Source organism: Tinamus guttatus, unplaced genomic scaffold, assembly GCF_059628265.1.
Source record: "Tinamus guttatus ecotype Peru unplaced genomic scaffold, ASM5962826v1 Tinamus_guttatus_pri_ptg000288l, whole genome shotgun sequence".
Lineage (NCBI taxonomy): Eukaryota > Metazoa > Chordata > Aves > Tinamiformes > Tinamidae > Tinamus > Tinamus guttatus.
This window is the reverse complement of record NW_028288822.1, coordinates 4110484-4233845: the sequence shown is the minus strand read 5'-3', so window position 1 is coordinate 4233845 and position 123362 is coordinate 4110484. Positions and strand designations below refer to the sequence as shown.

Here is a 123362-nt window from a genome sequence, read left to right as displayed (position 1 = left end):
TTATGGCAGAAGTGAGGAATTAAGATAAACATAGAATACCTACTTAGATATTTATTCAGTTCAAGATCCAAAAGCTTTTGCACAGAAAATGCAGCTTTGATCCTTGTAGGCCCTATTAAAAAAAAAAAAAAAAAAAAAAAAAAACCTACAGAAATAGAGAAATAGTTTCCCTTTCTCCTAAAGGGCTTTTAGCAAAGTTCCTTTTGCCCCATATGAAGACAAGATGCAACCATCCCATCACTTGGGAACTAAAATGAGGTGGAGATACCTAAGAGCCTCCTCACACCCTCAGGGAAAAAAAATTTTTGCTTGCTAATCCAAGTCATGATCAGTGGTGTGATGCATAAAAACATGAATTCTCACCCTTACTTCAAGTTTAACAAAAAGCAAGTTCCAGAAAATTCCATATTCACAACTCTTGTTGGGAGAACAAAATAAAACTCATTCACTACAAAAATCTCTGTGAACTTTTGTAGATAATTTGCACATTGATTCTTCTAAATCATTCTAAAATCCATGTCTTTCCATAAACCTAGATGGTCCCTTTTGCAAGGCATGTTGGCTTCACCAAGACCACTTGCACTTCCCGAGCATCTACCGATACCAGCAGGAAGGAAGGGAACAAGGCTAGCGCCTATTGTGGATTGCTGCTGGAGCATGTCAGGGTCAGAAACCCGGAAATTCAAACGCCTTCCCGAAAGACTTCGAGGGACGAGTTAAAAAAAAACATATATCCATGTCTCTGAAAATATCTCTTGGGTATCTGGAACTGATTCTAGACCAAGTAGAAAAAAGACCAAAGAGACACTGGAGTTCTATTCTCCGAACTCCTGCCTCCTCAATCTATCCATATCTTTTTACTCACTGTACTTAACAGTAACAAGTTTTTAGGCACAGAGGATCTGTGACCTATTCTACTTGGACATACCCCTGCAGAGGATATCTTCACTGATCTGCATACTGGCATGGTGAATTGTGGCAGTACATCGTTTCAGTAGATATCTTCCTATGTGAATCGCTATTTATTGTGTCTTCAACAGTCAGTAATGTTCAATCATACTTAGTTCCTGTGTTTTGGAGGACCAAATGGCTTCTTCTGCTGTTTCCTTTCTTACAAGAATTCTTAAAACCATAATGCTAAAATGACCACAAGGATGTAGGCAACTCACACTAACGAAATTGCTGAGAAATACCCTTCTGGTGATGACATGGCAAACTTTTCATTTCCGACTGACTCATATCTTGCCTTCCTAATGAACCATATAGCTGATGGTAATGTAATCTGTAACTAAAACACACCTGCAGAATAAGAATATCTATATTAACGCAATCAGCTCAGGTCTCTCAGAGGTACTTTAACTTAATGAAAGGAGTAATTGTGACTATTACTAAGTCTATCAAGAAGAACATTGTCCTACATGGACTACCTGCATTTAAAAAGTTTTGCTTGTGACTAGAGTTACTATTACTCATTCAAGAGAGGAAACAGAGAGGTAGGGAATTAAAATAAGCAAAATATTGACCCTTCCTTCACATCTAAAACATTGTTTAATCTCCATAGTAGCCCAGCAAAGTTTAAGTGATTTATTTCTAACAGAGCACAACAGCAAATTACTTCTCCTCCTTAAAGAAAAGCTTGATTGAGAATTAGCCTTCTCATTTACTGCCACTTACTCTTGCAGACTTTCATCTTTTCAGAATTTGACAGATCACCTTGTGTATTTCAGCTTAGAGAAAGAATTGCTTCAGCTTCTAAAATGTCATTACATTTGTTTTAGGTTTTCGAGAAAACCATTTCTCACACCAAAGTCATTCAGAACCTTCCTCCCCTTCTTCCCTATATTTCGTTTAGTGTTACAGAAGTAGAAGAAAAGGATGAAGCAGGAATACTTCTATTTGCATATTTGTAAATTTGTAACTGGTATCCTACCCATCAACCCAATAATGCAGTGAGAAATTGCTTACATCTCTTACCAGTGTGGACAGGAATTCCCAGTCTGGTCTTCAAAGTACTTGGGTCACTCTGAAAAAACTGTAGAATTTTTTATTCTCTCTTCTCCTCATAAAGAACTCAGTATTATAGTTTTACAGTACTTTAATTGCTACATGGCTGTAGCTTCAGTTAGAAATTCCTATCTAGTTTGCAGTACAGTTTCTCATGCAATCAAAACATCTGGATTGTATTAATTTCTGTTGTAGGACAAGAGAAATTGCACAGGAAAGAAGAGCAATCAGCTTTAACAAATGTTAGCTGGAGCTAAACATTTGAATGTTCCATCAACATATTTCACTCTGTCATTTTATACCTTTTCTGAAAGTGAAATCCTTTCCATGTGATTTGTGGGGTTTTTTTGTTTCTTTTTTGCTTCTAAAGTAAGAATAAAAATGAAGGGTAAGAATTAAGCAGAAATATTTTTCTACATAGATAAGGTTTGGGAAAAACAGCATTTAGCTTTCCATTCAAAATTTTCATGCACTTTATAATTGTACTACTAAAGCAAGGAATGTTGCTGGGCAATGATTTAAGACAATAACATAGGCTAGGTAACCTTATATTCTTTGCTTGCAGAATTTACTTTTTACTTATTTGTTCTAATTTGAAGGAATATGTATTTCATGAGAACATTTTCACTTCATTTGGAAGAGACTGTATTTTTTGTCTGCTTAAGAGACATGACCGATTTTATCTTTTGTTTCATTTAACTAGTTACATGTTTGCAAGTTCCTTTTTCCCCCATCACTGTAATTATTAAACAAATAAAATGAAAAAGCACGCATCTTCTCCCTATTAATTCTCCCATTTGTCTAAAACCACATCCCGCAATAAATTATGTGGGTTTTTTTGAACTGTTTATAATGGATATAGTTAGAATCTACTAGAGAGCTGTTAAAAATAGCCATTTTAGGGAAACAGCTTATCTTTATGTGAGAAAGATCAGATACACAAAGAATATGAAATGCATAATAAGGAGGAAATGGTCTAGGTATTTATGGCCAAAAAATGCCACTCAAAGCAGAGATCGTGATAGCCTCTCTCTCTTTCCCTTCCACATCACCAAGAAATGGGTTAAATGTTTTTGCACTTCTAAAGAATCCTCAGGCCTAGGATTCTACTGGAGGAAACCAGAGGTGAAACAGTTGCGTTCTTTTATTGCTGAATGAAATATGGGCTTATGTCTTGCTGCTTCTGGCATTTTTGAAATGTCTTCCAAACTGAACTACAGAACTACTTGATTCAAATTAGAGTTTAGATAAGTCTTCCAATAGAAAACTATTCAGAATCACAAATGAGCGTAATTATGAAAAAGACACTATATAGACAAGTAACTGTAGATGAGGCAAGCAAAATAAACATGAAGCCATCAAGACCACACATCATTCACCCAAGAGCTTTAAAGGAATTCAAGACAGAAACAGCTATCACTAATTTAAAACTGTCTTTTTACCCAAGACTATAGAGTGCCGTTTAAAAAAAAATATATATAAAAAATGCGTTCCAGAAGAGATTCAGAAAGCAACATTCCTGTAAGCCTGATATCTATACCAAACAAACAGGCTTCAAATATAACAAGAAATAGCAGACACCTGGATAAATATGACTTATCTGAGAAGAGTTAAATTGACTTTCATAAAGGGAAGCCCTGCCTCACAAACCTAAAGCAGTTCTTTGAAGGGATCGAAAAAACACGTGGATAAGGGTGATCCGACTGACCTTGGATTTATAAAAGGCTTTCAACAAATTCCCTCACCAAAGGCTTTGGAGAAAACTAAGCAGCCGTACCATAAGACGGCTTATAAAGTGAAGCATATGGGGGGAAAAACACACTTAACTTCACATATAAAACAATGAGCTTTGAACTGGCTATCATCAGGCAAGATCTTGGGATTTTAAAATGTAGTTCCATGAAAACCTCAGTTCAGCAGCAGCTGAAAATGCTAATCAGGTGTTAGCAATGTTGGAGTGAGCAATCAGAGAACAAAAACAGAAAATCATGCTATTGCATAAATCCTAATTTTGTCCTCATTTGGAACAGTGTTGTGTCCTAGGCCACCATTTCAAAATGATGCAGGAGAAATATAGAGAATTTACAGAAGGACAACTAGCAGGAGGTGGTTCCTGCATAAGAAATGAATATTTAGTCTACTCCTCTTCTCCTTGGCAAATAGAATAGCTAGGAGGACATAACAGAGGGCTTAAAATAAGTGTCCTGGAAAAGCGTGGTTGCAGATTGCTTGTTCAATTTCCTCTGAAGCAAGGGAGAAGCGACCTCAGCAAAGAGCACGCGACCCAGCTTCAGACAAGAAGTGGTGGTTCTTCATGTTAAAACATAGCTGGGCTGCATTCTGGCAAAAAACTACAGATATAAAAATTTTGTGAGCTCAAGAGGAGACTGGAGAAGTTCATGGAAGAGAAATTCAGTGTTACTAAATACTCAGGAACCGAGGAAGTCTTTGAGTAGCAACTGCTGGAGGCCACTTGGCAAAAGTATTGTAGGCCTTTCACGTTCTTGTTTTGCTTTTCTGATCACCTATTTTTTCACCCTCCCTATCAGAGGGATAGCCTAGATGGCCTCATGTTGCTCTAAGTATGGCCACTCTTAGGTTATCACAGCATGTTAAACTAGTGTGCTAAATTTGCTCATTGGCACTTCTTAGAAGCAAATTAGCAGTTGCACTTTGACACGGGATTTTTTTCTTCATGCAGATCACATCATAGCAGATCAGATCCAAGCCAAAGTTTTGCCTGTATTCGGGGGGGGGGGGGCAGGGAGGGGGGGAAGACAGATACTGGTACTGGGTGAGGTCTGGTGTATGTCATTTCCCAAGTTTATAAAATTAATTTCTGTGACAAATTTTATCAGTTGTTGCCTAGACTTGAATTGTTTGGCTTCAGGGAAAGTGATGGAGATGGTGAGAATAGTTAAATGGCTCTGGCTGCTGGTATCTTTACGTTTTTCAGTTGCATTCAAAAATTATCTCAATATTCATGCAATATATTCATGCTAAAACAGAGACTAAAATGAGACAAATGGCTCAGCTTTTACTATGTGTCCAGTTTCTGGCCTGCATTTAAAAATCCCAAAGGATGCAGCGAATGTAAAATAAGATAAGACCAGTATTAAAAATCAAGACATGCTGAAGCATAAGCATTTAAGAAAGTCATATATGGTAAATGGAAGTCCTTAATGCCTATCAGACACTGTTTTTTAAGAGATAAGGAAAAGAAAAATGCTCTAAATATCTCCATCTTCCATCTTTGGAATAGCTTAGTACAGACTTAAATGGTTTCCTTACCGAGGAACAAGTTACCAGGTCTCTTTTTAAGAGAAGATGATGATTGCCGTTTTTTTTTTTCCCCCTCTCTTTTTTTTTTTTTTTTTTTTAATAAAAAGCCCTAAAAACACTGACTAGAACAAACTTATTTCTTCCTGACTCCGTTAAAATTATAGAGCACCACGTAGATTTCAAAAATTACAATCCAGTAGAGCAGTAAGCAAATACTGAAGAATACTTTTAAAAAACCTCCCAAAACAAGTACATGCTGATGCTGTAGAAAGCCATTAATTTTTGCTAATAATTTTAATCTAATTTTCTACTTTCTGAATAATTCCAATTTTATCCTGTCTTCTGCTATAACAAAATCAAATTTAAAGTGCTCCTCTTTGCTCTCTTCTCTAGAAGAGCATACAGAGCATTACATGATATACATAGATATTTAAGTAACTGCAACTACTGATACTTCAACAGCTGCATGGGAGCAGTTCACATACAGCATACAATAAAAAAAAAAAAAAAAAAAAAATCAAACGGCTTCTGGCATTCTGGCTGCTTCTACAGCAACAAACCAACCTTGTGCCAGACAGTAAAAAAAACACTTAGCTACCTTCAACCAAGTTATTTCAAACAAGGCTTTTTTCCAATAGCGCTTCTGCAGCAAAGTATCTTCAAAGACCAGTTTATATGCTTTTACAATTAGTATTTTCCTTAGGCATTTATGTATAAGGCAAACATCAGCTGTTCTGCTTCTTGAGAGCCTTTGCCTTCTATCTAGTCCTAAGAAGAAGCAATCTTCTCTGATTCAGCCCCCAGAAGGAGAGGGCCACGTTTCCCTCCGCTTGATTAGGGAGTTCGTCTCCTCACAGTTTGGGGGCTACCTGCATGCCTTTGGAGGCCTGATATAGGGCTCAAACACCCAGAAGTTCATCTCCTTTTTCCAGCCATGATATTTCAGTCTAACTGAAGAGCCTCTGGTATTTTGCCTGATCGCCTTTAAAGTGTATCACAGTAGCAGTGGGAAGCACCCCTCTATGGACATTGAGCTGTCAGAAACAACTTAGCTACAAGTTTTCTTAGTTTAGGTGCTAAGTATTTCCTGTTGTCCTGATACCTCTCAGGATCAAGAACAAATCACCTGCAAACAGTACATACAGGGACCCACATCCTGCTGCATAAATCTGAGATCAGCTCCCAACAGCTTCAGCCACTAAGCAAGTTTACTTCCAAAACTAACACAGCAGTTAGAGATGTCTCTGCCTACCTGCTAAACACGCTCCCTTCCAATCAGCCTCCCTAGAAACATAGCATGACTTGAGCCAAGCTAACTGCTTTTGCACTGAGAGCACCAGTCCTTATGTTGCTTACTACCCATACTCACCTAAGACAATCTTCACCCCTTCTAAAGAACCTTTTAACCCCCAAATGGCTCTGCAGGAGCTCACCTGTCTAGCATCTACAATTCAGTAACAAGGCTAACTGAACCCAGGTTTTATAAGCCAGTAGTTAATTAATTTCCCATCAAACCATTTTTTTCCCCTCATCATTACAATGAGGGACATTACAATGTGCCCTTGGTGGCACAAACTCAAATCATCTGTTGATACCATCAGTACATCAAATTACTGCCTCATTCCATTACTCCCCTTCCCTGGTGGGAAAAGCATCAATAACACCTGCTTTTGTGCATTATCTGAGCCCTGCAATCATTTGGGCCATTGCTAAATAGCAGTGATTCTAAATAATATTACAGCCAGACAAAACCAGCAAAATAAGAAATTCCAAGATCAGGAAATTATAAAATTGCGAAGTGTTTTTTGTTTTGTTTGTTTGTTTGTTTTTTTGGAGGGAGGTACATATCTACATTCTGTAGAAGGTGCACATTGCGGGAGGGGAACAGCCTAAAGCTTTCTGTGTGAGTATATCACTTATTCAGGTTATCTGCAATGATGTTTCACTTGAGATTCCCCTTTCTTCTTTGTATGGGGCATGTGTGCAAGAACCAGAGAAATCAGAGTTTACACTAAAGTAAACTCACATCCTAAACCTTCACTAGGAGTTCTGCGCTAGTTTTTGCTGTTCTGATTTGGCTGCCACAAGAGACCCATGTTCCAAGGCAGCCCCTTCTGCCCCGCGGGCGGCTCTTTGTGCTTCCCCGGCGTTACTCGCTCGAGGGCCGAGGTGGGCTGAGCGTGCAGAGCTGACGACAGAGTGGGCCGAGCCCTTCGTGGGCGAGAGCTCTCCCGCTGCCGTGAATGAGCGCACTAGGCAGCGCAGCGGCAGCAGCGGCGCGGCGCTCTGCTCTCGGCCTGGCACGCAGACCTCAGGCTCGCTGAACAGCTGCGAGGCAACTTTTCCATCTTCTTCTGCATATGAACACTGCCTAACTGCAGCTCGAAAATGGGCACAGGGGATTATATCAACATTGCTATGAGTGGAGGGGCGCCTTGGGGCTTTAGATTGCAAGGTGGCAAGGAGCAAAAGCAGCCTTTGCAAATCGCCAAGGTAGGATCATGAGATAAAGATGTTTTCAGTGTTGTGTGGCAAGGAGGAGAGAGGACAGGGGTCTCTGACAAATCTTACTGTGACGCTTGTTTGAATCTGCTAACGTGTTTTGCAGAACTTCTACAGATGCTGATTATGCTTGCTGTTAATAAAAAGCAGTGATTATTGTTAGATAATTTTCAAGTATTGCAAATATTTCCTTGAATTTAAAAGTTTTTGAAACTGTGAGGTGATACGTGCTGCCTTTCTGCTCCTATTTGATATGCTCTGTTTTTGAAAGCACACAGCATATCACCAAATTTAATCTCATATTAGGAAATGCTGTTTGTCATCTACTTACACTGCTTTTTATACTCTAGGCATAAAATAAATACGGTCCTATCATGAGAAAATGTTCTTACTATTTTGGGAATCCTGGAAGGCATTACACTGAGCTATCTCTGTTTTTGGAAAGTTATCTGGTCTTAGCAGCTTTAATAGATACCAAACTTTCCCTCTTGGTATTTCATGAACAACACTGAAAGTTGCCGAACATTTCATAAATTATCTCTATGTATGAAGAGGGAGATGAGAGAGGAAAAAAAAAACAGAAATAGATGTTTCTAATAAATGCAAAATATACCCCCAAATATAACCCAAATTATAAAACCAAAACCTTTAAAACGTAGTTTTGCTGAAAAAAAGTGCTCGTTCCATCGCAACAATGAAGATTTGTCAGGGTCATTAAGGCTTATGTAACTGTATGGTGCCGCGCTCTGCTCTCCTGGACAAGGGGGACGAATGTGCAGAGCCCTGTGGTCAGCACATTGCCACTGGCTGGAGCAGCACTGGGGCTGATCACCACACAGTTCGTTCTGCCTTGTTAGCTGGAGGGCTAAAGATTAAAATGAATCTTAGGCCAAAAAAAAAGGGGGGGGGGAAGAAAAAAAAAAAAAAAAAAAACAAGATGACTATGGAATTGCAAGTCACTTTTTTGTATTTTGGTAATCCAGTATGTTTATTTTTCTTAAGTTTTTCATAGTTTGATATACTCTTTATGTCAGTAATTTAATTATTCATGTTCTTACTCTTAAAGGAATTTTTAAGTTTATACACTTATTAGTTAGATACAGTAAACTTACTGGATCAGTTACTTTTTCACAAATGTGCAAGTATACCTCATTTGCAAAGAAAGTCTTCTGAGCTCCTGTATCAAGAAAATAACGTCTTTCATTACAATTTTGAGTGATTTTCAGCCCATAATACTAATCATATTCAGTAATAGAGCTGTGATTTATTGAGCATATGTATCATTTTTGCTTCCTAATGATGAATTTTTTGCTTGTTTTGATACTTTGCAAAACTTGAATGTGTTTAAAAGTGTCTCCTACTGACATACAACTGTTGCTTTGCAAGTAAATCCATTGATAATAGATGATAGTGGAATCCCGCCATCTAGTGAAAACTTCCAGCTAGAACTTAAAAAATTCTATATTATGGTGAAAGGCAAGTGGCCTTCATTATGTAAAACCAAAAGTAAAAGCACATTAGTTTGAACACAACTCTCTGAAAAAGCTCTAATATTTCACATACAAGTGAGCTAAACTAGTTTTTTTTTCATATTCATATCCTAGAGAGGGCCAGCTGAGCCTAGGTTCTATTTTAAAAGAATCGGTAAAATTTAAGTTTTGAAAACTGGATAAAGGGTAATAGTTGTAATTTACCTCTAATAGGTAGGTTTTGATCTATCAATAAGATATATCTATTCTTAGAAAACATATCAAACACGTGTGAGTTTGTTTTCTTGCAAATGACATCGAGCAATAGGCTAAGCAGTCTGGTACTACAGAACGTGCCCTGCACGAGTGTCCGCATAGGTAAGTGCTACGAACACCTGCAGGGACTTGTGCCTGATGACTTGGCTTATGAATTTCAGATCATTCATTTTGCCACGCTTGTGATTGCGATTGTCCTGGTCAGTGAGATTTGAAAATTGACACTGGTATCTGGCTGAAAAGTGGAAACTTGGAGTCGACAGCCCCAGCTCGCTCGGGGGCTCACTCTCTGGGCTGCAGCAAGGCAAGGGCTAGAGGCTGCAGCCACAGCGTGTGTGACCCTTCCCGGGGAGAGGCAAAGCCTCCCGCTTTCCTTTCGTTACCGAGGAAAACTGAAACTAACAGCACATGGAATACTAAAGGATTGCCCACCTACTGCATAATAATTTTCCTACAGGTGCCAAGATCCCAGAAGCTAGGGTTGCATTTCCCAAACACAGCTGAATTCTTCCTTCTTTTATGTGCAAGGTTCAGTCTCTCCACTGGTGCCTCTGAATGCAGCTGCATGGAGCCAGTGGGCCACTGCCCATTTCCTCCAGGAATGCAGCATTTGAGGAGCAGTGGCTATTTCTGGCCTTGGTGTCCTAGCCCACGGCAGCTGGGAAAGGTGCAGAGGCTCCTTGCGTGGATGCTGAGCTACCCCTTGATGCAGACTAGCATTTGAAAGAAAGTTCTGTGAGTTTTCTACGAACACTTGACAGTAGCAGTTATATTATATATAGTGAAGCTATATTCTGTGTGTTTAATTGAGCTTCCCTGGAGATGATTTTGATTTGTAATGCATTCACAGTGTAACACCATTAAAATATCTGGTTGCAGCAGAGATACATTCTGTTCAGCATATTCCTTACATACGCCAAACAGCAATTTAATGAACTCATTGTTTGCTTCAGCCACAGTCTTGCTGTTTAAGTTTGGGAACTTAACTGCATAGTTCTACTATTCAAGCACTGTAAGTTCCATTACTCAGATCTCTGAGCCTTTCAAAGGAAATTCAATCGTCTTCTCCATACCAGCATCCTAAAATTAAAAATGAACAAATCCTTAAAAATCCCTATATTTGATGATGCTGTAGTTTTTCATGTTTGAGACTTTGGGGAAATTAATGTTATTTAGAAACTGCCTCACATGTTAATGATTTCAGATCAGTTCTGGAAGTACCTGGTCAATGCCCAGTATATACATTGCTGTATACATTACATATACAGTATATACAGTATATAATGTACCCCAGCAAGAAAGTCCACTTCAAAAGGCATTATATTATCCTGTTTTATATCTATGAAAGCATTGATCCCGATCACTCCCTGATTCATCAATGGCAGAACGATATGTAGCTGCATAGAGAAGCACGCAGTCATTTTTATAAAGTGCTGATAGTCCTTGGGTACTATTTCAACTACACTACATTCTTAGCAAAATAAAATAATTCAATTTCTTTAATTTTCATGCCAGTTTCCAGTGCAAAATTACAATCATAATACTTACTCTCTAACACGTCAATTGAATTTGGAGAAAAAAAAAAAGCATATTATCTTATGTAAATGTAAACTATAGTCCTAGTGAATATTTTTCCTATTTCTGAAAGAGAGCTCTGTGGCTTTGCTGCATAGACAGTAGTTCTACCTCTGGCTTAGCAAAGGCATGTGAGGACTGTCTGCCAAACTCTTTCAGATTAGTGCATTTGTTCAGCAAGATTCTCCAATTTCAATTCAAATCTCAGTTTCATCATTTTGGATTCAATAGAACCTGAAATTGAAAGTGAAACTCAAAGGGCTGAAAACTACCTGAGCCAAGGGTGCAAAATGCTGCTGTTTAGATACAAGTTACTCAGAGCTGGGTGTATTTAGAGGCCCAGTGACACTTCCATCAAGGTGACTTACATGTGTAGTCTAGGAGAGAAAGAAATAAGTGACGAGCCATGTGAATACAGCTATGCTTTTGATGCTGAGGCTAGGCCAGGCAAGCTGCTGTCTGGAGAGGGCTGCTAGCAGCCGGCCCATGCACAAAGAACATCACTGCGGCTAGGATTAAGGAAACTCTTTCAAGTTCACATCGTTCTCGTCTGTTTTCCCCACTGGCACATGCTGACACTGCCAGGCAGAAAAACTGGGTTAGCACTAGGTGGGATCTGCTCGCTGCACGTGGGTTGCGAGGAGCGCGTGTGCCCCGCTGCTGGCATGTGCTAGCGCGAAGGCTCTGCCTCCCCACGAGGCGCTGCTGAGGGACCCTCCGGCCTGGGATCGAGCTGGGCTGCTGGCTGCTTCTATAAATGCACTAGTTAATGCACCGTCTAGTAAGGTCTTGCTGTATCCTTGCATGTTTGAAATGAAGGTGCACAGCGGGCTATGGGAAGGCTCAGTACTAACATAACCCTGTTGATATTTCCCTATCTGCATCAACTGACATTTAAACAAAATTTAAATGCAACTGTATGCTAATGTAGGCAGAGCAAGTTGTGTTTCAAACATGCTAGCTGAGCCCTGGCAACTGAGGAGGGGAGTTTAGAGTTGACCTACATGATTTCGAACACAACTTGCCTTACTTGGACTCTGTCAGTTTAAATTTGCTAGCTAATACATTTCCAAACATAGTTGGTTTTCCCAGCCTGGATAAACTCTTATTCTCAAATTGATTCTTCAGACAATCTGATATAGCTTCTATCTGCTAATTTTCAAGAAACCTTCTAAGGCATATTTACTTTTTTTTTTTTTTTTTTTTTTCCACAGGGAATTATTCGGAAGATTGTGGTTTTTCTTTTTTTTTTTTTTTCTGGAAAAGATTTTGAGTCCTTTACTGGCCTTGACCCAACTTATTAACGAATACAACTTTGCATATGTTCAAATGGCTCATTCAGCTTCTATTTATGTAAACGACAAAACTTCCATTGACAAACTGGGAAGAAACAGAGCTTTACAGAGGTTCAGTTAGTTTATTTTGCTAAATGAAGGGAAAAATTAAGTTTTTCAAAACTAACTAAAAAGGATCACTGCTAAGTAACCCTGTTGATGAAAAGCTGTCATTGCTAATTAGAGACAGCAAAACAATGAAGAAAAAATGTTCACACACCTTTACCAGCAAAGGTTTATTTGTGCTTCTCAGCGTTAGCGTTCTGCGTTTTCTCGTTCCAAACTTCTGCATTCCAGCCGTTGTGCCAATGGAAATGTTTAGGACTGAACTCCTACCTACTCATTTAGGGTGCAGGCTGAGCTAACACATGATTGTCTACCCTGCTTTAGATATACAGAGCTACATACCAAGCTGCTTTTGGCATGCTTTCCACAGTCTTTGGGCAACTACAGCATGCTTTGGACAGATGGGAGTCTTCATTTGTGCCTGTTTCTAACAGATACATTTCCAGCTCTTGTGCTAGAAGAATTTTCAATGGGATAGATTGAACAATGTAATTCACACTGATTCAAACCAAACCAACAAAAAAATACAACCCAAAGACTGTATTCCTACTAAATTAGATTAGCTGCTTTGTATAGAGCTTTGTTTCATTGTTCAGGTTCTTTGCTGGAAACACTTAAAACACACTGCATAATTTTTTTTGTTGTTTTTTATTTATTTTCTGCCACTGTATTCTTATAGGGAAGACTTTTGGCTAAGTTCACAATGAAATATCACAACAGGAAATATTGTTTACAGAACTTTAGGATTGTATCAGTTTGTTTCAGAGGATACAGCTTTTCTAGAACAGAAATTATTGCAAGGTATCATATTTTAAGGGTTAAATCCTTACCACTCTATAAAATGTCACTCACAGATCGTTTCTACTTTAAGAGGAACGATTCTATGCCTGCAGCGGACAAAAATGATAACATTTAGATAGCAACCAGTACTTACAAGCACTATTTGCTGTCTGGAAAAAAAATACCAGGGAAAAAAAAAGACCTGGATATCAGCTTACAAGTTTAAAATTTCAGACCTAATGTGCACAATTTATGGAGTTGATTTCTTTTTCCTTTTCTGTAATTTTTCCCATCTGTCCTATTTCATAACAATCTGCAGTTCTCCACCAAGGTGTCTGTTAGGATGAGACTCAAATGCACAGTTGGATTGAAAGACTTTAGTGAGCACCACAATCTAAGTGCTTTTTGTTGGTTACTTGCCTATGTAGTACTATGTCTATGTAGTATGGTACTGAGCACGGAAGCCAAAAACCTTTGAACCATCTCAACACCTTGCTCTCAACGGGGTGCTAAGATCAGCAGGGAAGTGGTTGCTTTGCTTGTTGCTTCTGTGGAAGGAAAACTGCACTGAAAAATCAGCTCTAAGCTCTCCACAACTGATGGGTTTATATGCTGAGCTCCCCATCAGCTGCTGTAGCCCTATCACAACTTCAATATGAGACACTTCCGGTTTCCTGGGATAGGAAAGATAGAAAAGAATTATATTTTGAAATATCAGTTCTTAATCTCAAATCTATCCTATGACCCAGCACAAGGTCTTCTTTCTTGGCTAGTAGGGATACACTATCTACAAGTCTTCCTTCTACTTTCACAGAATGTTATTTTTAATCCTTTATGTTTCTTCTTTGATAACTCCTTTCTACCCCTGGATTGGGGCATCTAATTCACTGGTAATGCTTTGCTTTAAAAGAGTTATGTCATCCTGGACTCTGTAGCTTTAGAATTACTATTTTATAAACTTGCCTTTTTTCAAGTATGTTTCAGAAATATTAGGAATATTATGAAAGTTGATTTTTTTTTTGTAAGCATGTTTTATATTACAGTTCACTAGCAGGCCAACTGATGGATGGCCAAAACTATGAGGAATACAGATAAGCTATGGTTTTACTGATCATGTGTCTTACTGGTTCCACCTGTTTTCTATATGCACAAACATGGCAAGCATGGCAGAAATTGCCGCATTCAATGATTTCAATACATAAAGTTTCTAAAATAAAGATAAGACAGTCGTATGTCCATTTTGGTACTCCATAGTAATAGGGAGAAAAACAAACTGAATGACAGACAAGCATAATTAAATGCGACTAAATATTCCCTTCCTATTACTCTGCCTAATAGAAGGAGTATGAGGAGCTGATTGCCACCTGCAGGCAAAGGTGGGCAAACTGAACCAAAAAGCTGAAATTTCTATAAAGTTGCATTTTTTCCCATGAACTCAATGGGAGCTTTTCCACTGACTAAAAAGGGAAAAACATTGGGTCTTAGTATGTAAACTATAGTGCAGTTATTTAATTAGAAGCTGATATTATGAATAAAAATCCTCATAGGGATGGGTGTAGCAGTCTTAGCTAGAGAACACTCTTTAGTGAAATATTCTGTTTCTAGCAAAAGTCATTCCTTTCAAAGGAACACAAAAATCCTCATAAAAACAGACCTTGGAGTATTCTGATAACAGTATTAAATAATATATTTCTCAAGTTATTCTGCAATTGTGCATTTGATGTCCATGCTGTCTTAGAAGTCTTTGTAAATACAAAGATACTTCCTTGAGTTGAATACATTTCATTCTGTACATTTATGAGAAAACAAAATTGTTGCTAATCAGAAGCACAAGACTGGCATTACTAGAAACTAGAAGTCTTCCTTTATAAAAAACTGATACTGTATGAGTGCAGGGTAAGGGTAGATTTGGGACATGTCTGTCTCGGCTACAAACTTTTACTGGTTGAAGGGACTATTTGTAACTGCCCTCTTTACTCCTTCAGTTCTGACACTAGACAGGCTTGTTTGATTTGAAATGAGCAGGTATTAATTTAAATACTAGACTTTGCTAACTGAGTTTGCTTTACCTGACAACGTAGGCAATAATGATTTGAACAGATCACCTGTAAGATCTGAAGTGTGGACACCTCTGGGACAGGGAGGAACCAGGAGAGGGGAGTGCTAAGCAGCAAGGGGTGACGACCTTGCCAGCTCGCACCACTGCGGTTGGACAAGCAGATAAAGCCACAGAACTCCCCGCGTTGGCACCCACCTATCTTGTTGTAGATGCATCATCAACAGGTTAACTGAGACCCCTTAGAAGGGCTCTAAGGGTCATGCAAAATTTTCTTCTTCTGGAAAGAAAGCATCTACATGGAGATCTGTGTGACCATAGTTATAGCAGCCATCTATACCTGTACAGTTTCAGCTGCTTCCAAGCTGCACTGCATTCAAGGGAAATCATGTCATGAGTTTTATTAGCTTTACTCAACCACTCACTACTCAGTAATGGCCCAAAGAGTTCATATCTCTATTTCTCTGTACAAAGTCCTTGTCTTCTCCGCCAGGAACTGTTGTCCTGCTTTCACCTCACCCTTCCCTCAGAAGTACATTTATTTAACTCTAGAAGTACAGAAGTGACTTAAGTGCTCCTTTCAAAGCTCCTTTCACTGAATATTCCAGCCAAGCAATGCATCAGACCTCAAACCTTGTTATTTGGTTAGAAGAGTGCCCATCACTTTTCAAGATCTTCCTTTGGACCGAAAGAAATACAGAAGGTTTTGTGCTTTGAATGAACTCTCTCATCACAGAAATCTCTGAGCTAGAAGGGCATAACAGATGTGGCTGGAATAGGCTGATCGTCTTGTTCCATAAGCTACATTTTCCTATTTTGCAGAGATCACTTCAAAGTCCAACTGCCAAACGTCACTGATTTAATTACAACAGATGCATATGGAAATAATCCAAAAGGGATAAACAGTTCCATGTATTATCATGAATTCATAACCATCTCCCCACACACTGGAAATATTATTTACAGAGTGCATCATTTAAGACCTGCTTGTAAGATTCTTCAAATCAGAAAAACTAATAAGAATGTTTTAAGTAAATTCTAATGTCAAATTCCTAAGATCTTTACAGACAGGCATCTGTTTGACATTCTTCACTGTGGAAAAAGACCTAATTTTCAGTGTTGTTAGCTTGTGAAATAGCCTCATGCCTAGGAATCAGCATAGTTTCACCTAGATGCTCAGTCAATTGAATGAATATATTATGCAGGTCCTCAAAAAAAGGCATCATTCACAAACAGACAAAACTGCACCATAATAAAATTACATCATTGATTTATGAAAGCAGCATATTACTTCTGAAATATTACTTCATGGGATCCATAGCATCAGCTAAAGATAGCATTGAGATATAGGGGAATATACATACTAGTCATTAAACTGAATGGAAATCACAGCCGGAATACCATTCCCTTTCATGTCTATTGCTGAGTGAATTATCAATGTCTATTTATGTACAAACTGAATAATTATCTTTTCAGAATAACATTGACCTATTATTGATTATCACTAGATGGTGCTCTTATTCACAAACCCAAAAGTTGCAGGTAACAATGTAAAGACAGTTGCGCCTTGCAGAAATCTTGCCTGATAGCTTTGATGGTTTCTTACTTAAGTATTGTGAAACAACGTTTGTCCAGCTCAGTATCTCTTTGACTGAATAATGCACAAGTGCAAATTGGAGAATTAATGTCCTCCAGATAAAAACATATATAAAAAAATCAACAATTATATCAATATCAAATTAATCAAGCTGTACTCTCTCACTGCTTTTGTCAAGCTTTGTCAATCTTGCTACTATCTCCTCTTCTTTCCCTCCTCTCATCTCTAGTTGTGCTTTCAGCTTGCAACATTAGCTCTTCTAAAAACAGGTCATTTTACAAATCAGTTGAAGAACAGTACTCCCATGCACTGCACCAAAAACAAATCCAAGATGGCATCCTTGAGTAGCAAGGATTTTATAGATCTACTTAAGCTCATTTGTATTTGACTAGCCTAAAATTAACAAATCAAAACAGGCCTGATCCAACACTTTCCCACAGCAGAATCTTTCTAGTGATTTTTCTGAAGTCTGATTCAACCCCTAAATGCCACTACATTTCTAAGAGTCATCTCCCACATTGCCCCAATAACACTAGTAAAAGCTTTCTGAATTCTGAGTCACAATTTGTGAGTCTAAAAGGGATTTGACTTTAAAATCTTGTCATTCTAAAAAGCAAGGATTTTCACATTCCTCACTGTGGAGGAAAACACCCCAAAGCTTTAGAATCATAGCTTGTGCTATAACCCAGTGCCAGAGTTAAGATTTTCTTCCTCTGTTTACAGCAACAGTGGAAGGCAGCCCACTGAACCTAAAGCTAATGAGAGGACTATGCATGCCATTCCTTCTGTACTGGCAGGATCAACACCAGGGGAATGATAATTAAGCCTGAGGAGATGGTTATCTCTGGGGCCTGTCATTTTTTTCCAGTGTTACTCCATGAAAAAATGGAGCACTGAAATGCACTGCCTGAGAACAAGGGAGCTGTGATGCATCCTGCTGCAGTGCATCAGGCAGCTCTTGTTTGCTCCCAGCCCGGGTTTGCATAAGAGATCAGGAAAAGATGTAGAAACTTTGGAAATTTGGATAAATTGATACTGGGTGTTAATTGACTGAAGCAAAAACTAAAGGTTCATTGACCTTTCCAAATCAGGCTTGAATTCAAGCCTTTTAGATTTCTGCTTCACCAGGCTCTGAAAAATTAAGCCCTGGCATGATTCAAAAGCTTCTGTGTCTTGGGATAAAAATGGAAAGGCAGCAACTGAGCCATGTTTTAGCACAACCTTAGTTGAAATTGAAAAGGGTGGGAAAGGACTCATTCATCATAGGACAAATACTTTATATTCAGGTATTCTGGGCAACGGCATGGCTATTGAACTTGGATAAAGCCAAACCAAAGTTTTCCCCCAAATGTTAAATTGTTCTAGACCCAAATGTTTTTTATAAAGGTTGGAAAATATTCATTGTTACTTTGCTAATCCTTGGTTTTTTGCTGCTGTGTTCCCTTAAAGGCAAGGAAAAGAGTGACTGGACAAACCATGAAGGGTGAACACAGTGAAAGTCATATCCTAGGGTTTATTTTTTTTGTGTGATTTGTAGTATCTTTTGTATTTTAGCACTATTGTACAGTGCCTTCCTTACTAAGAGAGGAAACAAGATCCTAAGTTTTCTCTGCTTTTATAGTTTTGTAGTACTGCATAAAGCAGTGTTGTAATCTCATGTTACACTGACATGTCAACTCAAACTTACACATCGCCCCAACCAAGCTTAGTTTCATTGAAAAAGCTTTCTTGAACTGTTTGAATCCTCAGGCTTTACCCTCGGAGGGTGCCATACCCGCTGGCCAGGTTATATTTACATGTGCTCAGGTTTCACAGCACGCACTTTCCCATGGCTCCCTTGTGGCCCAGGAAGCCTCTAGTAGTTTCTCCTGCATTTTAACACAATTAGTCACAATCTGAATCACTACCTAAAATACAGATGGTGCTGTCACTGCATTTGAGTAGTCAGAAATATACTTGCCTGACTGCTTTGCTCGGACTTCGACCACAGCTAAGGAGTATTTAAGGCAACATTCTCTCAGCAGCAGGCCTCGACCCCATCCTTTAGCCGATAGTGGTTATGATGATCTAATGACATATCCATGACATGCTGAGCTTGCCATTACCGAAACGTAAAGAGAAAGAAAAGGTAGGTTGTAGACGTGGTCTTTTTCTTCACCCAAATTACTGTATCCTCAGGCATTAAGGAGCCTTTACTCAGGCTCCGAGAATGAGATCTCTAGCAGGCAGATTTCTGCTTTCTTCCATCCAAACAGAAAAGCAGGAAAGAACAGAAAAGCAATCCCCTCTGACACCGTGACACTGACAGGCTCTTGCTGTGTGTGCATTTTAAAAAAATAATTATTATGCTGAAGTTTATAAGAGAAAGGTAATTTTCAGGGCAAAATAATAAAGGGAAAGGAAACTAGGCACTCACTCTGACACTGAATTTATGAAGGCAGTGACCTGTGAAATCTGTTCAAAGGCTACGCAATCCTTAAAAGCACGCTTCCCAGAGTGTCTGGAGCAGATATGAGCAGTGCCTATAACAGGACTTTTCCCTCAAAACCAAGTTAGTGAGAAAGGTGTCAGCAAAGTCATAACCATTTCTGAGGCAATCTGAGTCAGAAAGCCCTCTTTCCGGTCAAAGAGTATACCACACATTTGCACATAAAGCAGCCACACTCCAGGCGTGCTAATATTTTTAGCCTTGTTTTTGCTCATATTTCTGAAACTAAGGTCTATAGAGGTCCCTTCCAACCCCAAGCATTCTATGATAACTGCCTAAAATGCTACTTCATTTTCAGTTGATTTTTAAATGATTTATCATGGAAAGCACTTCTTTTATCACCAATATTCATACGTGACATTAAAGGTTTCTTAAGGAAATAACTATAAACAGTCCAAGCAATGTCATATGTAGCTACACTAATCAACCATTTCAGAATGCAAACACAGAAAGCAAACCCAAAAACACAGAACTGCTCCACATAAATGTCCTTTCAGTTTCTAGCTGTGCTTTCACGTTTCTCCCAGTCTATGCTCTCTTTATTACTGCTTGGTGTTTGGAAGGAGGCCACAGATGACTTTGCTATCAGCACAGGTTTCCTGCAATGCAGTCTTAACAAGGCTTCATGAATAACATACTGCCATATTGTCCCACGCTCCTTCAAATTGTTTTTCCTTCCACTAATAAACTCTGAAAGTAACACAATATATATGAGAGAAGGAGAAGCCTGAGTGATTCCCATTTCCTGTTCTGGTTTGCTTGTGCCTCATCCCTCTAAGCTAGTATTTGACCTCTGCTGGAGTTGGAACACTTTGCATAGATCTAAAGGGAAATACTGCATGGAGAATTTTGTTTTTGTAGTTGCCAATCTCTTAATCTCCAGGAGTGCAAGTATTTACAAAAAGTATCTCTTTTAACTCTGTACAAAATAGAATTTTCTGTTGTATTCTTATGTACTTGTGCACCCTCAAAAGCAAGTCATGGAGATCTGGCACAGCTAGGGTTTCTGCATACTAAAGTGCTTCTGAGGCTCCATACAGCCATAACTTCAGTAGTGAGATACATCCAATAATAGTTGAAAAATATGTAAAATATCTTGTAATAAAGTCAGAGCAATAGAAGCCACACAAAATGAAAAGGAATACAGATACTTTAATTAATATAACTATAGCTGTCAAAAACTTTCTATAAAGACATTAGGATATTCTGAATAGCAAGTAGGCATTTTATAGCCACATGTTAATCTTCTTGAACTAGAGGAGTTATTAAATTAAATCCTTAAAACGCGTAGCTCTTTTTTGTATGCTTATGTATCGCAGATGTTTGATACAACCAAGATTATCATGTTCGTGTGTATGTGCTTGTTTCTTTTGTTGTTATTTTTAGAAAATTCTTTAGGGCTTGTTATTATTCTAACATCTGTGTAAGATCTGAAAATCTTTTTTATTTTAGTCCAGTAGCATTTTTCAGTTTTCTTAATCTTTATTCTGCTATTTTTAGTTTTGGAATAGGAGACAAAAGAAGTCTATCACGACTTCAAGTTCTAACAAAGATTTCGATAAGCTAGACAGAATAGGCCCAATCTCTGTGACATGACCTGCCAGAAGCTGACAGCTGAGGAACTGTAGAGCATTCTCCCCAAAGTCCAAGGGGAATACAGAAAAGCTATGGGGGAGAATACAGCCTTAGCCTGAAGTAACACAGTACTCTTCAAAACTTTATCTTAAGTCTTATAGCTGATTTCTGATGTGCAAGATTTGAAAACACAAATGCTCTTTAGCACCAAAAGCTGGATTTTAATCTAAGTTAAGGCAGTACGATTTTGTCCTGGGTTGTGTACCCACTGATTTAAACATTCCTGGAAGTTTAGTAAAGCATGAAGTCTTTAAGCAACACTCTAACTCAAAGCCCTTATATATGCAAATCCGTTATAGCAATGTCTAAGGTACAGGAAATTTCACACTTAGTGCTTGTCTTCAGGAAATGGAGATATACCTGTACATCATCGAGGCAGGGTCATCTACCTCACTGGTGGGCCACGTCTGACAGATATGCTGCATCTCTGATTCTCCATTGCTTGCTGGAGTTAGTAACTGCAAGGATTTTTGCCTGTCATAGTAAGTAATCTACCTTTATAAAAACATATCCATGCTAAGACTAAAAACTGCATGAAACTGAAATAATATCACTGCAAATTGCAATCCTCCCCCTTTTAGGACTTTGTTCCTTACCAAAACTGAGTGTTGCAGAAAGTTAATGCAGGCCATTCAACACATGGATGTGCCCCTACTGAGCCAATCCCTGAATAACCCTAGCAAGAAATATGCAGCTGGAGGTCCTGACCATCTGCAGCCATTTCACATTAAAAACAGAAATCTATTTGCAGAAAAGAGCCTAATTTTAGTCTCCTAGCCAAATTTCAACCTGTGCCTACTTCCATTTACATTACTTACCCCATGTTGTTTTACTCTCTTTCTTTTTTTTAAGAAAAGGCATTTCTTTATCTCCTAAAACCCACCCTTATTGGTGCTCTTGCTGTAGCATGGCTGCATTGCACTAGTGTAGGACTGCAGCCTTCTGTGTACATGGCTGGACCTGCAAGCCAATACATCTTAAAGCTGGCTCAGATTTTAGTCAAAGTTCATTAAAGCACTTCAGAATCAAAGTAGGAGGGGAGATGCCATATCATACTTGTATTAGTATATAATAATGTTCCAGAAAAAGATAATTTAAAAAAACATAGAAAACATATGTTAAAGAGCTACTTGGAAGAATACTCCAATTTCTCATTTTAGGAATTGTTAAAAATGGTTCTCTTAAAAAAGAACTGGCTCTTTCCCAGCCTCTGTGCTCTTGGATTTCCTCAAAAAAATCAATCTTGCTTTTGATTAATTTATTTTAACAACGCAGAAGACTCTGCTGGAAATCTTCTGCTAACATAAATCTGAATTACAGAGAATGCTGCTGTCTCCACCTCCCTCATAAACAACAGTGCCAGGCATTTGTAGCTAAATGGAGAGTGAAATGATTTCAACAATTCATCTCTGCTTTTGTGTCTGAATTAAACATCAATATTTTCCCCCCCTCTGTCTTTAACGAGTTTTCAATTCTGTTTTTAAAATTTCTGAGTAACATATCCAAAGAAATATTTTAGTAAAAGCAGCAATGTTCATTCATTCTGACAAAGTTTTACTTATTATTGTATTGGTCAAGTATCTGACCCATTTCTCATCTCTCCCTGTCTTCCCCTTGCTCTACTCTTCTCTCTCCATGCACACTTTTCCCTGAAATATGTTGTTCAGGTCTCTAGAAAATCAGAGGTCAACCAGAAAGTCTTCTCACTGCACATGTGGAAGGGAAGCACAGGAAAACCTGGGAGCTCCAATCTGCTTCTACTCTTCTATCCATATTCCTCCCATTTAAAAACAAAACCAACCAAATAAAATAAAAAAACCATACACACATACAAAAAAAAAAAAAAAAAGAAAAAAGAAAAAGACAGTTGTACCAATTTCAAGCCTTTCTAGGCTATGGATAACCTTAACCAGTCTAGGCTTTCAAAAGGGTTCTCATCTGGACAGCTGGGAGAAACATTTTGCTCTAGCCAAATGTGTTGAAGAATAATATCATTACATATGCATGCACTGAGTTTTGAATGCTTAAAACTTTTCCTTCACGTTTTATTAGGGAAGTTTTTATTTATTAAGCTGACAGGAGACTCTTGGAATGACTGAAGGCAGTTTGCAAGTGAAACATGCACTGAGGACACCTAAATACCTGTTCCAGTTTCTCTGGCCAGAAACTGAGAGCAGTTTTCAGAGGCTGGAGCAGTTGTCAGAGGTGTGTGTGACACACAGTCATTTCCCCATATCCTACAAGTTGGTGAATACCCCAGCAATCCAAACATGATAGTTTTCTGGCAACATACAGTTCTTTAACTGAAACTGCTGTGCTAACCTCCCTACACAGCTGCATACTCTTGAACTGTTCTCATTCCACATAAATATCAAATATTCTTTGTTTAAACTTGTTTGTTTAAAATATTAAGTAAAAAGATATCTAACAACTTCCAGGCTGCCTCTTACAGATTTCTGGTAAACTAAATGCTCCTTTGAAATGACAGATGTGTAATTTCAACCGTACCTATACGTGTCAGCATACAGATGCTTTAAACTAACATTAAACAATGTTCTATAGCTACGAATGCTTGTAATCCAAATAAAGTAGGTAGTGGTTTTAGAACTATCAATTCTAGGTTATGGAGAATGTCTTCAAATAGAAATAGAAAGAGGTTTATCATTACAAACAGGTCTCATTCCCTTAAAAGGAAGTTGTTTCTTTTTTCTTCTGCTTCTTTGGAGAACTGGCTACAAACTGGGAATGGTTATTGTATGACTCATTTGAGGAGAATAGTTACAGTGCAAAAAGTTCAAACAGAATTTTAATAAAACAGAACCCAATTACATTCTGTACTGAACATGATAACGGTAGTTTTAAAGAGGAAGATCTCAATTTTCTTCTAGATTGCTGTAAATTTCCATAGGCAATTTAAAAGGAAGGAATTTAAAAGAGTCAGAAAAGAATGCAACATTTACCCCTATTTTCAGCTCTATCCCTGAGTTAGACATCTCCTTTCATAAGCAGACTTTACATCAACTTTATGCTGTTCTGCCCTGGAAGAGCTCCTACAGCCGCTGGTTCAGATCACTGCTGAAAGCACACAACAAATGCAGGAAGCATTACTTGCTTAGCTATGTACAGATAAAGTGACTTTAGTACTGCAGCCCACGTACTTCAGCTCCTCAAAACCCTAACACAGTAAGTCAAACTGGTCGCAAATAATAAAATTATTTCACATGCAACTATATTAGCCACATAAGCAGCTATACTGCACACATTAGACACTGCAAAAGCTACAAGTAAATATCATTGTTTTAGTCCTTGCACTACTTTCTTTCCTGGTGGCTTGAGGATACAGTGGTAACATTTAACAATTTGGTATATTAAATTGAATGTCCACAAACGATTGTGAACATGTTGCTAAAAATTCTGCTTTATTTTGTGCAGCAGCACTCAAGTACCTCACCTCCATTTACAAAAGGGAGGGAAGCCTGTGTGATGTCTCACCAGGTTGAATTTTAATTCGGGTTTATCATTGAACATGCATAGAAAAAGGGCATGCTGGCTGGTGTGTGTATTTTCAAGATGCGATAGCTGGGTGGGGTTTACAGTATGACAGCTGTGTAGCAAGTATTCCATGCTAGACAGAGAAATGCAGATTTTTAAGCGTGGCCCTAGTTATCTGCCTCTTGCTACTGAAGCAAGAGAAATTTGTACGCAGTACTTCAACAGTTCAAATTCAGAGTCTGCTACATATCCCTCTCCCTAAATAGTTAAGTGTTAAGATGTTTTTATCTAAACTCCAGGCAACAGGGTCAGGATACTGCATTTATTGTGATAGTCAACCTAGTTAAGGATCTGCTGAACAGGCTGTAATAACTCTTGTAGGAGAATGGTTTGTCTTTTTAAAGTGTGTGAGATTAGGAGGGCAACCATGCTAATCACAGAGCAAGGCTGCCAAGATTCTGCAGAAACTAGCCATAAGGAAACACAGTATACTGAAAAACATTATTTTGCCTTAAAGTCATAGGCCATCCTAAAGAAACAGGACTTTACAAGATAAGTCAGTTCATGATAAAATACTTACAGTATTATGCAGTCCGAAGAATACCCAGCAAAAATATTTATGATTGCGCGCTATACAAAGATGATTATTTGTTAGTCCCAACACAAAGGTGTTTAAGATTTTTATTCGCCTTTACTGCACATGTATTGTGAAAGTATTTGCTGCATTCATCACTTACAGTCCAAGGCATATTGGGGTGCTCCCTGAGGCATCATTTACTGAGAAAGTGTGTGCACAGCAGTGGCCATTTGTGTAAATTAATACAGGGCCAGGGAGCTTCTCCTCACCCGAGTGCTTCAACAGCAATGAAAACACTATTGCAGAAGACTGAAACAGGGTCTGTGCTTCTTCAAAGGCCTATTTTAGATCTGGTTGCTTCAGGAGTTAAGGGAGACATATTCTTTCTTGCCTCTTCTACTGAGGACTCCTGCTGGACCTTGTCAGAGGGGTCATTGTCATTTAGAAGAAGGACTTCAGATTTCAAAATAACCTATAACTATTGGCTATTATAACCCTAATCAAGGAGATGCAATCCAACAGTCTGTTAATGCTTTCAGATATACCAGATAATTTTCTTCTAAATTGTTACTCATTGATTTAATGGAGAGATTTTCTTAAACAGAAACATCCTGTGCACTTCCTGCAGATTTCCCGCTTAGACTTTTTGTTTGATAGTAAAGTTAGTAAATAGGTATGTTCAAGTAAAAATTTCAGTGGAAAAAATATGTTGATATATGAAAACAGTTAAGAGAATGTCAAACATTCACTTTTCAGAGACTGCTAGGTCATATGTGCCAAAGAATAAGAGCATCGTAAGGAGACACCATAGGCACTCAGTGTTCTTCCAAAAGCATCTTTGTTTTGGGGCAGTATTTTGATACCATAATATCTGCTTAAAAATCAATAATGAAAATGTGCCTAGTTAATTGAAACAAACCAAAACTTATGAAAAAAAGATTTTTGTGGAAAATAGCATAAATTTTGTAACTGTAAAAAAAAATATTCCAAAGAAAGTACAATGAAAGTCTAGAGAAAAGACAGTTTCCTGAATCTGTCTGGAATTTCTACATGAATTCCCTTTTCCTTCAAGGGTTCAAAATGACAAACGATTGCAGAGCTCTCAAAGTTTGCATGCTAAAGGCCAATAGTTTAATTTATGTTTTTCTAAGAGCACAGCAAATGCCTGACAGAGGTCAAACTTCAAATTGAAAAGGGAAGTCATATTCCCTTCACCCTTGCCTTCTCTTTGTGCTCCCATCAACAGGTTTGAGCGCTCCTATAGATTATTTATGTTGCTAGGAGCCAAGGATGCTGAAATTGCACAAAGCATCAGCAGAGCTCCAACTAGTTTTATTTTGAAGACCTAGACTATGTATTTCAGTATGCATAAAAACACAACACTGGTGTCCTATTTCTGATGGCTCAAATTAGTATACAATCTAGCTGTGCTCTCAGACAATCCATTTCAAAACGTGCACTCCTAAAGAAAGGCAACAGTCTGAACACTGGGGTTTAAACCAATGATTATGGAAGATACCTCACAGCTATTTCTTCTGGAGGAAAACTTCCATGCTTACAGTTTAAAATGTTCTTATCCTTGTTTTTTTTTTTTTTTTTCTCCAATCATCAGGACAAATGGAAAATGTTTGTAAGATTTTTTTGCTTTTGTAATATATAGTGATACCTTTTTTGGTTATGACCAATGGGGGCCAGCAAATACATAATTCTTGCCAGAAGTAGAAGTGCCAAATGGCAATCTAATTCATTTTTTGACAGGACGAATACAAGATACAGACATGCCTGTGAAACATTAAGAATTTAAAGTGCAAGACATAGCATGATTAATTTCAAACCCTGTTGTATAACTGCATTAATTACCTTAGACACAGAACAGTCTGATGAACAGAACATGTGTGACAACAAGGGACAAAAAGTATCTGGCCAACTACATACTCCCCAAGCATTAAATATGGATCCCAAACCAAAAAAAGTTAGAAATTATATTCAAATTTCCTATTTAGAATCATACTGGACTTCCACAACATGAGTCTGATACGTGCAAAACTTTGCACATGGATTTTAAGGGTTTTGGATTCTAGGAACAAGTACTTAGCTTGAGACCAGCAGTGTTCCAGCAAACTCTTTTTAGAAACCTGCTTAATTTTCCTGTGAAGGTGACAAGTAGCTCCAGTGGAAAAGCTGTTTTCAGTGACTATTGTACCACATAGAAATCACAGTTGGGGCGGGAGGATGAGTTAGGAATCCAAAAGAGCCTCCTATTAGCATTTCAAGTCAGGATCTAAACTTCCAATGCATCTTTTTTTTTGTAAAAATTTTTGAGTGTGTGACTCACCATTCATTAACTGTAAACCTGTCTTTCATCACAGCTGAAATAGCAAGTGGATCAGTGAACACATTTTCTGCTCAGAGCCTCATCAAATCCTTCACAGATTTGAACATATGTAGCATGCTGCTCATATTTTCTTCTGCATGCACAGAAACGTGAGCATACAACCTCTATCCTTGAATAATCTATTTCTAAATAATTGTACCTTTATCTTAAAAAAAAAAAATCTTCAAACACCTGGCATTGCTTAGGCCCAACTACCTGCTAAGCTGCATTTCTTTTCTACTTTTTTTCTATTCTCCCCTTGTGCTTTTGATCCTTTTTCCATTCCTTCCACATACATCCTCCTCTTGGCAATTTTTACCATGTTAAACAGCCTACTTGTGCTTCTATACTTTTTCATCCTGACTGGAATATACACCTCTTTATTAGGAATTTAAACATCTTTTAGGGATTTACACATCTTTCTTTTAGGAAAAGAACTATATAGGCATATGTGGAAGAGTGTTTTGCAGTAAGATGAGAACCTATATGATGAAAACTAAAGTACTATTTGAGATGGTCAGTGTTATCGAACACGGAAGAATAGTATTTGAAGTGTATTTGCTTTGTTACAAATAATGTCTGCACAAGAATGATGTAGATGATAATGACAGTAGATTAACTTGGTTCACAAGCCTTCAAAATGCTCAGTATGACATTTTTTCATTTATGCAGCTGAGCAAGTTTACTTCAGCCAGCGGGTGGGGGGTCTAAGAGAACTGTTTGGACTGCCTAACAACACATCTGTACAGTTGGGATAGCTTTGAAGATTGCCTGATTTGTTTTTTATAAACCTAAGGCTTTTCTAAAACAATTCAAACATCATTTTCCTCCCCCCTCCACTTGACCACTACCCAGAACAGAGTCAGAAACAGTCATGCAAGCATTTTTATGGCACGATATACTCCTTAGCCATTCAAGTCACAGAACAGCAGTGTACATATATAAAAGATTTCATGGGATTAACTTAAGTCTTACACATTCAAACAACCACCAACCAGACATCTTTGAAAGAGTTTATATGAAACACAGAAGTGGCCAATTTCCAGTGAAAATTACCTATGGTACATTGCAACTGGAAATACCCAATTACGGTATGCTTCAGTGTTTACCTAGGCTTGGTAAAGAGCAGTACAAACAAAAACATACTCACATCCTGGCAATCTACTGCACATTGCACTCTACAACATTAAGAAATGCAACCATCTTGTCCTATTCAGGAATTTTTTTTTGTTTAGATTGCTTTGTTTGGGCTTGATAATGTAACTGCAAGCTGATCCAAAACAACAATAGACTTCGTTCCAAGTGCAGCATTAGGATGCAGTCGCAGATGCCACTTTACCATTTGCCTGTGAAACTGTGTGAAGAGCCTGTTAGACTCTTAAAGTAGTCTCTTGGCAAATACTTCTGCAGAGAGAATTTGCTAGTATTACTGAATTCAACTTAGACATCCAACTGGAAAGCTGAGGCTTCTAATTCTCGCATTTAAACTCCCAAAGACACTGCACAGAAAGCACATAGAAGCTTCCCTATGAAGAGCTACTAGCTGCACTGCTTCCCTCACTGCTGATCACCAAGGGAAGCTGCTGCTGTCCTTGCAAAACCACCACCCTTTTCCCAGAAGCAGCCAGACACCCCAGAGCTTGCTAGACTGTTACAGAGGGCCCTTTCTTTGTCTATTGCACTTTTACCCTTGAGAGCTCTTCTTGGAAAAGCACAAGTCTGCAGCAGACTTTAGGAGCAGGATAAACACATGGCAGAGAGAAAGTCTTGTCCATTTTCTCAAGTAAAGCTTAGCTACAGAACTGTTGCACACCATTACTGCTCAAGAAATCAGATGTGCTTGAACAAGGTAAATTTCTTTTTTTCTCATATGAGACAATGTTCCTCCTTTAAAGTTCTAAAAATTACTTTAAAACACAAATTGAGATATTCTGTTGATATGTGAGTTTTCTTGCTGGTTTTGTTTGGCTTGGTTTTTATGCCTGGTTTCTAACAAAGCATAACTTTCAGTCCACACACATGTCAGCGATGGTCTTATTTGAAACAGCAATTCTTCTTAAGGTGCCTCGCAGGGTGATGACCCCTAATTCCAGACATCCCAGATTTGATTAAAGCCATATGAAAAAAGTTCATCTTTGTAATCACGCACTTAGTGGTATCCCCTGCTTTCTTCAAACACATAAAAAGCTTTTACTAAGACTAACAACTTTGTTTGTCAAATTTTCTCAAATACTGTCTCTGTATCACAATTCATCTCCAAAACATGTAGAAACATGCAAAACATGAAACAATGTGAAGCATTAGATGCCGGGTTAAAAAGAAGATCAAGAATGAAGTATAAAGTGTCGTACTTTGTACTGTTTTAATAGTATACCATTAAAATATACTACATATTTCATATTATATACTATAAACTATATTATAGTATAGTATATACTATACTATATAAATATACTTATTTAATAGACTAAAAGTCTATTTTGCTCTTTCTTCACTCACTTCACATTTGAGGCCATTATACAGAGGAGACAGTATGAGGCCTGTGCTAAGTTTTGTCCTACGAGTGCCTACAGAGTTAGACAAGAAGTAACCTCTCCATGTTGTCTTGGTAAAAGTAGAAAACATCACATCACCACAACATCAAATATATATGGTGCCAGCAAGAATAATTAGTAGTCACAAACATTCTCCCTCAATGTAGAGCAGCCCTTTTCCTCTGTCAAGCGTGCTCCCATTTACCGACTCTTCAGAAGTATTGTCTCTCTGGGGTTATAAGGAGATGGAAGCATACAATCTAGTCGGCTATTCTTGCCCCTCCTAAAAGCAGCTGGCTAGAAAGGAGGAAAAGAAAAAGAAACTGAGAATGCAAGGCCAAAACCACAAAGATCGCTGGGGAATTTGGAAGCTTCATAACGAAAAGAAAAGAGAAAAAAAGTGCAGATAAAGCAGTACACAACTGCCACCACTAGCCAACAGCGCACTCATTAAACAGGAACTTGGCTGGATTTATTACCCATTTTAAAACAAGATCAAAGAAAAGATATAGGACTGTTCAACAAGAAACAAGTAACAGCCCTAGCCACATTAACCTACTGATACTGTGCACTGAAACCCAAATAAATGACTCCAAAACCAGATCATGTTTTTGAGTTCTCTTTCCCTGCAGGTGATCATTACCTTCACCACTACTGGCTTCTTTCTACTTTAGAGATTAGAGATCAGAAGAAATCTTGCTGCTTTGGCCCCCTTCTTGCTCTAACAAGCTTTCACATACACTTTATTAAGAGTTTTTAAGATGTCTAGTGATTATAGTTTTGTGGTTCCCATTTAAATTCCCAGTTCTCTTTTTCTGCTTTCTACAGTGGCTGCCCTGATCAAATACAGGCCTAGTATTAATTTAAGTTTTTGAAACCTCACTAGAGATGGCTCAGTCTAATGGGCTATTCATGGTAACTGATTAATAATTAATAATTTCAGCTTTAATTTTCATATCCACAACTCTTTCTATCTACCTTCTCTCATTCTGAAAAAAAGAAAAAACAAAACAAAAAAGCTACCTAGCACTTAAGTTTCACCAGATTATCACTGTAATTATCACTGTCAGATACTTAGTACTTTCAATAAGACGATAGACGGAGTATAAAATGTACAAAATAACATGCAAATGACCCTGCAACAGGATCATAATATTTTATGTATTACAGTAGTGTTTGTTTTCTGTCTCTTAGCTAGAAAAGTAATGCTGAATGCCATTTTCTTACTTGCTGGAAAGAAAGTACCAAATAACACAGGTTCTTTTCTGACTTTCAGAATAGATACCAATTGATGATTAGATGCAATAATTATCTACTGCCAAACTACTGTATATTAATTACCATATATAGGATAAAATCTTTAGGTCTAAATATAGTTAAGGTAACTTCTATGGCTGGACCTAAGTCCCCTGCAAGAAAGCTGTCAGGCATGAAATCCTCTTCTTCAACGGAGGAGATGAAGACAAAAAGTTTTTTTTTTATATTGATAAATCAGAATCTCTCTTTCAATGTTTCATCATCTGTGTTGCGTTTTATCAAGATTGAAGTGCTAATTACCCACCATACTCAAAGTAGATTCATTATATAAAACTACTAAGCATAATGCTGTCACTATGATTACGCTGTATAAAGTCAGTAGATCCTCTCATGGTTCAAATTCTAGCTGCAAAAATACTTCTGGTACATTGAGACATAACCCACTACTATTGAGACTCACTACAAGCCCTGGAAAATAATTCAATCTTTCTTTCCTTCAATATAGAGCTAGTAACTGTGCCCAAATGATTGCTGAAGTTCTAGAGAGAAAAAAAATAAAAATAAAAAAGAAAAATTAATGAAAAAACACTTTAAAGATGAGAAAGCTACTTAATGCTGTTTTCCAAATTGTGGTTCCGCTTTCTGTGCGAGAGAAGTGTTCCTGTGAAGCTCACCTAAGGGAGCGCCAAATAGCCACAGCAGACTTTCACACTAAGTAGCATAAGTAGCACAAACATCAACAGAAAAAAAAGTAATGTAAAAGTACCTAAGCCCAGTTTCAAACAACTTGAGATTTTTTTTCTTTTTCTTCCTTTCTTTAGTTTTTGTGTGGAATCAAGGGAAACACAACAACATAACATAAGGGAAGTTTTAATTGAATTTTGCAAGATGTGTTTCTGTTCATTCAAATTCATTCTGAATTTTGTTTATATGGGCATATATATAAAAGGCTCTCCTCCTATCAAAAGCAGGTGACTTTAAAGAGCTCTTCTCGTAGCTATTGCATTCTCCTTCCGCAGAGGAACTTTCTGAAGAACCCAAACTGAGCCACTAAAAAAAATTTTAGGATAGCAGAGCTACATCTATGTTAGGGCATGCTAATGTGTTTACCTCCGCTAAGGAAACTTTTTTTCTTTTTCCAGTCAAAACTTCTGGCCCCAAGTAGCCATGTTTTGTAGTATGGACCTAGCCCAAGCTAGAACAAACCATGTACCTAGAGACTGCTCAGAGACCTGCTAAATAAACCACTCATTTTCTCCTATCTAGGCCATACCAAGACATGCATTTTTTTGTTTGTTTGTTTTTGGGAAACATAGGTTAAAACTGAAAGAAACTGAGATCATATAATATGATCTACTGTTGAATGCTAAAACAAGATACTTTGGACATGAACATACCTCCACAAAAGATAAACATTAAGAAAACAGAAGACAGAATTGAGCGTAGGACTTCCTAGCAGCAAAGTGCCGAGTGAGTAAAAATGGTTATAACAATATTATAGTGGTAATAGGTACCATTTTTGACCACATGCAGGTATCTGTCAATGGCATCAGAGAAAAAAGTAGAAACAGCAAGAACAGAGTCTTTAAAATGATAACAGAGCATAACAAAAAGATTGCCTTAATCTTACACAAATAATAATCCCTATGAAGTCCACTGATTTTACATTCTGATGTAAAACTGAGAACAACACTGCGCCAGCTGTCTGGCAGTCTACAGTCTGGTTGAATCTCAGCTACTGCAGATCTACATGTAAACGCTCCACCACAAATCTGGGCCAGAAGTTATTTCCTAATCATAAGTTTATTGTAAGTAATGACAATGAACTCGAAGGCCTGAATCTTCAGCTAAGTCTCAACAGCTTCTTGCACTCACAGACTTTTGAGAACTGCTGAGCATAAAGTCTGGAAGAATAATTTCAGAGGAACTTATAGCACTGCTGTTTCTAACACTACCAAATACCAAAAGGGCAGTCACTTACATATGAAAATACGGGTAACAAGTAGTGTTAACTACAGCTCTCTCTTTAGAAAATTACTGAAATAGAAGCTTGCACAAAATTTTGAAAAGGTATTTAAGCATTCCTGATGCGAATGTGAGATCACCGTATATGGCAGTCTCATTGTACTCATCACTAGCCTTTCTGCAATTTGCAAGTCTCTCTGCTTACATCTGATTTACATGGAGAAGAAAATCACAAAAACAAACCCTAATACTGGTGAGCTAAGGAGGTCTTTTGTACACAATGCTGTTAAAGTTTCCCAACATACTGTAGCTCTTGACATGATTTATTCACTCATCTTATTCTGTTTAGTTTTAGTGGACCCTTAGGAACAAGGCTTCCAAACAAACTGAATCCTATTTGTTTGCAGCCTACTTAGACAACACTTTCCTGCTGTCCAGCTTTTTCTTGTTGAATTTCCCACTTCACTAAACATTGTCCCAATACTCAGGAGTTGCATTCAGTACCCTTCGCCTAATGAAGTGTTGTTCCTTCCTTTGATAGCACAAGCATTTTTACCTTATTGTGAAGAATATTACATAAAGAGCAAGTCCCATTCTCTCACAGCAGAATATAAATAACTGACAGGAATCAGTATCTATTTCTACAGCCACTTTCAGGAGAGTCCAACTGTAAGCAGGTTAGCTGGAAGCATTTACTTTTTCTGTAAATAACCATAGTCATCAGGAACCATCACACGTATTTACACACACTTGCATTAGACAGAATTTTCCCTATTAGTTTTAAGCAGTCATAAGCAGGCAAAGGGAAGTCAACAAGCATTTTTATCATCAGCCTAAGTGCCCTCTTTGAGGCTCTTGCTGTGTTTCCTAATAACAGAACACAAGACAGGTGCTAAGACCATCCACTCTCACTGTAGAGTAGAATATCTAATTATCTACTTAATTTATGAGCACATCACAAAAGAAGTGAGGGCAAAATCTAGTTTGAAGAAGAAAAAATATAACTTTAACTTTAAATAAAAATTCGACCTGCTTGAAACACCTACCACAGATGCTATAGATTCACCAATTTTGGTGGAGTAGGGAAGAATTGGCAAAATGACCTGCTTCATGTGTTAGATTTAGAAATCCCATGATAGGAAGGGATTCCTATTAATATCCTTTGTATATGTATTCACATACTTTTTTATTTATATATAATTTTATGTATATGTATTATATATATACAAAAGGGCATAAGATACATGGGATTGACGTGACTTTATGTTGATATTTTGAGATAATGCTTTCCAAAGCATTCCTTACTTGGCTTTGATACAGTAAATAGGCAAGACTTTAGGCTGACCTTTAGCTTTTAGCAACACTGAACTCTGTGCTTGCAGAACAAGCCTGCTCATTTCAGCTAAACAGCAGGAAAGAGAGAAGAATGTTTTGTTATAGGGTTGATTCACTACTTTTCAGCAAAAGAAATGTTGCTGATTCAACATGATGTAGCTAGAGATGGTTAAATTTGAAAACAAGGGGAATGTTTGCTCCCGCAAGCAAAATCTGAGTAAAAGAGCATTTTTCCTGTACACAGCTGATTGTGATTGTCATTATAAATGAAAAGATTGCCATGTGCTTTCCTGGGTTTCTATGATGTATATGGCTTCCATGTACAAACAACCATGCTCTTTCTAGCTCTGCATGGCAAACCCAGCTTCTTACCCTTTATATTCTGCCACTGCTAAATAGTATCTGATGAGGGAATAGGTTGTCTCCTTTACTAATTGGACACAATGTGCTGTAAAGCAACATGTACCAGGCAAGGAAACTGTGCTTAGGATAATTATGATTGCTAAGGTCCCTAGTGGATTGCACTGCCAACTCAAAATCTCAGGCCATATAAGAAAGAGAAGAGCATAACTGGCCTTTTGACCTTCTTTGATGATCTCCATATTTGTAGAAGAGATCATGGTATGTGTGCCAATATCCTAATTAGTATTCATCTAATTTAAGCTCCCTCTGAGCAAAAAGTTTTTTTAAAAAAATCTAAAACAAAAAGACTCACCACAAAATTATTTCTCTTCCTAGCCCTTCTGAGTTCTCACAATTCTACTTAAAACTCTACTAAAATTAGAATGATGTCATTTTTAATTCATCACAGTTCCAAGGGCATAGGCTGAGACAATGCCAGCACTTTTCAGACCCTCTTTTCCCAGCAGACTGCTTTAAGGGACTTTCATACTGGGAAATTTAACTGTTGTCTTGGTTGTTCTCATATCTAGCTTGGGATAACAGAGTTCCAAAAGAAATAGGGGACTGATTTGTTTACACTGAGATAAAGCCCTGCTCTAAGATGTCACTTAATTTCTGATTCTTCCATAATTCAGTTTACTAAGAACCACGCACTTCTTACTGGGAATGATTTATTGCAAGAAAACTCCCCAATATCCGTGTTTCTAAGAATTTTCACTTCATCCTATTTGAATGTGGTAGTGGACAAGAATGAAGTTCAAGGAGCAAATTTTGTTCCAGAAGAAAATGGAATGATTTTATTTCTTTTCCAGTTTAAAACCTGAAGAACTCACTCTTAGCTCTTAAAAGTATAGTAACTGTAGAGCAGTCCTGAGCTTTTTATTATTATTTTTATTTCCTTTGGACTTTTAAAATAAATTATAACTGAACACTCCTTGTATTTTGAATGAAAACTTTTTGTATAACAACTTACTTAATCTTGGATGAGGTGATTGCCTTTATGACATTGCTCTCATTTACTTAGACATGTGCAGAGTTTCTGCAAGGGCAGGATACAGGGCCCTTGTATGTAGGGCTTGCACATGGAGGAATAGGCTTAGATTCTGATTCTGATTATCTCCATCTTCTCTATTTTCAACAAATATATACTTTTTCTTCTACCTTTAAAATTCTCCTCTGCAGTGGAAAAAAAATCTCTAGAAAGAGTTCCAGAGAGAACCATGGTAGGAACTGCAGATCTGTGCATAGAACAAACAAGGTTTAACTGGATAACTATACATTTGGAGAGTTAGAAGAAAAAAAAAAGTTAGGAGCAGAGATACAAAAATGGTCCTCCAAGAGCCTCGAGTCTGGTGAGATTTTCAACAGGAACAGTGAGGAATAACTGTTTCCATTGCCTAGAGTGGGTTCTGCTTAGTCAATTATTTCCTTCACTTCTTCAGAATTTGAGCAAAAGAGCTTTTTGAATACTATGTAATCCATGCAGCCTAACATGCTTCCAGGTATTCCTTCTGCTACAATATCCCACAAGGCAAGGAAGAACTCAAGAGTAACCCAAGCAGGACTGAGGGCTCTAATAGTAATAGACAATTAGGACCTTCTGGAGATACTATCATGGAATACTGAAACTACCATTATGCGCTGTAGAAGAGGAAAATTGACTAGAAAGGTAAAAATAAATACTAGGAAAATTGGCCAGGAAATAGAATTTCCATTCTACTACTTGTAGTGGGTTTGTGTTGATGCTCTGTGTGTGTGTGTTCCCTCCCCCAAGCTGCTAATAGCCTCAGTGCTTATACATCACTTTTGAAACTGCTGATCTTTGTAATTAAAACTGACATAGTTAAACCAACTCTGCTAGCCATCTAAATAACATAAGTTCCTGTCAGTGTATTAAAAAGGATTTTGAGAAGACATTTTAATAACACATATCCAGCTGGATTACCAGTAAATGTTAAAGTTATGTGCAAGAATTTGTCTTGTGTGTAACAAATGCTCCCCATCCCTGTTAAATAGGGTGTTTTTTTCCTGAATACATAGGCTTTTATCTGTCTCTATCAGGAAGAAAACAGAGATAAGGAGTAATTAAAACCTAGACGACAGAGCTGGAAGAAACTTTGATCTCTACATTAGCTATTAGTTTCCTCTCAAGGAATGAATATTAGCATCTCAGGGCCCATACACATCTGTGTGAACCTGTGGGGCAGGGACATAACATACCAAAACTTATTGCTGAGAGCTGAAGCTACAGGTTATGCAGATACAAGTCACCTACAAACATCAGTACTCTTTTCCAAAAGAAATCTCATGTTACTCTGCTACCAAACAATCTACATGGGAAGTCAGTGTTCTTGTTGTGGTACAGTCCTTCCCAAAGAAGATGTAGACCCACTAATCAGTGAAGTGAATAGCAGTGCTAAATGAAATAATTATTGACCTTCAGAAACCCACACTTGATTTCTTCTTGCATCTTGATGTATCACTAGTGTAACAAAAAGATACTTGCCGAAGTTTTTTGTACTTTCTCCCCAATATTTCAGTCTTGATATGCTCTTAGTGTGGGACTGTTACAATAATGACATACAATGCCAAAATATTCGCCAGATACAAGATGAAGAAGCATTTGCAGGGGATTAGACTGAGATCAAACTCATTCCAGGTTGTAAGATATGAATTGTGTAGAAATGAAGCACTTGTTCATTAAATCATTCTGCTACTTAATTCATTCTAGCCATATTTGAAAAGGTAATTGCATTCCCAATAGCAAAAGTGATTTGAAACAATTTGCCAGAGTCCGGATGAAAGATTCAGATGCAAACCACAGGGGTTATGCATTTCTAATTACTAACTTTTATTTATTTCAAAGAACTAGACCTCATCACAGTCACTGATAAATTTGCTAACGCAAGTGTAGTTGTCTTTGTAAAATGGTCACAGAATCTCCCCTAGCAGAGAAAACAGCTCCTGCAGTGAAGCAAATAGAACAGTAGTGACCTGTTACAATCATAATTATTTAGAATCCCCAGCTACAGAAAAAAAGTCACTTGTGAACCAATGAAAACCAGCTTCTTGCCCTGAGGATTAAATAAGCTTAGGCCATTGCTACAGACATTTACGGAAAATCTTCCAATATCTTCCAGTGAAGGAGATTACAGAACATTTAACTCTTTCACCATCCTTAAGTATTTCATAAGGAAAGCTATTTTTTTTCCTGCAAAGTTTCTTTTTTTTTTTTTTTCCCCAACCCATACACAGGAAGAAATAACTGCACTGTCTCCACAGTCGTCTTCTGTGAAAAGGTTACGTGCTCTCTCCCATCTGAAGAGAGAGAGAGAGAGAGAGAAAGAAAAAAAGAGAAAAAACACAAACAAACAGAATAACACTGAATTCCTCCAGTGCTTCCTCATAGGTCATGCTTTCTAACTCTTCTAGCATACTTGCTGCTCTCCTTTGGACTCTAGCGAATTTGCCCACAACTTTTTGAACTTGACAAAGTGCTCCCAGTGCCAAAGTTGAATAATTACCTCATGTTCCACAGATTGGGCTGTCCTCTTAACACAGCCCAAGATCGTGTTTCTCTTCCCCCAAGGAAGAAGGGGAAAAAAAAACAAACAAACCCTCCAACCCCAGCCTTCACATATTTAGCCTAGGAACACACTATGTCCTTCGGGGCCTCTGCAGCAGAACTGGTATCAGCAAGATACTCCTCCTCTTGTTTTATTAATTGTTGCTTTCTCCTGTAGAGCAATTTGCATTAGCCAAATAAATTATATCATTTCGGTTTGTCTTTTCTAAACAATTTAACCTTGCAAAGTGCATCCAGACAAACAATGAATTACTTCAAAGACTTGTAATAAAAACCCTTCACTGCTTTCTATGAGCTCAACTTTAGTAGTTTCCTAATTAAAGATGAATTCTTACTGCAATAAAATGAGATATGCTTTGTGCAAGGAAAGAGACTCACAGGAGACATATCCTTAATGATAATAGTCAGCTTTCAATTCCAACATGCTTTTTTTTTTTCTTACTAATGAGATTTAGTGGAAAACTCTTATTCCCCTACATCAAAGAACACATTAGGAGGCAAAGCAGCACTATTGCTGTGTCACCGTGACCTGAGGACTAAAATAGGAAAGTAACCCCATCCCATCCCGCTTGCAGCCCACGGCTACATGCACACACGCACACACACACACACACATACACACAGGATGAATTCGTGTCCTCCTCCATAGGAATATTGACTTCAGCCAGATTTATGTGGTCATGAATACATATTTTTAAAGGAACATAACAATGATATGAAGACATACAAAAAAGGTATTGTCTGAACAAGAAAGAATTGTTTGACTGTGAAATATGAATGTTTTAGAATAAGGATATACCTCCCTCCAAATTTATTTTAGGATGGCTTTTAATACAGCTTCTTAAATATGTCCCAAAAAGATAGTGCTTCTCTGGAAAACTGAGTTTTAAAACTGAATAGCTTGGGGGCAGGAGGAAAAAAATATTTTCATGAATCGTAAAAAAGTTTTTAACTATTTTCCTTAAGTTTTAATTTTGATCTCATCTGTCTTTTTGTCTCTGCCTCATTTCTCTTCTCATTTGCAAAATATCAAGAAAAATACTTAATACTCACAGGATGGTTCCAGTGTGCCTATGCAGGATAGCAAAAACTCAGCCACGTAAGTAATTTAATGGCAGAGCCAATCTAATAGTGGCTGTATTGGGCCTAGTAAGTAAAAACAGAAATGCCAACACAATTTGCATGCTCTATACTCAGAACTGTAATTTCTTTTCTGTGAGCCCTATATGGGATATTCCTAACTGGGAAATGTGGTTGTAAGGAAAGCACTGCCTTCCTATGGTTGGATGTTTTATTTTTCCTTCAAGTTGATTCCCTGCCCTCTGCTGCCTCAGGAGGGAGCGAAGCACACAACGGTGCAGTTAGGGCGCAGCCATCGAGCCGTGACACTGCCCACCCGGCAAGCCCCTCAAGAAAACAGCAATCTCACCTGCTTCTTGGGGAGAGTTAGACTTCGTACTAGCAAAAAGCTTTCTGCTAAAATAACATGGCATTAGAGTGCAGGTATTTGGTATTGTTTCATTAAAGGAAGATGTCCCTTTTCTATACAGCAGTGAAAGATATTTTAGACAGCTTTGTGTGCATGCAAACGTCAGAGTCAAAGTTTAAACTGTCAAGAGCCTGACAGTCAAGGGTCTCTGAACATCCAGGGCTTTACAGGTTTTTAAAACCCCACCTTATATTCAAACATCATAGTAAATGAAGGTCTAGATCATACATTAATATCTAATCTTCTTGGACAATACAGGTATCAAGGCAACTACCTAGATGTTGACATCAGCATAGCGAAAAGCTGAGGTTAGGCACGATGAAGCCTAGGGGTAACGACAAAATCACGTTTGAAGGCAAGACTTAGGGTGTCTTTTGGACCCAGGTTGGACAAAGTCTTTAAAATTCACTGAAGTGCAATGTGTTGACCTTTTGTAGACAAATTAACTTGAGGATGATTGTTAATACAGGTATTAAAAACATGGTGGTGGGGTTCAGCACTAGCTTGCTCAAGACGTATCCAGGCCTTCTGGTGGTGCTCAGCACAATACATAAAGCCAGACTTTAAGTGCTTAAATTACTTTCGAATTATGTTTAGTGTAAAGGGTATGTTTTAGTGACTCCTTTGGTATCTAAATACTTTTGATGTGAAAGAATGAAGGTGAAAGCATCACATGTATACCCCGCCCCATGATAGCACACAGTGGCAATGCCATGCTTATTCCTACAGCACAGCTGCACATCGCTAATATGTAAATCACAACTTAATAGCCTGATGAGCTCTTTTCACCATGTTTAATGGACAAGTAGAGTTACACTGCAGCTGAAAGTGCTCTGGAGACTACGGCCAAGAGGAACCAATGACGAAGAGAGATGCAGCTAACACCAGCCAAATAATAACCCTCAGTAAGTGCTTTGCACTGAAGGCATTTTTTGTGCCTTGTTTAACAGATGACACTTTCAGCAAGTATCATATATTTTAATTGCATGCCTTCTTCACTGCTGCTGTTTGCTAGAAGAGCCACATGCAGATGGTATTTGGAAAGTCCTCCTTCCTTGCACATATCAAATCCTGTTCATTCCCTGCTAGGTAGCTATTAATCATTCACTGCTCCCCAGATGATTTGGTAAAATGCCTGGCTTTTTTCCCCAGGCATTACTTTGTGCCTCAGCTGTGGCGGGGAATGATGGTTTCAGACACTTTCAGCATCATTATCAGTAATTCCAATTACTTTCTGTTTTGATACAGGAACTCACAGAAAACCCAGTTAAGACCAAGCATTGCTCTTCCTTCAGTTACAGCACATACCCTTGTTTTCACTGCACAGCCCCTAACACTGAAATCAATATACACATCAATGACTTAAAGTGTGTACCACTGAACATACACGTGTGTATGTGCATCATACCCTGTGGCCCCATCAAGACCATAGTCACCATTACCACCATGATGTACCATCTCAAAAAATGTTCAGAGGAAACGCCCTACCTCAAGGATTATGCCAAACAGGCTGACACTAGAATGTTTAACACAAGTCTCAGAATAAATAAAACCATCCCCCAAATTGCAGTTTTCCTTGATACTGGCTAACTAATTTAGAAAGACTGCAAGAAGTTTTGAACTTTGCTTTCCTGGGCAACCAGATGTGCACAATTCTGAAGATGATATATTAAACTTCTTTAAAAGTGCTCATCTGACCTCACTACTAGAGACTAGAATAGTGGGAGTAATGGCAAGCATTGCCTGGACAGTCACTTTTTCTAAACCTGGAAGTTCTCCAATACTTAAAATGCCTTAGCATTTTCCTTCAGTTTTATTCCTGTTACCCTGCCTGTTTCACTTGTTTTGGACTCTCAGCATAAGAACTACAGCAAATGTGTTTCTAGAACATACTTAGAAGTACTCCAAGATTAATAATATGCTTACAAATATTTTGTTAATTAGGAGCTTTTCAAACAAAAATTATCCTTAACTAAATTCAGGTTTCCATAAAGAGATGCATCTGGTTTTGGTAACTGTAAGCATATCATGCTGCAGCTTTAGCCATCAGCTATTCAGAGGAGGTCTGATGAAGTCATTGTACAATCATGACTTAGAGACTGATGGTGTTTGTTTACAGCACAATGTTGTTGCTTAATCTTATTTGATCTTAGAGCTGCATTTCAGTAATATACTGTGCCTCCACAGTTTTAAGGAGGAGCAGCTTAGGTTTCCACTTCCCTCGTCACATCCTTTAAATAATTATTTCCTTTTAATTTGCATAGTATGTTATTGTCTACATGACTGGAGAATATTAAGCACTGAGAATAGCATTACACAGAGACACGTGAAAAACAGCCATAAGAGTAAATCAGGAAAATTGCAGTCTCCAACAGTGTTCAGTCATGCTTGCAGTTTAAAAAAAATATTTGCAAATAAAGTTTAAAGATAAGCCCCACTTGAATGATCACATAAGTATTATTTTTGGACTCACCATTTTAGAAGATTGATCTGTGATGACTTAAAAGCTCAGGTCTGAAGTATTAAGTTTCCTGTCCCCTTGATTTCATCTCTACTTCAACTTTCGTTCCATCATACTCGGTTTAGACAGAAAAAGCAGCTTTTGAGTGATGCAAGTTCATACACCTTCTGTAAAACAAACAAGAGAATTTAGTACTCAGTTAAGACTTCACTTTCGTTGGCCCAAACAAATTATATTATAGCCCTTTAGTACTAATTTAGAAGAGGCATCTGTATGATATTACCGCATTTGTATTTATATTTTACAAATAGAAACACTGTGCAAAAAAATTATAGTTAATAAATTCAGCAACGATCAAGTGGAAATTATTTATTTATTTATAAGTCACCAGTTCTAATCTTCTTCTGTACAAGAGAGGCAATGAAGACAAAGTAAGTGCAGAACATGCAAATATACAAGAGCTACACACTAAATATCTGATAGACCAGATATACAATATTTTAACTAATACCTTCTATAACATAAAATGGCTATTTTTTTAGGAATAAAAGGTACAACATTCACTTCCACCTGACCACATTGTTCACAAAAGTCTAAATTATTCCTTACAAGCTTAAGCAACTACTCATTAGGGAGGCTGTAGAGATTTGTTTAGTTCCAGAAGGAAATTGTTCAGGAACTGGAGAGAGGGAGCCTGGGATTCCTGTCTAAGACAGCTGGGAAGTGGATCAAATTAGGAACATGGCTTTGCTACAGAGTAAGCCAGCAGCAGAGATGACATTTAGGAAGGAAGAAGGCATTGCAGTGGAAAGATTCCTTGGGTGCTTTCTCAGTGAGGCATGGAAAGGTATAAAGGCACTTCATAGAAAGAGAGAGAAGAAAGTTTCAGCTCAATATAGAGCTTCTAGATAGGCTGGGAGCGATGAGGAACTGGTTTTGCCAAACTACTCCAGGAATGAACATGCCACTGCGAGAGGACTTCTACAGAACCATACTGCAGTCATGACCAGTTTCCTTAAATTCAACAAGAATAATATTTTCCAGTTATTGTAATTACCTGGGCATTATTATACTATATTTATGACTATAACCTAATACTATACTGTTCTAGTGTAAATGCACTTAAAAAAAAAAAAAAAAAAAAAAAAAAAAAAAAAAGCAATAGCAGCACTAAAACTTGCATGCATGACTTTAAGAAGTGGCCTACAACTCTGCCACTACGGGGCACTGTTGCTTTATTTAATGAAAAGGAAAGACTTGTTAAAATTTACCTTCTCTTTAGCTAACTGATCTCCGATTTATTTTTATTAGATACGGCCCCTATACTTAGACCAAAATTTATATATATACATATATATATGCATACACACACATAAACAGTGTCATCTAATTGTTCTGTTCCTGCCCAATATTCAAAAGTTATATAAAAGTTAGTACATAAAGCTGACCGCAGCAGACAGACTGCAGAGATACGTGTATACACAGTAGTATGGTAAAAACATTAGTTTCCCAATAACATTCAACTGCTTTCAATGCATACTAGTCCTTGGCCACTATTAAAAGTGAGTGTACATTAAGGGCTGTAAAAGCCCTTCACTATCAATAACCATATTTCTTCTGAGCAGCAAATGACGAAGGAGCAGCTTCTCCTGCCCTTCGTGGCTCAGTGCACTGGGTGGGCAAATGAATTCCCCTAGTTCAGACTACTCAGTAATCGTTGTCTGTACTTCCTTGCCACCAGCTAGAGCTGCCTTATCCTGTCCTCTGCATGCCACATGACTGCTCTTTTACCTTGGGTGACTGGGACACAGAGAAATTGGACACCACTTCCAATTGCTGTTTTTTAACCTCTGGCTCAGGTAGTCTTGCTCTTCATAATTTTATATGCCTGAAGCTGAACAAGTTCTGTCATAACTAGCGAGACAATGCAATAACCAAGCTATAAAACCAAGACAAGTTAAGACCAAAATCAGTTCAGTTACCTGGACTGCCTCTCAAAGAGCTCTACCAAATTGAAAACCTCCTTCTTTTTACAGACTTCTTATTCCCTGGAATCCATTTTCCCTGGAAAATGTTTTCTTAAAATAGCAGGAAAACATTGAAAAAGTTAATTGAGTACCCAGTTTTAATCAATTATATTCATATCTTCATATATCATATATTCATATCTTTTTCATATCTATTTATACAAAATTACTGATTAATTTCATGTGTTTGCCAGATGTTTCTATATGAGGGAAGAAAAAGTTCTGCAGTAAACCATGCTAAGAGATAGTATTTCAGACACTGCAGTCTTCTTCTGCCACCAACAGTGATTACAATTCTTAGCCTGACTACTTTATCTTTGATTGCTTTAGATATGAAAGTAATTTGCTTTATTTCCCTCCCCCCTGCAATGTTGTAACCTGTTTGCACAGCAAGTTGCCTTTCGTTAGCAAACTGTACTTGGAACCAACTCTTCAGTCTTGCATCATCAGCTTTGATACAGAACCTTCTCTAATACTTTTAATGACTAAAGCAATTGTTTCAAAAGCTTAAGAGAACTCAGTAGTATTCAAAACCCAATACTAGATCTTTAATTCTGACCTTGGTTCCCTCTTCTCCTAGAAACAAAACAAAACAACAACAAAAAAAACTAGAATGGGATATCCTTGTTTTTCTCAGTTTTATACAGAAAAGAATCAGGCCTTTGTTCTCTGGAGTAACAGGCATTCTCACATATTACTGAAAAAAAAAAAAAAAACAGCCTACAAGTAATGCTCTCTCCAGGACAGCCTTATATAGCTCTGTCTAAAAATAGAAGTCTCTTTGACATTGAAGTGCCAGGCAGCATGGAAACTGTTGCATTTCAAACTGAAGTTTTTTGGAAACTGCACTCTAATTCCAAGTGTCTCACAAATGTGCAAAATGCATGACCTGTCCTGTACTGAACTTTGACTAAATGAGATTCTGTTTGCAGCCAGTGCTATTGCAGCAATAGCTTCTTAGAAACAAGCATTAAAAAAAAAAGTAGCATTTGCAAAAGGTGCTGGATTTACAGCTCTGCAAAAATAACTCCCTTTCTTCTCCCCCACCCTAGTGCACGACTGCCAGCCTTTCCTAGGCCACCCGATTGGGCAAGATACCCTTGACTTAAGCCCAGTATTTGCACCGAAGCCACAAGAGCAGATGATAAAAAAAAAAAAAAAAGTTTGGCATGCCAGCATGGCACTTTCTCCAATTCTCACAAACACATTCCAATTAGGAATACATAGAAATGAAAGGGGACCAAATCCTTCTGGTCCAGGTGTCAAAGGTGCTTACTATCCCATTTTATTGGGGTCAGATACAGAAAAAGTCAACAACTCTGCCAGCATGCCTGAACTGGAGCCTACCAACAGGTCCAATTCCTCAGACAACTAACCCCGTGGACATTAAATAGAGCTCAGCACCTCCACAAGGCTTGCTCAGACATGACTCTGCTAAAACAACAGCCACAGGTGGCCGACAGACGTGGGAATGAGAAGCCTGGCTTGGCTTCCACACCTACAGTTCATATAGAACAGGGCTTTCTCAGTGCTCTCTCACTATAACTAATCACTTGCCATGTTAAAAATGTTATTCTTCCAATATTATAGTATTTTCCGGGTAGCATATTTAACATGAAGTTTAAAGTGTTGTTCTTCCTAAATCTGCAAGCGAGTACTGACCTGAAAATCCTAAGGAAGTGGTGTTGAATGTTAACCTCCACACCAATCCTACGAAACACATAAATTGACAAATGTGTTCACAGATCGCCTGCACAAGAAAGGTTTCCTAGTTGACTGGCTTTCAAAGTAAGCCCCTGCAGTAGGCAGTATGGACATGATTACATCTCTACTATTATTTTGTTTACTTGTGGGGATTTAGATCAGTTCAGTTACGATCTTTTTAAAGCTCCATCAGATTAAATCCAGGCAAATTCTGAACATTATCCAAGTCTTAATTCTTTTCAGGCTTAGACTAAGAAGTTTCCATGTCATGCTATCAGTTTAATTGTTTAATTAAAATCACAGGTCTAAATAACCTGCTCAGTAATGTTATAAGGCAAGTGGTAAAGTATGTAGTGAGAGCAACTGTCTCCTAGTTCCCTGGAAACTTCAGAAAGAGCTTTTCCAGATCTCTATCTGCTTCTTGCTCCTCCATCAGAGCCTCCAGCATCAGCACAGCAACCTTGTCTCCTCCGCTGGGAGAGCAGAGCAAAGGCAGGGCACTGACCTCTCCTCATAGGCATGCTCACAGTGAGCATCTGTCCACCCTCCAAGGCCACTGCTGCTTCCTGGCCAGCTTTATCTGAGCTATGAGGGAGACCTGAGGCCAAGGGACACGCAAATTCCCTGATGAGTCACAAAAAAGGAGCTGTGCAGTACAGCAGGCAGATGATGCCACAGGGCAGCTACTACACCTCTGTATCAGCATCCATGTAATATTCAGCCCAGATTATAAGGCTCTGTTCTAAGACTGTTAAGCCTTTACTTACTTCAGTTTTGAAAGTTTGTTTGAAAATATCACACCCTAATTGAGGGAAATGCTAAGTAAATTAGAAGACTGATACCTAGATCTTCACGTTCATTGTTGTTTTTCTTGAAGCAAGCCCTAGGAAGTTTTGTCTGAGAAACTATGGCATGGCTAGAGCCATTAGGGTATTTAATGGAAAAAGTATAGTTCACAACGATGTGAAGATCAGAAAAGTAGAGAAACATCACAGATTAGTGAAACTTGGGTAAAACAGCAAGGTAGGAAATAATGAAATTTGATAGTAGACCATTTGATAGTAGAGGGAAATGGAAAAGCTGAAGTCTGAATTACTTTAAAAAGTGAGAAAAAATAGCTCATGAGAACACCATTGTGAAGTTTAATGTGAGACCCTTGCAAATAAAGCTACCAGCCTTCACAGATGATGATTTTATGCAGTCTGTACCAGTGGTTATTTAACAGTCCAGCTAAAGATGACCACAAATAACAGCAGCTAGATCTCAGTCTCTGTACTAAGTTCTCAGATGAGGTGGAGCTGATGTCTGATTCACATTTCTCCAGTGACTTGGAGCTCTGTGTTTTCCTTTTAAGAGCATGCATTCACCACTGTATTCGTGTAAAGTATTATAATTGTTTAAAGTATATTATCTAGATGCTGCATTTACCAGCTGGTTATGTTACTGTGTTTCTTTGAACACTCTGAGTCACTTGCCCTAATGAAGTCCCCGAAGCCCCCCTACCCTGGAATTTGATATCTGGCCCTACTGAATTGAGCACTATACAAACAGAAGGCTCTTAAACACCGAGATGCTGCTCTCTTCTTTGGAAGTGAGGCAGAACTTGTTATCTCTTCATAATCCTTCTGGTGTTGACTGAATTGCTGCCTAGCCGGTGAGGCAAGTAGCAAGAAATACAACACTGAGCACACACTTCAGTATAACCTTGACATCACTGACAGTGATAGCTACAGCCTCCAGTGAAACAGAAACCTATAAGAACACATTTGGGCTTTTTATGCTGCCTTCGCTATTCCTTCTGGGCAGATGACCATATGCCATGGTCATATATTTGCAAATGTATGACATAATGTTAGGGGATTGTCATAAGCAATACCATCTCTGGGAGCAAACTTAGGAGACCGAATAAAGATTTAACTATCACTGTACTGGTTCTGAACTACAGATTACATGTGCTGTCTTACCTGGATTTATCATGAGAACCCACTCTCCCCGCCTCCTCTCTTCCGTCCTCCTTACCTCTCCCGGTATCTAAAACGGAGTAAGGTTTCCCAGAACTACCATTGCACATACAAATAATATGTCCAGTTATTGGCCCAGCTGTCTCCTCACTGCACGAGTGCAGGCTGAGACTGAACAGCTCTAAAATGTACATGGAGAAAGCAGAGCAGATTACTCATCTGTTACTACCAACACTACTGTGGAAATAAATAAGGCTGACAAGAGTGTCAGTACCACCTAGGCAAGCATATGAACATGAATAATGACACCAGTTTAGCCTCACTTTGTCCTTATAGATCAGCTGGATGTCAACTTCCCCCTCCCCCAATTCAGTATTTTAATCTACATGTTGCTCCAAAAAAAAGAAAAAAAGGCAAGGAGGGGAGGATGTTGGGCTCTAGGTGTTGCTCAGCCACAGCACAGCACCCTGGGCCAGTATGGATTGGTGTAAAGCACATCAAAGCACTACACCATTCAGACTACGCAACTTCTTTCCTTACCACAGCAAGGAAGATGCAGAAAACAGTCTGGAGCTCCCAAAGATGTTCCTGGCAGAATACATACTCTAATATTCCTCAGGTCTCTGCCGAAGGTCTCCTGCTAGGAAAACATTCTGGCTATGTATTATCCATGAATTAACTACGAATTACCAAAACCAGCCTAATAGCTATGTACAACCAGGCCCAGATGAGATTTGAAAATCTGCCTCAAACCTCATTCATTAGCTTTTTCTCAGTGATCAGTTAACCCTAGATCACGTTGCTTAGTTTATGTATTTGAGGTGGAGGAAATCTAGCTACAGTTGGAGCTCACAAGCCAGCCTCCCTTCTCACGAGACAACCCCAAAACAATTTGGCTTACTCTCTGAAGCTCAGAGTAGTCTAGGTAAAGCAAAGGCTATTAAGACCTTACTACCTGTTTCACAATGAATGAATGCAAGTTTTTGCCTGATAAATTTAAACTAGCTCATTCCTAAACACTTAACAGGATATATTCCCTTTGTTCCAATTTACAGTTCAAGCCATATGAATATATTTTAGCAGCTGGGCTATTTTCCTGACTCCAGCACTGCACTCTCCGTGGCCTCTCCACCCCCCGCCCCCTCTCCCTTTCCATTTGCCTCCAAGGGACTGCAAATCCTCTTCCTAGAGGATGGCAGTTGCTGGCAGCATTCAGGCATGTCTGTTCAGGATCTTCCTCATACAGCTATCCCACTTTTAGTTCTGCAGCTAGTTCATGCATTTTTGTATTGCAGTATTCCATGATGTGATACAGATTTAACAGATGCAACTAAGAAAAACTTCTGCCATGTATTTTTCACTTACACAGACAGGAAGTATATGGCCATCTTTTTCTTCCTTCCATTTCAATAACAGTGAAACAAGAAAAGAATCCAATTTACATACATGAGGCTGTCCTTTAGAACAAAGGACTTCAGGTTCTGAACTTGCTTTATATTTTAGTTGCTTATCACCCATTTTGTCTTCTTCTCCCATCAGCCATGTGTCTAGGCAACAGAAGCTATTCTCCTTGCAACAATGTCTGCATTATAGTATTAATTAATATTCTATTAATACCCTACCACTAGGAGGTATCTATTTTAATGTGGCAGTAGTGCTTTTTAATCTGCCTTCTGATGGCACTTTTGTTAGCAAAACAGCAGTACTTTTTCTATTAGAAGTGGTTTAAACTGCATGGTCTAGTATGGTCTAGACCATATGAACAGCGCAAGCACCCAGCAGTACTGTATGGATACTTTATGTATCCATGATGAGTTCAGACCAAGATTAGGCTAGGATATACTTACCCCAACCTCCATCTATTGTAGAACTTCCACTGCTGCCAACAACTGCTCAGTAGCAGTTAATATAGGCATATCTACATCCAGTCTATATTAGGCCATATTATCTTCCCTTAGCCCTAATTATCATAGAAATTCGTTTCTCTCAGCCATAAGCTAGACTGTAATGAAAAAGCTCTTCACAATACTTGTATACTAAAGCACTCAATAACACTTCTTTATTTGCTGAATCCCAAAGAAACAATAACCATTCAATTACTGCTCTCTGCACAAAAATAAAAGGGGGGGGTGGAGGGGGAGGAGGTGCACACCCCAAAAAATCATGACCTAATAAAAAAGGTAATAGATAATCCATAGGCAGGTTATGCACAGAGTTCTGTGTAAAATGAGTAAGACTGAAGTGCAGTGCCAGAGCTCACTTGGGGAATTTGTTGTGCTGCCAGCAGAACCGATCAGTATTTCTGAGGTCATTATCTCATCCCTTCTTCAGTTGCTAGCTGCTTTGGATTTCTGCCACAGAAAGGCAACCACTAGCAAGATGATACACTAGCACATTAAGCAAAGCTTTGGGGAATTTGAGCAAGCTTTCCTTTTCACTGAGATTAGTGTGCTCCCTGGTCCCACACTGCACATACACTGACATAGCCTGCCAATATCTGAGCGGTAGAACGTGTTCTTTAACCCTTCTATGACATTATATATAAGAAGCTATCCCAGAGAAATTGTTCTTCTGAACTTAAATATACCAGGAAGAGAACTGAACCTTTATGCACGGTCTTCTCGTATTATGAGAAGGAAGAGACAACAGTTACCAAACTGAACCATCGTATATAGTGCAACTAGAGGACTGAGTAGGGACAGAGTTTAATAATAAGTAAATCAATAACCAGATTCTACCAGAATACCTCATGAACCTTTACACAAGTAAATCTTGATTAAAGCTTTGCTTTAGATGTTGGTTAGTAAGTGAACCCAGAACCCTTTTTGGTAGCTAGGTGTTAAGAGTACCTTCAACTTAATGCAGCTCAACCTTCTACATTACATGTTTTTCACCTGACAAGTTATATCACTGCAGAACTGCTCTAGTGATGATCTTGATAAGCAGTGGCAGAGCTCCCGTGAACTCAAATAGCAACCTCCTCACCTCCTAGAAAGACTCTTTAGATTTAATCCAGCGATTGAAGAATTATGTCAGAAATTAAGAACAACAAGAAACAGAAAAATGTGTCTGAACAAATCAATTCCTTTCTTCTTTGAACTCTGTTGTTTTATCTTCTCATTTTAATACACACTATGGGAAGATAATTAACTTCAGACAACCATGAAAGGCATCTCTGCGTAAGTGGGCATGTTTGGAAGTTTTGCCTTACGGCCTGAAACAGAAACAAGTATGCTGAACTCCCAGATTCCCAGGATCAATAACCTTCTATTGGAGAGAGAGAGAAGGGGGGAGAGGGATGGGGGGGAAGTGATGAGAAATATTTATAGGATTTTTTTTGCAAACCCAGGACACTTCGTTACTCAAAGCTTCCTCTGAGTAACAGCATTAAAGAGAGCTCAGAAGTACTTTTGCTCACTCCAGCTAATTAACAAGTATTTTAATAGTCTTACTGTGCAAATTCTACATACACTCCAAGTCACAGGACCATGGCTTAAACAAAAAGGTAAAATATAGGCAACTGGCCAATTTATAACATCTAAAGACAACAATCCAGCTTTAGCATCTAGCATGCTCTTGGGAGGACAAGATCTGTAGCACATGCTAATACATTAGCAACACACAAGTTCATACTAACTTCAACAAGCCCGGATTTATTAACGATTTAAACTGCCAGTCTATTTCTTTCCCCCTTGTTTCTTCAGATCCTTCAATGCTTTAAATACTTCGCCTGACAGTCGCATTCATGGTTCAACTTCCCAATCAAGAACATATGCCAAAAGATCCCTAATGGAGTTATTCTAGCAAAAATACTGATTTCTTTAGTGTATCAGGATATACAGACTGAATGTCTCTGCTTCCAGAGGTCTTGATTTAAAGCTGGATACTGCTAGTTTGCTCAGACATAGATGACCAAACATAGGCATTGAAAACTAAATACTATTTTAAATGTTGACAGCTTTAGAGATGGATGGGGAAAAACCAAAGGGACTGGGAAAATCATAAATGTGCTTGTGTCAGTTGCCTAATATTTTGGTAAATCAGACCCAATTTAACTACATAGTCATCTAATAAGTATAGGTTTTTTTCCATACAATTTCCTTCAATTATCTCCTAAAGTTATGCTCTAATGCATTAACAATTAAGAGATGCAACCAAGAAAGTAATGCAAGCACTCATTCCCACACTATGAAGTCCAAGAAACAAAAGAGAAAAAAAACCCTTCTAGTACACAAGAGAAGAGACAGCAGACGCTACACATTTGTACTTTGTTATTATTCACTAAAGAACTAACAGTTGATTCTTTTTTCAGAATTTTAGTAATTTTCTGAGGAACTTGAAGTCAATACTCCAAATTAGAAACTATCTGCAAATCCTACTGTAAGAGTAATGAGTTGCAACTGAATGGTTGCAAACTCATGATAAGCTTTCATTAGAAAGGGGTAACAATCACATTGAAAAAAAATCTACTGATGGAAGACGAAGTTTGAGGAGGGACAATAAACGTCAACATGGAAATACATTTAAATGTTCATCGTAACTCTAATTAAAAAGGGGGAAAAAAAAGTGCCGAGTTCGTTACAGTGTCATCACTACTGATTAGACTATGTAGACTATGAAATATTTCACACCCTGCCACACCTGCCTGGAGCAGTCCAAAACACTAGGTTGCCATTTGGCACTCAGGATTTTGTTTTTAGCAGGCTGGAGTTTCAGCTACTTAAAGGATCTGCAAAGTTCACTAGAAAACCCAGTCCTGTTATCAGACAGGCTTAACTTACTGTACAGAGGTTTGCATCTAAAAAAGAAAAGCTTGCCAACTAACAGCCGTTTTACTTGTGTAAAGTATGTGCACAAACATTGTAAAACAAGGCTCTACACCTATAATTTACAATAAACTATACCTAATGCCAGTTCATTTGGCATTTCATTTTTAATTCTTTAATTTCATACTAATAAAAGCACTAATATGCTAGCAATTGGCTGCTCGGTACATCTGCTTCCTGCTCATAATAAAGCATTGCATACTATTAATTCTGTTACAGCAGCAGATAACTTTGTAACATTTAAATGCATTTGCTAGCTCGGCCTTTGCTGTAGGATTTATCATAGAAGAAATGAAGTGCCATTTTTTAAATACTCTGTACAGGGAACACTGATCTTTGATCCTGAACTTTATGATGAACATATAGCTAAACAATTAATGAGAACTAGCTTCTGGAAAATGTGAGGTAATGCTATCAAGATATCAATTGTATTAGCTAACTTATAATGCCAGCCTCAGAATATATTTAAATGAAGCACGTTAGCTGGCTTTGTTTGCCTGCAACTCTTTTGTTGTGGCAGCTAGCAGCACTGTTACAGTTAAAGGCTTGTCCATGTTGTACTTCAATATGTGGAGCTCAGTTTTGCCACTTACATGAGTAGCAAAACCACTTGCTGCTTTGCCAGCGAGCAGCATGCAAGTTTTTTCTTTGATTTTGAATCTCTTCAGGACTGAAGTAGATTTCTCACTTCCATACGTTATGTTATGGTCAAGACTAGTTTATACTCAAGTCAATTCATTTACTGCTCTGGAACACTATCTCCTTAATTTTGTTTTTTTAACTTAAGTTTACCCTTGTGTTCAAGTTGGAATGTATCCATTAGGCTGTATGTGGAAAAGGTTTCAGATTCAGAAATATCAGATCTGACCTCAGAATGCAAAAATTTGTTAGTGTTAAGCTGTTTCTTTTAGGGAAAATATCATTTGCTAGTAGTACATCAAAACCTTCAGCTCTAAGAGTGGTAAGAGCAAAGAAGAAAACGTCTTTGTCTGCATTGCTAGCTGCCATCTTCCAGTCTGCTTTCCCACAAACAGAAAGTATGTTCTTATCATATCTTTAGACCTGTTATCTCTGCCTCTTTCCTCTTTTTATCTCCCTTAGCATACAGTAGACCAGTCATTATCTCAAAACCAGACATTCTGTTCTAACTTTAGGCCTATACATTTCCAACAGTAAAAGAATTGGTATTTCTGGAAGAATAAAGCTCTTACGGTAGTCACTTCATTCACAAGACACTCCTATTCTTCAGAAACAGTCCTCAGTACACACACATAAAACTGATACTTGCACTTTCAAGTACGAAACAAAACACATACACGGGCAGGAAGTTTCATCTGTACCTTCTACTTCATTGCATATTCCTCCCTCAAACTAGCATAGGGATCATATGTTATAACCTTAAGGGGAGGGAAGCTTTCTTTAGAAACTTGCTCACTGCCAAAAAAGTCACTAATGGCTTAAAGTCATGAGTCAGACAATACCAGTGCAGTGAAGGAGCACATATAATAGAGTCTGCATAGCCAGGGCCCTCAAGTCACAGAGGGTAGAGCTACCCTAAAGCAAACACCTATAGCACAAAGGTTGGACCCTCAGCACTAGTTTTCTTTACAAAAATCCTCCTTTGCTTGATGCTAATATGGGTGTAGCCACAGCATATTCTCTCAGCTCATCCAGCTTTTGCTAAATGAAAGACTGACCAAAATCACCACTGGCATCCACAGCTACCCCAACAGCACCTGAAAGTTACCACAGGTCCCCAGGAAGTTACTATGCCATGGTTTTCCCCCACATACCCATACCTCCAGGACACAACCTCTCACCACTGCATCACAGGACAGACACTTGTACTACACCTCAGAAAGCCCCACACTCAGCACCACGCTCCCCAAATCATTCTCCACAAAAGGAAAAGCAGAAATTCATTCTCCCTAGCAATCTTACACTACACTAACCTGAAAACCAAGAGCAAACCTTCCTTACATCCCACTCATTTTCCAGCTGGGGTCTGTAAAACCTCTCCCAACGAGCGCCTGTTGGGTTGGACTAGATGACCTCTAGAGGTCCCTTCCAACCTTAAGCATTCTGTGATTCTATGATTTTTCTAACGGAAAGTTCAAGATACAAGAACAATTTCCCTTGGAGTAGTCAGAAAGAGAACGGAAATAAGATACCTCAGGTAGATTGTCTGGGCAATTCAGCGTTGTTCTGGAAACCCTCCCACGAGAGGGTGACCTAAAAAGAGGATACCAAATAGATCAGAATAACACCAAGATTTTTGTCAGTTTTACATACTGCTATTTATATACTTCACTAGTGCTAAACATTCAGAAAACTGAAGTTCCTTATGAACAGTACATGTGCCACATTGACTAAGGTCAGTCCTGTTGCAATGCCCATATACCATGCGCAGTGCTTGCCTTAAACCTTTTGGAATTTAGAGCAAATATTTCAATTGACCTATCATTAAAAATGTTGTAATTAGAAGAAGGATGTGACATACTAAACTGGTGACACCTGACTAAACAGGTGACTTGAGTAAAGAAAAGAGCCCTAACTGAAAGGGTAGCAGGAGAGCAATAGAGGTTGCAGCAGGGAAAATGGATTGAAGTGCTAGAATGTTCCTCGGGAGCAGCTGGCATCCAGACAGGTTCAGTTCAAATGCTACAGGCTCAGCTTAGCTGTGCTGTATCAGAATTGCCCGCAATAAAAAATAAAACAAAAACAAATACAAACAGTACATATTTTCTTAGTAGTAAGATCTCATTCAGAAACTGTAGGAGAAAGAAGATTTTTTTCTCCCACAAAAAATTCAGCCCAAAGAAGACAGGAGACACATGTTATTGAGAAATCCCAGGCTGCAGCATAACACAACACTAACGGCTGCTTTATGTCCATGTGTCTTACTTCAAGTTCCTGAAAGACAGATAAAATTTTTTCACTTGGTCACCATATTATTTTTGTGCTAACACAGGCAGCTTTTGTTTCCCAGTGTAGTGGTCAAAGGCTTTCTGTCAAAACTACCTTTGAAAGAAAACTGCTTCTGAAACAATTATTTTATCACAAAGATCTTGCTTTCAATGATTTTTTTCAGCAATCTGAATATTTTGGCTTACACGATTAAAACTGTTTTTTGCTTTTGTGGGGTTTCTATGAACAGAAATGAACAAAACCAGAACAAAACCAAGCTTGCCTGGAAAGTCAGTCCATATTGCTGAGTGTGACCGGTGATATCCCAAAGACCAGAGCAATACAAATGATAATGGGTTATTTCTAGAAACCTGTGCCTCACCTGGCGGTCATTAGTTGCCTCTCTTCCCTCCAATTCCTTGCTCATATTGTCTTCATCAGTGCTCTCTCCTCTTTTTGCTCCCAGAGTGGATAGTGCTGTGGTGATTTTACATGGTCTGTGTTCGAACTGGGGCCACACAGGTACATCTGAGGGAAGCTGGAAAAAAAGACAACACACAGTCAGGAGAACCATTAACAGATACAGAACATATAGTGTGTTCTTGTGACGGCAAAATCATTTAGAGGTTTGATTTACATGGATAATTCTAGATTTATAATACTGAGAGAGGGTTTGCCTGCCTGTGCATATGTACTGCAATCTGCCAGAGAAGGAGGTGTGGTGCAATCACAGCAATTCCTTTCAAGCATGACCAGTTACACAGGTCTGAGTTTTTCTACGAAGGTCTAAATATCTCATAATTTGTCAGCCTTTGGTCATTTGCAGGGCATCACAGCAGCCCTTGCCAAGCAGAACAGGTTATGGTGGAGCAATGCAGTAGGAGCCTCCTTGTGCAGCTGCACCAGTGTGCCCTGACTACAGTTGCAGGCTCAAGAATATGAAAGAGAAATGCGATGTCTGTGTCTGTCCTCTTCCAGGGCTGCCAAGGAAGCTGATAAAAAACTGACAGAAGTGGTTGAGCTGGCTAGCAGGTCATGTAGACCTATTACCATTGTACAATAAAATATCCTTTTGCCTTTTTTTGTGATAAAAAAGTTGTGAAATGGGTAACTGTTGTTCTCCTGAGACAGTTATAATCATAAGCTATGACAGAACTGACCCCAAGTTCTCAGACACTTAATAAACAGAAACAAGAGCTCCTCTCACATCCTAGGTTTCACATTACACAGTTTCAGAGTACACATGTTGTATAATGACTGTTTACACATTTTAAAAAGGGCTAAGTCGTTACTGACATTCATATCAAATACTCACACTTGGGCCTAAAATGCTTTGTGCAGTTTCAATGGCATAACCTCCTATTTCAAAAACAGTAACAAAAATTCAGCCCAAATCCTAGCTCACATACGAAGCAAAACATTCTAAACCCTGTCTAAACCATCCTTTCTTCCCGAAGGACAAGGATGTTTATGCTCTTGCCTAAGGGAAGATAAACAGAGCAGCATACCACTCCATATTTGTAAATGTTAAGTCCTCTTCAAGGTAGTAACTAGCTTCTGTATGCACCAGGCCTCTCTTTCTTCATTGCTCAGAAAGCTATAATATGACATATGGGTATTCATAAATCGAAACAACAAAGATAAATGGCCCCATACAGAAAAACATTTGCCATCTCATTCTTTATTATTCCACATACCACTCATACTCCAAGAAACTTTCCAAAATTGCCTGCAGAAATACCACCGAGGTACGGTTCAGTGGCTCTGTAGAATAGCGGAGTAATTCCCTAAGTCAGTGAGACTACTGCACCTTCAGCCCTGCATATATCAGAAGTAACTCTGCTGGAGACAGTGACGACTGTCATTGGTGCTGTGAAAAGTGGTAGAACTGCATTATTTATATAATAAATTTACATAAAATGTGATGAAGATTAGTAAGGATTATGTACTACCCTTACCAATTGAATATAAGGCCAAAGAACTCCAACAGGTAGAAGATTCTAAGTGAGGAGCCCAAGGACAACCCTTTTATGTGTATGTGTAGTTCTAAAATAGACTCCTGCAAGCATACTGGTTAATATAACATGCTGTTTGCCAAATATGTACTTTAAAAATAGCGGTCAACTGTATGGCATACCTTGAGTGGTGTTAAAGCTGCCTAGAGTTCGTTATACAATGACTATGCTAAGTCACAACATGCTTTCAGTGGAAAAGGCTCTAGAATAGCAAAAATAAAGCCACATAGTTTCTTGAATGAGTACTTAAAGTGTGCCCTTAAACCATAAAAGGCATGTACTAACTTCAATAAACCAAGGCATTCATTTAGATTACTCAATGTGGATTTGGGACCTCTAGCTACTCAGATAGATTCTAGCTTGGCACCTAGCTCTACAGTTGGGAAAGGAAAAATGTCCAGTACACCAGAAATCTGTTTATCTACAGCTCTAACAGCATGCAGGTATGATATTCTGCCCAGAGAAGAATGACTTTACAAATTCTTCTTTTAAAATCTTGGCCTAGGTTACAACTCTGGTAACCTGTGGGAAGAGCAGATGAGATTTTTTTTGCCATTCTGCTAAACTTTGATTGATTGCTGTCCCCAGCTTCCATGCCTCCCTCTTCCAAAAACCTTTCCAGCCTGTATGAAGTCAAGCTTACAAATTCAGTATAGCAGAACTTTTTGTATTTGTTATTACTGATCAGAACAGTATTCTCAACATTTTTGTTTTGTTTTGTGTTACTATGACTTTGGAAATAATCTGTATTGACCATATTTGCCATTGTTTTCAAATGAACATTAACTGTGCAATTTTGAATTTGTTTTTGACTCACTATAGGTTCGAAACAAGAGCAAGGCTGCTAAGGCTGGACTATGTGAGGGGGATGAGGTGGTGTCTATCAATGGCAAACCCTGCGGAGACTTAACCTATGCTGAAGTTATCGTTCTAATGGAAAGCTTGACTGATGTCCTGCAGATGCTTATCAAGAGGTACAGGAGTGGTCAAAATGCTTTAGTGTAATTCTATTCAGTGAACTGTATGAAAAATGTGGGTGTTGAATGCACTTATTTACAGGCCTATACTGTCAGTTTTGTACTGAAAGTTCTCTTGTTTTAGTCTTTAAGATCAACAGTCTGCTTCCCTGTATGAAAAAGGGAGAGAAATCAGAGTATTTGATATAAAGGAATTAATTCCTAATTCAAATAGTACAGTTTGAGCACTAAGGCTACAGTCTCAAAATGTAACAATTTTATTATTAAGTATCCAAGATACTTGCAACATATTGACTAGCACGATATCTGAGTACTGGAGTCTTGAGTTTAATTATTCCTTCAAACCTTTTCAAGTAGTGAAGTGTTGTTATTCTCTGTAGATAGGGAAGTGAGGCTTACAAAAAGCATAGACTGTATAGATGGAGAAAGTGTGTTGCACAGATATGCCCTGATGATGACATGGCAAATGGTCGTCTTAAGTGGTAGAATGTGTTAGTAGTCAGAAGTGGGAGTGGGTCTGGAAACAGTGAATTCTATTTCTGTACCTGCTATCATCTTGCTAGATGTGGTGGGGCAAGTCACTTAGAGCTCTCTGAATCTCAGCTTCTTCATTTATAAGATAGTGACAGTGAGTACATTTTCTTTTAAAAATGCTTCCCATTTCTTAGAGCAGAGAACCTTTATGTAAATTAAGGACCAGGTTAGCACTACTGCTCATTGAACACATCAGTCCACTCTAATGACTGTTTTGTAACTGTGATCAGTGTAATATATGCTATCTTGGAGTTCATAATCATTAATAGTTAAGTGGAGCCAAAACCAGAATAATTTTCCAAAAGCACATTTTCTCCAAACTTTGTGATACAGACAAGATGAACTCTGAATTGCCTTGACAGTGGGTGAGAAAAGGAAGAAAAGACCAGAGATTTTCTCATTGTGTAGAAGGAATTACAGTTCCCTCCTGAGCTACTGCAGTTCCAGCACTTGCTCTCCCACAGACAGCAGTTGCAGGACAGAGGGGGCCAGGACTCATCCCTCCTCCCAAGAGTTAACAGGGCAGTGTCAGTGGAAAGGCTGAAAAGGCTCTGGAAGGACTCTGGTGCAAGAAAGGCATTTGTCTGCACTTACCAGGGACTTCTGAAAGAGCAAGTGAAATTCCTGTGTGTTCTGCAACTCATGCACAGGAACTGATGTGTCTAGTAGTTTGAAGTTGTTACCTGCCTTCAAGACAAGAGGCTCCAAAGGAATATTCATTTATTTAAAATGGACATAATCTGCATGCCCTGTGTGTGTATGTTGTCTTGAGCTGAGTAATCGACTAACGTAATGACATCAAGGAAATCGTGATGGTTGAGGATTACAGCTTGCCTTTTGCACTACTGTTTCAGCAGGGTATTATTTGACTGTTCCTTATGTGGTATCTGCAGTCTTATATGTTTCTTGACATGACTACTATAAGTGCACTTTTAAAAATGATTTTTGTGGCTCACTGGCCACATTCTTTGCAGCCATACACGCAACTTTATTTGCTTTCACTACTGCCTGTTCCTGTTCTTTAACTGATATTTCAGTTGGACTGAAGGCCACATTATGCTCTGGTTGAAAGTGTCAGCATATTTTATATTGACCCAATTGCCCCTACTGGAATGTATGGTAACAGCAAGACATGTCCTGAAAATCAAACTAAACCAGAATGCTTAGACCTCATAATAGTGTTTTATGGAATGAAACCCTGGGTCTGTTAGAAATTTTAAGAAAATTATGGTTGCATAACAACTGGCTTGTTTTAAAAGGAATTAAAATGTTCCACAGGAATTTACCAGGAGAATCTGTAAACTTCTCATCAGCTATCCATCCCCAACACCCTGTCCCTACTGTTAGTATCTTCCAGGGCCGATAAACTGAAACACTTTTCCTCCCCTGCCACCTTCTTTCTGGCACCCCTCCTAGGTTTGTTTAGGGTAGTGGCCCTCTCAGAACTACCACTGGAAGGATTTTTCAGGAAGTGACTTCTCTGAAAGCAATGAGTAGCAAACCATCCTTTTCTTTCACAAAGTGTTCCTCTGATCCCCTATAAACCCAGTCAGTTACTGATCAGAAGCTGCCATAAAATATTTGGTTTGCAGGATCAGAGGAAGAAGATACCTTGCAGGACAACTGCTCTGCAGAGACCACTTCAGGGGGGCATCTTACTGACCTTCCTAACAAATTGTGAACAGAGGTATCCAGGAAACACTGGGAGTGGGGACAGAAATGCTAGTCTGCCCTTTGCACACCAGTGTAGGAGCTCCTGGGCCACTGCTAGGACAACAATGAAAAATTCTAAGGGGAAGAAGGGAGTGTGCTCAATGCATACCAAAATGAAATGCACCATGTAGGGAGTAAAACATGACTGTGAGACAGACAAACCACTTTGTGCTGACTTCATGAGTTCTTCTTCCTTCCTGGAATTACACCAGGGCTATTGTTCCTGCAGTGAGCTGGAAAGACCTGAAACAAAAATAATAATTTGACAAAACAGAATCATAAATGACAAAAAAGAGATCAGACCCAGTACTTTGCTTCTTGACTCATGGATACACATTTATGTCTAAATAGAGTAGAAGTATATCCATAAGTATCAAGGGCCTTTTAAGGTGGAAATCTTTCTCTCTCACACATACACACAGTCACTCAGCTACCAATAAAGGCTAACATTCAGCTGGCCCTGCACCCAATCTCATATCCTACAAGGAAATGTTTATGGATTCCTGTAATTTATCTGTACTTAGAAGCAATGCAACTGATCATTCAAATAGCATAATATGATGGAATCCAGCAGCACTTACAAAGACCTCCCTAAATTAAAATCTGTCTGACCTTTATATAGCCCCATATGTGGTTTAATGGATGTTATACATTCTGTGCTATTTGAGGCAGATCCAGGTTGCTAAAATCAGTGTGCCGCATGGCTAGAAATGCAAGTGTTATTGAAGCTTCTTCAGTACACTAACAGATTTATTTTCTCTGTTGCTTCTTCCAGATGTTCTTTGTAGGGAGTTTCGAAGTTTGGAGTACCTGGGATCTGCTTTTGATTTCAGAATTCTCTATAAACTTATTTTTTTGATGGCTGAAAAAAAAGTTCTCCTTCTTTCTAGTCAATAGAAAGCTTTAATAATATGTTGCTGTCTTGATGTTAAGAAAGGGTTTCTCCTGGAATTGACAGTTGTTGCTTTTGCCCAATTAATGAAAGGGGAAGCTAGAGGGTATATTTGGAGTCATAGCACCAGTAAAACAGACTAATTAATTGGGCTAGGGTTCAAAAAAAGGGGATGAGATTTAGCAGGCTTCAGGTAGTCATAGTAACATTCACTAGTTAGTTAGAAAATTGTTTTTTTAAAAACTAAGTAGTAGTGTATGGCTTCATTTACTACCCCTTTTCACTGGATCACAGGAATGGACCCAGAATTTTTTAATATTTGATGAAATATAAGGATGAAGACCCACAAAGGAATTTTCTGAATGTGTACTTTTAAGTATATATTTGCCTCCTCCTTATCCCTATTCAGTAATTTCCTATTCCTAAGGAATGTGTAATATGTGATGATGGTACGTAAAATGGTTGCAGTAGCCAAGGAGCCAGAAATGAATGCCTATTCTGATGTCATATGAAGTTGATTTTCACATGCCTATGTGAAATATGACAAAATATTATGCTAGGAATCTCAGCAGTATTCATCTGGCAGCACTAAAACAGAAATGCGCCTGTGAAGCCATACTGACATTTGTAATGATGTAAGTTGAGACTGCAGAAAGATGGTAGTAGAATATAGTAAAGGTCCTACATCAGCAACATAATTTCCTTCTTACTGCACCATTAATTTAAAGGATTGTGGAGGATACAAAGATGTTTTAATCTTCTAGGTAATGGGAAAATTCAGCTACTTAAATGGACCTGCTAGCAGACACCACGATGAATTTTAGGGGAAAAATATACTTTACAGAAATCACTTTTGTAATTGTACTTACAATTGCTGTACTTACAGCAGCTTACTTTCTTGAATTACTTGTTTATGTATGTGCAGATCCTCCAGTGGAATAAATGAAGCCTTGAGCGCTGAAAGAGAAAATGGAAAGCACGATAACATAAAAAATGAGGACTATAGGGAGAGCACTACACTGCAAATTAACACAGCCAAAGAGACACCCCACACAGAATTCTGCATCACAGAGATATACAGTGAGACTCACCAGGGAGCAGAGAAAAGCAATATAAAATTTGCTGAAATGAAACAAGAGACCACACAGAGTCACAGAATTACTCCTACAGTGATAGGAACCTCCAAAGTGCTGGTGACAGATGAGACTGCTTTCAGAGGGAAGATAGAAGAAAGAAGGCCAGGCACTATGGTTGAGCTGCAGTTGTCCCTCTCACATGACGGGCACAAGGGCACCAATGCTCCTGCTGTGACTCTCTTAGGGGCAGAAAAATGCGTCCCTTCAGAAACAGAACCGAGTGTAAAACAGGATGGGACTAGCCCTGTAATTGCAATTCCCCTGGGTATAAAAGAGGGCAACATCCACTGGTCAAGCAAAGTAGTCCAGGTTTCTAGTGGCAAAGAGATCAAGACGATCCAAGGTGCAGCTCCATCTCTCCCCAGGGTGGAGGTGATCCTAGACTGTTCGGACAGGCAGAAGGAAGCATCCAGGTCTCTAGCCGAGAGGGGGTGTGTTGATTCTCAAGTGGAAGGAGGGCAGTCAGAAGCACCTCCTTCCCTCCTCTCCTTTGCAATCTCATCAGAAGGCACAGAGCAGGGAGAAGACGACCAGAACTCGGAAAGGGATCACAGCAGACCTCTCAAGCACAGAGCGAGGCACGCAAGTAAGTATGTTCCATCTAAATCATTTGCCCTGCCTGAGGGTACCTTCTGTAACTTGGAACATTATTGCAGAATGTAGACTGCATTAGAAAAAGACTTTAAAGAGTTCTTTCTGCAGTTTTCTAATTTTCCCCTCTCTCTTTTTCTTTTCAAAGATGATTTTATTTTTGCTTCATGTATTTTTTGGAGTAAAACAATGCTCCTGGTGACAGGCCAAGAGTATAACCATGCATTAACAGTGCTGAATAACTTTGCTTAGCAGACTTCCACTTTAACTCATTATTTTATCCACTGAAAATTGCTTATATCTCTTAAAAAGGCTGAATTCTGCCAGCCATTCAATGTTCATTGAGAGGTAATTTGTAGCATATTAACAAAAAACGCAAGTTACTTGCACATGTCTGAGTGGATCCTGTCTTTCTCCTTTTATAGGAAAATCTTTGTGTTTTCATTTGCATCTTCAAAATCATGCTGCTTCTCTTAATAGCTGATAATAAAAAAGGCTAGTAGAAATGGTGAATGTTGCCTGCAGGAGAGACTTTGACAGACACTAGCATGTGTATAACTGTTATATGATCCTTTCAGTTTTGTAAGTCTTCTCTAGACTGTAAAGTGAACTTACTATTTCTTCTGACTCCCTTACCCAGAGGTCAGTTTCAAAATCTGTCCAAGAAGTTTACATGAAAGTAAACTGAAAACGCAACTGAATCCAGTATTACTTGAGTGTACATATCAAGAAATTACATATTTTGTTTATTTATTATCTTATTCAATTGGCATCTTTCTATTGGTTGTTCTTTCCCAACAATGTTAAGAATCCTGTCCAGGGATTTAGTAGCAGTATGGCAAAGGTACTTGAATGTGTGCAATGATATACTGTAGCAGTAAACTATTTCATATGCAGTGTTGGAATTAGCCTGCTAACCCATTGCTAATTCCTCTGTAAGCATATTTTTAGCATGAAAAACATTTGTACCTTATTGGCAAGTGGATTAAGCAGTTACTTATGTCTAAGTGTCTGTATGTAATCCACATATTTATGGCATATTAAATGGAGCAAAGAAGAAGAGTGCAGGTGCATTACATTTTGGCTGTGAAGTTAGAACTGTGGGAACTTGTTTTACCTTTTTTCCATCTCAAATATGACAATCTCAATCCTTTCTAGCTAGTGGCAAGTCATTATCCACAGGGATCATGGGTTTAAACTTTAAAACATTTGCTTTTTTATGGAAGTGTTTGTAAAATCACATCTACACATTAGAAATAAGCCAAACATAGAGGAATAGCTTGCATGCAGCATATAATACATATTTATTGTAAAATTAAACATTAAAATGCGATGCTTAGGACTAAAATAGACCAGAATATTTATTATAGGTCTTTGATCTTTTTAGCAGAAATTCACTCTGCGAATAGTAATCAAATTATACTTACCTGAGCAGGAAACATTTTTCCTGTCACGTTTACTATCTATTGATTAAATGCCTATGCAAATGAGTTTAAAAAATACACCAGCAAAGTGAAAAGTTTCAATATTTCCTTTCCACAGAAAAGCAGGGGTACTTGCTCAAAATCATTCCTAGAAAAACACTGACTGCTGATGCAAGTATCTTGTTGGAAAGCATGGGACTTGTGTGATGACGGGAGATCATTTCTGTTTGCAGAGTCACTCTAATGCTAAAGCCAGTTCTTTGGGAAAATGTCTCCAGTGATTCCTGCAACCATTTGGCCTGTCAAATAACTTGATTTTGCCCTCCTGAAATAAAATATTACGAATTGTTGGTATGGGCACCATGTTGTTTTCTATTTTATAGGTTCTTGTGAGAGCCATTGGTCCGGCCATGGTGTCATCTGCCATAATGGCAAAACTCCAATTGTCTTTAATAGGAGAAGTATCAGGCTCCATCTTCTGACATGGCTAACAGGATCATTAATAGAAAATATATCATATGGCTTTCTTTAATAAGCTTGTTTTACTTATGCCAGCAAAAGAAACTGATAGTAACCAATTTATTGGTTTACTTTCATATATCAGAAGCCATTTTTTTCCTTTTGAAATTAAATGGAAGCAGAGGAACTTAATTAATTGGAAGCAGAGAACTTAAGCAGGAACAGCTTTAAATTTTAGCTTTTTTTAAACATAGAATCTAGCTGGGCTGTAATTTGTGAGTGGTGGAAACAACAGCTGATTAGCATGGCCTCCATGTCGCATAATAAGGCAGCAGTGGTGCTGATGCATAGTCTGCTTAGCAGCTTTGCAATTGCATCTACTCCCACTCCACATGACTTTTGAGAACCAATAATTTATGCTTTTAGAACACGTATTATTGATGTATTCTAGTGAACACTCTTAAGGAGTTAGCAGAGCCTTCTCTATTCGGTTCTTAAACATGTATTCATTCTTGCCACTTGTTTTAAATAAATATTCTGGAAATGTTATATCCTATTAATTTTGGAATATGTTTCAAGAAAGAGATGTCTGTTAAAGGACTGCAACCTGTTTTCATTGAGCACCATAGCCAAACTCTCACTGCCTTGCAGGGGTCTGTCTTCATGCTAATAGTTTCTCTGTACTATTTTGTGAATGCATGCTTCCTTTTGTGTAGCTAATACCTATAAGTGTACATATTTTTATCAACTATATCCATTTTATAATGCATATGAGTAAAGTAAATATATGGAAATAAATGACAGAACCCACTACCATTACCATACAGAATACACCCAGTTTCACTGCTCTCAGATGTTAAGCATTCATGGGCCTTGCTGGCTGGGAATCTCTGCCATAGGAGCTGCCGTCAAACACTTGCTAAATGCCATAGCACAGAAATGAAACAAATGAGAAAATATCATCCAGCTGTTGCTGTTGAGATGACTAATGGGAACAGAAATCCAGAAAGCTAGAAATAGTTAGACTGACACACGTAACATGCCTGTTGAACTAAGAAAGTCCTAAAGAAAGCGATGTGGCCTATAAGCTTCTATGGGTGTGATTCTAAAGGAGGAATGCTGGGTATGGAATTCATACCACAGCTGCTAGTGTGGGAAAAACTTAAGTATAGTGACCTCTACATGCACGGGAAAATAAATATCTTAATATGTGGGAAGGGCACAGTGGGTAAATTTCACTATAGACAGATGCAGAACTACTTGTTTTAATGCTCCTGGTATTTCTGTGGGCTGCATTCTATTAAACATACACTTTGATTCTTTCCACAGGACTCCGCCGAAGTGAGAGCCTGTCAGAAAAGCAGGTCAAAGAAGCCAAATCCAAATGTAAAAGTATTGCATTGCTGCTGACAGCAGCTCCGAATCCCAATTCCAAGGGGGTGTTGATGTTCAAGAAGCGTCGCCAAAGAGCAAGGAAATATACTCTGGTTAGCTACGGTACTGGGGAGCTAGAACGTTACGAAGACGAAGGTGAAGAAGGGGAAGGTGAAGAGGGGGACAAAGAAAACACTTTCGAAGTGAGTTTGCTTGCAACAAGTGAGTCAGAAATAGATGAAGATTTCTTCTCTGACATTGACAAAGAGGGCAAGATTGTGACATTTGACTGGGACAGTGGTCTACTTGAAGTTGAAAAGAAGACAAAAAGTGGAGACGAGATGCAGACGCTTCCAGAGACCACGGGTAAAGGGGCCCTCATGTTTGCCAAGAGGCGGCAGAGGATGGATCAGATTACTGCTGAGCAAGAGGAGATGAAGGCACGCACCGTGCACGCTGAGGAACGGAGGGAAGCCACCATGTCAGAAAGCTTCCAGAAAGTGAGCTGTTCAGCCTATCAGACAAAAGAGGAAGAAATGTCAAGCAGGCAGACCTCTGTGAGCAAGAGCTACCTAGATGTGAGCCAGAATCATAGCAAAATGGTACAACAGAATGGCTTTGGGTTGGCACCAGACTCAGCTTTCTCTTTTCAGAGCTCTGAAGTTCAAAAAGCTGCCTCTTTGAACAAAACAGCTAAACCCTTCCCTGCCGGGGTTCAGAACCGAGCAGCTGCACCATTTTCACCCACAAGAAATATAGCTAGTCCTCTTTCAGACATACCGGCCCCACCTCCCTACGCCTCTGTCAGCCCACCTCCTGAGGTTCTGTACAGGCCAGTATCTGCTCCCGTGGCCAACAGGGCCGCGCCACTCACATGGTCCTCCACAGAGCCAACCGAACACATAGCAACCCGAGACGAACGCATCGCAGTGCCAGCCAAAAGAACGGGGATACTGCAAGAGGCAAAGAGAAGAAGCACTACAAAACCAATGTTCACTTTCAAAGAATCACCCAAAGTAAGTCCTAATCCTGCCCTATTATCCCTTGTACACAACGCAGAAGGCAAGCGAGGTACTGGAGCTGGCTTTGAGTCAGGACCCGAGGAAGACTACCTCAGCTTGGGAGCAGAAGCTTGCAATTTCATGCAGACTCAAGCATCTAAACAAAAGACCCCTCCTCCTGTTGCTCCAAAGCCCTCAGTCAAGGTCTCTCCTACTGCCGGTACCCCGATTTCACCAGTTTGGTCACCTCCGGCTGTAGCTTCTATCAAGGCTCCTTCCTTCCCGGCTCCAGTCTCACCTCAGACAGCATATCCTGCACCACTCAAATCCCCACAGTATCCCCATTCTCCTCCAGCACATCCCCCAAGTACTCTTAACCTAGCTGGTCCTTTTAAAGGGCCTCAGGCAACCATAGCAAGTCCAAGCAACACACCTAAGGCAACATCAACCACACCAAGTGCTGGAGGAAAGAAGCAGACCTTTGAAATACCACCAGCTATGAGTGGAAAAGGAGCACAGCTATTTGCCAGAAGGCAGTCTCGAATGGAGAAGTACGTGGTAGATTCAGAGACTGTGCAAGCAAACATAGCACGAGCCCCATCCCCAACTCCATCTTTACCAGCTTCTTGGAAATACTCATCTAATGTTCGAGCACCACCGCCTGTTGCTTACAACCCCATCCTCTGCCCATCTTATCCTCCTACTGCTAACAAGCCTTCCTCTAAATCTGCTGCTGCTACCAAAAATACTAAAAGAAAACCTAAGAAGGTTCTCAATGCTTTGGATGTTATGAAGCATCAGCCTTACCAACTTGATGCATCTTTATTTACTTTTCAACCTCCATCTAGTACTAAGGAAGGCCTAGGGATTAAGCAGGCATCAAAGTTGTCTGCTTCAAAACAAGGTCTACCGTTAAGACCACTCAGTGCTGGCTCTCCTACTAATGCCCGGGCATCTTCAGTGTACTCCGTACCAGCCTACGGTTCACAGCCTTCGTTCCAGTCGAATGCCTCTACCCCAGTAAATGAATCATTTTCACCTACAGGTTACTCCGCATTTTCTAAGCCAGAAACCATCACGTCCTCTTTGTTTACTGCTCCGAGGCCAAAATTTTCTGCAAAGAAAGTTGGCGTCCCCGCACAGGTGTGGAAGCCATCGATTATTGAAGAGTAAACCTTGCAGCTGCAACTCAGTGTCCACTTTGCTTGCAATTAATTTTTTGCAGTGGCAACCTGGCACACCAAGAGTGCCAATAGTAGTCCTTCGCTTACTTAATAACTTCAGATTATCACCTAAAATCTGGGTCCAAAATACTTAAACTTTTTAAAGGAATCAAAATAGATATAAATTTTAGCACATTTATGCATATTATCACATGCTTTATACATATAACATCCTGAAATGGATAGGTATCATTTTATTAAGTAAGCAGGACACTTGGCTTTTTTTTGCTTTAAGACTACAGCAAAAATGACAGTAAGCAGTATTCTTGGTATGTCAAACTATTAGAAAAGAGTTTTCTTTCTTCTTCACACCCCAAATTATATTCTAATGACGTAGAGATCTGAGGACAATTTATTTTTTAAAAAATGCCTTATTAAATAATACTGATAGTAATATGTTTATTTACATAGCATTAAGTAGATATAATATCAGACTCTGACTGATTACTTGTGGGATATAGGTGGACAGACCTTTGGGTCTGCACAGAATCCCAGTGAATTCAGTGAGAATCTGTCCTGGCACAAAGGTCATTCCACAGGAATCTGATCGATCAGTCAGGAGATTAGTTTGTAAGTTATGTGGATCAGCTCTGATCCAAAATCATAAATTGCCTCTGTGATTTCACAGAGAACGTGCTATAAGAGATGCTAGAGTGTTTTAGAGAAGAGTAACTTAAAGTTGCTGAAAAGACACCTGGAAGAGTTGTTAAAGATTTCCCATTTTGGGGAAATTTTTAACTAAATTTGACATCCCAAGTGCATATTTTTAGCCTTGACTTGCCTCAACTCTGATAAGTAAATTATAGAAGCCAGTAAACCAAAATTATTGGACAGTCAGAAGGGTGAGCTGAGTTTTGCAGCTGCAATGAAATGCAATACTTTCTCACGAAAGCACAGTGATTAAAAACAGAAGGAATACATGCATTTGAGAGCAGGGATCTTTGCAACAGAGTAGTAGTTCCTCCAGACATCAGCATATAACACTGTATCAGAATTATGATCTTGTTTTCCTGTTGGTCTCTCATACACGTTTTCTTATTTTCACTTCGGGCTTTACAGTGCTTCTTCCACTTTTAATCATTTTACTCTGGTCTTATACTTTCACCTTTTGTATGATATTATATTATTTAACCCGATATAATTGTGGTATTGGGGATTAAGGATTGAAATACTGCTACTGTAGAAAATTCTTATGAGTATGTGATCTTGAAATCCTATTGAATAATACTGCAATACACAGTTTTGCTGAAATCAAGGGGCAATATTTGAATAGCTCAGTATGTTATTCCGTAAGCCGTCCTGTTAACATCACTGGTGCTAGTTCCGAAACAAAGTGTTGTTTCACACAACTAAGAGTATCAGAATCCACCCCAGGTGCTATGCTAAAAGATTAAAGCATCACTGTGAATAAAGGTGAGGGAATCTGCTGATATATTTTTTAAAATACTAGACAACTAGCTATGGACCAGATTATAGATCTTTTATATCATACTGGCGCATATGACTTTAATAGATCTTCATGAATAAAGTATTCCCCAGTATGAGCAAAATCTCTGTAGTTTAGTCATGTGACGGTAACTCATAACTTCAATCAAATCTGAAAATAATACATTTGGTTGTACATGTGAAAAACAGATTGGAATCAAAGCTAAAGTAAGCCACTATAAAGCTTAATTAAGCCACTGTTTTGAATTTTGGACCTCCAGAATCCCATTTTCCCCTTTGACTTTTGAACTGGGATCCTGACTGCACTAGAAGAAAATGACCAAGTGATCCATCTTATTCTTAAATGAAGGAGAATGGTGGAAATTTTTAGGAAAAAAAAAAAAAAAAAGGCCTGGAAAGCTCAAGAATTACACTGCCTATGCCTAGAAATAGGAAAGAGCAATATTTTAATCCTCTGGAGATCTCCCTTCCATTTGTTTTCCACTGTTAATATGCTGTATTTTTCTTCTACCATTAAACTTGTTCCTTTCTTCTCTGTCTTTTTTTTTTGATTGTTCTCTTTCATTTACATATACAGACTTACAGTCTGTAAATTTTATGGGAACTCAATTTTCTATTCAGTCCTATTACTATGAAAACTCCTTCCTTCTTTTCCTCCTTGCTCTCCATTAAAAGTCTTACCTTAAATTGCTTAAACTATTTTAGGTACAAATTTAAAATGCTAGTATCTTCTTAGAATAAGTTAAACCAAAGATAAAGGCAGTGCTGCTAGGTAGATACAGATAGATACAATCACTTTCAGATAGCCTCATATTGCCTTAACTGTTTTTATTTACAGTCTTCTCCTGTAAAGTACATTTGTAAATTATAATCACGTCTAGACTTGTTTGCACCTTCCTGCCCACAAATAATTCTTTCCTATTGAGTCTTTTTTTTGGTAGTTTTGTACTTTTACCACAAATGTTGATGTTAACATATGTGACTGTTAGTGAGATACAGTAATTTACACTGTATAGCCATCAGCTCAGTCAGGCTCAGGTCAGTAACTTTTGCAGGTCCTTACTAGCTGCTCAGTGCCTAGTGTGAAATATGCACATTAATGCAGTTTAGCTCCTAGCATATACAAGCCTACATTGCTTTTGCCAAGTAAGATAATGGGCATTATTATTGTAAATGTCAGCAGAGGGAACAAGGGGTGAAGCTGGGCTTTATTCTCATTCCAGAGGAAATCACCTTTCCAGAAAACCAAAATTCAACAAGGTAGGAACTAGAGGAGAGCTATGGATTGAAACTGAACATTCCAGTTTCCTGCATCACTTACCTAGACTAAATATACTTCAAAGATAGGAATGCCTAACTCTCAGTTTAAAGGTCACTGAAGATCCTATTTCTTTAATTTGCAGCAAAAACCAATAGTTTATTTAGTTAACCTTATCATAAGTACATCTACAGCTACAAGAAAGAAAAAAAAAAAAGAAATTAACCCAAGCTGAATATTTATATTTTGCTCATATTTGGATTTCTTGCTGTTGTTCAAATACTGGTATTTAGTGTGGCCTACAGCAATGACAGCAGTGTGTTCCAAAAGCCCTACATGTGCTTTACAGGTACCACTAGTGCTCCTAACTCAGGTAGGATGCTTTGAAAACTCCATTCAAAGTCCAAGTCCTAATCCAATTTTGTATACATACGTCCTTCTACCTGCATAGTATTTGGATCTGACTTGGCTTCAAGACTTGTGTTACTAATAAGGTAAGTCAGTAATTTTTATTAATATTGCAGAAGAAAACTAGCCTAATTAACAGTTTTATGCAAAGGGCAATCTTTTGTGAAGCAGGTATTTAGAGAAAAGTTGAACTGTGCATTTTTATGGGTCCAAATGAAAAGCTGCAGGTGATGTGAAGCACAGAAGAAATGTCAAGAAAATGAACTCTTTATATTAAGAGGAGCCTTTGGAATTTTATTTTGAATGGGAAAGGATTTTTTCTAAATAGTTTTCTCAAAAAAACCTATTAAAATTACTTTAATATGAAGATACCATGGAGAAACACTGGTTTTGCTTACTATGTGAGCATATTTAACAATGAATTTTTCTCCATTTCTAATAACACTACTTCAGTTATGCTTATATTAAAAAGCTTTGTAAATGCCTTATGTTATTTTTAACACATTTAGTTATAGTATAGTGTAGGTATTATATTGCACCAATTTGAATCTCACACTCTAAAAAGCCTTACCATGAAAACAGCAACCTTGATAAAGGGTTGCATATTTTCATTTTCTCATTCAGTTATAAACCTCCCGTTAACCTCTCGTTCTCGTTGAATTGAAATCTTTTGTTTTGAAGATCAGTAGCTTTTAAAAAGTTAAAAGTTCTGTTGCAAAAATAAGAGTCAAGATTTAGTTCTTGAACAACTTCTCTCTCCTTCTCCAGGGGAACTAGATTCTTACCATGTTCCTGGTCATCAAAAGATAACATACTATGAAACAAACAGATATTTCAATGATTTTTTTTTCTGCAGCAACATTTATAGAGTAAACATTACTATCTCCTACAAATAAGACTCATTCTCGTGCTTTCTGCACACCAGGAATCATTTTGTCTGTGTCCTAAGACACCTGGCAATACCCAGCTACAGTAAGCTGCTGCCTTCCAAAAGCACCAGGGCAGTGACGGGGACTCTATCATACACATACTCAAATCAAGAGTTCTTACTCTGATACAGTCACAGTCTCCTTACCATAAAGAATACCTGTTTCACTTTTAGGCACACAGAAAAGTCATTTTGTTTGAGGTCAAGTCAATGTAATTTTGCGATAAAGCAAAAAAAAGAAAGTTCTCTCTTGTTCGAAGTCTTCATGCACTGACACAAAGTATACCTATCTTTATTTTAACTAGCGGAATCAAGAATGCAAGATCAGAGCTAAAACTGCTGTGTTCTCTTTTGGTGTCACCACAGCAATCATGCAGCAATAAGTTTATTTTCCTTTTGGCAGTGCTGTTGTTATTCACTCTAGAATGAATGTTCAGAATTCATTCATAGGAGGATTTGAAACAAGGAGGTACTGATATGTTGCAGTGTCAGCAGCCTCCAGCAACTAAGATTGAGGGGCTGATATGTGGCTCAGATAGAAGAGTTAAGTGTTAAGTGGCAGAGCAGCAGTTTTGAAAGAGAGAGCTCCAATTAGCCAAGCAGTGGGGAGAAAGCTTCAGAACAAAAGCAGAGACGACACAGGATAAAATCCCCATCAGAGGATCATGACACCCTGCAAGTACAAGAAGAGAAAACAATCAACAAGACGCGCTTTATTGTTCTGCACATAGCTGACCGATTTCGAGCCTTTTGTTGAATTTTGCTACATTCTCCTGGAATAACTGAGTACTCACATCATGGAGCATGATTATTCTCCTCTACTGTTTAGAAGAAGGTATTGTGAAGGAACTGAAATACTCATAACCAGTAAAAAGGGAAAAAAAGTTCTAAAAAAAAAACCAGGAGGCCTTATCAGTAGAGTATTGCTTTGGGAGTCCATGAATATACAGATATATTATCACAGATAGTTCCTACACATGACAGTTCTTGAAATTGCTAAGGTGAACTCTGAAAAAAGAGAGTATAGAAAAGTGTTCAGCAGCACTGAGAAGCAATTTGCTGAGAAGCAAAGGCAATTGGATAATAAATGTGAGCTGGGAGGAGCATCTGTTTACTGAGTAACCAGGACAAGATCTCAACACAGGACCAGCCTTACCAACATGCTCTGCTGCTCCAGCCTCTCTGCGGAGAATCCTTTGTACTCCTCGAGGTAGGGAAAATGCCAGTCAAACAGCAGCACTGTTTGCAACTAACAACTTGCAAAATCTCTTTTTTTCCTCTCTTTCTCCCTTTTTACAAGATCTTTTTTAAAAACACCCTGAGTTTAGGAATAATAAAAGAAAAAAGGTTTGTTAGAAAAAGATCCAGTCTTCAATATCCCTTTTTTTACAAAACATGATAGAGCCTGCTTTGCCTGAGGTTAAGCAATCCAAGGTTCCTCTGATCACATTGGCAGCTCAGCATGGCAAATGCAAACCTTAACTGCACAGCTTGGCATGGTGTTATTTTGTAATGATTCTACTCAGCTTTAAATAGAAATGCTATACACAGAAGAAACCTGATGACAAGATCTTAAAAAACTGTGGATACAGAAGCTCTGACTTTACTCACCTGCTGGTAGGCTTCTGGGAAAATACGTAAGCCTGGTAATTTCATAGTACACTTGGTACCCACTGCTGCAATTTCGAAGCACACATGACAGTGACTGTTCTTACTTTATAGTAAACATTACCTTTGCATGGAATTACACAGTAAGGGAGGAGCTGGAATCACTCAAGAGCTGTATTCACCAAATGCTTTTCAGGTTGGACACTACAGGAAACACTCTATTTTTTTTCTACCAAATAATTTAAAATGCGGACAAAATCAGAAGCTCTGTAAAATGCTATGTTGGAAGGAGTGTTGACTTTCTTGTGTGAGACAAGCAAAGATGTATTTTATTAAGGGTGCTAGCCACGTCTCCTGTCACTCAGTGCAGTTCTCAGCGGAAAAAATCAATTCCTATTTGTGACAACCTTGACAAACTGCTTTTAATTTCAATGTACATTAAGTCTAGGAATAAGACATATATTCCTAAATATAGGCATACGCACAAATGGACATAGCATTTAAAAAAAATCCAATGATTTCCCGAAAAGAAGAGAAGCATCTACATAAACTTCTTATGGTTATGTGTTTCTACGCTACCACTGCACTCTGTTGCACAGCTGTCTACTTCAGGTAGATAGACAAAATGAAGAACTCTTCCCAGCCTAAGATTACTTGATAAAGAAATTTGATGGACTTGGTACTGCTATAGGCACACTATTTAGGCAAGGAACTAATCTTTACACACACACATATATATGTATATATATTTACATACACATATCCCCCTTAGGCATGACAATATCACGTGTAAGCACATGAACACCTGCTAATTTTTTCCATAGGACTCCTGACTCATCCAGGCACAGAATGGTTCTTGTTTGAGGTAAAGCTCTTCACTGTGTTGTTTTAACATTGTCCCATGTGTGGCAGTATGCCTTATTTAATGTACACTCTTTGAAGCATGCTGTCCACGCAGAATTACTTATTTCCTCATGTTTTTCCTCTTAGTATCCAAGTGATCCAGAAGCAGTAACTGATTTTTTTCACTACAGCATTTTACAAATAGACAAATAAAGTACAAAGAGTGAGGCCCTGATGTTAGGACACTCAGTAGTCTTGGCTATTCAATCTCAGGCACTTTGGATTTTGGGAGTCCAATAGTAGTTACTATATCAAACTATGCTACCCCTTAACACCAGCCTGTGGGTGTTCAGAGGTTGCAGATCTCCAGCTGGGAGTCCACAAAGTGAATCCTCAATGACAAGGTATAAAATCCAAGCAGTGCAAGTGTCTCCTGTATAACATGCTTCTTTACTATATAATTCTAATATTTTCTAAATGAAGCCCTGTCTCTGCACTGGATGGGGCAGAGGTCCTGTAATTTAACTAAAATGCATATGCACTGGGCAATGGTGTTTGCATTTTAAAACTTTTCAATACTCAGCTTTCCAAATTTACTTACAATGCTTCAAGGTAACTTTGTGTGTGCATAAGACCCAAGGCTTTTTCAGAAGAACAAACCAAATCCAAGAATATTATCATAGAGTTTACTGTGACCGACTGTTCCACCATGGCTGTAACCACCACAGACAACTGCCATTTGAGTTAGCACAGTAACTGGCAGCACGTTCATGTTGACTTCACATCAGCGAATAGGCACTGGGAGGATGCCACAGGTTTCCAACGAGGTTTCACAGCTTTTCTTACAATGGTAAACTTGAGGAAGGACAAAATCCCTTTCCTCTGGAAGACAAATTTCTCAGGAGCTCTGGAGCCTGTAGTGGGCACAGATCTTTTCCCCAAACATTCATCACATCCCCACCATTTCATAATTTCTTTTTTTGTGCCATGTCCTTACCATAGCCTCATTGCCAGCTACACAAGTCAATTTTGCATTTCCCAAGCTTCTCTCCAAGCTCAGAAACCTTATCCATCAGGTCCTACTGTCACCACTGTCCAAGAGCCCTCTATAAAATTTTTCCTTTTGCATCACATAACAGCATCTCCTAGTTCTACTTTGTCCATCTTTTTCCCTGTGCTTGTATTGCCTGTTTCTATCACACTCTTCAAAGTGTGCTTCCCCACCTGGGCGCAGCCAGGAAGCCTTTGACTCTGTGAAGGGGCCGAAGAGCTCTACAGTGTGTCTCTGTCCTCACCAGTGATGGTGCAGCCTCATGTCCTGACCCCAGGCTAGAACAACCTTGGGTATGCAACATACCTCTGCAGAAACCAGTTCTGGGGGAAAAAATAACCCAGTTGTGCAGCCGGGGCAGGACTTTCAGTGTGCTGCAGTGCTTTGTCCTGCCTGTGGGGGCGTGCACAGCCTGCAATTCAGGCAGGGATGGAAAGGAAAGGAAGGTAAATTGTAAGGTGTTCCTGTTGAGCATAATGTTTCTACTGAGTCTACATTAACTGCAGGTTCTGAAAGGCTCTCAACATGAATATACATAGGCAAATCTGCATGAAAATATGAGACACTTCAGATTTGAAGATTAGTTTCAAACACATTCTCAAGTATGAAGTCATAACATTTTCCAAGTAAAAGGATGCTATTTTTTTTTGTTGGGATTGCTAGGTATTTCTCCCTACTCTGATTTTTGAAATGGTTGAAATCTTGGAATTCATTTGGTTAAAATGACCTGAAATGGTTGGACCACTTGGGATGAAATAAAGAAAAAAGCAAAGACTGAACATTTTTGTTTGAATAATTTGGTTAAAAAAAAAGTTTTGTTTTTTTTGGAATATAGTTTGGAAATGTTCAGCAAAAATAATGCCACCAGCTTCATTTATTACAATATATTCAGTATTTACTTTCTTTGATTTTAGAAAAAGATCATTAGCTCATCTCCTTTCCTTCATATTAATTAATTTCAAAGTGTTTTGTTCATGCAGAACTGCAAGGCCAGAAATTAGGACTAGTCTTGCAGTTATTTTTCAAATATTTATTCACACATTGGCCTGTGTTCATTTTACACGGACTTCTTCTAGCTGTGTAATATTAAACGCCAGAAGGTGGCAGCAAATAATCTGCCACCTAAATATTCACAGATGCCTATGTCCAAAAAAACCTTTAGCCATTTGCTTACTATATATATAGTTATTTTAAATTTTGCTAATCAGGTGTGGATAAAGATTAAATGGCAATACCAAGCATTGACTTTCTTTTATAGACACAGAAAAGGCTGAGCTAAGTCAGTAACTAATTTATGAGTGGTTACCAGCAATTTGGTTTCTTTTTTGTGTATGCTATGGCTGTTCTGCAGAAGTGAAGGCCTGTTTTTAACATCATATCCTCATTCACCAATACGCTGCATTCCAATTTTAGCAGTTTCAACATGCCTGCTTTAGATTATTTCCAGATTTTCAAAAAAAAAAAAAGATTATTTCACTTTTCTTTCTATTTTTTAGTAGTCATATTGCTTTCTATAAAATAGCTGTAGCATTTTTTTCTGGAGCTATCAGAGGTTTCTCATTAAGTAAAGTTTAAATTGTAAATGGTTTGGGATGAAAGAGTCACATTAAGATTATCCTTACATATCATCTTTACATTATTCTACGATAGTTTAAACACCTTTAAAAATGGAGAGAATTGAAAGAGGCATAAATGTAACTATAAAAATCAAGTATTGCTTACTACCTTCTACTGTCTTCCAATGGCTTGATCTAACGCCTAACATTAGGAAGCAAAATAACAAATACATCACACAGTTTTTTTTATGAAGACACAAAGATGTTTTGCAACAGTGCAACTGTTTCCATCCACTCTCACTTCTTTTGTCCCCTTTAGCAAGATGCTAGCGTTAATTCAGATTTGAACATGCCTTCATATGGGGTAAAGACCAGCACTGAAATCAAAATATTAAAATAAAAATCACTTATAAACGAAAATATTTTTTTTTCAAGTGACTTAATCAGATGGGAGACTCTGTTGCAGGAGTTTTCAATGAGATGTGGATTGCTAAGTGTCTAGGCTACTTTTGAAAATGGAATTCTTGACATTTTTGATAATGTAACCTATGTGTGCTCAAGTGGTGAAAAGGGAGTTTCAGTATGTAAGTATACAGAGAGTATTACCTTATTAAGGAGATGAGACATGAGACACCAGCTGAGACAGAAAATCAGTTATTGTGAAATGTTTTCACTAGGTAGTATTTTGCATTCCCATTTAGTCTGTAAAAGGAAAAAAAAATCTTTGCAATTTTTGCCTTAGAAAATGTGCACTATTTCATAAAACTAAATATTACACTTTTGTTTTTCAGCTTTTCATAATTATTAAGAAAATTGAAATAGCAGTAAGTTCTAAGTAACAGTTTTCTAGACTATTGATTTAGATAGCTAAACTAACTTGAATCAGAAGTACATATTCACACTCTTTCTACTTATGTATAAACAAAAATATAGGGGTAAGTACTGCGTTTACAATAATTTACTTACATACTAAAATAGTTTCTTTGGGGAGTAATACTACATTTGTTTTAATTTACATTAATATACAATTTATAAATATCAAAGATGCTTGTGGTACAATAAATGTTTGCTTCACTAATCAGTTCATAAATAGTTTGCATTTTTAAAATCTATGTTAACCTAAAACTCTTCACATAAATGCCTGGGCAGACAGCAGCAGTTGTTAGGATTCTATATGACTGTGAAAGACAGATCTGAACTGTCTTTTCTCATCTTGTTAAGAATTTGCTTCCCCTTCAAAGGCTATTGTAGAAAAGATTTTTTCTTTTTATAAAGCTCAGGGCAATGGAAAGCACAAATTATTCATTGTGTGGTGTTCTTGTTGTTTTGCAGCATAAAAACTCCTTGAATGTTGATACAGCACTGTAATGAATATTTTACAAGATTAAAGTAATACAAGCTGTGATAATTCAGCAATTTTTATAGCATATCACTCTTCCTTCTCCCTTGACTGATGGAAGGAAGAATGGAAGAGCTCTAGTCTCCTGTCTATGTTCTTCTTGTAGCTCAAGGGAGACAAAACGTAGTAGAGATATTCTGCATTCGCACTTTATATTTTCACTGTCTCACTTGCAACCTAGGATTTGTATGTCCTGTTTAGTACATGTCTATCAAGAGCTATCCCCAAGAAGAAAATATGAAGGCAGAATAATAAAGAGTACCACTAGTCCTGGTTGCTGCTTTCCAATAAGTGAATGATAATTCTGGAGACTAACTCCTGTCTAAATTCCAAACTTTACTGTCAGTTCAGAGGGACTGAATACTGCTGACAGATACCATTATATGAATGTCAAATATGGATCTCTCTTCAATTCAGGAATGTTCAAACTTTCATTCTAGGAACTTCTCCACAAGAGATGACAAGAATTGACGAAAATAGTCATTAATCATCCCTCAGTTTCTGCATTTAAGATATATGTACATTCGAGCAAAATTATGCTTTTCTACAAGTGCTTTGAACTTATTTACCACAGAGTGTGAAAAAGTGTGGAGATTTTATGTTCTGAAGCCAAAGATCATTCATTTTCAGAATAAAGTTGCGTTAGAGAGAAATATTCTCAGGATCTAAACATATCTAAGTAAGTTATAGCAGAAGCATGTCACTGTACAATGCCTATATGATTATTCAGTCAAATGCACAGCCCAAAAATTTGCTATACCGGGTGCCACTAGATTACTCCTATTACAATAGGTACTACTGTAACTAAATTTTGGTACTGAGTAGGCTTAGAGACTAAATTCCCAAACACAGAGAGTTGTAACAGCTCAAAGTTCGACCCAAGGTTTTACTCTATTGTACAGAAAATAACAATTGGTATTTATTTTAGGAAGACTGTAATTCCAAATAACTAAGGCTCCCTTTAGCCCAAAACATCTTTATCTTCTTGAATCTCCTGAGTAGGTCTTCAAACTCTCTTCTGCCTACCTTCAGCATAATTATGACTGCTTCTCATTGAGAAATGTGGAGAATTCAGTCAGCTCTTTCCTCCAAGATTCTCTTCCTTCGAAAACTGCTGGTCCATTTTTCCTCCCCATCAAAAATCAGACTCAACATTCAGAAGGGTAATTAAGTACACCTGGAGGAAAGTATGACCTCAGAAAGTAGAGATCTCTCACTCCTGAAATTTCTTCAGATCCTTACGAAACAGGCAAAGTACTTCAGCCCTGTCCCTCACAGAACTTGTCCTCTCACAATCCAGAAAGACAACATTTAGTTAAAAAACTATTCTTCAGCCTTTCCTTCCTTGAAGCAGAGATTAACCAAATGACAATACCATAGTTTGACAGAGTTGCAGTGAGACTGTGTCTCTGATTTGGATGTGGGCTGAACGACGCTCCAGAACAAAGTAATCACTCACTATCTTTGGTGATACAGATCTTACTGAAATATCAGAGTCTCCAAACAGGATGCTTAGCACCCAACAACATTGTCCCCTAGGTACAAGAACATGAGATATCATTTCACAAACAGTCTGAACTTTCTGCCAGATTAAAGAAATCTCTCAGATGGTAGCTATTAAGACAAAGTAATAGAAGTCTAGAAATAAACACGAATATGTGAAAGTCAGGTGATCAGTTAAAAAAAATACGTATGTGACACTGGAAAGCAGTGGCAAAAGCAAATAGTAGTTTGACAAAATGGACACAACTTGATATATTCCAATTTTGGGTCTCTGAGATAGAAAAGGAGTATATTTACCAAATCCTAAGGAAACAGCTTTTTCAAAATAAATTGGCACAGTCTCTCATTTGCCAGGTAAATTGCTACAGTTGCTCCAGGTTACCTGGGGATCATCACTGGAAAAATCTATCATCGTCTTTTTCTTCAGACTGATCACAGGTTAATCACACAGAGCCAAGTAAAGCCATACTTATATAATGAAATAAAATTAATCTCATGGGACACTATGAATTATTTGGATTCTTACCTCGTCATTTTGTCCCTGAGAGTCTCTCTGAAGTCATAAATCCTCCAAATCCAAAGTATTTTGTATTTTTTTTATATAGAGCAACCCAAATAATATAATATCCTTCAAATTATCAGTGTTTAAGATTCCACCTTTTCTAGAACTCTTACAAACTGAACTTACAATTTAGATAACATTACAGGGTCTGTGGATTGATGTAATTTAATTTGGATTGGGGGGGAGGGCGCATTTTAGCCCTCCTCTGCCTTTCTTCACTTTCGAAGAAAACAATGCTATTCCTAAAATAGTTTCCAGCATCGTAGAGTCGTATCTCATTTTCCATTAATGATCATTTTTCTGCTGAATCTGACGTCTCCTGTACTAAAAAAATCTAAAACTTACTACAACTTGAAGATTTTTTTTTTCTATATTCTATTTCCGATTTTACAAGAGTCCATCTTTGTGACATAGTGGAATGGCTCATTTTGTTAAACAGAGTAGTGAAACACATTTAATAACTCATCATTCTCAGATTAATCTCTGACAAAGAAAATTAACTCCTATTCTATCACTGATGGTATAAAAGGATTTTTTACCATTTGGCAACACTTGGTCTCCAAACCTTTTCTCTAAACATGACAGACTAAATACAGTATCTTCATCTGACAGTCTTAAAATGTCACGTCTTTTAAGCACCAGCTCTTTTTACGGAATAATTTCCATTTGCATCTCATTTCTGGAATCCTACAAAGCACTGACTCTGCTTGGATCTCTTCTCTTGTAACTGAAATCTCCATTAAATAAAAAAAGATTTTTTTCTACCTATTCAGCGCTAGCAATAACATAGAGCCCTCTCAAGAACAGCTAATATAGGTTGGCTACCTCTCTGATCAACTTTTTCGTCTCTCTGCAATCTTGTCTTCTAACTAGTTTCACAGCTCAGGTAATCAAATTAATTTTTAATGGAAAATATATCTCATTTTATATATTTGAGTTTGCATCTTACGAAAATCTATTTTTTGCCAATGGTTTAAAAAAACTGTACTAACAAGTCTCTCTGAAGATGCTACGAGGAAAGAACTTGTAATATGTTAGATTGACCCCAAACATGATCTTTTGTCTGGGCTTTTATTTTTCAGGTAAGAAAAAAATACATGGAGGAAGTCCTCTTGGTAGTACATAACGTATCTACGGACCAAACCTTCTTTATTCTCTTTTGTTCACATAGTATCCAAATGGGTCATGTTTTGCTTTTATATGCTGATGTTTCACAGCATATAGATGGGAGCCGCCTGTGATGATCTGACGTGTATGCTTAATGTTTGATGAACTCACTGTTTAAGTAAAAATTCTGAAAATTTAGCTGAGCTATATTGCCCAAAATGAAGTCTTTTTGCTGAACAGAAGAACCTCGTGCACATTTGCCATATGTTTGTACATATAGAGCTAACATAGTTGAGCAGCTTCCTCTCTGGAATTGCAAGTGGGAAACAGGCAGTCACAGCTAAGAGGTGAGAAAGACAGTCCTGTTACAAACTATTAGATATGAATTGGTCAATTCTCATTATGTAACTTCTGTGTATTATTTAGATATTTTAAATAGATATGGAGTTAACACCACCAAATGTATTGAAAATTATGAAACCAGTAGGTTTCTGAGTTTCTGTCTCCCACATACAAGGATGATATCAAAACGTAATTTACAAGTCCGTGTGAAGTAGCGGTTAGTTAGTGATATTTTCACTAAATGAAATTATGAGGTTATTTTAGTGATGTTTTAGTGATTTGTGATAGAAAAGTCTATAAAACATGCATTCTTATATGAATTATTGCTAGATAAACTATAGTTTGAATGACCAAATACCAATTGACATCCCTGGTATATGGATCTTGTGACAATGTTTAAATTTTTGGAAGCTAATTAGAAAAAAATAACACAGGGCCAATGCTTTTGGAATGAAATTTTAACAAATTTTTGGTGACTGAGGTCTGAATTTCACCTCAGATTTCAGAGTTAAAGGCAATTCTTAAACCTCAAGATATGAATCAGGGGATACAGATGGATATAGAGACTATGCAGTAAGATAAACATAACTTCTCTAACACAAGGAACGTATTTGGCATGGGGGAGAGGCTGTATTTGTTTCATATACTGCCAAATGAAGACTGTTGTGGGCAAACCTTTTCATGAACAGACTTTCTGTTTGAAAGTGCTGCATTACTAAGAAGATTAGGATTTGTCAAATATGAATGGATTGCTGCTATAAATGGGTCAGAATGTTCTGAAATTTTGAGGGCAGTCCCTTTTAAAGAAGCCAGGTTAAGTACCATCCTGTAAGGGCATTAAGTAAATGATTGCATTAACATTTTTAAATGTTTGTGTTCATTTTTCTTCCCTTTCCACTCAGGGTAAGTCTAATAATTTTAGAGTTAGAAATGCCTTTCTTAAAGGGATTGCCAAAAATACGTTCTTGGACAGATGTCCTAGACAGAGCCTGTAATCAAATAAATTCAGCTTGTGCCTGAATGTTAGACAAACTCTTGTAAACAAACACAGAACTGCTGCAACATGACTTCCTTCTCCATTATTAAGAATGGTCTTTTCAGAACAAGGCATACTAGTTCCGTAGTGGAGATGAAGTAAACCTATAAGGTTGCTAACATAGTTGTACCTTTTCAGTTAATGGAAACCCTTTGTTGGTCTATTTAATTTCTGCAAAAAAATCACTTTGTTCTGTCTTTGTTCCTGTTTCTTTCTGTTCCTCCTTTACAATATGTCCTTTCTTTCCACTAAATTCAAGTGTTAATAAGTAATAGTACCAGTAGGTAAAAAAAGGGATTGCCAAGTTGTCATATGCATATATGCTTTCAAGGTTTGTTGTTGTAGTTTCAAAGTGTGAAGAACTGGCTTCCATTCTTGCTGTTTAATGACTACAGCTATATTTGGCAATTTGCTTTTTCTAGGGAAGAAGCAGTGGACGCTCATTATCACTTCCTGGGAGATCTTCTTCAGTCACTTCTCGAGCCATATCTCCTACATCTCCTCTTACCTTTCAGCCTGCTCCTGATTACTTTAGCAAGGCAGGTCCAGCGGCTGACAGGCCTGGCAAGAGACCCACTCCCTGGGAAGCGGCAGCTAAATCTCCCCTTGGCCTAGTGGATGAAGCTTTTGCACCGCAGAGTATTGAGGAATCTATTGCAGCTAATGTAGTATCAGCAGCCCGCAGGAAAACCTTTCCTGAGCCACCAGATGATTGGCAACAAAGAGTTTCTGATGAGCCTCCGGTCCCAAGCGGCAGCGCAGCCTTACCTGGGAGAAGGCAGTCAGGTACCATTGTATCGCCCCACAAAGGCACCGTGTCTGCCCCAAGCACCGGTGGCTCTCAGCCGCAGTACGCCTACTTCAGCCAACAGTCCAGAACAGAACCTGATACGATGTCCATGGATTCCCGGTCTGACTATTATTTGTGAACAGCAGATTCCACAGCCCAAGGCATGGATGCACTTAACATGAATGAGAAAAAGACCTGGCAGATCTTCCCTTCATCCAGCTTTACAAGCGTTAGATCTGAGTTGGAGAAGGAAAGTGTCTTGCTGGCCTGACCATCTCTGAACTGAAGAAATGAGGAGGCAATATAGAACAGAGCACTGTTTTCACAAGACTGCAGGCTCACACCCTGGAATGAATGTGGTTTTACTCATTCCTAAGGTTGTTCTGTTTTCTAAAGAGCAAAACTGTAAGGTTTTGGGTACGTGTATATGAGAATGGGACAAAGTGATCAACACAAATGCCTAGAGTGGATATAGTGGCAGATAGCACAAATGCTTGCTGTGAAGTTAATAAGGAATATAAAATCTGGGCATTTTAAAAGCAAGAAGTATTTTACAGGACCTTGCAGGTTCTCTGGATATATTTGACAGCTGGGATTCAATGTATGGGACATAATCAGAAAGTTCCATAATGAGAAAGTTCCAACAAGTGCAGCACTTGGTAGCACTGGTGTATTGGCCACATGTTTTTTTTTTTACCACATTTTTAAAAAAAACTAAAAAAAAAGATTAATTAATAATGTTGCTGTGAAAACATTTAAAACACATTTATGGTTATGGTACCTGAACCTCTCAACATGTAGATGGATGCTAATCTCAGTCATGCATTGCAGATGAATTTCAAGATAGTTTAGATGGCATTTTTCACATTGTAACTAATCAGTTAGACTGAACACAATAGGAAGAAGGGTAATAGAGATCAGTACCATGATGCTTGAAATACAAAAGGGATCAGAAAAGCATTTAGGTTGCATTTAAACTGGACTGCAAGTTCATTTTGTAATAAACTATTGAACAATTCCGAGGCTGAAACAGCCTTTCTTTCTCTGTGAAATGCACTAGTTGCTGAACATTTACTGCTACAGTGTCTAGCGAACTGACTGGCTGGGAAGTCATTCTTAGTATCTAGGTAGCTCAATGTGTAGAAGGCTCTTGATTCGTATTCCCAATTTGGAAGACATAAAAGAGTTGTGTTTATCAAGTTTGTTGTTTATAAAGAGTAACACTTGTCCTATGCTGATATGTGAAAGAGGGTTTATGTTATGTGTTATATGGTATGAGTCTAGTACGAGAAGAAAATATTTTGTGGTTGGTTATGATTAAACTGTCTTGATAGATGTGTAGAGATAGTATATAATTGCGGCTGGTGATATCTTGCATTTACATCTTATTTAAACAACATGAATATGTGGCTAATATATGTATTCCAAGTTTATTGGGTGGTTTAGATGTTATTAAGAAATTAATTTAATATCCCAAGTTTTAAAAAGTGCTCTGCACCCTCCTCATTTTAATAGGGCATTCTTCAAAGATCTGTCAAGCACAAGCCACAAATTTTTTTGTAGAAACAATGTTAACTGTCCTATTTAATGTTCTCAATTTCGAGTAAAGTGGTTAGTTTAGAAAGAAAGCTAGAAGATATATTCAGTAAAACAAAAGAATATTTTATGAAACATCCTCATCTGCAAACAGTTTTCCACTCAAACAGTGATACCCCAAGTCCAGTTAAGCTGGAACTTCCTGTAAGACCATGATGAAGTTCCCCTCATGGAACTCATGGATTCTCTTGTCAAGCAAAAGTCCCTTTGACATCAAAGTCCCTTTGTCCCTTTGACATCAAAGGCAATCCTCCTTTTGACCAAGAAGAAAACGAACACCTGGATGTAGTATATTGCTATTGCACCTTACAAATTTCTTCCACAAATTATGGATTTGTGAAGAAAAGATGTTTTAGAAAAATTACAAAATTATCCTGTTATGCCTGAAAACCAGCCCTGCAAATTAGATTCATATACTAACATAAACAGAGGAAATTTTCCTGTCCCCACGACAAAAATATATTTTTCTCTGCAAGGCTGCTCAGTGTTCCTTATCATGACTGTGAATATTCCCATTGAAATCAATGGAATATTGATAGTCCATTAACAATGAAGGCCTGTCTCTGGATCCAGACCTATTCCCACGGAAGTACATGTCAGGTTTCCATCTGATTTCAGCATAACTGAGATCTAGCAGTTGTGTTTTACAATTCTATGCCACCACAGCCTTAAGTATTCAATTAAAGATAATGTATGTGTATGCCATTATGTTCAGTAGGACTACAGATATTCTGAAAACTATATATGCTTATGTATTTTTCTGAACCAAGATCAGCATTTTATTATAATAACTTCCTGAATCCGAGCCCAACGTTTTGTTTTAAACTATATCTTTTATACTGTTAAACTGGAAACTAGATCAGTGAGTTTGCAGTAAATCACATATTTGTGAAGTACAACTGTTTTAATTCATAGAATCAGGAATGTATCTTTGATTTTTTGCTGAAAATAATGTTATGAATTCTAATGTCTTATGTATGACAGAAGGAATGAGTGGTTAATATTAAGGTACATGAAAGTAAAAATTACCCAAAATATTTTTAATTTTTGATATAAAAAAAAGTTATGGTATAAAGTGAAATTAAAAGGGATTTAACGTTGTGATTACCCAGCAATATAGGAAAACATAGTCCTGTGCCTGTATACCTGCACTCAAGCTCTAAGAATGTAATTTTTCCATGAATACCTTGGAGATCAGGATTTTAATATGTCAGAACTTACAGTGAATTCAGAAATCACTCACTGACTGAAGCAGGAGCTGTTCTGATATTTAGAGCTAGATTCAAGTTTTCTGAATGCCTCACTTTTTGGGCACACCTCTTTCTCACTGACTGGCTATGTTTCAAGAAAGTGTCCAGTGAATATATCATTTCAAATATGATCCTTCAGGGATAATCTGTGGAACACACAGACCAGGCAGATAATGATGTGCCACTCTGCTACTGTCATTTGGACTGCTTTAAGCTGTCTTCACATTACTGAAAAACAAAGATGCACCAAAAATGTAAAAATTGCAGAGAGAATTTCAGGCAAAAATCACTGACATTTTGCCAATGTCTGGAAAAAAAACCCCACCACGACCAACAACAAAAAACACATAGCCTTGCATTTTCCTTGTTTGGATAAGAAAGAATTTATTAGTATTTCTGAGAACATAAAAATTTATGAGTTTCCTGTAGATTTGCATCTTATCATAGATTAACTTTGGTGTTTAATGTGCTCTATAAGAGATTTTTTTTCCTGACTGCTAGAGATTTACTAATTTTCCTTCTCATATGGATTCTCCTATGACTGATAAGGAATGGCTTTACACTGCATTGTTTTTCTCAACAGCAACATTGCTAACTGTATCTTTCCTCTACCCAGCTACTTGTTTTTATGAAGCCTGTAAGCAACTCCTTGCCTTTGAGATCTATTCCAGTATTCTATAGAAATGAAACCAACAAACAGTTTCAAGGTTGTTATGGGAGGACAGACAGACATACAGACATGCAGACAGATCACACAGCCTTCTTTAAGAAACCAGGTTAAAACCAGATACAGACAATGTATTAATTACAAGGGAAGCAGCAGGCCCTGACTATTAGCTGAATGTTAGTGTGTAAAAAGCTTTATGAAGCACCATATTTTTCACACCCTTCTCTTCAACCCACTCCTCCATTTGAAAGAGTCTTTCTGTCATATAGATGTTTCTGTTGTGCTTGAGTTCTTAATATATTACTACAAGTACTTCTTACATTTTGCTTTTTGTGAATGCACAGATCTCTCAGTAAATCTGAGGAAATATGTGATATTTGAAAAAACAGTTATTTGTGTTAGAACTGTGTTCACCCTCACAACTCTCTCTGCTAATATGTAGAATATTTGAAAATGCAATGTAAGTGAAAACTTCACTTCTTTAGTAATGTTAGGGAATGATGTTCGCAAGTCTTGTTCATAATTAGTTTTCATTTTGGTTTGCTTTAACACAACCAATTCTCTATTGAACACTGCATTTCTACCTAGCAGCAAAAGACTGTATTATCTTTATAAAAGGCTTTTCACTTCTAAAAGCTGTTTGTTCACTTCAAAGGACATTTTATTTGAGAGTGCATGCCAGAGACATAAATGGTATCATTTAATAAAATGATTTTACCAATCAGATGAGAAACACGATTTTGTTTTCTCTGAATTCTTGTCTGTTACTTCTTGTTTCCAGATAATCTAAACCCAAATAAAACCTAATCTCTCTCTCTCTCTCTCTTTTTTTTTCCTGCACCATTTTTAGATTCACTGACTTTGCCTGTCTGTGACCTCCTGCTGATACGAGCTTCCAGAAGCTTAAATCAACATCAGGTCAAATGGCAACATGTCAAAGACAACAGAGTATCATTTTCACACCAAGTAAGCAGAGGAAGAAAACACATTGAAGCACAATTTACACATTGAAGCACAATGTCAGGTAAAATGACATTGTCAGGTCAGTTTTTATCATCTGAGCATTTTCATCCCACTGTAAAAACCTGCAAATAACATCTGCTTCCTATAATTGTCAGACTGACAAGCATATGAACTTCCATTCAATTCCTGACAATTTGATCAGAAGGACTAGATTTTTCTATTCTATTGTAGTTTATTCCTAACTGAAATATGTTACTTTAAGAGGCAATAAACACAAGAATAAATTGTGAACCTACTCACAATATTAGTTAAATTTTTGGGTGAAAAAACTCTTAGGGGGTAAAAGGATGGCATGTACAATATAGCTGTGAAAAGCCAAATCAAGTTTTCACTATTTACATCAATCATTCTAATGAATCACAAAGCAATTTTTGCAAACAGAAAAATTCTGCAGAGAGAATTTTGCCACCAAGAGAAGAGAAATCACCGATGCATGTAAATCTGGGAGCTATTAAACTGGCCAATAGCACTTCAACAGCTTAGCTCTACAAAGGGCTTACAAGATTTCAGGAATCAGCATTTTAACATTAGCTGCAGTTGCCTGTCCCAGTCATATACAGTATTTTTACTCTTCTCTAGTACATTGCTTAAGTACATCATAAACAGAGAAAGCCTAAGCCAGATTCACAGTTTAATTTAACATTCTCCCTTGAGTGTGTTTGCAATTGCTTGAAAGTCTCACTACGCAGACAAACAGTCACAGTTTCTACATCATGTTTCACCCTCCAGATAATGCATATTGGGTGACTTGAAACGGCCTCGATACTGTCGCACATTCACCAACACTGAAGAGCCTTTAAAATGACCATAGTGTGGCAAACTGCTCCATAATTAAGTGCAAATACTGCTGTAATGAGTAATTCTAAGTACAGAAAAGTAAGCTGAATGTTTCCAGGTCATTATCTGGTTTTCCTCAAATTGCATGTCAGTTCTTATGTTCATAGGATACATTACTGGATTCTGAAAAGCAGTTGTGCTGCTGCTGAGTCTGAAATGGCATTTAATACGCTTTAAAAAAGGTTGCCAGGTTTAAAAAGGTTTTCTGAAGAAAGAATGGTAAAGATCAATTAATGACACATAACAGAGAACTAACATCCTGTGCTGTACTATGCACTGGAAAGTTATATGATATATAACACAGATGTATAAATACAATGGTGGTGGATAAAGCCCTAAATATTAAGAGTAAATATATTCTAAACTAAATACTAGTTTAGCAAACTAAAAAGCACGCTAACAAGTTGAAAAAGAGTTTTCTGTACTGTAAAAAACAATACTAAACAGCCTGTAGACACGCAGAATTTTCCCAAGGCAAAAATGGAAAATAAGCTTTATGGCATTCAGAGTCAGCATAATAGATGCATAATAGATGATAAGAGATGCAGATCACTTCCCAACACAACCACACAGTAATATGCAGTTATGAAACAATTACCATTTTTTCAATATTGTTATTAATTTGTTAAGCCATCTGAGCTTTAATCAGTCATTTCCTTTTATTAATGGTTGTGCTTGAGCTTAATCTGAGAAAATCAGTACTTTTTGGAAAGCCTCAGAACACACATAAAGCCAGCATATGCTCGTCTCTGCAGTATTTCTAATCATTTTTTTCTAAATGAAGCAGAAAGGCTTATAAGCCTAAGTAGTCTATAGCTGTAATTATTTAATAACTTCAGTATGAGACACTTCCAGCTTCCTGGGATAGGAAAGACAGAAAAGAATTATATTTTGAAATACCAGTTCTTAATCTCAACTCTATCCTATCTATCTTAAACAGTTTTTTACTACATTTAGTAAAAAGACTTTTGTGTGTTTTCATCTTGACACCCAGCCAAACATTACTGCCAAGCACCTGCAATCAGATGATGCTTTTAGTTAGTGTTCTGAAAATATAAGGGACCACATTAGATCACCTCAGTGAAGACTGGATCCTACATGACCGTTTTACATGATGTTTACATATGTGACTGCTCAATCTACAGTTTTAACGCATTCCTTAGAGTTCGTGCATCTGAGCCCTGAGAAGACTTTGCTTGAATGCCTTTGGCAATGGGATGGCTGGAGCAATGTTCTTCCCTGACCATTGCTTTTTGACGCCAGGGACCCGGCTCCCCACAGATGAAACAAAGAGAGCCAGTGTTGCCTACAGTACCTGTGTTTCCTGACTGCTAATCAAGGAGCTGTCACCTTGTACAGAATGAAATATTAATTATTTCTCCTAACCTCTAATTTCTGTACTGATTTTTATTTTAAGAGTAGTAGATCAAGTTGTACAGGGTTTTCCACTACACGGCTTCCAAAGAAAGTAATGCTGTATATCATATACGCATGCAACTAATGATATAAGCATTAGCCCAGGAAGGAGGAGACCTAGATTCTCAACCTGCTAACTGAAGTTATTTGTACCCATATTTTCTACTGGATATGGAATGGTAAGTACAGCATCCACTGCCTGAGTTGACCCTCAGCTTACTATTCAGTGAAGAACACATGTCACAAGGTACACAGAAAAGATGTAGTTTAATGCATTCTGCACACAGCTGGCTAGAATGGATGCAAGTAGTGGACCTAATTTCTAGGCCTGTTTGTGAATTAACCTTACTTAGTCATTGGAAGCAAAAGATTATCATGTAGCATTAACGCAGTATGGGTTTAGTACCTTATTTTTGTGGGATTTGTTAGATCCAAGTCACCTAGAGCTTTGAGTTGTATCTGCCAGCACCTTTTCCTTAGACAAAGTCCACAAAAAATACCAGAAACACTTCAAGTATTTACAGCTACCTTGTGAATTTTGCAAATTAGAACAAATCTTTTACATAGGGAAGGTCAGTTTGAGATGGATTAGAACTAAAAATTGCATAAACAAATCTCCCCGTAGGAAGACTCCCTTTCTTCAGTTTGGCTGTGTAGGCCAGCAACTCTTGAGGCTTTCTGGTTACCATAAAGAAGAATTTCTGGGTGTCTTGAAACGTATGTCCTTCAATCACCTTACAGCTGAATCCTTCTGTCTCCAACTTTCCAGGAGTCCCCTGCTCTGTGTTTCTGAAGCAATTTCCATCCTTGCTCTTGGAGTGTTTCCCTGGCACCAGCACTGGTTTTCACATTAGTGTGGCCTAGTCACAGTAAGATAAAATGGAAGTAAAGTGCCTAAATACAGGCAAGGTTTATCTGTGATGTTAATTTACATCTCCTCCAGGTGCTGCTAATTATTAGTGCAGCTTAATCTCACTACTTACAGCTTCACTGTCCCTTCACTGGAGTGTACAGTGGAGGAAGGACAATCTCTCCTTCTATGTGGAAGACTCTACCCTAGTCAGTGAGTAGCTGACAGGCATAGGAAAAAAGCCTTTAAGCCTGCACTTATTCAAACCCTTCTTTAAGGGCAGAGAACATACAGCGACATGGATCAGGGCAAGCCAACAAACAAGAGAGCCATCACACTGGGCGAGACAAGAGACAGGGCCTGAGCTGCGGTATCTGGTGCAGCACTAGAACCTATCAGCTACGATGACTTGCAAGTCTGTCTGAAACAGTTAATATCTAGAGATAAATTGTAAATTAGACTATTAAATAGTATGTATATAGGAAAACAAGGCTTGAATTGAAACTCTCTGATGAAGTACTTGTATGTATGGGGGAAAAAAAAAAGCCTTTAATGTAACTTTTTTTTTTTTTAAATGAGAAACAAAGGAACTTTCTCTAGTTTCCAAGACATTCCCTATTCCACATTATTTCACTTCTAAGGTGAAGCTTCAGAATAAATGTTCTCCACCATTCCTGTAGCTTCTTTATTTCCTCTGGCCATTTAAAACTCCATGATGTTTTGCGTGTAGCAGCAAAATAAAATACAAGGATCAAGGTAGAAAGGGACATAACCACCTACCGAATAAAAGGCCTGAGGGAAAAAAAAATACACACACACACACACACATCAAAGAAACATCAAAAACAGATAAGAAGGCTCAAATAGTTCTTTCACTGTGTGGAACAAAATCCTGGCATGGAGAGTGCTGGAAAAAAATGAGTGATTATATGTGTCTGTCTTTCTGTCTCCTTCTGTATATACTTGTATTTCTTCAGGATAAGTCCTGCAAGAACTTTGGCACACAACTGATTTTTATGAACAGGCTGAAGCCTGTTCAGGCTGAAGTGATTATGTGAAGGGAAATTTCAGTTCTGGTCCCATGAAGGTCAGCATATGCTTAAGTTACAAGCAACTCTAGATGACAGAGTTTTTGTGCGTGTTACAGTATATGTGGTGCAATCAATTTTGAGAGAAGTTCATAGCTCTATGCTTCAGAAGCTGTAACTTTGCTTATGCCCTCAGTTTGCTCCTGAGCTTGCTCCTGAGCTAGCCAAACTTGATCTGGCACAAGTAATGAAGCTCAAGGAAGACCCAGAGACATAGGATGGCACTCCAAACTCATGTAGGCTTCCAGTGGCCAGATCGGGTAGTTCTACACTATGAGTGGTATCCTGTAGTATGGATCATGAGCAAATCAGGTAATCCATCTCCAGGGACAGCAAAGAGATGATTGATGCTATTATAGTAGCCAAAAACATCTTGAGCTTTAAGCAGATCCTTTTTGAAAAGCAACACAGACATTTCTCAAAGAAAGAGATCTTCAAAAAACAACCTATTAATGAGTTATTAATGAGCTGTTATTTATCCTGGCAGAATTATACATGGATTGTTGTGTTTTGGATGTACATTGCTTGATTTAAATGCAACTCCCCTGAATTTAACTTCTAATTAAGGGCAATGCAAATAAAGTTTTGGATAGCAGTTGGTAGAGGCCTGCATGGATGACATTTAGACTGCAGTAACATCATCTTCACTGTTTCTTCTAACCTACACCATAGTTTCTACTCCCTCTTTCAACTCTCTGCCATAAACTGTATTAATGTGTAACAGATAATAAAGAACATAAAAATGATTTATGGCTAAATTCACTAGTCACCTACATCTACACAGAATGCTCATGGGCCAGAGAAGATCTGAGACAGGCAGGGAATGAGAGAGAAAAATCCAAGAAATCCGTGCTACAGAGAAGAAGAAAGCAACATTTATACCAAACTGGAGAATATGGTAGGTTCCTTTGCTTCCCTTTTCTCTGCTCTATAGGGACCGATGCAAGCCCTGGATCACCTGACACTGTTCCCTGCGCAGGCACATGGCCCTGCACAAACCCACACCAGAAGATATGAGACAGTGCCTAGAAAAGACAGCATGACAGCTGGAGAAGTGCAAGAGAACAGAGCTAACACTGATTAGCAGGCAATCGTTGTAAAAAGTAATCTCAATGCATTTTCTATTACTTCATTTATTTTATGCTTTGACCAAGTCATGAAAATAAAAACAAAGAAAACTATTTTATTTTTCATCTTCTTCTATGAAACAGTTAAACACTCAAGTACTCAGGAATGTGAAGAACATATGCAAACCTGTACACCTGCAACAAACTGGCTAGAGGATTTCATCTACTTTCTCCATTTGCACTAAGCACTTCAGCCTTGCTTACAGAATATCACTACGCTTATTATTTTTCAATTTTTTCTAAAACTTGAGTTGTGCTTCTTAGAAACATCTAAAGCTACAGGCAGTACAGCTGTTTCCTGAGCTGATGAAGATACAGATGTGTGAGACACAAAATTCACATCGAGTAAACTGCTAAGTCAGGTCTGTAAATAGTCATATCTGAAATTATTTGCTCCAGTGTTCACTGGAGCACTGTTTACTACCAGTGCTAATGGCTGTGGAAAGGGAAGATTCAGAAGTGCCCAAGTACCAAAGAGAAACTGCAATTTTTTTAAAAATGAGTTAAATTCCTAAAGCCATTTTTACTGAGTTCTTTCAGAGTCCACCATTCCAGTTATAACAGTGACATAAGCACTTAAACAAGCTTAGTGCTGTCCAATAGAGGGCAATGGTACTCAATCCACATGAAGTTAATATACTATATGCTCTCCCTGCCAAGGCCTCTCTTTCAGTAGAGAAGATATGGAAGGAAAGGGTTACTGAAGTTCAGTCCGGACACCAGACACCAAACAACGTTATTATCAGCTAGCCCAAACAGTAGAAGTGGAACTTAAATGCTACATAACTTCACAGCGCGAGCTAAATAAGAAGAGATAGGAGGTATTCATACAGCACTATTTTATAACTACCACATACATCCTAGCAAACTTTTCCTGAGCTCAGGGCCCTAGTCTGGATATGTGTCATATTGTATTTTCCAAATGGAGAAAACACAACAATGAAAGATCATGTGAGCTGCACAAGGCAACTGAAACAATGGTAAGACCGGACTTCAACATAGGCATTCCTGGCTCTTACCTTGACCTATAATCCACCAACTATTTATAGCAGCAGTACATACTTAACAAGCAGTATAATTACATTATTACAGCTCAGAAAAGCATTAGCTAGGAAGGTCCAAACTCTCTGAAGGGAACAAATCCAGTAACTCAAGAGACAGAGCAAGTGATGGCCTAGTGTGCCAGACAAAATTCACCAACTTCAATGACAGAGAATGCAAGGCAAGGCACAGCAAAGCAAATAGGAGTTCACCTCACACAGCAGTTGAAGGCTCAGTTAAGGAAAAAACACAAGAAGTCGACGAGTCTGCTGTACATCCTTTCTCATGTCACCACTTAAATCTCACTTACAAACTTCTAAAAAATCCATAATAAATAAATCAAACAAAAATGATCTACATCATTCAGAGTCTCTAAAATTTGCCTTGAGCCAGTGTGCCAAATTGTTACTGGCAATGTCTTCAGCCTTGGAAAATTAAGATTCTGATGGCCTTGACAATATCTGTTTTTGGGTTCTGTGTTGGTTTTTTTTTTTTTTTTTTGAAAAGGGAATAAAATTCCCTTTGTCACACCTATCTTAACACTAATGTAAATATCCACTGATCTGTTGCTGAGGTCTTCAGTTGTGCACTAAAAGGAATAGAATAATACATACATCCATATTCAAATGCTCCAAATGAAGGCAGATAATCATCAACATAGAGCACTTTTGTGGCCAGAATAAGTTTCTTTTATCCAGGGAGAAGGTGACATACATTTAAAAAAAAAAAAAAAAACACACTACAGATGGCATAAGAGTTTCTTTTGGGAAACTACTTGAAACTGCTTTAACAAGGAGTTGCATGATTAAATTAACTTGGAGTGAGCAGAACTTGCCAAACTTGCCACTTCTCTCTCAACAAAGTTGTGTTAACAGTTAACTTCTGTTTCTAAAGTGGCATTATAACAAATGCAGATGAAATCTGTATTTACTGTCAGAATCTTTTCATAAATAAAAGCCTAAAGAAAAACATCTGCCCTAATGAATCAGCTATGTCGTATCCTGGAAAAATAAATCTTCTGGAATTAAAGAGACAGAATGAACACAAGTAGAAATCAACATACCCAGTACTAATGAGTCTTCCTTAAAAGACTCATTCACTTCCAAATAGATCACTCCTTCATGTATCTTCTTTCCTGAGACCAAAGTCTATTTTCACTAAACCAAATAGATTTAATATATGATTGATATTAAAACAGAGCATCAAGATAAATATTTCCTCAGGAAAAACTTTTCCCTGATGTATTTATTTGTGCACTCTCTATATCAAACAAACTGCTTTCATAAGTGAAATTACTTTGAAGAACAGCATCTTCTGCTTAAATCTGACAGAGTTGAAATGAAATGGAGCCCTTAATTTCTGGGAAATAAACTTGACGTTTCTGGTCATCCATCCAAGAAAGTCTTAAACCCTGTACCAGTGACTTATTTATACAGTATATTTTTTCATGGGGAATGGAACTACAAAGAGAATTTAAAGTTTCAGACTTTTACCAATATAGGATTTACTCCTTTTGTACTCAGAAGTTTCTTGCTCTATTCAATTGAGTTTACCATTCCAAGCAACCGAAGGAATTTAGAAAAGTAAATAACCTGCAAATGCTGGCAGTTTCTATTTGATTTTACAGATAAGTTTTATCTGTATTAGGGTGTATAAAGTGTTGGCACGGTGAGCTTTTCCTAGGCTCAGTGTGGCTGAAAGTCATGGGAGGCATTACTCAGTAAGGCAAAGCACCCATATACAATTCAAAAGCATGTATTCCTACATATTGTAAGGAGTTTTAATTCCACATCTGTAGGATATCAAGTCTGAGAATGGAAAATATCTGTGGCATGGTTGGACTGTTGTAAAGTGGAAAATATGAGTTAGGAGTTGTATTTTCTGTTTATCATCTAACAAGCCCATTAGTAGTAGAATGTTTCTTAGCTAAGGAAATCTGTGAAAGAAATAAATAAAAGCCACAACATCAGAAAAAAAATAGGATGTTCCAAGGGCTAATACTCCTTGCCCCATTTTAAACCTTTTCCTCTAGCTGCGATCTGTGCAGACAGGGATATAGCACAGTCAGGAGGAACTGGAAATAGATAAGCAGTACATTGCAAATTGCTCACAATAGTGGTGTAGGAATTCATCTACTGCAACTAAATAGGCAGAGATGGCAAGTCACCGAAATGCATTCTTATTGCAATTGATTTTTCCTTCCCAAACTAGAAACAAGCAGTGGAAATACTGAATATTCTGGGCTCTGCAGTACAAGAGGGACATGAAGCTTCTAGAGAGGGTCCAGCGAAGAGCCACGAAGATGATTAAGGGCCTGGAGCATCTACCGCATGAAGAAAGACTAAACGAGCTGGATCTTTTTAGCCTAGACAAGAGAAGATCGAGACGAGATCTGATCAACATGTACAAGTACCTGAGGGGAGAACGTAGGGAGGATGGGGCCAGGCTCTTCTCTGTGGTGGCCAGTGACAGGACAAGGGATAACGGGTATAAGTTGAAACACAGGAATTTCCATCTCCGTGTGAGGAAGAACTTCTTTACTGTGGAGGTGACTGAGCCTTGGAAAGAGGTTGTGGAGTCTCCTTCTCTGGAGATCTTCAAAACCCGCCTGGATGCCACCCTGTGCCACGTGCTCTAGGTGCCCCTGCTGGAGCAGGGGGGTTGGACTAGATGATCTCTAGAGGTCCCTTCCAACATTAACCATTCTGTGATTCTGTGTGATTCTGTGAATATTCAATATTTGGATCTTTCATTTTCCAAGTTTAAGAGTCATGTTATTTGAAATCATAATTTTTTGGATACAGTTTTTTTTTTCATATAAAGTTAAAGCTGTGGAATGGGCATGGCATAATCTGCACACAGTAGTTCACAGAATCACCAAGTGTAACAGCAACATCATCAATGCCACTTTGCCAAACTACACTAAAGATCGTTGCTCAATATTTGCGCCACTGTAAGCAAGTGCAGAAATTAGTGTGAGATAGAAGAAAAAGCCCAGATATGAAAGCTGATCAACTTTGCTACAATGAAAATACTGCATTGAATCCTTTTCAAGATTGTCTGTCTTTCTAAAAGAAATCTCTCCTCAGAAAAAGCTTCAATGGTAGGCAAAGGCATTTTTTTTTCTTTCTCCCCTTGGTAAAATTAACTGTGACAAGCCAGAAAAACACCAAATGGAAATGAAACAAGTTCACCCAGACCAGTGCTCATGTCTGATTCTGTAAAATGAGCAATCTATTTCTCTGCTCTACTCAGTCTGCCTAATTACAAAGAAACATTTTGCGAAGAACCCTCACAAGTGTGTGGCAGACGTGCAGCTTTAGAAGCACCATCTTATGACTAAATAGTCACTCTACTACATGAAATAAAAAGCTTGGAAAGCTTGTAAACTATACTCAGACGCGTTTGCTTGACAGGTCTGGATGTTAGCTGGCACTTCACATCTGTAAAATCAGCAAATGTTACACAGCAATAGAAGACACACCATTTGCCTTGGTCATATGACTGCCCACTGAAGATGGCCAGAAAGTTAATTTACATCATTTCTTAATTTCTGCCACTGCCACTAAATAATATTTCATTTCTCATTGAAAAATTGAAGGGGTCAGGAGAAAAAAAAAAAAAAAGATTTTTAAGTGCTTTATCACCTGAATGAATCTAACCTATCTTGCTCTAAATCCTTCAGTCTTTTTGTAACATAAATTTATTTTAAAAAAAACAAACAAAGAAAAAAACAACACTCTTCCAAAGTCAATTTGCAGAAACTCACCTCTTTCCAGAGGTCAAAGAAAATATATTGGTCCAAGTCGGTGGTTTTGTAACCAGTAATCTCTGCTTCAAAAGCCCATTTACCTAATAACACATTGTGAAATCTAAAAATAACCTAACTACTCATATTTACAATCTTGGATAAATTCAGTCACTAAATCAATTTTCAGAGCATATAAATAAAAATGACTCATTTTCCAGAAGTGGTGAGATGCAAAATCACTAAAATGCAAATGTCCATAATGTTTTAAAATCAGCCCACTATGGCTTTGGAGCCTGAACATGCTATTACATATATGACTTTAGACATCTAGATTTGAAAATTTTGCCCCCAAAGCTTTCTTAAAGCAGTCCTAAAAAAGCACCTGACGATCTTAAAGAATTTAGAGGTCCGCTGATCTTGTCCGCCTTATAGCTGCTTTCTAGAAAGTGCTGTTATTCCAGCCAAAGCCTTTTCAGAAGTAAATATGATAGGCTGTAAGACTCAATACTATATTTAAGATTGAACTGCAGATATCCCTTCAATGAATGCGCGAGGTTTCCATCGACATTTAAAGAAGCTATGCATGTGCTAAAGGGAAATCTTATTTGGCAACCAACACTACTGCACAACATTACAATCCACTGAGCACAGAAACAAATCCTGGGTTTTGTACTTCTGCGGTAGTAAAGTCCCCATTAGCTGACACTCCCTTCTCTGAACCAATCATGTATGCACTTGTTTTGATTTAAGTATGTTCCTGTGTGCGAGAAGCAGCAGAGAGTCATTTATTTTCACAGAAAAAGATAAGCAGCTATTACAATTAATGGGAACATAATTTTCATACTATTGGGATACTAAAAAGAAAAAGAAATGTGGGACAAGTTATGTAATCTGTATTTACTGAAACAAGGTGCATGCTTCTGAAAGGAGAGTTCATCCTGCCGTCTCTGAAGTGAACAGGAGATTTGCTACTGAGAGGAGAATTCAGCTGCTTTAAATCATGAATTGATTTCATCAAAGTTATTTCAATATACAGGAAAACATTCTTGTGATTATAGAATCAGGAACATGCTAAGAAATAATTAAAAAAAATAATACTACAGCCAATATGTGACCACCCATAGCATAACAGATCTCTATTCCTACTTCATAAAAAATATGATCATCCCTGTAACATACTTTGGACACCAGGTAGCCTTGTTAGCCTCCCTTCTGGGACATTTTAAGCAAAGTAGAACTGATGCTCATTCACATCACCTGGTTTGGGGCCCAATTGATGGTTCCTCAGCACTTTGAGGGAGAGGTCTGAATTACTTACAAATTGCAATTTTATCAAGATGAACTTGGAAAGAAATCACTGTTCCTTAGAAGATAAGTCTCTGGAACTGTAATAAATTTTCCAGGGTTGACTCACCTTAATTCAAGGGATTACAACATATGTTCACAACATTTTACCCTCAGGGCACCTGGGCTATCACATCATCTCTCCATTCTTCTAAAATACAATTAAGTGCACGGTCATATGTACTCATGGTCATCGCTCTGCAACAAGAAACAGGTTTTCTTAACTCAGCTCACCTAGTCACTGGAGTCACCTTTCTAACCTGTATTACAGCGTACATGGTAATTTAGAATGCCAAATTATTTGGATTCCTTGTTCTGCAGGCTGTAACTCAGAGAGGAGAACAGGCTCGAGGGGGATGATTTCTTCAGTCCCCTTTGCCATGGCAATGGGGAGTGAAGGCGTTGTTGGGAGCGCAGATGCTGACATAAGAGAAAACTCATCTCTCTCAACAATAGAGCATTTGCAGAACCCTTCCCTGCTGAGTAAAGGAGACAATCAGAGACACTATGTGCTTGGGTATAACACGACATTTCTGTGTCCATGAAGCCTGTAGCAAAGTTACAGCCTAAATCTCACCCAGTGGATGCTGACAGCATGACGTGCCTGGAGGGATGCTGTGTAGCTAAAGGACACAGGACAACAGTAGAGTATTGGATGCTCCCATTTTCTGCCTCTTCCCCCAAGTTATCTCTCAGACCAGAGAGGCAGAACTTGAACCTAACGCTTCATCTTCTGCATCTCACAAGGTGAACTCCTATGTCACTGGCAATATACACCAACAATAAAATCCTGTTCACTTTAATAACCAAGAAGGAAATGATTTGTTATGTGGCCCAGCCTGAAATTCTACATGTATATTTGTTCATATTTATTTTTTATGTCAGATGCTTCCATTACAGAAAACATGACAAGCAACTCGCACAAGATACAACGCCACAAACTCTATAGGTGTATTAAGGTTACAAATTGATCCAGCCTTCTGCTAAGATATGGGGCTGACCTTAACAAGTACAACAGGAATAATATATTTAGAAAACATATCAGCTATGAAATTGATACTTCATTTAACCCACTTTCTCCTACCATCCATATTTGGATATGCTATAACAGAAAATTTGATGAATTTTTGATGAAAAAAATATAACAAATAAGAGTAACTTTCAATAGGTGCTACATTACCTGTCATACATTCATCTCGAAAAATGTTTGCTAGCGTAAATCATATTTATATTTCAACTGTATACTTGTGACAGGGCATATCATGCATTTGTACAGCTGCAAGAATGTACTGTGATCTGGTATTAGTATTTGTAGTGCTAAGACAAATTTTGTGAAGGATTTACCATAAAACACAAAGAGGAGTTTTTTTATTAGAAAAATAATTCTTTTTTTATATACTTTCCTTAAGGAAAACTAGCCAAATGTCTTTCAGATAATGATTATAATGAAAGGGGTGTTGATCTATTCTAGGGACTTGTGAAAGCAGTAATTAGAGGTTATGTTAGAATATATTCCTCATGCGGACAAAAAAATTTGTCTAGAACATTAATAAACCAAAAGAAAAAAGATTCTAGCTTGGAAAATGATGACCTCTGCATAAAGTTCATAATTATAGAGCAGGGCAAGGTTCTTCTGGCTGGGGAATTCAACTGCCTTTACATAGTTAAAAAACTATGTAAATAAAAAAGATATCTCAATAAGCTTACTGGTTGAGGAAAGGAATTAGACCAAGTGATAAATGAAAATTGAGCTTCTCATAGGAATTTTGACATTGGTAGTGAAACAGCAAGTCCATCAAAGTAGTATTCAGAGGCTCCAGGCAGGAGGACAAATTGTACAGGGTATCAAACAATGGAGGGACAAACTGAAAAAAACACCAGGTTTTACCAAAGTCATAAATAAAAATGGAGGCACCTAGATACAAACTAGTGACAGCCCTTTGCTCATAATAATCTAGTTTTGCTGCAATAGTTCTATACTCTTTGTTTTTCTTTAGTGGTTGGCTGCATGGGATGACATTGCATTATGGCTTGCTTCTTTTAAATGTTCCACTTCTATTCATCCATTTTAGATTTAAAGGAAGTGTGCTGGCTTTACATATTTGTTTCAGAAAATAGTGTTTGAAATCCTTGAACATGTCAACATTAAAACAGTTACTATATTAACTTCCTATAAAGTGCTCCTGGCTTGCATGGTGATGCTTACCATAAAGTACTAGTATTAGCCACAAAAAATGTTTTCACAGCAAGGCTGCGAATGGCTGCCAGCCAGACTGCCTGTTTTTGAAGCAAGTCAAAATGTTGATAACTGTTCTCTTTCTTAAGAAGTAAGGGAGGAAGGAAGTGGCAAAGTAAGCTTTTCCACTCTATTTGTATTTTTTTTTATACAGGGATGTCTTCCTGCCAACTTTTTCCTAGGAAAACACGTGGCTGCTTGATATTATTATTATTATTATTATTATTATTATTATTATTATTATTATTATTATTATTATTATTTTTACTTTCGATCGACTGTTCCCTGCCAACCTGATTCCTGTGAATGTAAGCCTCAGTGTTCCCACTTGGCAATAACTCGATCTCAACTTCTTTGCCTTTTTACTCAGGTAATATTCAGAAATAGGCAGATTTTATGTTTAGTCTAAAATTATTTTAGCATAAAACATTATTTAAGTCATACGTAAGGAATATAGGCTTCATACTGCTTATGCTAGAATATATCAATTGGACAGAAAAATAATTCAGAAAGTCCTCTTTCCAATCCAATCTATTCCTAGCTCTGGAGATTTTTCTTTTCTTTACTGCTGAAGCACTCTAAAACATGTATTTCTGCTTGACAAGTCTCACTTTGGCACCATAACTCCATCAAATTCAGTGGACCAAACATGCATAACATTCAACAGGTGTTCCTTAGTAGGATTGGGACACACTTTTTTGTGTGTCTGTTTAAATCACAAATGGTTTTGATGATGTTTCAGTAACTGTCTCCTAATCCCTGTTGCAAAGACAGATGCATCACTGACAACAACTGCCAGTATTGCGGCTGTCTGAATAGAAGGAGTTACATGTGCATGAAGGCGGCACATACTTTTTCTGTGAGTTAGAACTGAGAAACTTTGCCAGAGCAGCAATGCTGTTAAAATTTCAAGGTTTAATCCCAAATCTCATAATATCCTTCTCACTTTTCAGATCCTGGATTAATAAGAATCTCAGCTTTCTGTAAAAGGTCACTTTTGCTTTTCAAAAAGCTGGAAATATATCTGAAGTGCAAGTGACTAACAGAATCAGTGGATCTCATAAAAAAATCAGATGTGCATTGAGAAAACTGTTGGATCTGCATCTTTTAAATGGAACTTTAAAATCTACTACATATTTTACAGCTAGGGAAGATCTTGCCAGACTAAAACTTCCCTCTTTAGGTTCCCTCCCAGGTTCAAAAACCAAAGTCCCAAAATACTCAAGCAGTTGGAGCTGTTGGGCTCTTCCTAGCAAATAGAAGCATCTTAACACCTTGGCAGAATGGTATGTTTACAAAAGTTTCTTTGAAGCTTTTTTTTTTGATTGGGAATACAGGTAATATACATCTTAAATTGATGTTGCCTTCCTTAAAATCTCAGCACCTGCATCTAACGCTCACAAAATAAACCAGTGTCAGGCACCCAAGTCCTTTAAGTGAAGGCATCTAAATGGATTCACTGGATAAGAAGAAAAAAAAAATAGAACTAAACGTAATACGCAGAGGACAATGCCAAATAAACACAGACCTACTAAAGACATACACAAATATTCTACTTGCCATGCAATATTTCGGAGGTGAAGCTTCAGTCTGTTATGCAGGCAAAATGCATGCTTATAACATTACGACAAACTATAATGCTCTTGTTAAAAGCAGTGAGAAGAAATGAATCCTTTTGAGTTAAGGGGGAAAAAAAAACCCAACAATCTAAGCAATAAGTCAACTTCACAGCACATCAGACCACCCACAGAAATGAATGAGTTTCTAACTAGTGAGCTTCAGAAAACGCACGTACGAAATTAAAGCTTCCTGGCCAGCTGCTGGGCCAGATTAAGTCTTTGACAGTACAGGCCTGTGTGTGTGGATTTAGCTCATGGAATTAAATCAGGCCCTCAGCTTCCTCTTTTTTTTTTTTTTTAAACACTCTTTTCACTCTCAGTGACAGGAAACAAAGCATGAACGCATGAGCCAGGTAGAAGTGATAAATCTTGAGAAATCACACCAAAATCCTTTGTTCTTATAGGATAAACTAGAGCAGTCTGAGCATCTCACCCGTGGCGCTGGCGCACCGCGCTTCAATCTTAGTGACAAGTTGAGGCAATGCTGGAGCCTCCAGGCAGGACTCAGGGCAGCTCTGCTCCAACACCACCCCTGCACTGCAGGAAGGAAATAGATATTTCTAAAACGCACATCCCAAATGGAGAAGGATCCCATGCATGAGAGAAGACCAATGAAGCGCCGTGTGTGGATTATTTTACTTCAGTCAAAGACAAACCACAGGCTCCTATGAGTTATAGTTAACTTCAGTTTCTTTAGTATTTTATAGATAAAACAGAAGAGATTTTTTTTTCAAGCTTTTTATAGACCATCTACATTTTCTTTAAAAAGCTTGAGGATATTCATGAGAATAGTAAATCAGAGAATGTCTTGCTATAAATAGGAGAAAAATAATGATATCTTTGGATTTTGACAGAAAGACAACACTAACATATATACAAAAAATAAGAAAACATGAATACAGAAATATCACCTGATGCAAAAGTGCTTAAAATGATTTTTTTCATTGTGAAATGGAGCAAATGCAGTTTTTTTTTTTTTTAAACTAACAGTCTTATCTAAGACCTGAACTTCTTTCTTTCCTGTTCTGAATAAGGCACTACACACAAACTAACTCTACTACCCTGAAGAGTAGTATGCTATGATTTAAATTCATAGCATAAAACTAAGCACATATGGTAGTCAGTCTCAGGATGAATTTAAGCACATACTAAGAATCCAGGCCTATTTCATTGCCTTTACTTTGTCTTGAGAGAGAAGGGGAGGGGAGAGAAAGAGAGAGAGAGAAGGGAGGGAGAGAGAGAGAGAGAGAGAGAGAGAAGGAAAACAGAGAAGCGGGTGACTGCAGTTCAGTTTTTTTCCACTTTGGAGCCTAGCCTTCCTTTCTGGTCAGTTATGCAACTCAGGGGAAGCAGTATGGTGAGAAAGCACCCACAAGGAGCTGGAAAAGACGCTGCTAGAAGCAAAAGTGTAACTTAGTTAAACAAAAATGACCTAAAGGCAGAAGACAGGTAAATGTTGTTCTTGTTCACAGCCTGACTTAATTATCCTAGTTTACCATTTGCTAAACATTTCCCCTCACTGAAATGAAGGGTTTGACTTGGTTATGGCATAGAATGTTACTGTAATTCTTTCACCTTCCTTAACCTTCATGCATTGCTATGGACACACTATTAGTCACCTATACATATTCAAAATGGCTTAGCAGCTTAGGATGTTTTATGGGGCCCGAAGCTTCCTTAAGCATTATGAAAGGTGGCATGCAATGGGATCGCATCTTGTTTTACAGCTACTACAGCTAAACATTATTCTTTTGCAGCTGCAATGACATAACATACATTTCTATTTCACATGAGGGCAAAACCTTGAGATGGTAGTAGTAAATGAAATTCCACAACAGTAATTTGACTAAGTTGTTTAAAGTTCCACTTCAGATTTGTAAAAATTTACACATAAAAAAAAAAAAAAAAAATCTGTCAGACTTTTCAGGCTGGGTCATCTGTTGCTTTTTCTGTGGAGCAAATGATACCGTTGAATGTCAGACAGTTGAGGAAATGTGAAAGCATGAAACATGAATTTAAGAAGCTAAATGGTGGGATTGCTAAATAGCAACTGTTCCTGTGTAAGCGGTATTTATTTTCACATGAATTATAAAAAAAAGAAGGCTGAAAGAGAAATCTAAAGGACATACAGTTCATTTCCATGCTCTAAGGCAAGATGCTAAACTACTGTTGACAGACATCTCATAATTTGCTCTTAAAATTGCCAAAGGGGTTCTCTCTCCAACATTGCTATTCTAAATTTCATTTAGCTGTGGTTTTACTGAATGGAATTTTTTGGATTTTTTTTTTCCTCTCCCAGTTCATCGAGATAATTTGAAGCTCAAGTTCTGTCCTGCACACTGCTTGAAATTTTCCTACTCTTTAACAGCCATTTAATAGGCATTCTCTATTATATCACTGAAGTTATTAATGAAAATACTGAGTACATGAACCCCCTGAGAGACTCTTGTTCAATCTCACTTGACAGGTTGATGGTGAATCACTGAGAACTGCTTCTTAGAGTACAAATTATGTAGGCATTCAAAGAATGCTTTTCCTTTTACTTGCCTAAGAAAATGTGCCATGCTATCAAAACATTAAAGTCAAAATATTTATGCTTACCCCCCCCCGTAACACAAATTGTCAAATTCTCTGAAATACGGAAAAATGTTTTCATAAATTCCTATTGGTAGTTTGAAACTGATGATAGCCATTTATATTTTGGGAAGAAAAGCATCTTTAAATCTGTTTCCTTTATGATGCTTTCCAGTTTTGTGCCTCAAAACTGATTTTTCTAGGGTGTATGCAAAGTAACAATTCCATAAACAATTTGTAATGTCATGCATCTTTATAGCCCTTATCACATCAGCCCAGTTTCTATTAATCTTTGAAAAAATAGCCTAATTGCTTCCCATGAGTGGCATAATCATGGAAATATAGAATGATTCAGGCTGGAAAGGCTCTCTGGAGGTTCAGGCCTCTGATCCAAGCCTGTAAGGTCAGGCTGCTCAGAGTCTTGCTTAGTCAAGTTTTCAGGGAATGAGAAAAAGCAGCATTCAGGTTGGATTAAAAAGAAGGTATAGTGGTATCCTTTACACATGTTAAATTATTTTCTTTTCACTTCAGCCTCGTGTTCAATTTTCCTGTTCATATCCTACAACTTTTCTTCTCATATACCTAACGAAATGAAAAGGAAATAGGAAAATGAAAAGTTCATAGTCCACTTTTTTAAATTAACTTATTTTATATGAAAGAGAAGGATTAAATTTTTAAGGATTTTAAATTTTTATTTTAGAAATCCTAGTGTACTTACACTTATCTTCCCTTGACCTTGCAAGAGAAATTGCTGGAGGCAATCCTCACACAGATGGATAACCATCTTGGCCTTTACCTGAATGGATAAGATTAAACCAAGACTTTGACCATGCTTACTGGTTTTTTCTAATGTCAGAAAGCATGAAAACAGGAAATTATTAAGAAATTATTAATGAATAGCACTAGCAGGCAGATTCCAATAGTGAGAAGAAACTTCCGAGAACAAAATCAAAACCAAACCAGAAATACAGGTACAAGTTACCCTAGCTTTTACTGACCTGTAATTCAGACAAGAGCTCATGGGGATATGGTTTCCCTCTGCCACTGTTTCTTTTTGTCTCAAGGTGCTTGATGTCGTGTAATATTACATATATCCGACATATCGCATATTTGTTTAATAAATTGGGGCAAAAATATCTTGGAATGCAGAATATTAGTGTATTTCAAATAATTGAAGGCTTCTGTTCCCATTTTACAAAGAAAATTATGGGACTTTGAAACACAGAGAAGCAAGTGTATTCTGTAAAATTCTCTAACACACCCAATACTGCAAATTTTGTCATTTCTTTTTAAGAACAGACTAGTGTATCAGCCATCTGCCACTAACTTTAGCCATCAGTCGCTACTGAAGCATGGTTTCATCTTTCACTAAAGGATTAGACCATGCCATTCTCATCTCATATAGTCTTGTCCATCCATATATTTAACACCTTATTTTTAAGTATCTCTTTTCTGGTTATACCACAGAGTTTGTTATTCTCAGAGGTGATAAGGAGATGATCTGCGCAAGTATGAGAAGAGCCTTCGATTAAATCTTCCAATAAACTCTGAAAGAGATATTAACTCTCTTTGTTGTGGGTGCAGTTGAATCTTTTCTGTTCTCTTCTTTTGCCAGGAAGATATGAGTGGCTGGAGTGTTTGATTCTATATATAACTAGTTGATGTCAGCTGGATGCCAACCCCTTTGAAGAGGATCAGCCCCCAGTTTGTCTCGGTACTAGGTACCATGCAGATCCAAGCACAACGTTAGAAACCATCCTGGACCAGGCAGGTCATCCCCATTCATAACTAACTCCTGAACATTCAACTAAAGACTGGAGATCACTTTTTTCTGCACAACAAAACAACAGGGTAAGTGCATTGTTTCCTGGAATATTTTGACATTGTCTGTCCTACAAACTGTCATATAGAAGACATTTACTTAATCTCTTGACTTTGGAATTAAAAAGATGTTGATTTTTCACCTAGTCAGAAATGCACTTTATTTACAAAGCCAACACATCCTATTTAGCTCCTAAATTCTTTATCAGATTAAGAAAAAGTGTGTACATAACTATCTTGGAGCTCATAAAACAGTATTTAATTAAAAATTAGCTAATATTTTACATATTTCAAAATAATGCTTAACTGTGAGAAGGCCTAGACCACTGCCACTGATATTGCTACAGAGTCCATACAGTCAAAGTTTGTTCCTCGGGCCTTTCTATCCATCAGTATATGTCTTATCATCTGCCTTGCAAGCAATAACTGCTACTGCATTTTGCACCATTCGAAATGCAGTATTTAGATATCAGAACCAAATTCACTATTCAGCCATTCTGAATATAATATCAGAAATAAAAGTTGGCTGAATTGTGTAAGCTGGCTCAACAATGTAAAAATGTGTTTTTTTTCAGCAAGGAAAACTGTATCAGAAAAATCACAATGTTATCACATTCTGCCATGGTCAAAGAGAAGAAACAACAAGCATCAGCCATTATGGATGAAATACACAGAAATGGTATAGAGCTAAAACCAGCTTACTGTATATTTGATATTCTCTAGCCCCTCTAATATATTTATTTTTTAATCATAGAGTTTAATTCTCTTACAGCTTTGTCTCTGGGTGTTCTGCCATAAATAATCTTGCGGGAGTATCATGCTGCCTATGGTAACTAATCCTTTTGTAGTTGCCTCTTTTCATTTGAAAGCTATTTTCAGATGAACAACTGCTGTGGAGGAATGAAGTAATCTAACAGCTGATGTACATTCTGCTAAGATAGCCTTTCAGAATATTATTTGGGGTTAATAACATGACTTCATCCCATTTGAAAAGGCTATCATACAAGAAACACACTGAACTGTCCATATCTTCTTTTTTGCTCTGCTTCACTTTGCTTTTTTATATGAATAATACAAATATTTAAATCAATTGTTTACAGCTCTCTTCCTCCACCTAAAAATTAATCTTTGGAACTAACAAATCTTACTAGTATATGGCAGTTCTAATGATGCATAAGCACCAATGAATCTTGTATGCAGATACTTTTGAAATGGAAGACTGATTTTCAAAAACAAGTTCTTAAAAATAGGCTTCTCGTACGAGAATTTCAAAAGCAACAAACCCAGCTGGGAACACAAATCTGCTTGGCTTTCATTACGGAGGTACTGGCTGCTTTAGGAGAGCCTTCCAATCCTACGTCTCCATGAAGCCTTTTTTTTTTTTTTTTTTTTTTTTTAACATCTGTATAAAGGACTTAATCTTTCAAAAGTGCTAAGCACCTGAGAAGTCTCTGAGAACACAGAGAACACCATTAGTATTGAGCATTTATGAAAAATGACACAACTCCCTTAAGGCACTGAACATGAAATTCCAGTTTTCAGTTGAACTGAAAATCCTGTTTGTCATGTTTTCCTCCCAAGAATTTGGGGATGGTCTGTACCCACTCACTGACCAAGGCAATTCCAGGGAGAGTAGGACTGCAGACAAAGAATTTAGAAAAAGGAGCTATGAATTGAAATGTCTGGACCTACTCCTTCCAATATTCCCAATATTCCCACAAGATTTTTTTTCTGGGAAATTTTCTCAGTGAGAAAAGAATCTGGCTGTATATTAGGAATAGTGTAACAATTACATTTAAAAAAGCTTTCTTCTGAAGAGCTCGATTATCTCCGAGCAAATTATTTCAGCAACTAGAGATAATTTAAGCAAACATTTCCTTCCACTTCCACTGAAAACATACCCAGTTCACAAACCAGTCTCTCCTTAGCGATCTCTTTAGAGCTCTGGGATTTTTGTACTGTAGCCTCAAGTAATAAATGTGTCTCAATTAGTCTGTAAGCTCTTCAGGGCAGGGAAACTGTCTCTTATAATATTTGTTTAGTACCAGGCATTTCACATTGTAAATGTTCCTTCTATTCATAGCAATACTAATAAATCTACCATACCAATCTACCCTGCAAATCACTGAAGTTATTGGAGAATCTGTGTGAATGCTTGGCATTTGATTTGCATAAGCACTCCTTTTATTATTTATGTCTTACAAGATCTGCTGTCAAGTTTAGATTTGTATACCTAGATAGGACAGCTTACTCTACAAGACATGCTGTGATGGTGGTTACTGAGGGCAATGATAAAGTGTATGTCCTACTTTTGCACCTTCTTTGGATGTTGGGGTTATTTAAATGTTAAAAATATGCAGAATTTCATGAAATAGTAATGCTGTCAAAGAATCTGAAATTTATAGCTGTACAAGCTAGGATAAACCATTCAAGAAATAAAAGGATAATCTAAGCAATAATTAGACAAGGTAAATGACAGTTCTTTGGGATGAAATCTGAAGAGCAAATATATTCTCTTAGGAAAATCTGGTAGAAATCTAGTTTTTGAATCTCAAAATTCAGCTCTCTTCATTTTAAGTTTAATTCAGCCCACTTAACCTGAGGTGAAAGGTGAACTACTGTCTTTCTGGAGTTTGCACCATTATTAGTAATGAAGGTCCTGCAACCAAAAATTATCTAAGTGTACTGTTACAACCAGAAAAGCATCTACTCAGTCTCACAGACCTCTGAGACTCTCCACTGTTAACGGTCGTAAACAGCAACAGCAGATATTTTTTTTCAGTAGCACAAGTCCCTACCCGTGCAAGCTGAAAGACACACAGAAACTTCTTGCATTTTTATTCCAGAATCTTTCTTATTGCAATAGTTTCAAATAAACAGTAAAAATGAAACTCCTTATAAAAGAGTCCTTATAAAAGGACTTAAAAGTCCTTATAAAAATCCCTTGCTTTTCGACTGGCAGACTTGGACTGTGACATTGATGAGCCTAGTTGTTAGACATATACACACACGCACACATTTACACATACAGTTTTAAAGAAACCTTTGAATTTCAGCACGTTAGCCTTCAATTATACTTAAATCTCATGCACAATTCTGTATCATATCTTAAGTGCATTCTTCAGTAGACACATGATTTTTCTAACAGAGTAACAAATTCTTATTTCTGATACTATGACAAACATTCACTATCTGGTATTCATTATTAAACGTATAAGATAGATGAAGATATTTAGAAGACGATAAATTGAAGGATTAAAGGGGGATTAAAGGGTGAATAGAAGAGGAAGTACATAAATGAAAAATATTAAACGAAATCTGTTATGATCTTAAGCCTGGGACAGAGAAGATTTGGCAGGAACAAATAAAGAAATGAAGCTAAAAGGTTAAGATTGGGATTAAACTATGAATTAAACCTCCAATATTAATTTACGATGACCATTTATGATTTTTTTTCTGGTGCATTTGAATAGATTTTTTTTTCATCCTCTAAATACCCTCTTTTTCTCATTTCTCATCACCTTTTTCTGGAGAGAAACTGAAACAATCCCTATACACATCATAAAACTAGACAGTAGATAAGATTTTACTTGACAGGGGATTCAAATGAGCTTCACACCTATGTTTCTGGGACGCTACCTAGATACACAGCAGTACACAACTGTGGGGTACAAAGTACCTTGGAGCCTCTCTCAGTTAACTTTTACAAGAATAGTATGCATGCAAGTGAACAGCAAGGCCCAAAATAGGCACCATTCAGCATGGCCCAGAAGAATAGGAGTGGTTTGGACAGAGATACTCAGTCACTTTGCCACTTCAGTCTTGCAGGCTTACACACTGCCTACCTTGTAGACAGTGAAGTTTTCTCTACATGAAGGCATTGCTGATCTGAAGAGTAAATTGCTTACCTCTTACTAACATAACCCCACCCAACAGTCATATCCTTGCAGTAATCTTGAGAAATTAAAGTGTCAAAATAGAGTTGTGGGTCAAAACTTCAGGCTACAGCCCAATAACTAGTGCCCTTATCTCAACCACAGAGCCAAAAACCCACCACTATCTGGCACTGATATGGCATTGGACAAGCTGAGTCATTTTCTTCCATGTTAAGTACTCTTTGTTTTGTAGTTACATCTTAAATAACAGGGCGGCGAGAGGGTGTTAGGATTCTTTGCTCATACTATTTTTAAAGCAGAAGTGCATGCTCCTGCTCACAATATAGCTGGCTTGATCTTGCTCCAATTAAATCTACTGCAAAGAAATCAGTACAAACAAAAGTGGATCAACAACGACGTAGTCCAGGGTTTGCAAAACTGTTCTCATGTATTAAGTGGAATGCTCAGGCTATGGAGCTTGGGCTAAACATTTAATGTGGCCTAAACATCTCGGTCACATTTTCCCAAATGTCAGCAATTCACAATCTTTTTCCAACATGAAGTTACCAGGAGATATACTGCTCCACATGAAACTCTAAAAATAAAAATAAAACCCTCTTTTTCTTCTTCCCCTTTTTTTTTTTTTTCCCTGGCAATATTAACTTTGACATTAGGTGTTTTCTGCAGCTAATTAATTTGTAATGTTAATTCTAAAGCAAACTTCCTGTGCACTCACCCTGAAAGTAAGAAACAGTATTTTATGTACAGTTTTCTCTCATTTAATTTTAATGCACTGCAAAAGTCAACAATTTTAAATACTGTAGATTACAAAAAATCTAAAGAATAGAAGAGTTTATTATTAAGCAAATAGCAGAATGTCACTTTGAACTCAGATCAAAGAAACTTACCGAACCATGGGTGTAATCCTCAAAATATGCTGTGCCTTCCTATTTTTATTCCTGAAGTTCACGAATAACTGAAGAGAACAATGCCAATTAATATAATATGAATATGTGGCAATAGGAAATTTCTCAAAATTTATTTTCTATGTGAACCAATTTTGGTTATATTTATTAAGGCCTATTAAGTTTTAAGTAGAAAGAAATTTGTACAAAATAGCATGTTCATTTCCACAGAGATGACCAATAAAGTTTCTCATATTTGGAGTTCTCTACCTACAGTCTCAACTGATCTCCTTTCTCCCAATGCATCTTCATTTTCAAAATCTCTAAACCCCCCACACTAAAAACACAGAAGCAGCTATTCACAAGCAGTGAAGAAAGGAACACTGCGTCCAATAATTCAGTTTTTGTGGCTGTGAAGTGTGAAGTTTGTTAGTTTTCTTGCAACTTTCCTCTCTGAGTTAAAAAAAAATCCTAAATATATTGCAGGAAAAATAGACTATATTTTTTTCAAATTGATTTAAAGAGGAGAAGAATCTCTAGAAGCATATTTTAATTCTCTGCTAGATTTCTCATTTTCATATCCTTTAGCTTTATTTCAAAGGCCTCAAAAATGCTATTTAGCAGAGAATTTCAAACACAAACTTTTCTTAGAGCACAAGCATGCCCTGGACATTAAAAAAAAAAGTCAAAAAAAGTTGAATGAATATGAATGAATCATTGAACACTAAGCAATAAGAAACAAGCACGTTTTTTTCAATGTTACTTTATTCCTCTGTCCAATTCAGGACACACGAAGTTAATTAAAGGTTTGATCTGGGAACACATAGGGCAGCTGGACTTTGGTACTGATTTCAGTAGAAGCAAGGTATTACTAACTATTAAGACGCAGTGTGCAGGACATACAGACCTGATTTTCGGAACAGCTAAGTACCATTCAACTGAAATTAACTAGAGGCTGGGATACTTAGCATCTTCAAAAATCAGTTTTGTAGTTTTCAACACTGCTCCAGAATTTCAGAAGAGTGACTAATTTCACTAACCCCGTATGAAGCTACGTTATGTGTTCCGTATGTATGCATTGATATGTTGTTGGATTTCAGGCACAATAAAAAGAATTTAAGAAAACAGGCATGTATTAATCCATTCTGTTGCAGTCTCACCCAACCTAGACCTTGGAAGAAAGGTCAGCACTCCCAGAGATATCATGGTAGAGGGAACTATCAACCCTCAGCAACAGAGGCGCAAGACTCTTTAAGAGACGGCAGAGGAGATCTGACAAATACACCTATGAAAATTATCACTATGTAGCAAACAAGCCAAGAAATGTGAGTATTTATAGTAATTCCTTAATAAAACACAGTGAAACTGGCTTGGGATTCCCTTGGTGCTCACGATACATTTTGTGCATAATCTGCCTGTAGCTTTGGAAGAAGAATAAAAAAAAAAAAATCCATGATGAGGCTAATATGAAGTGAATCTTTGTATCTTTGTGTATTCCTATAGAAAAAACAAAAATCTGAAGATCATAATGCTTAAGGGCCTCAGAATCCAATCATTCCATTCTTTCTACCTCAGGCTAATAATGATCAGAGTACTTACCTCATAACAAGTTACTATTAAAAATTAATTGGTTAATATTCAAAAGTTGGATGAAACAGCCATCTGCTTCATGTAGCCAGTATTTTTTTTTTAATAGGTTAGTGGTCTCAAAATGAGACTCAGGCAAGAAAATGACTCTCAATACTGCATTAATACACTCCTGCCCTGACTGTTTCAACAAACCAATAAAGGATAAAGACTTTCACAGAATTATTATTCTTTGAACTAATTCCTCAGGAACTGGGTTAAAGCATAAGTGACACCTTGGGAATTCTCATGGCAGGAACTAAATGCACCTGACATGTGCCTCATCTACGGCTTTTGCGAAATACTTAAACTTTTTGCTAATCTCTGAAAATAGGGACAAAAATTTTCATAGTTTTTACCTAGCTCTCAAATGAGCTGCAAGGTTTAATTATCTGAGAATGAACTTTGTGCCCAATCTCATTCTGCGTATAAGTAGCCCCTTTAATTCCAGGGCAATTTCAAGTCCTTATTGTACTAAATTCTGCTTCTCAATCACACGCATGCATCCCTATGACTTCAGATGTGCAAGTATATGACTAAGGAGTAGAATTAGACCCAGTACCTTTTAAGTTGCTTAGAAGAATAAAAGTGTTGCAAAGTTTAGTTATTATTAATTTACCTAGAAAATGTTTCTTAGGAAACAGAAATTCTCTTTTCACAGAATCTTCTTCCACTAACTTGAGGTGGTGCTACAGGTGGGTTAAGACCTAACAGAATTCTGTTACCTCCAACAGAATCCATAAAAGAAAGATCTCAACTGAATTTTTCTTTAAATGAAAAGTACACTTACAATAATAAAGATAGTGACCACGTAATGTACTGTTATGATGTAATATATAGTTTGTATTGGTACAACTAGCAGATGAGTAATTCATTACACGGAACAGCAAAGCACTGAATAGTTTATTCGTAGTGTGCTTTCATCAGTAATACCTGTCACAAATGCACGTACACACATGTAGACATACTTGTAATTAATCAGAAATACTGATGGAGTGTAACTCATCACTCTAAGGAAATCTTTTGTCCAGCTGCACCCCAGGAGGCAGCTCTGGCACCAGAAAATGAGACAGTCATTTCTGGTTTACATCGTCTATGATAATCACAACGTTGAGGAATCTTACAACAGTCAGAGAGGTGATTATTTGAACCGAGTTCCACATTTACACTATCACATCTGAAATGTCTAAAATATTATTTTTGTTCCATTCTCGAATTCTCTACATTTGTGGCCACCAAATCACAAATAGAGTTATTTACCTTTCCACACTAAAAATTAATTTATGTTCTAGTATCCTGTGTCACATAGGAAAAAGTTTTATGTTCCTTTTTTTTTTTTTTTTTTATGATGCAGCTAATTCACACTTGTCTGGTTATCCATTCTGCAGAAATTACACAGGAGGATCCAAATGGGTCACACTTGAGTTTTTATGAAGCTGCATTTTCATAAAAGAAAAATGTACAATTCATACAATGTATTGTATGAAAAATGAATAGATCTACTGAACACCTCAAACTAAGCCTACTACTTAAAACACTATGAATAACCTTTTCCCACTGTAGACCACTAACTACTCCTGTTCAAGTCAGCTGGAATAAAGGTAATCCAATGCAGTCCTTTGGAAAACTGCACCTGAAAGTCTGCAGCTATAAGTACTTAGGAATTAACTTGCTGGTCTTTGCTTTAATCTTTATCTGAACCAAAAGAGAAACCAGAATGATAGACCTTAGCCTGCTGTTTGTTACTAAGTCTCTCAGAATTAATCATTTCTGTCAACTGAAGTTGGAGAGATGAGATTTTCAAAGTCTGTGGGCAAGAGGCAACAGTTTGGCTTATTTAAATCTGTAAATATCAGTAAACTTAAAATTCTAAGCTTTTAACTACCAGTTCTGGATGGAAATGCTCAGTCAAGAGCATCTCCAACTGCTGCCACACGCTACCTTTCTCTCTACTGAGTATTAGAAACTACACAGATAAAAAGTGAGTATAGCGTATGCACGCTGTACAGTCAGTATGATGTTCTCACATGAGCAAAAGGAAGAAAAAAAATGCCTCTCTGGTTTCTGTTCCCCTCCCTTAAATTCCTGTTCAGGCATCATTGATGTTATCTTCATCACCTTTATAATTTTGGCCATCACAGTTAAAATAATCTTTCTAATACTTTAGGATGGTCCAAAATACACTGCCTTGATCTTTATTTGTTTCAAGTTTAAACAAGTATTATTTGTTTGCTTTCCTACTTTAAGAAATTCTTGCTCTAAAACAGCCTGCACTTAAATTGCTTTTAGAGTATGTGTCATGGCTAAAATAAGATACTGACTTCTTACGAGACTCCGATTCTATATTTAAGCAACAATGATTAAGCCTTTAGATGTTTCCTTAGAACCGATGACCTGCTAGGAGGGTGGAAAACAACAGCCTATCGCTAATCTCCAGAAAGCGGCCTGCATTGGAATTGTTATTTCTTTTATAAATAAAGGAAAAGAGAACCTCAAACAAAAGCAGTCTGACAAATGCAATGAATTTCAACTGTTAGAGGAAGAAAAGCTTTGAAGAACCAGACCTTTGAAAGTCAAACTGTTCAAATCTTCTTTAGCCCTCAGGTAGTAAGGCTGCCCAGGCTGGTGTGTCTAGTTTCTCCTGCCTAGTGATCAGACTGCCACATGTCACTCGTCTCCTTGCCAGGATGACTAGATCTACAGCTTGCTGTAAGCTACACAGCTTGTAGACACAGGCAGATAATGTGATGAGCAGAGTAAGCAGCAGACTGGATGAACTCTTCTAGTAGACTGCATGTTAATTAATTTTTCCCTCAATCAATGGATCACAAAATTAGGAAAAGGTCAGATAACTCAAATGGACCATATTTGATACCAGCTTCACAAGTTTTGCTCATCCAGTTTCCAACACCCACAGCCCTTGAATCAAGCATTCATACTCCTGTGATTTAGACTTTTAAATTGTACTGGAATACCATTCTTAACACTGATAAATTACTCATTTTTGCTTACACAGTCAGTGCAAGAAGAGAGTTGTGAAACTGTTTCATCTTGTAACGACGAACCAGAATATCCCAAGAAATGGTATCTAGCAAACAGGGTACCAAACAGCAGGATATTATGCCTCTGGACAACATATCCTAGGTCTCAGCCCTGCCTGTAAACTGGACTAATATTTCACTTCTCAATAAAGAAGCATTAAAGACCTCTGTGTTTGCCTATGCTCTTAGTAGTGTTTATTTCTATTTGAATGCAGCGTGGCGAGCCCATACCAAGTGTTCAAATGGATGGCCTCAGTGTCGAAGGAATTCCCCAGCACGCCCCAATGACCCCGCCTAATACACCTGATCCCCGGAGCCCACCGCATCCTGAAAACATTGCCCCAGGTAATATATGTGTCTTTGTACGTAGCATAGAGTTAATACACATTTCACAGCATAGAAAAGAGCTCTTTATCCAACAGTATCATTAACAGGAATTGGTTGATGGAGCTACAGTTACTTTCCACTCATAAATTGAATCAGGTAAGAATTAATCTTAAGCTCCCACAAAAATGAAGGCAGTGCATATTAATTGCTTTGCTCATTTTCAAAGTTCTGCCTTTCAAAGACATGCCTTTTGCACTACTTTTCCCCCAGATTTAAAACATGTATCAATAGAAACTGTTCTTCTATTGGTTTGGTTAGGGTAAAAGGCTGCTATGTCTTCTGAATGAATATTGAGGAAAAAAAAATCCTCAGATGTTCAATCAAATTAATATACTGACTTATCTTCACCAATTCTTAATTTCTAATCTGCAGTAAACTTTTCAGTGGTCTGGAAGTTACCCACTGCAGTTTAATTACCCATAAATGTAAATCTGAAGTCACTGCAAGTTTCGCTAGAATCCTTTACGGAAGAGTAACTTAGAAGGGAATCTGCCTCTGGTTGTATAGACTGTTCTGCATTATGTAGGTCCTTAACTGTGAGAGTACTGTTGTGAATACAGTGAGCTACAGAAAGGCCTTATTTGTATTCTTTAAAGACTGAAAAAGGCTAATTTGTTTTAATTAATTTATTCAGTGATATAACCCTTCTTCCTGTTTATGAATTATCCATGAGAGGACTTTTTGCAAATTCATTCTTTGTTTAGAATTATTCAATGCATGTTTTGTGCAGACCTTTTCCAGGCTATGTAAACTGGGTCAGTGCTACTCTGTTAGTGACTGCTGAGATTCTGTGCATCCACAAGACAAACACAATGCAAAGAGAAGTCATCTAACTCCACTGCTAGGACATGAACAAAATCTTTGATCTTCCTGTAGGCAGCATATGTTTGTCTCAATTATAATGGCTGTGAGCCTAACTTTTTTTAATGCTTTTGAAATATTTCACCCAAAGACTATAGAAATATACTAATGTTAGCCAAAATTCTGACTTTAATTTACTTTTGTTTATTTGGTCCAAGGACTATGCAGATATACTTTGGTTTCAAGCATATACTTATGACAATAGAAGCTTAAATAAAACTAAAATAAACTATCCTTAGCCTCATAGAAGAGTGAAATACTTCAGAGTGATTATCTAAAAGGCTATAAATACCCCTCTGCCAGCTTTCTGTTTGCATAACTTCGGCAAACCACTCAATTTGATTGTTCGGTTTACCTCACTGTGAACTGGTTGTATATTACTTCCTATTTACATAGGATTGTGGTAAGGAAGCAGAAAACACAATGTATTATTATAACAAGTTTTCTTCATCTCCTTGTAGGATATTCTGGGCCACTGAAAGAAATCCCTCCTGAAAAGTTCAACACTACTTCTGTGCCAAAGTATTATCAGTCTCCCTGGATAGAGGCCATTCGAGATGATCCAGAGCTCCTGGAGGCTTTATATCCTAAACTCTTTAAACCTGAAGCAAAGCCAGAACTGCCTGACTACAGGAGCTTTAACAGGTAAAGAAGAAATACTATGATGTGGAATATTTCCATCGGATGCAAAACAAACACACGAACAGAAAACCCTACCACCTGCGTGTGCAAAATATGTAAAAATATGAACACATGCCCAGATTACAAGAAGACTTCAAGACCCTTAAAAGGGAAACTAGCCTTTCTGTACAGTACAAACTAATTTCACAACCCAGAATAGAAGAAAAATGTTGACAGTATTGAAAGAAAAAAAGAGAAACAAGTGTAGCCAACAAATGAGAAGCACAGGATATACATTTAAACCTCTTTCAGTATTTCTGTTGATTTTGGTAGATATCAGATCATGATCTTGTAAGAGGTATTGAGGGAGACCCTCAGTTAAAATTTGTCTTGTAAACTGTTTACTGCACAAAATAGGCTTGGAGAATCATGGAGTTATTTATCAAACAAATTCTCACACAAAGAAGTTAGCAGCTTTCATCTTCTACAACCTTTGAACCTTAGGCAAAAAAATAATAGATATCACTTTAAAAGTAGGAAAATAGAGGAACCAAAATAAAATAAAAATAAAAGAAAGAAAGAAAGAAAGAAAGAAAGAAAGAAAGAAAGAAAGAAAGAAAGAAAGAAAGAAAGAAAGAAAGAAAGAAAGAAAAAAAAGCAGTTACCAGAGCAAAAATGCTGTTTTTGGAGCAGAGGGGGATCTCAGAGTAAAATTATTTACACAGTAAGTATATTGAGGCTTTCAGTGGAACTTCCTGATATATTGACATTTGTTGGTTTTGTAGCTATTTTGGAAGTTTTAAAAACATTCTCGTTTAAGTCTTTTGCTTTCATTCATACCATGCATAGTATATTTATTTACTGAAGTCACAAAAAAAAATTCCTTAAATGGCCCATGGAGGGGTCCAGACAGCCCAGCCAAATCAAAGCCCTTTCCCAGAACAACAGGTGGCAATCTACTGAAAAATAAAATAGTTCACATCATTATAAACTTAGAGAAAAATCTCACAGTATCACTTGTGTTCTATAGCAAAGGTGGGCCTCAACCACGAGTGCAACAAGAAAAAAATCCCCTATTCACCATCAAAATTGGCACTGTAGACACTACACTAATTTTGCCCTTGCAACAGTAACGTACATCACCATGTTAATAATTAAGTCTGTGTGGCACATTCTGCTCAGAAAACAAAATAACAAATGCGTATCAGAGAGATGTGGCCACAGCTGCTAACACTGAAACAGTGACACTATGGTTATTGTAATCACAAAAAAAAAAAGCCTAAGATATATATACATACATGGAAACAAAGATAGAATCAGTCAAGAAACTTAGTGTCAAGTATGCCAGTCATTACTGCAAAAGAAAAAATCACAAGTGCCATGCAGGCCCCATTATTAGTGATATGTAACTTATGATCTTAATGGTATGTGATGGCTTCTTTGTGGATTTTCAGTTTCGTGGTGTCAGATTCTGTCAGTTGCCTTCTTCTTAACTCTAACTTCAGATTTCTTTCTATGAGGATTTTCTCTATATATGCCATGACAGTGGCTTATCATAGTCCAAATATCTTAAACACATGTCCATATATACAAGCAAATGACTGACAATCTCCCTCACAAACGCCATAAATAGTAGAACTGGACACTTAAATCTAGGTCCGGACTATGGAATTGGTTAAATCAAAATGCAAGGCGGGAGGATACAATACATGTTATTTTAAGCAAAACCAGTGCTCTTCTCACAGAAAAACAAAACAAAACAAAAACACACACACAAAACACACATAGAAGAGTGAGGTGCCTGATTATGGAATTCAAAACAGTCAATATACTGAAAATTCCAAGCTAGTCAAAGAAAACACTAGAGAGAAGTCTTAAATTTATCATTGTTCAAGACTATCGGTACCTAATCCTGGATGGCTATCTCAGATCAGGGCTGCATTAAGGACCTCCTGCCCTGAAACAGAGCAAGGGTCACATGGATTCTTTTCAGATGTGATTGAGAATAAGGTTCATTACTTTGGTAAGACCATTTTCCTAGGATGTTGCCAACTTGGGTTTTATTTCTTAATCCTGAGGAGAGACCTGGTTCCTGCCTCTTCCAGAGAGGAGGTGGGGACATTCTCGCCTTTTAAGACCTGAGACACTGTAGAGAACACAATGAACCTCACCTCTTACCCGTATACATCCTCTATTCCTAGCTGAGTGATTATGAAGCTTGCTTAGAGAAGGAGAAACTGGGGCCCCCATTTTCATTCTCCAGCCTTTTTGTACATTTTCTTTACTGCCTACAGTAAATGAAGTATGCTGATTTAGGAACAGAAAGCAGAACCTGTATCACTCTGCTATTAGTTGTGTCCCCTGATGTCCATACTAAGAGTCATTCTCTGTTTGATCCAACTAGTTCTATATTCTAGGTAGCTTTTTTCCTTCAATACAAAGGCCTTCATGCCCCTTGGAGTTGTTATGGATAAGTATTCAGGTCCACTCCTACAAAGTGGACTGATACCTCATTCAAAGTAATAGAACTGAAGAAATCTAAAATTTCTTTCAAAAGTCATCTACTATGATGATAATAATCGCCTATTATTATTAGACACTGAAGTTCAACACTATTAGCCACTATTATTGAATGAAAGCACCACAATGTCCTGTTTTGCTCCAAACTT

General features: G+C 37.7%; 2 protein-coding genes and 1 long non-coding RNA gene across 3 annotated transcripts in view; 2 read left to right on the top strand and 1 right to left on the bottom strand.

Moving 5' to 3' along the window:
- Positions 1-7586: 7586 nt before the first annotated feature.
- SYNPO2 (synaptopodin 2) lies at positions 7587-85811 on the top strand. Its single transcript, XM_010225945.2, has 5 exons — positions 7587-7779; positions 58799-58950; positions 63018-63814; positions 67032-69220; positions 84770-85811. The coding sequence occupies exons 1-5, from the start codon at positions 7675-7677 to the stop codon at positions 85274-85276; spliced, it is 3750 nt and encodes a 1249-aa protein (XP_010224247.2). The 5' UTR covers positions 7587-7674; the 3' UTR covers positions 85277-85811.
- Positions 56399-61534, bottom strand: LOC148594162 (uncharacterized). Its single transcript, XR_015913557.1, has 3 exons — positions 61310-61534; positions 57470-57558; positions 56399-56499 (listed from the first exon to the last, which is right to left on the bottom strand). It is a non-coding gene; the product is annotated as an uncharacterized LOC148594162 (long non-coding RNA).
- Positions 85812-109977: 24166 nt separating the features above from the next.
- The window catches only part of MYOZ2 (myozenin 2), a 17980-nt gene continuing 4595 nt past the window's right edge, over positions 109978-123362 (top strand). Inside the window, 5 exon segments of the mRNA XM_010225942.2 lie at positions 109978-110056; positions 115312-115370; positions 115372-115482; positions 119040-119169; positions 120534-120717. Coding sequence (XP_010224244.1) covers positions 109981-110056; positions 115312-115370; positions 115372-115482; positions 119040-119169; positions 120534-120717 — 560 coding nt within the window. The 5' untranslated portion in view covers positions 109978-109980.

Coding starts and splice junctions, on each gene's coding strand:
- SYNPO2 (XM_010225945.2), top strand. CDS start 7,675: ATGGGCACAGGGGATTATATCAACATTGCTATGAGTGGAGGGGCGCCT. Junction 63,815..67,031: donor GCACAGAGCGAGGCACGCAA/GTAAGTATGTTC, acceptor TTCTTTCCACAG/GACTCCGCCGAAGTGAGAGC. Junction 69,221..84,769: donor AAGTTGGCGTCCCCGCACAG/GTGTGGAAGCCA, acceptor TGCTTTTTCTAG/GGAAGAAGCAGTGGACGCTC.